This window comes from Pezoporus occidentalis, unplaced genomic scaffold (genome assembly GCF_034315485.1).
Source record: "Pezoporus occidentalis ecotype Australia unplaced genomic scaffold, CSIRO_AGI_Poc_V1 ctg49, whole genome shotgun sequence".
Lineage (NCBI taxonomy): Eukaryota > Metazoa > Chordata > Aves > Psittaciformes > Psittacidae > Pezoporus > Pezoporus occidentalis.
Genome location: NW_026915824.1, coordinates 367,563 through 511,741, shown reverse-complemented (window position 1 = coordinate 511,741; position 144,179 = coordinate 367,563). Strand labels below are relative to the sequence as shown.

At 37.5% G+C, this 144,179-nt stretch overlaps 2 long non-coding RNA genes across 2 annotated transcripts; both read left to right on the top strand.

The window, feature by feature from the left end:
* Window positions 1-36,765: 36,765 nt before the first annotated feature.
* LOC134172982 (uncharacterized) lies at window positions 36,766-123,642 on the top strand. The gene is made up of 3 exons (XR_009968087.1): window positions 36,766-36,878; window positions 113,827-113,893; window positions 123,323-123,642. It is a non-coding gene; the product is annotated as an uncharacterized LOC134172982 (long non-coding RNA).
* A 14,544-nt stretch (window positions 123,643-138,186) lies between these two features.
* Window positions 138,187-141,312, top strand: LOC134172977 (uncharacterized). Its single transcript, XR_009968081.1, has 2 exons — window positions 138,187-138,811; window positions 140,182-141,312. It is a non-coding gene; the product is annotated as an uncharacterized LOC134172977 (long non-coding RNA).
* The last annotated feature ends 2,867 nt before the right edge of the window (window positions 141,313-144,179 follow it).

Sequence of the window (144,179 nt, the reverse complement as noted above, 5' to 3'; positions counted from 1 at the left end):
AAAATTTCCAGAAACCAGAGAGGGAGTTGAAGCTCAGACAGAAATTTAGGTCAGCGTAAAAGATCTCTGCTCAATGCTCAGAAGCAGAGAACAAAAACCCAACACCAGCCAGAAGTGGATGAATCAGGACAGGATGATTCTAACAGAGGTCACACTCGCCTGCATTCAGTGCATTTTGGGAAAAAAAATCCCACCATTATTTTTGTTTCTCCAAATGCATGAGTGCAGAATCGAAGTTCCCATGTAAGTGTTGGGAACCTATGAGAAAGAATTTCTTTCCTGGGAGACAAGTATGATTCATATAATGAGGTCAATTAATTCAGTTAGTTTTGCACCTTTTCACTATTCACCCTAACTCCTTTTAAAGATTTGTTTTTCTTTACTTTTTCCCCAGTGAAGCTAAACCTTCTTTTTGATGTCTGTACCACGTAAGTTTTTTTTCCCGTTCCATTACAGAGAATGAATTTGAAAAATGTGAGTAATATCCATATCCATGTGTAGGTGCTGCTTTTGTGAAGGGAAGTGCTGGTAAACTGCTAGCTGGGAGCCTGAAAATTGTTTCACCTTCTTGCTCCATCATAGATAATTAAGTGCATTTAGATATGGCTCAGGTCAGCTTTGCAGAATCTAAGTGATGTAGGAACCAAAATATCTCAGGTGAAAAGGACTGCAAAATTTAAGGTAGAACTTGGAATTTGAGTGCTTGAGTCACCTCATGTCTCTGGAACCACCATGCAGCAGCTGTTGAGCTTATGTGCTTACAGTTGCTGAGCCTGCATGCTTACAGATCCTCCTGGCAACACAGTGGGCAACCTTAGATTGCCTGAAGCATTTGCACCTATCCAGAAATGAGCTCTCATGGGCAGGCTCAGTAGTGCAGGCTATGTTTAGGTGGGATTAGAAAAGCCTTGGGGCCTTCAGCTGAGCAAGGATACTCAGTGAGCTCTGGTACAAACAGGCTCTACCCCAGCTGCAAGGGCAACACCACCTTTCCCTCAAATCTCAGGCAGGAGGATGCAGAGCTCCTGGCAGCAGCGTGCAGAGGGACTCCTCACACCTTGGTCAAAGCCCTTTCCTCCCCCTGTGGAAAGGTAGGGATGATTCTTGTCAAACTTGTCAAAAAGTTGTGAAGATGAGTAAAACAAAGATGTTAGAATGGCTAGTTATTACAGCATTGAAGGTCTTATCAGTCATATAGCATTTCAGTAATGCCCAACATCTTGGTGGCTTTGAATATCTGATCAGAGTAACCTTTAGAAATTACCTGATTTCAGAGAACACATAGTCAGGCTTGGATGACAACACAAAAATGAGAACAGAAAGAATAGCTGATTGCCTCTGAAAGCTTGGTAATTGTTGCATTTCGGTATACACGTATGTGTGCATGTGCTGAACCACCTGTACTACCCATGGTATGCTGAAGAGTTCCAAAACAGGTACCTGAGTACAACACATAGAAAACTTCACTCTGTGATAGTATAGCCAGTTTTTAACAGGTTTGTTTGCTTTCCCTAAGTCTGGGCTTGCCTACACTTCACTGGGACAAGTGACATGGGTTATATCACACTAATTAAGAAATAGGAGTATGTGTGTATGGCTTTTCTGGCAAAATGATGTTCTCTGTTGCTCTGTATCCCAACCACCAACTGAACCAGACACACCAGGCAAATTGCACTTGGTCAGTGGTGCTGTGTCTACAATAAGGGTTCCTGCTGGTGTGGATCAGCTCGTATGGGTCAGAATTCTTTAAATGCTTTATGCCAGTCTCCTCCTCTATCTGTTTATACTAATAGTATAATGTAGGTATCAGCACTGATTTGGAACCAGCATGGTCACAGGAACATATGAAGGTACTTACAATATTTTTTTTCTGCACAAACTACTAAAGTGCTTTGTATGTTATACTTTAATCTTCTTTTTTTTTCTTTGTCAGAGACTTCAGCTTTAAAAATAGAAATATTAGGTAAAGGTACATATTTTAAGACTGGTTTTGCCCAGATTTCCCAGAGCGGCTGCTAGAAATTAGTGTTAGTTTCTCTGAAACATCCCTGTTGCCCATAAAACTTAAAATTCAAATGTTGTCTTAATTTTTCTTTTCCCCTTTTACACTTTCCACTTTCTCTCCTTTTCTTACCTGTTTTTAATTTTTACTGGACTAACACCAGTGTAAAATCAGTCACTGACGAGTGAACTGTATATCCTTTTGCCTATCACCCTGCTTCTGTGATCATCTACTTCATAGATGTTTCCAATTATTCTGCTGTTTGTTTTGCCTTATGATCCTGCCTACTCAGTATTTAGACAGTGATGCAATGTATGTACAATCTCTTCAGGTATTTAACAATACCTCTTTACACTTTGCCAAGCTTTTTTCCCCAAATCTGCCTTGAAGACCCTTGTAGCACAGAAGGCAGATTAACTCTGAGAAACTGTAATAATAAATTTGAAAAGTCTGTACTTTCAGGTTCACAGTTAAAACCAAAACAAAACGAATAGATCAAACAAAAAAACCCCAAACCACCAGATCTACTGTATAGCTTATTAGTGCGCTTTACCTAGCCTGGCTAACAGTTTTTGTGTTGAAAATTGGAGTGTGGGCTGTTTATTTACAGGGCTCTAAACGTGTATTTTTATAAATTCTCTGCTGTCATAATGAATTACCAGCCATAAGCTGTCCTTTGTTGGTTTTGGTGAAAATCAAATGAAACCCAGCAGGAGCTCCCAGAGTGCATTGTCCAAGAGTGTAAAAATGCTGTGTTGATGACAGATCATACTGTTTTTATTAAAGCTAAGAACACTGACTTTACTTTGCTTTTTGACCTTAGTGCTTTACTGTCAAGGTGATTTTATTTCTACAAATTTTCCTTCTGCAGGCCTCATCAACGATTCACCATAAAACATTAGACAAATTCCCATCATCTGTATATGATTAGAGCAGGTTCTGTTGTGCTGCTCACCACAACTTAAAGCGATGTTTTTCGGCTTTTCCTGAAAAGGAATCAGTTTACCAGCCTTCATTCATGACACAATGTCTCCTTGTTTTCATACCAGTTTTCTTTGGTTCTTTTTAAGCTGATAAGGCCATAATTGAAGGAATTTTAATGCATTATTTGCTAAAGACTGCAAACAATTTTTCAATTCTACTGTCTAAAAAATGTTGCCTTAAAATAACTGTTTTATACAGATGCCCTGACAGATGAATAGAATGCACATGAGATTTCTGCTGTGAGAAAAGCATAAGTTTATTGAGATACAATTGAAAAAATCTTCATGAAATTTCCTGAATTAAACACAAGTTTTTGTGTAGGCCCTTTCAGGTTCTTTTCACTGTAAGAACTTCATAAGTTACTAATATTCAAGTCACATACTAAAGCCAACCCTGTGTCAAAATCAAAATATTTAATTATCCTGCTGTAATTTTTTTCATGTTTTTATTTACCAAAACAGCTAATTTAATGCATGTTTATTAAACCAATATTATTATTCTTTTCAAATAGAAGTATTTTATGAATGGATTTGTTTCTCCCCACAAAGTTTTTCAGCAACAAGTCACTAAAAAAAAACTTCCCTGGAATGTTGCTGTGAGATAGAAGAGGAAGAGCAGACAGTCTTGATTTTATTTTTTTAAATCAATGCACACAATCTAGCCTTGTATGCTGCAGAAATGAACTTGACAGAGATTTATATTCATTTCTCACTAATGTCTGTTTCTGATTTAGAATTAAACCATCTTTTTCTTAAAAGAGAGAAAAAGACCAGCACAGTGACGCTTTTGTAGAGACCTGGGCTTTCTTAAAATATAGGCCTCTTGGACTGGGGATTTCTTTTCTGATCTGTAAAGAAGCAAAAAAAATTAAGACTCGCAATTCTAGATCAGGTATTTCTCTTGCCACTCTTGGTGCCTTTTGATTGAAGCATCTCATGGCCAAAGCAACACACAGGTGCTCTTATGCATCTCCTCACATCCACACATGCAGCTCAATTTGGCATCTAACACAAGCTATAAATTAATATTTTTTTTTGTTTCATTAGCTGAGTATTACTGTGGTCATAGGCTGCTTCCGAGTGCTATATATCTGCTTACCGATTTCTTTACAAAAGCTCTTATTTTCTCAAATGAATAAACAATGCTGTATACCTCAGATTTTCAGTAGAAGTTGTTCTCTCCATATTGCTAATTGTGGTACAAGAGAAGATGCTAGTGATTCCTTTTAGAAGACTTCAAGCTACCCTGGGGCAACTGGGATTTTTACATAGCTTTCTTCAGATGTGACATTACTGCTGATGGCTTGTCTCTGGCAGCCTCCTCTGACATGTTTTTCCTCATTGCACAATCTCTTTACACAATGATGATGGGGGCCAAATCTTAAAACGCAGGGACGAGCCAGCTTTAGGAAGAAGCTCTTCCTAAAGTTATTTTGTTTGCAAAATTGAGCAAATATGTGTGAAGGCAGACTTGACAAACACAGCAATACTGTTTCATAGAGATGATTTGGCACGGAAATCCCCCAAAATGCTTCATGGCAAACTTTGCAGAGCAGCCGTATGCAGTAAATTAATATGTGGTATGATCTCATTTTCACAGTCCTAACTTGAGATCTGTTGGTTTCCCCCATCTTGTCACTGGTAAACATAGTTAAATAGTCATTAACATAGTGAAGATCTTCAGTAAGTTTGCATTTTGGCAACTAAAATGAAAATGCTGACGTACTGAGGTAATAAGAGATTGACTGCACAACAGAGAGCTAAATCCTTGCTTGCATTAGGAAAAAACTGTGAGTGTCAAAAATCAATGCATGTTTCAGATGCCAAATAACTTGTGGACTGAGGCCATTTTCCTCTGTTAGTCAGCCTGTGAGTTATGTCAACAGGAAAGCCAAGCATTTTACACATTTTAAATTGCTGGCAAAATCACAGGTTATTCAGCAGGAAATATACTGAGATGAACCATTTACTCAGAGAATATGCAGAAGCACTTTTTAGACTGGAAAAGCAATTTTTCTAGATTGTTTCTAGAAGTGCTAGATCTTTTGTTTGTCTTGTTCTCAAGGCAGGCTGGTGTCTCGCACCCTGTGGATTCAAACAGTAGCACTTATGCAGCAAAGGGCATTTAGAGGTATGGTTTTTGGAATGGGAAAAGGCAGAAAACATTTTCCTTACTCACTGGTGACAAATACCTTTCAGGTTAGCATAGGCATGTATGGCACATACTGCCTCTGTTGCTCAACTTCATGAAGCTTTCCTATGCTTTTGAGGATCTGCATAACCAAAAGAGATCAGCAAAAACTGGAATTGGAAATAAGCTAACCCCAGGAAACCTGGGGGGTAGGAGGTTTTTAAACATTTTCATTTAGGTACTCCTTATGCCGTGGGGTCAGTTGGGAAAGTGCTGTGGACCTGAGGTCTGGAAGCAAGGATGTATGTTGGAGACAGGGGCCACACTTTGGGTGGTCAGTCTGAGCAGCCTGTGGCTGTAACCACATTTTAATTCTACCACTAGAGCCCTTCATCTGGACTTGGAGTTTCTTTGTCTGAGGCCCCCCAGTATAGAAGAACATCCCGTGTGCCCTTCCTTCTGCTCTCAGTCTGAGTTGTCTATGGTTTAGACCAAGGCAGGGAAAGGGTTGTATTATGTGCTTCTAGCTCTGTGTGAGTAGCTGAGCCAAAGGCTCAAAGCTTCCCCTTTTTTCTAAAAACCCACCTACTGAAGACCCATAGTAATTCTGTTATTAACCTTTTAATTTGGCCTTTTCCCTGGGAGAAAAGAATCTGCCTTGGAACAGATGTACTGCCTCAGTTTTTCCTCTGGTTTCATTTAGTTTACAATTTTTTAGTAACTAGAAAATCTGTGATATAATAATTCATTGTGCAAATAAGGGTGCTGTCACACTACATTTCTTCTTTCCCAAGTCGGATGCTGAAGCCTATCCACCAAAACCTGGTGGTGGCGAGGAGTCAATGCTCCCCAAGATTATCAACAGCATCTTGCCTTTTCAATCAGTCCTAGTTTGTCTCAGGTACGAGCTCCCAGCTCCTGCCACATCAGCGTCTTGGAGAGACATTAGTCTCTTCCCATCAGTGATTTTCATGAGGTGCTCAAGGCTACTGAGCTTCTTGGCTGCTCCAGAGTTATCTTTTCCTTGTCTTGGCCTCTGTGCTGTCTGCTGCTCCAGCCTCTTACCAGAGTTGTATTTTAACAGCATTGCCATGGAAATCTGTGCTCTACAGAACCCTTAGGCTGCTTAAAGACAACCTTTAGACTAGTTTTCTTGTTTTTCTTCTGAGAAAACAGATTCTTAGGTGATGGAGTTATCAATATTCTTGTTTTAGTAATATAAAAAAAAGTAAAGTCATCTGTCTTTCTTATGAAATTTAAATTTCATATTCATTATGATGAAATATTTTATCTTGTATTTCAGCAGAAAATAGTAGACCTCCTAAAGAATGCCGCATTTTAATTAAATCAACCAGTATTTGCTAACAAAAATTCATACTGTCCGTTTATTATTTCCACTGTGAGATTTTCAAGGCCCTCTAAACACTGACTGCTTAATCTTATTATGGTGTACTTGTAAATATGTAAATATATAAATAAAGAAAAATAGAACCTGACCTGCAAGTTTGCACATGTGGAACATTAAATATGAAACTCATGTAAATTTGAGATGAATTTGTTAAATAGCAGATGTGTGTGTTGAGTAGACACATGAGCCCAGCATGCTGCATTTAAACAACCAGCAGTACATGAAGTTTGTGCTTTGTCTCTCTTTGATGGACTGATAAAATTAGCAAGTGATTCAGAGCATTATGACTGGGTATTTTCTAGGATATTTTACCCAGCAAACCACATCCGTGGGGCTGAACTGGGTGCTGGGATCCACAGACATAGAACCACAGGTATGAGTGAGTCCATGGTAATGTGACTCACTCAAAATACATATTCAAAAAATACCAAATCCTTTGATTTAGTATCCCTGTTCCTGCAATTTAGGCTGCCAAATTGGTCTTCTGCAAAGCACCTCATCTCAGTAATCTCATAATCCCATGCATCTGTGTGTTAACACAGATGCATTACAGGAGAGCTAGACTGGATGCGCATATGTATGTCATTGTGGCAGTTACATCTTTCAGTACAGCATAGTTACAGTGTTGGCTATATCTGTGTCTCTCTGTGAAATTATCAGCTTCTAAAATTAGCTTAAAAATAATCTTTGGGGGAAGAAGGTCTGAGGCTGACGCATAACTAGTAATTTTGCAGGTTTTTTTAATTCATGTGGTTTTAGTTCCCAGTTTTGCCTTTGTGGTTCCTTGATAATCTGTGTTTTGTAAATAAAAGAAATAATTTGTAAAATGAGGGAGCATTTTCTTTCATAAAAATATCATCTTATAGTCCTGGATGGTGTAGCAATGAATAGAATAGAAGGCATTTTATTGTGCTTTTTCATGTTAATGTAATATGAACATTGTATATGCTATGTGTATGTATGTATGTATGTGTACGTATGTATGAATTATTCCTTTCATCTCACTTAAAGAAAAAAAAGATTATTCTGACCAAAGTGGACCAATTTGATGCTTTGGCATCTCAGGCTCTGAAGTACGTTGAGTTAGGTTGGCTGCCAGATACCCACATGGCCTCTCTCAGATCCTTTTCTCAACAGCACAGGGTAGAAGATAAGGTGGAAAATCTCATGGGTTGAGATAAAGCAAGGAGGACACTTAGCAGTTGCCATCATGAGCAAAACAGACTCCATGTGGGGAAAGTTAATTTACTGCCAGTTAAAATAGAGTTGGGTACAGAGTTGGACAGTGAAGACACAAAGATGCTTTCCCTCTGCACTGAGGAAGAACCAGCTATATCCAGCTTCTGGCCTTGTCCCTCTGGGCAGGGGGAGCAGCACCAGGAAGCTCACTGCTGCTGCTCAGCTTCAGCTGATACGTTGGCTGTTGCTCCTCAAAGTCAGACCAGGGAGAGCCTGCACACAGCTCCCCTTTCTGCTATCCCTGTCACTGTCCATCTCTGTCTGGCCCCTGACTTTACCAGGATAGAGTCCACAGGGAACTGGGAAGTCCCTGCAGTAAAAAAACTAGAAAGTATAATTTCCTTCTGCCATGGGTCTACCTACCCAAAATGGCTCATCTCCTCTGACTTTACTTGTCTTACTCTATGAATTGCACACAATGTGTACAGGGTCCAATATGCAATCTGTCTTAGAGATTTTACGCCTCACACAATCATGGTGTCTCCTGGCCAGGTTCAGCAAAGCAAGTAAGTACATGTTTAATTTTAAGCACATGTATAAGTCCTATTAGTATTAATGGAAGTAAAATGAGGGCTTATAGTTAGGTACATGCTTAAAAATGATTTATTGAGGAGAGATAAAATTAAGCCTATGCTTAAGAGCTTTGCTCATTCGGAGAGTGGAATATTTACATTTGCTCCAAACACATGTTCAAGTCATTACGACTTGTGATATATACTTGTGATTTGCTACTTTTTTGTTGTCTTGAAGCTGGCTAAGGAGAGACCAAGATGCACAAATGTGATACTTTATTGGCAGATTCTATTTAAAGATTGTCCATAAAAAAAGAGAGAAAAAAAAGAGGAAGTGGCTTGTTGTACAACAACCTGGATAAAAACCGGTTGGTTTTAGTTTCATTCCTTTGTCTCTTTAAATCAGGATATGGAGGCCAGGTCTACAGCTGGGCTGTAGAGCGGCCGTTGCCTTCGAGAAGCTGCCACTGTGTTGCTTTGGATCTTGCAGGTACTGTAGCTAGGTTTCATGGCTTGATATCTCCCCCCCCCCCCCCCCTTTTTTCTCTTGCCACTGAAATTGTGTATACAGAAATGCTAGTGATATGTTATGGCTGTGATTGTGTGTGTAGGAAAGCTATGGCACACAGTTGCCTAATGGGAAACAGTTGCATTCACTCTGCTCGGGTGCAGAGCATTTACTAGAGGAGGTAAATACGTAGAAAATTAAGAGTGGTGTTTGCATGCTTGCTTGTTGGGAGACCTGGAGTTTCTTAACATATTTTAACTACTGGCTGGAGAGGAAGTTTTATTGCAGGCTTCAGAATGGTGTGCTGTGGGTGGTGGCTCATACAGCTGCACTGCTAGTTCACAATCTTATCAAATATTTGAGGTGTTTTCTGAAGTTTTTTCAGTAAAAGCCCATCTCTTGGATGCAGTGGCAAGGGTTGAGTCACAGATTTTGTTGTGTAGAAAGGTATGGGCTAGAGGGTTCTGATTCACAAAAAGGGTTAAAATGTGAGTTCACAAATCTTTTCAAAACTGGGCCTTCAAAAGTTACTGTAAAAGAGACCAAGTTTTGCTCCTACCTTGTGATTTCTTTAAAGATCTCTTTCATGATCTGAGGTTCCCACTCATGATTTATCCTGAATACTTGGGGTTTGGCAGTACCCTTGCTGCATGGGACCGAAGGCATTTCATATACTATTTGCTTTTGTTGATTCTGAGGAGTTTAAAATATATGTTTAGTTTAATGGTGCAAAGCAGCTATTGGCTTTCTGGAAGGCTTCCATAGCAAATTGCGTCTCTGAATGTGCACATGTGCCCCTGAAAGCTGCTCACACAGCCCGGATCTGTGAGCATAATACATGCAGGAGCACTGAGCTGCCAGAGAAGCAGACATTCACGAGTATTACCATAAGCCATATTTGCATATCAATCATTCATACTTGAAAGCAGAGGTTAGTAACCCTTCCTTTCTGTACTGGGCTGCTCTGCTGTGCAATGTAACATTATGGCTTTGATGTGCAGAAAAGCATATTTACTTTTTCAGCCACAGAACTGTAGCTCCCTTTTAATCAGGATGTGTATGCCTGCTACAGTAAAACAAAACAAGTGAAAAACATTCAAAATGAAGACCTAATATTTTCAGATGAGGACTGTCTTTTATTACCGGGAAAAATGTGTTCTTCAAAGATGCTAGCTGATATCTAGATGGTTCCACTTCATTTCAGGTGTGTTTTCTTTCATTTGGTCCAGCAGGTGCTGAAAATCTGAGCTCATTGCTTGGAGATCTTAGGACCATACAAAACACAGCTGATAAATATATGTACATATGCCTCATTTTGTCCGAGGAAGCACCTTTGGCAAAAGCAGCATTGCTTCCTGAAAAGCAACTCGTACAACTGATTTATTTTGCTCGTGGTTTCTTTTTATAAGAGCTTTACAAGGCTTTGGGGGCCTGTAACCTACCTTTGCTCAGGAAACTTGTAGCTACGGAAAATGAGGACAACATAAGGATGTCGTATTGTTCACAGCAGAAAGGCTTGTGATCCAGAGGATATCGGGTACCCCAAATCCTGCTCAGCTGTTAGTTCTGTGTGACTTAAGGCAAGTGTCCTGACCTCTGCATGCCTCACTCACCCAGATGTAAAATTGGGGACCTCTTTGAAAACAAGGTGATGTACCTGAGCTGAGCTTTCCTGATACAAAAATGAATCCTCAAGTTGTTCTTAACCTGGGTGTTGGGTATGCAGGTGCATTTTCTCCTGCTCATTTAAGGCTAAGGGTAGAGGAGAAGAACAGTTATTGCATGGAGGTCAGCTAGTGGGACCTCTCCACAAGTGCACAAGAGAAAATTTGTAGAAGACTCGGGTTAGCATGGTGTGTCAAATCCTCTTCAGGGGTAGAAGGTGTGTATTTCTTTTTAGTAAAGAAAACTCAGTCAGAATAAAAGAGAGGAATCCAGCACAAGGTCACAGTGAGCTAGTCTGGAATTGTGGTGAATGTGTCTGGGTTGCGCTTGCATTCCTCTTTCTTTTTTTAATTTCTTTTTTTCTCAAGTGTAGCTTGTTGGTGTGAATGGTCACATAAACAGGAAGCCCTGTGTGTCTCTTGGAGACAGGCCTCAGAAAGGGAATTTTCAAGCTTCTTGCAAGAGGCCACATCGCATCAGCTTAGAGTTTCCTTTGAGACTTGGATATGAAATTGTTCGCGTGTGTGTTTCTAAAATAAAGAATGGGATTAGAGAAAAGCTTAATCAAGTTTCACAAATGTCATCACCATCACAGCTTGAATGTGGTTAGCTAGGCATAGACACAGATGTTACCATCTCTCAGTATGTTGTTGCCACTGGAAGAAATGAATTGTATTGTAAGGCTGGAGCCTGGTAACAAAAAAACTGCTTAGCAAAGAGCTCTGCAAATAGCCCTCACTGCTGGGCACACCTCACCAAGGATGTTTGCCACAGCTCTGAAATGCGCAGAGCAACTTGATTTAAATTTCACAACTTATTTCACTCGACATCTGCAGCTTCTGTGTTGTTGGGATGAGGATGGGATATCTTTCCTGATATAACACTACACTCTTATTTTACCTTTGGATTCAATGTATTTCAGTGTAATGAAACAGGTGGTTAGAATGGAATAGTGGAAAAGCTCATTAATTTGTTACCAAGTTCAGCAATGAGCTTTGCAATTGGTACCATTTGTACCAATATATTAAATACAACACTGTAAGCAAAAACATGTGTTTCTGGACAAGGCTGAAAAGGCTTTGCCCAAAGAGAGTAAACTGATAAACCACAGAAAAAAAAACCAAAAACCTACAGTGGAACCCCTAACAAAACCTCAAGACTTTTATAATCCCAGTCATAGAGCAGGTCTTCTGCTCTACACAATGGGCTTGTTTCAGCTTTCACCTATTTAATTTTGCATATTGCAGGTCTGTTAAATCTCTTAATTTGGCACCTGCTTTCTGCTTTAAGGGCAATTTATGGCCTGGGGCTGGACATGCTGGCTCCATAACTGTAGGACAATCGCATTCAATGATGGTTGCTTCCAAATGCAGTCTGCCTCATTATGCATATACTGCCTTTAAGCCCCTGCCTGATAGCGTACATTGTTCTCTTCTAAATGGCCCCAAAGGTGTGGTAGTCCCCTGCACTGGAGGTGCAGGCTCCCTTCCCAACTCCTTCCCAGCCTTCCTAAGGCTAAGCAGGGCAGATCTGTAAAGGCATGGGGTTTGGATGGGCCAGTCCCATGCCAGGCTTGAGCTGGGATGCACCAGGAGAATGAGCTGGGTTATGCTCAATATGCTTCAGCACAGCTCCTCTTTTGAAGACCACAGAGATGTTGCTGGTTTTGGAGAGAGCTAGAAATCATCATTTAAACTGACTTTGAAGTAGAGAGGGAACCTCTCCTCTGAGTAGCTCTCTTAAAATATGCTGTAACATGTCATTTAATATCATCTTCCAGTATCTTTAAGTATATTACTTTAGACAGACTTTTTGTAGTTATAGAACAGATAGCTATAGTTGTATTTTTCAAAACTATATATGCCTGTGCCTGTATATATGAATATACCTGGACCTCTATATGTACTTCTATCTTTGTTGTTATACAGCATGAATATTTTCTGCCAGAAAATCCCTGTTATTTTTGTTAATCCTTGATGATGAATGAAAGTACATATTTTAAGCACCCTTTCTTTGTAAGACAGGAAATTGTATTTGCTTTTGTTCATTGCTAGCACCAATCTATTCTGACGGATCTGTGACACAGATAGAAAGCAGAAGCATCTCAAGTACTGACTTTTACATTTATTTTCTCGAAGCAGAGGGCAAAGAAGCTAAACATTTAAAATGCATGGATTCCTCTGAAAGCTTTAAACCTATTAGGACAGACGCACGGCAACTTTGCACACAGATTGCCCCCAAAGTAAGTCTTGATTTTAGGACTAAGCCAAGCTGGCATGCAAGAGCAGTTGCTGTTGATCTTTTATACTAATTTTGGATTAATTGTGATCTACAGCACTGCGTAAACATGCTAACCTAGTACTTCAGCTTCACCACAGCTAAACATTAATCCTTCTTAATGCTCTAAGTCAACTTTTAGTCCTTAGCAGAATTTACCTTAATCTCTGGCTAGGAAGCTAACTGATTTACAAAACATAATCCAAGAGCTCCAGAATCTTGAAGAAAATGTGCAGAGAAGGAATTCACCTATGCAGAATAATATGCTTCTCTGGTATCTTTCTAAGGCAGTACTGGTAGTAATTCATCAAAGATATTGAGACCTATGGTATAAAGGTTTCTTTTCCTTTTTAAAAGATGAAATACATAGATAAATTTCATTCACCACGTTGGTTTTCTTATTTTTCTCATCTCTTGTTATCTACATTATAGAAGATGGACAAATGTAGTCTTGTTGATTTGGTGAAACATTGTAATGCATTTCTATAATAGCAATTATGTTACTCAATATGGATAAATAAAGCTGTGGTGCTGAAGGATTTGAATCTTGTTATTGGCAGACAGTTTTGCTGTTCTCTCTGTTTCTTGTCAAACTGAATGCAATTTCCAACAGCCATAGCTGTTGTACTCTAGAATTGACGTAACAAGCCCAGGTGAGTAGCCTGGAAAGGAGACTCTCCATCTATCTCTCTGTAGAAGACACAGGAGAGATGATGCATCCTTACCTCAATTTTCTGTAGTATTTTTGTGACACTTTAATATTCACCTCACCCCAGAGAGTCTTGGTGGTATTTTGGAGAGTGGTGGTTTTCTTGTGCTGCTTTGTCTTTTGCAGTGGGTGTGTTCGATAGCTCAGGAAACTGGCTCATGGCAGGAAGTATCTGAAGAAACCATATACTAAGAGAGGGGATGTTTTGCAACAGAGCAGGGACAAGTCCTGTATGAGGACCAGTTAATACTTCAGCTTGCCATCACCCAAAACGACAAGATTCAGAAAAACAAAAGATGCAGAGTTGCATATACTGAACATGGAAGAGCTTAACTTGGTCTTCATCAGACTCTCGAATTGTCTTCTTGTGAAGCATTTCAAAAGCTGGGCTGCCCTGGAGCTTGTCTACTTACAGATCAGAGCTGTTTTCATTTTTTGCTGTGAGCCTCTGCTTATGGCATATTAGCATCTGGAGCTGCCTGATTGCCTTCCACTGTGCTTGCATACTTTTAATTTCCTCCCTCTTCTTTGTTCTCTAGTATACTTATTTTCCCTTGTTATTTGTGCTTTTTTCCAGGTTAATTTCCTAATTTTTAGTCTGACTATTTTATCTGCATCACAAATACATGAGGTTTTGGTGTAAAAAGAGTGCAGGGTCTGTGTTGAGGAGACGGAGAGATAGTGATGGCTGCCACCTCACCCCTGCCCAGTGAAGTATTCCCAGAGTAAATGAGGTATGTTCATGCTTTGGGAATCTCCCCTTCAAACTGAAGGAGAAATCATTGCTATGAACTTTCTTGTTTGCTCTTGATGGTTTTAATTTTTCAGTGGGTTTCTGTCCCCTGCTTATGAGAATCCAGTTCTCACTGAGAAGACTCATGCCAAATTTGAGGTTTTATTAAAACTATTAGCAAATGTTATCAGCAAATTACAGAGCAACTTTTGAAGTGTGAAAATGTGAGTGGGAGACTGCTGTGTGCAGGGTGATGTGGATCAGGGGTCTGTGATTCTCCCTCCTCCCTGGCAGAAGAACAGGTTGAGGTTTAAGCAGCCTTAAGACTAGTCTTCAGTATACCAGCTGAGTGAGACGTGTCACCAAGGGGACAACCCACAGGGCAAAGCAGCTGCTGCTTCAGCTTGCTGCCTGCACAGTGGCTGCAGAGGTGTTGTGAGGGCGTCACCAACCGTCAGGAGGGTGCTGGGCTGGGAGTCCCCAGGACCAAGGCCCATATAAGTAGGTGTTGCACACAAGCCAGCAAGCACCGGGGAGGGTGCCGGGCACAGGGTTCAAGTTACTGAACTAAGTCTGCAATGGCCTGGACCTATAATTAGGTCTGGAATCTGTACCACTGTGGTAGAGAGCTCATGTACACACCATCCTCGGGTAACCCCTCTGGCCATCACCCTGAGAAAACCTCCTGACTGCTTTCCAGTGTCCAGTGATAGAGTTTAGTGCTTTGACATTTTATGGGTGTACCACTCTCTGAGCTTCTCATTGAATTTCCAGGAAGGCTAGGAAGCAGGATTTTATGTAATGTGCTGATCTAGGTATTTCAAATGTATGTATGTTTTCTTCACTGCAGTACTTGAGAATTCTTCCTCCCACCACATTTTTATGCTTCTCTTTACCCCTTCTCTTTCCTGACAGGAAAGGAAAATGATGTCTTTTAAGGGAAATCCTTTAAAGCTGAGCACAAACAGACTCTGATTCTTTTAACTATATCTGCTTACCTAAAACAGTGTAAAATCCGTGCTGATCATTCACAATCCTGTTTTTACCGAAGCTCTAAGTTTTCACAGAAAAGCAACCAGATGGGTAAAGTCCAAGCTCTGATAAGTCAGTTTTCTAATGTTTTGGGCTTTTACCCAAATTCTATGACTTCAACATAAAACTGGCAGGAGAGTAATTCACTTCCAAAGTGGTGTCTTGAATTCATTTATTTTTTTCAGAGTGGGCTTCTGCCCTACATTTGTCTGTTCATGCTCATAATTATTTAAATATATCAATAATTATTTTGATAATTTTGTTAATATTTTTTTCACCTTTGTAAGCTAGGCCAAGCACTCTACTGCTAAGCAAACCAAATTCTTCTCTGCAAGGCAGATAAACAGAGATGTCTTAAAATGTACTGGTTTAGGTAATGAAGCTGTAGGCAGCAGTTACTAAAGTGGTATGATTTACAGATTGTTTGGGGCATTTTTTAATTTATATGTTGGTAAATTTGGAACTTTTTGTACTCCTGATAGAATCCCCTGGTGTGGGTTGTATGCCACAGATTGCTTTATTCACTAATCCCAAATTATTGCAATGTATTTTGGAAGAGACCTCATTCAATCTTTAGAAGGGAGATGAGGTGCCTCATGCTGCAGACACTTAGGTTCAGGTATTTTAGACAGGCAAATCCTTTCCTTGCTTGAGCAGAATCTAGAGTTGAAAGACATTGCATGAAGCTGGACAGGGAAAAAAGGGTTCTGTCTGGTCCTGCAAATAGGAGATCTCTGCAGAGAGGTCCAAGGTGGGCCCAGGAAACAGTTGCATTGAATAAAAAGGAATCGGAGAGGAAATTTCATCCCTGTATGTTTCTAGTTTCTGCCTGGAAAGGAATTTCATTTTGTGAGTGGATCCAAAGAGAGCCTGGGAGTTCAGGGTAGTCCAAAGCAACAGGGTTTATTTTTTAACAACTGCCTGATTTATTCCTGGATATGTTACTTGTGTTTATATTTGACTGTTGAAATTCATTAATTGTATCGCTTATTGCACTAATTTATGTTCTCCAAGGCCTGAGGAACCCACAGCATGTCAAATGCCCACATGGCTCCAATGATTGGGATGACTGAAGGGTTGTTTATTTTCCCCTCTTGGGTTTGTGTTGCAGTTGTCATGCTGTTTGCCAACGCTAACCAATTTCTGTGTGCTGCTGCTCGCACGAATTCAGAGCCCTTTGAAGCAAAGAGGGCAGAGATGGCACTTAAGTGGTTGTGGTCTCGTCTGAGAACTGGAGGCATCTTATGACTTCACAAACACTTTAATCTGAGGAAAAAGAAAGTCTTGCCACTAAAAATGGGCTTTACAAGACCATGGTGTTGCTTATTAATGAACTCGGTTTTCATTTTATTTGGTTGGAGCTCCTCAGCTGGAGACATGTCAAACAAGCCCCACAAGCTTTACTTCCTCCACATTAAATGACCCTTGAGAAGAGGTGCAGAAATGGATCTGACTCCCGCCACCTCATAATCTTAGTAGCTGTAAATCCTTTCGTCATGTACTAAAGCTTTATCAGAAACACCATGGAGGCTCAAGTTCTATTAACAGACACTTGTTATTGAGACAACATAATTAGCCATAATGATTTTTTTTTTATTTCCTTTCATTTCTTTCTTTCTTTCTTTATTAAATTTTCCTTAGGACCACTGACCACTGTGTCATAAACAATGTCATCTTTGGGATTTGTTGGGGACCAAGCCTGGCCTTTTTTGGGTATTCGGTTTTTGCTACATGAGTACAGTTACTTACGTATGGTACAATGCAAAAAATGTCTGTTTATTTGCCCTTGCTAAAATTTCTACGCCATGTTTCTTCAGGCCACTTTAAGGGTTAAAAGAAAAAAGTGAATGTAGCATTCTATACCACTGCATTCAGGTTAGGCTCATGAATGATGACTAAGTACATTAAATTTTCTTCCCGAGTTTGTGCAGGTGACAAATCTTGTCTCTTAAGCTAACTGCACTTACTAATCATAGCTTGAAGTATGTCTATAACATATAAATCTTGATTATAGTGACACTTTGGAACTGGAAGTAGCTAAAAAATAAACTGCTTGCTTATATCTAAATGCTGTGGGGTATGTAAACTGCATGGAGTGGTTGCTTAAGGAGAAGAAAGTAATGTATCTGTGCCTTTTTGATAGGCAAATGTATTTTATGATGTATAACCCAGCTTGGTGTAATGGTGTTGATATGCATGTCCTATGGTGAATGGAAAAAGGTGATGTGAGTTTAAGGAGGCAGATGTGCCTGGTCTGTTTGCTATCTGCAAGCCTTTATATCATCTTCCCAAAGTCCTTCCATGTAAATATGTATTGCTAGCCATCACTTCTTAAAGGGATCGTCTCATATTTGTATTTATGACAGCTGTACATGATTTAAACAGGGTTTTAAACTCTTATTTTTACCATTTAAGAATACATTTACTTTAATGCGGATCACAAATATGAGAATGTCACATCTGCAAATAGTGATCTTTCCACTCTTAAAGGGATTTTTTAATATAACTGATGCAAAAAATGCAAAAGTATTTCATTCCATAAGGAAATGAAAACATGCATGAGAAGAATATGTAGCGTCTAACCTTGTTTTGATTTGAAGCCTGTGTTGTAGGGCTATGCTGCATTGACCAGTATTAGCTTAAAGGTTTTGGGTTTTTTTGGTGGTAGCAGTAGTCCTACGGGATAGAGATGGGGAGGCAGACATGTCAAGATATAACATGAAGCATTCAGTATTTTCTAACTTAAAAGGTAATCGTGAGGTCAGCCAATCTCTGAACCATTTAATTTGAAGGAGATTTCATTATGAAATTCTTCGACTGCAGGTATTTGTGAAACTATCTTGTCATGCTATTTATTCCTAGTGTTCCCAGCAAGGTTGATTTGTAGGGATGCTGATACTGCAGACATCCAGGAAGAAAAAGGGTTAAAAAATGACAAACACAGGCGATAAACAGCCTCTGGTGCAAGGTGCTACAATGCACCATCACTTGATTAGGCAGAGGCTGTGAGGATAGTAATCAGTCTTTTTTGAAAAGGCATTTTGTTTGTACAGAATCCAAAGTTACATCCACTGGTGGGTAATTGGCGCAATTCTATTTTGAGTTACCGTAAGTAAAAATAAGCTAAATAAACTGTGTTAATAGTTTATAAAATTTAGTTTTACATGTACATGCAGATGGATAAAAATATGTGTACATACAAGTAATTTGCTATGATTAGCTGACGAGCTGAGGCATGATACAACACTTAGTAATGGCTAGTAAACCTCTAAATGATGTCAGTGTATCACAGAGCTCTTTTCATGATATTATCAGCAGTCATTAAAGTTATTTATTGCTGTCATCATGCATTTCTGTTACCCGTGGCAACTTGGCAGAAAACATATTGCTAGTACAGCTGATGATAGATTCAGTTTCTGATTTTGGATATGACAATCAGAATATCTCAGTGGTATTTTTATGCTTACTGGCAAACCATGCTTCTCAAGGCATTTCACATAGAAAATATAAAACTTTGTAAAACATTTATGGCTCTTCCCTACTGCATACTATCAGCATTTCCCCTTTAATAAAGAACAGTTACTCTACAGATTTTGGGGTGGTCTAATGAGATGGGAAAGCAGCATTGTCTTTATTTTATGGATTGAGGAAAGTGAGACACGGAGGCATTTGCATGTCAGGTCAGCATCCTCAGAGGGGCGCTTTGTTGGGCTAGAGCTGTTGGTGATGCCACTGCCATTCTACATGTGTGCTGCTGCTTTGAGGCCAACCCGTGCACCCTTGTTTCTTTGATTGTTCTATTTGCTAAAAATACAGTGTAAGGCAGCTGAGTTTCTGTAAAGCTATTGCAGCATTAAACTCTGATCCTGTTGCTTTTTAGGTAGCACATGATATTTATTCAGAAAATCTGTTTCATAGAGAGAGAAAATGAAGATGAGTATTTCTGCATTTTCCACAAGCATTTCATTCAGACTAGTTTGCTAGACATGAGGAATGTGCTTTGTGTGCAGAGTGCAGGCTGTAGCTATTCTTCCACAACAGTGCTTCTTCTCTAGGTTTTTTTAAAATTTTGGTGTTTAAGTCCCCAGTTATACAGGTTTAAAAAATAAAAAAGGGAGAGAGAGGGAAGAGGGAAACAAACATGAACAACTTAATTTTGAGATTTCAAAATGAGGAATTTCAGTCCTCCACATGCGTTGATGGATGCTTTCATTGCTTTTCTTAATTTTCAGTTCTCTCTCTGGTGAAATTAGTATTCAGCTTTTATAACTTGTTATATTTGGACATACTGCTGAGAGACACTGGTGTCTAAATTTATTTTGATGAAAGTATTTTGCTTCCATCCTGAATATGGGGTGGGAGCTTGTTTCCCATTAGGAGTGCAGTGTACATGTCCGATACGACAAAGCTACGGCAATGATGTACTTGCAGAATTTGGTTCCTGTATGAGATGGGAGCTATGAAATGCCTGAGGAGAGCCCCACTGCAAATGCAATTACGTATTTTTGCCTGCCTTTAAGTCCTGCAAGGCTTTCAGCTTCATTGGATTTTTTCCACTGACAGGCTGTTGGTATAGGTGGTGCTGCAGGAGCTTACATGGGCGGGGTAGGCCAGGGAGATAGGTACACGCAGCTCACTGGAAATGGGGAGGCTCTTCACACAGTAAAGCAATAGGTAGGTCACATCTGAAATGCAGTTCCAAGAGCCTACCAAATAATTTGGCTTGATTCATGCTAAACAAAAGTATAATTTACGCTTGAACAACATGCTCATCTACTAAGAATAAATACAAATTATTCTGGCTTCTGAGTTTTGACATAGTTTTTTGAAGTTTAGTCAAAGTTATTATAATCAGATGAACTTAATTACAGAGTACTTTACATATACTCATCTGGTAAATGTCATACAACAGGCAGAGTCAAAGGGAAGGTATGCAGGCATTTCAGTCTCTCTCTTGTAATGCTCCTTTATGTTGCCACTGAGCTTTAGGCGTTCCTGTGTGAGCTTTTCCTCCTGTCAGAAAAAGAGCAACCCCTCTGCCTCCTCCCTTTTCCCCCAGAAAAATCCCCAAAGCAAAACTCAGACTGTTGCCTGTTCAGAAAGGAAATCTCTTGCTTCATAAAAATAACTGCCTGGAGAAATTCCTAGAGTGGGCAGACCACTGCCTTTCCACCACTTAGCCTAGCAGCATCAGGGAGACCCTCCCTTGGGTGGGAAGCATAAAATGTGCATCTTCCTGCTGCCCCTCTCAGGACCAGGGAAGAGGAAGGGGCAGGGACAGGAGGTGTCTGAGCAATCAAATCCTGTTGCAGACAGCTTGTTTCAACCCCCAACACTGTGCACATGGCCGAGGTGCCCACCTGGGACATGCCTGCTGCAGGAGGTGAAGCAGCCTCTCCTGGGGCATGCTTGGCTTCTCTTAGGGGCATCATTCACCTCCTTTTCAATGCTGCACTACCATTTTCCTTGCTCTCCTCACTATGGCTTGGTAAACTTGGTGCTGGGGCTTGTCAGGACTTAGAATTTAAGCAGATTTCTTTTTCTTTTCATGAAATGCAGCTCAGTGTGGGTGTGTGGCTTGCTGCTTCAGACCAGTCGAGAAGTGATTTTGCTAAATGGTTTATTTAGGACAGAGGTAGTGCAACTTGCAGTTGTACTGTATACATTAGGAGTGATAAGGGCATCCTCTAATCTTCAGGGTCATCTCTTACATTTTACTACAGTAGGAAGAGTGTAATGTAAGTTTGAGTTGTTTCATAGAGAGTCTGACAGTTGTGTAGGGGTGTGCAAATATATAAATATATGTATAGACACAAGGTTAAGCTTCTTGAGGCACATACCTCTGAATACTATTTCTCTTCCAAGTGGTGTCACATGAGATATAGCAGTACAGTTTTTTTTCTCTTGCAAATAGCCGAGATGCATATTCTTGTCAATAGTGCACAGTTTTAGTGTGCATTTGTGTCCTAGGATATACTACACATTTTAATGGGTACCGTATTTTTAGGTTAAAATAAATCTTATCTGGAGTATACTGAGCAAGTCTATTCCAAAGGAATATTCCAGAAAACAACTGTTAAATTGAAGCAGTTTGTAGAAGGGTCAGCACTTGCAAAGTCTTTTTTTTTTTTCCTTGGAAAAGTTCTGCAGCTGAGACAGCGCCAAATGTTTTCTCTTGTTGCTGGCTTTTATAGAGAAGTGTTTTCAGGTAGTAAATATGTGACACGCTTTCCCTTGGCATGTTTTGTCAGACTCTCAATGAAATGTGTTGTGCTTTTATTTTTTTGTTTTGTTAATTTGAAAAGCATCCTGACTAAATTTTGCCATCTAGTTAATAAGTAACAAGTGACTTTAATAAGTCTGCTGTCATGCTTTTATTTACAGTGTATGCGGAAATTAAGAGAGGGGAGGGGAGACAAATCTGGAGTGAATTTCCATCACCCATAGTGGCTTTTGCTAAGAAAACAGTCTTTCAATGTAAACAACATCTGTATTTTTCATGTTGTCTTTTTAAATAATGTTTCTGTAAATAACTTACCCCCACTGTCGGGCGACAGTTAGATTCCTTAATCTCTCAGTCATCCAGGGCTCTGTGCAGAATGCAGACTGCCTGTATATTTAAACATACATCCCTCAAACTTTTGATATCTTTTCCTCACGGCAGGATTTCAAAAGGTGGATGACTGCAAAATGCACTTTCATTCTCTGTGTTAGTGCTTTAACATTAGTCTGACTTTAATAGGCTGGGATGATTTCAGCTTATAAATCTTCAACTGGAGGATAAAGTTCAAGTAGATAAAATCAAACAGATGTTGGTGGGAGGATTTCTTCATGACCCATAAAAGTGCTATCATCAAAGCCTAGAATCATTTGTTTTGAATTATTACATTGTTATCAAAAGGACTGTAGCAGTCTGTTTGTTGAGAAATTGGATCTGTTTATCTGAAAACAGAACAAAGATGCCATGCTAAGACGTCCCTGGGAAAGTGTGGGTTAGCTGATGGCTGACACGGTAGGGTAGCTGTGAGACAGTTTGATTGACAGCTGTCCAAATAACTGCCAGGCCTGGAAGCTTCTGCATACGATTATATTATTGAAAATGGCATCTGATTAAATATTTAAGTGTTGCTTGCTTAAAACCAAATATATTTTCCCTTTGTTTTGAGGAAATTAAGGTTTTAAAAGCTTTTTTCAACTGTTAATTATTTTAAAAACATAGCGCTAAAGCCAAATCTACATTTCAGTAGTAATTTCAAGTCATGACTGAAAAGTGTTGAAGGCTTTGCTGGAGTGACATTTTATGTTATGTCTGAAGTATGTTCAACTCAAGCGATGTCCTGTTAAACAGAAACAAGTTGCACCTGCATAAATGAAAAAAGGTGTTATTTTTGTTCTTTTTATTACTCACTGAAAAGTCTTTACTCTTTCACTCATAATTTATTTAAAAAAAAAAATAAATCAACATGCATGTGACAGTTGTGCCAGTGTTCAGAGTGAATCTAAGACCAGCACTCAGATTTACATGGACATCATGTACAAGCATGAGAAAATCACTTCTAAATTCCTGCAGCTACCACATGTTCCTGTGGGCTTGCGTGTATGCACACACAGTGCAGCTCAGGCTTCACAGCTGACACATGCTTTAACAGCCTTCCTGTTCCTTCAGAAAACTGCTGACTAGAAACAGAAATAAGCCAGGAAAACATTTTGCCTCGTGTATGAACGCTCCAGAGGAGGGCTTGAACCATGCTGTGGAGTCCTTCCTGGGAAGCAGGGTGCTGCATTTGCATGAGGCTGCAAAGATGTGCTTCTCCATTGTGACTCTTTCCAGGAGTACAGCCTTGGTGTGGAAACACTGAACATTGAGATTCTTGTTTTAGATGGGTGTTAGAGGTGAGCCTGAGAGTAAAAGCCATGAACTGGACCAAAGAATGCCCCTTGCTTGAAGCCATGGGATAGGGGTTTAGCCCCATCTCCCCTTCAGATGGGGTGGGGGGTGTCACAAAGCTGTATGGCTGCTTGTTTTGGAAGATGAAGAACCAAAGGGTTTTCCTAAGGGTTTATTCCAGCCAGACTATTTGCCAGCTTTTCCTATTGTCTGAGTAAAAGTCACGGTAATGCCTAAAAGAGAGGTATGGATGTGAGTCATTGCTAAACATTGCTTCCACTGGTTGGGTGTACCTTCACTAGCCTCTTGCAAGTGTTTTCAGGGTCTTTGTGTTGTGTGGAGAGGCCACAGTGCACCTGGCCAAATGCAACATGAGGTGTGCCCTGGGCAGGGGTAGGCTGTGAATAGGCATAGGGAAAATGCGTACAAAAATCAGAGGACTGCCTTCTCTGTTTCCATGGAGGGTCAAGGGAATGCACAAAACAATTTTTTGAACCTCATGATTTTCTGAAGTCAGTTCTTAACCAGGAGAAGGCAAGCCTTTGGGAATTGTATGTTATGGCATCGGTCTTGCTATGCTAAAATGCCTTGGCGTAGGTTCCTTTTAAATGGTATTTATCTCATACATTTCAGCTGTGACTGTGGCTGTGTTAATGTTGCATTTGATAAAAATATTGACAATGAGTTTGCTGAGATGCTCGTGACCATGTCAGGTCTAGAAAAATACTGTGTAGAAAAATACTTTCCTGAATTCAAGACCTATGTTTAAATCTCCAGAAAATATTAAACTTTAGTTTGCAAACATTATCAAGGTATTTGCCTGAGCTTATTGTAGATTATTTTTGTGTATATAATATTTATATAATTTTTTTTTAACTTTAATTTTATTTTGGAATATCTGTTCAGCTTTGGTCCAGAAGGCTTATATCCAGAATTGCAGCCCTGTTCTGAAGGAAACTTGCAGGCAAGCCTTAACCCAGTCCTCCAGTGGTTTTGCAGACTGCTATGTCTGTATAAAGTTTGCCAGAGTTCAGAAACAGCCTAAACCAGTCCAATGGGACACTCATGTATGACATATTGTTGATTTTGCACTAAGTGTAGAGAGAAATAGCTCTCCCCTTAGCTTAATATTTTAAAATTCCACTATTTTCTCTGCTTTGCAAAGATTAAAAAGCTTGCTATGACCAGATGCACAGAACACTCAGTACTCATGGTCTGTTTCATTATCACTAAGAGTGCAAGCTCTTTCTCTCTAACAGCCAGTGAGTCCAAAGAAAGAAGAAAGTGTTCTTAGAGGTGGCCCCTTCAAAAATGGGTGGGTGAGGAGACAAGGCTGGAAGCAGTTTCTGCTTCGTGGGTAGGGAGATGACGTTGGTGATAGGTGGAGAAGCTTGTTGTGATCCAGGATGGACACAGGACCCTGTAACAGCCCTTCTTGGGAATTAGTTTGCTGAAGCCAGGCAGGAAGTCGGAGAAGCACCCCTGAGAGAAAGTTTGGAACATGTTTTGGAGCCTGACAAGCAGGTCTTGCATGGAGGATCCAGTAAGCGGTCAGGTCCTGGGCATAAGGGCATTTTGGGTGGGCAGTGAGGAAATTGAGGCACGCCTTTGAGGGACTCCATCTTTTAGTTTTGAGAACTCTGTAGGTGCTACTCTGACAGAGAGAAAAAATTATGTTAAATCTGCTTTCTGCAGGATAACTAGAAAACCAACAGGGAAACCAAGGCTGTCGTGCCCAGCTGTAGGATGAGGGCTTCTTCACAATAATGAGTCAAGCATTGTTTGATTATTGAAGTGTATGTCAAAGTTCATATGACCAAAGGCAAACTTGCCCTAACTTTTTTAAGATCTTTCATGCTCTGGAAATGCATTGTAGTGGAATATGGTTCAAGATGCTTTTCTACATGTGTTGCTACGTCTGGTAAATTACTACAGTTTAGAGAGCCGCTCCTTAATAATATCTGAAAAAAAAACAATTTTTGTTGAAAAGAAATCTTGAAAAAATATTTTCAACCAAGGCAAACCCACTGAACATTGTGCAAGCAGACCAGGACTGTTATGTTTACTGTGCCCTGAGAGTGCAGAGCTTAGTCTCCACGTCTTTGCCCAGTTGAAATAAAGATCTCTAGATCTCAGCAATTTTGAGCACTCAAAGTCATGTGAGACAAATCACACCAGAAAATATGTAAAATCTCTTGGCGTTTTGGTTAATTTGGAATGTAGACTGATTTTTGCCTTTGCTTAGGAAATCAGTTCCTTTTGGAGATCCATGGTTAGTGAAAAATGGTTGGTTTCTTCACTTGCAATGTGTTAATGGTTGCTGTGGTTTAATCCCATCTGGCAACTAAGTACCACACAGCCACTCACTCACTCACCCCTGTTCCCTGGTGAGATGGAGTGAAGAAACCATAAAACTGATAGGCTGAGATAAGAACAGTTTAATAATTGAAATAAAGTACAATATGCTACTACTATTGCTACTACTAATAATAATGAAAAAGGAGATTTCAAAAAGAGAGCAAAAGCGAAAACTGAAAAAAAAAATCCCAAACCCCAACAACACAGCAGTGATGGAAAATTCCTCACTGTGTGCTGACCAATGCTCAGCTGGCCCCTGAGAAGCAATTGTCCCTTTTAGGGTAAGTCCCACCAGTTTCTAAACTAAGCATGAAGTTCTGTTGGTATGGAATATCCCTTTGGATAGTTTGGGTCATGTCCTGTCTCTGCTCCCTCCTGACTTCTTGTGCACCTCCTCACTGGCAAAGCATGACACTAAAAAGTACTTGACTCATAGTAAGTACTACTTAGCAACAGCTAAAACATTGGTGGCATTGTCCTCTATAACACTATACCAGCTACAAGCAAGAAAATTAACTCTATCCCAACTGAAACCAGGACAGTGATATAACAGAGTTGGAGGGCATTCATGACACTTGAATCTTCTCTCTCTGTTCCAGTTGTCTTCTAGTGCCAAGATAGATTAGAACAGTTATCCTGTAGAGAATTGTCCCTGAGAAAGCAGATGTACTCATGATACTTCCATCAAAGTTTGTTTTTTGAGTAAGACACTCAGGGGATCTGACTGTTTTAAAGCCTAAGATAAAAAATTAGTTATCTAGGGACAAGGTAAAGGTGAGGGAAGGAATGCTGCGAAGGAATGTTGTGGCCTGAAGGAGAAAATGGAGGAATAGGTGATTGTAAATGGATGAGTTTCCTTTATCTAATCAGACACCCTTGGTCCTTAAGGATCTCCCTCTTCAAACTAAGAGGTGTTATGCCTCAAAGGCAATTAAAAAGACCAGAAGAAACTAAGTCACACTGTCTTTCTAAACCCAGAGCTGACAGCATTTTTTATAGTCACCTTGTCTAATTATCAATATAGCCCCGCAGTTTTGCTAAGCACTAAAGAGATCTTTCTTTTATGAGGCACCACTCTGTTACTTGTGTACTATGTGTACCACCTTCTCCATAATCTTTCTGTGCTGTGGTGTTTTGCTGCTTTCACTAGTTGGACTGTTGTGAAGGATGAAGGGACAGCTGGAGAGACCACAAAAATGGTACGTGTTGTATGTTTTGGCCACTCAAGTTTTCCACACATTGGGTTTGTTCAAAAGATCAAAGAGCAAAATCAAGGGAGCATTTGCAGAAATTCAGACCTCATAAATCTCACCCCACCCCACCCCTTAACACCCTGTTCTTGCTTTCTATTGAAAAGTGATTAACTGTATTTTTTTTCTGTCTGGTGCTTACATGGTATCGGTTGCTGATGGACAGCTCTGGGTATCTCTGAGTTAAATAATAAAAATAGAATATTTCAGTTGGAAGGGACATATAATGAACATCTAGTCCAACTGCCTGAGAGACAAAAAAGAGACAACTGCTCTCAGTGAACATCATAATTAAACAAGTTGCCTATTATGAGCTGCTTCTGTATATTAAGATAAAGAATATTTTTTGGTTTTGATTGCTGGTACCATACACTTTCAGATGTCTTTAAAGCTCTGCAAATTGTGAAAGCAAAAAGTAGCTTAAAAATAAATGTGAGCTTTGGATGATGGAGTTGGCCAGGGATCAGCTGCCAATTATGATGAAACTTGAGAAAACTTGCAATTAATTTTGCAGAAAGAAATGAATCCTGTAAATGACCTTATAAGGGGCAGAGCGATCTCAGTTGTTTTTGTTCCTCTGTGGATCAGTCTTCACCCACAACCTGCTATGCTGGTCCTTTCCTTCTTTGCGTCCAAGTTTTCCATAAGTCCTAGGGATGTGGCAGGGAGAGGAGCTACAAGTTGGGGATATATGACACTGCATGAAATTCTCTTCCTGAAGAGTGCTTGCTGGGGTGAGGATGTATTGAATGTTATTTTTACCCTGTTTGGATGATTTCCCCTGAATTCTTCCCCCAATTCCTCCATCCTCCCAAAGTCAAAAGGGGTCAACTTTGAATATATGTAGGGTCGATGATTAAGGGAGACTGAACATGGAAAGACCTGTCTATTTCAAGTAATCAAAAAAATCAAGAATGATTTTGTAGACATATAAAGCAATAAAGCGACAGGGAACAGAACAAATTGTTCTTTGTCACTTGTGCTATTATAGTAAAGCAAAAATTCACAATGAAAAAATAAATTGGATTGCAGGGAATCCCTAAAGAAGGCTTTGTTTGCTTTATGCAAGAGAAGGAAAACACAGCAGGAAAACAACTCACTAGACATGGTACAGTGGCATGAAGAACATAATACCTCAGAGATAAGCAAATGGCATTCAGAATGCCAAAGAATATTTTGCATAGCAGGAGATTTCACATAATTGCACAGAGAAGTCATTAAATCTGCAGCAACTGATTTGTACAGTAGCCTCATAAATTAAATGAAACCATATTCAAAGTACACAATGCACTATAGTTCTGCTTCTGAAACTTCTGAAAGAAAACAGAGATGTTTTTGAAAGCCTGGGATGCATCCAGCCATCCAAGGCTTGGAAACAGAGAGAAATGATTCAGTTTATAAAGCATCTGTCTTGGAAAGTAAGTAAAAAAAAAAATCACTGCATATGTAGAAGATAAAAAGAGACAGTGGCAGTGCTAAACAGTTCGATATGTGCCCTTGTGGCCATGGAGAAGACAGTTTAGGTTCAGATAGGTCTGAGCAATTAAAATGAAGTACTAGATAGAGCCACAACCAAATATCTATGTTTGAATAAATATTATCCAGCTTATTAAAATAAATAAATAAATAAATGTCTCTGTTCTCAGTGCCAGATATTACTGGTTATAGAAAGCAATTACCAAATCACACTCTGGACATTGGCAGGGAGATGAATATTCTGTGTGTGATGAAACCGTCAGAAAAAAAATCCTATTTCCACCCATGATGCGTAATAGATATATGTAGCAGCACCAAGGGCGATGACATTCTGATGTATAGGTGCTGAGATGGTAGGATGGAAGCTGTGGCACATCACACTCACAACCTCATCTCTCTGATAGTAAAAGCCAGGGGAATAAATCTAGAACTGAAATAAAACAATGGAATTGTGAGTGACTGTTGCGTTATATGTGGAATGGTTCTGACCTCCTCAGAACTAAAGCCTGACCTCCAAAAGGTAAAAACAATACAGGAAAGCCTACTACTAAAGATATTAAATCAGTTCAGAAATTATTGGGGTTTATAAACTCAGACTGAATTTCTTTCTGATTGGTCTCAGATGTGTGTGAATTCCTGTAGCAACTGCTAGAGATTCATGCTGGAAGCAAGTTGCTTTAGCACCAAAAGGCTGATGACCACATATGCCAGAGTTTCAGGTTTATCTTTTAGTTGACTCTCTTTGCAAACAAGAGCGTAACAAACATTTCTAAGGGCTTGTTTCTTGGTTTGTTTTTTTTTATTTTATTTTTTTTAAATTAAGCCCATGTTATCCCAATTGGATTATAACAAATTACACCAGCAAGGGTAATGATTGGTCTGAAAGCTGCCTGCTCTTTGCACTGTACAGAGTAGCCTTCCATTTGGTGTAGCAGTGGTGTATTTCACCTGCCAAAGGCACAACAGTGAGAGCTCATATGAAGGAGCCTGGTTCCCAGTGGGTAGCCAAGGCTCATGATAAGCCCAGGGACAGGAGTGCTGCTTCCCCTGGTGTTTCCTTGCCGGCTGTGCTATCATTCCTATTACAAGCTCCCTGTTGCTAAAGTGGTGATACATTTGCTGACAGGGTGATGAAGTGATGCCAAGGTGAGGAGAAGATGGCCCTTCTGAAAAGCAATATTTTACTTGTACGTTGAGGGAGGAAGAATAGCAATTTCTATAATTAATGGAGAATTTTCATATGATGGCATGGCAGATGTTGGATTACTTCCCGCCCTTCTCCCTGCTTTCAGGCGGAGTAGAGAAGGGCAAGGGGATGGAGTGAGAGTCAGATTGAAGTACTTCACTCCCCTGCTGCCATGCTGGAAAGTTTTGCTGTTCAAGGGGAGATTCCCCTAAGGGGAATAACTTTGGGATATCTTGATTTTTTGGGGAGAGGGACAGCAAGCAGCTGCCAGCAGCTCCAACACCATGATGGGGCTGAGGTAATGTGCTCAAAGGAGGACTGGGGGACACCACTCCAGAGGGTGGGGTGGACTGCCACCTTGGCCTACAGGCCTGTCAGGCTGAAACAGCATGGCTGCTATGAGGCTGCCCTCATAGGATCATATAGTCAACTAGGCTGGAAAAGACCTTTAAGATCATCAAGACCAGCCTCCACACCAGGACTGCCAAGTCCATCGCTAAACCATGTCACTGAGGGCCTCATCTGTGTTGGTTTTGAACACTTTCAGAGATGGTGATTCTACCACTGCCCTGAGCAACCTGTCCCAATACCTGAACGCCCTTTCAGTGAAAAAGTTGTTCCTAATACCCAACCTAAACCTCCCCTTGAGGCCATTATTGCTTGTCCTATTGCTTGTTACTTTGGAGAAGAGACCAGCCCCCACCTCACTGCACCTCCTTTCAGACAGTTTTAGAGTGCGATAAGGTCCCCTCTGAGCCTTCTCTTCTCCAGACTGAACACCCGCAGTTCCCTCAGCCATTCCTCATCACACTTGTGCTTCAGAACTTTCAGCAGCTCCACTGCCCTTCTCTGGACCCACTCCAGCATCTCAATGTCTCTCTTGTAGTGAGGGGCCCAGAACTGAGCACAGGATTTGAGGTGCAGCCTCACCAGTGCCGAGTACAGGGGATGATCACTGCCCTGGTCCTGCTGGCGACACTATTGCTGATACAGGCCAGGATGCTGTTGGACTTCTTGGCTGCCTGGGCACAAAACTGGCTCATGTTCAGTGGCTGTCAGTCAGCACCCCCGGTCCTTTTCTGCTGTGCAGCTTTTCAGCAGCTTGGGCTTTAGGAGGAGATTAAATGCTCCTAGCCGCATGTTCCAGCTTGCTGGCTGCCCAAGGGAGCCCTGGGCTGAACATGTTTCTTGCTGGGGCTCGATGTCTGGGGCCAAAGGAGTTATGGTGGCATAGCAGCCATCAGGTCAGGCCACACAGGCCCTCTCTTTGAGTGACTCCTCTACCACAGGCATAGGTCCCAAAACCATGTCCCTCTGCCACACTTCAAACGCACAGCACGAAATGGATTCTGTGGAAAATATAATTGCCAGTGCAGTGTGGCTGCCATGCGGAAGATGCAAGAGTGCTGGTCACAGGAGTGACAGGTTTGAGCTGGTTTTCCCTAGAGCAGCCTCATTAACCAAATGCATTTTTATTAAAGGGAGGCAAACGAAAGTTTTTGGAGAGCTCACCAGCTCCCAGGTCTTCCATCTGCCCTTGCTAGCATCCCAGCCCTTTTCCTCGTATTTAGGTTTTCAGTTTGCTTTGCATGACATGAAATCTGTTATAACTGTTTCATTAAGCTGCCTTGCATCACAGTAATGGCTTTACAAATTTAAATTGGCTGGTTTTGTCCACAAGGGTGTGAAACTGGAGGACCAGGAGGGCCTGCTCTGCAGCAGTATTTTCCATGTGCTGAATGGCGGTGGATATAAACACAATGTTTTTCCTTCAGGGGTTTGGCAGCTCTCCTTCGACCTGTCAGAGAAATGGTTATGACTATTTCTCCGCCGTCAAATAAAGCTGCTGAAAATTTTCAGCCTCTCTGGGAATTTCAGCTTCTTTCCATGGACCAGTAACACAATCTGGTTTTATGTTATGTTTAATTGCAGACAATTTAGAGTGTTAAGTCTCTCCCGGCAGATGTAAAAAGATGGGGGGGGGGGGGGGAACCCCAAACAACCAAACTTATCCCACCTACCCACCTACCTCTTTTCCCTGTCAAACTTAAATACTTATTCTTTTTGGGAATATTCACAATTTTTACATAACCTGACTGTTCTAAGAAGCTGTTCAGAGCAGATATTTGCTGCAACGTATATCCTTATTTTTTTCCTCTTGCTTTATTTACTTAGTTTACTAAACAAGTATTTTTTTCTTAAATTATACTAATTTAGCCTAAATTGTTAGAGAAGTTTGATTTCTGCTATAAACTTTTCTTATTGGCTAATGGCTTATTGATTTATTGTCTTTTTGCAATGTTTTTAGTTGAATTGCAGTTGCAACAAAAGTAACAAATAAGTTAAAAGGAGTTCATAGGTGAAGGAGAACAATACACCACAAAGTCATACCAGGAAAGTAATTAATGTAAAAACAACATTATCAGAAATGATTAAATGCACCAAAATGATAAAAGTTGATTTTTCTTTCTATTCCCCTCCCCTCTTAAAAAAAACAAAACCCAACAAACCAGCCAACCAACCAACCCCCCCCAAAGAAACCTCAAACAAAAACCCAACCAAATCACCACTTTAGAAATGTGTTTGAATGAGATTTTGTTTCAGAAGGTGTTTACAGAAAGCAAATATCATAAACCCCCCAGATGTTCATGAAGATATTCATGCATAGCAATAGTTGTCATGTGGTTCTTTCGTAAAATGTTTACTTTTCCCATGACAAGATGATACCTCTGCATATTCATAGTTTTGAGGGTGTTATTGCTAGAAACAGCTTTCACAGGCATAGACACGATCGTTCAGATAAGAAGCAGAAATAGTACTACATGTATGAGGTAAACAGCAAATATTTTTGAACATGTGACAGACTAAAATGACAGTGAAAACAGAATAAATACGTGATAATTACAGCTGGTTCCAGATAAATTCTTGTGTGTTGTCACATTGAGGAAAATAATGTCAAAGTTGCATTTTCTACTGAATGAGTTGTTCACTGGGAACATTTCTCCTGCCTGTTCAACAAAACATACTTTTAATGAGTGCTTTGGCAGGAAATTTTCTTTGTGCTACTGTCAAAGATATTATTTTTCATTGAACTTGATGAGTGTCTGATAACAAAGTACCAGTTGGAAGTGTTAGCTTGTGCTTTGAACAACAGCACTTTCCAGGAAAGATGGATTCATCCTGAAATTGGTGTTATTTGACAGCTGGCTGAATAATATGTCTTTGAGTCTTATATCCTCATGGCAAACAATTTTCATTATATTCTATGTGAGACTAGAATGTCAGGATGCCTATTCTGGGAAGTGCTCAAGACAGAAGATGATTTTGATAGTGTAATGGTAAATTTGAACAAGGAGCTTGCTTTACTTTTAGACATTGCTGCTACTTTTTACTCATAGACATAATTCTTTGTCCTGGCTTTCTTCTGGGGTTTGTCTTATCAAACAGTTATACAGAATTGTACATGGCAACCAACCTATCTGTTAGGTACAAAAAATAGTACATTGGTGACTCATCTTTAGAGGTGTGTTTTCAACTAAGGAAGTGGTGGCATCAAACAGTGGTTCAGTAGGAGGACCATCAAAACGCAGTTGTCATTAGCACTTATGCTTAGGATGCTCTTTTTCCTGCTGTAAAATTTGCAAATACACAGTCCCCACTCCAGTGCAGCAGTGCCCAGCTGGTGACTGGAGGTATGTGGACAAGAAGGCTGTAAGTTCTGGGTGGTTGTTATAGAATAACATATTTTTATGTTAATAGACTTCATTGCTCATTATTTTGTACTCAGTTCTTATGATAAAACCTCACTGAGCCCTTGCATTTCTTTAAGGTTTAAGTATGTGATACATGTTTCAACAAAAGCTCAAAGGTTTGAAGAAGCAAAGTAGCCTCAAATTTTGAGCTTCCAAGTGAAAATTTTAACAAAGCGTGCTTGATATGTGTGTACCCTTGAGGACTTTGGACAAAATAGTTCTTACCTTTATGATTTCATTGCTTTAATTTCAATTAAAAAAAAAAAAAAGCACCCAGAGACATAGTACTTGCTGTAGATATCATGTTTCACTGTCAGTGTCTGTGCTTATAGTGGCTCACATGGTTTTTCTTAACTAGGCAAAGTGATGTTGCTGTTAATGAAAAATATTTGAAGTAACATTAATTTTCTTCCTTTTTTTTTGTTTTTCAGTGGGGATTTTTAAGTGCCTTTTTACAGACATCACTGCCCTAATGATATATTTTGCTTCACTTCTCAATCTCATGTAAATTCTGAATGATTCTGTATTTCAATATAATGACCACTACCCTTACAATCCAATAGCGTATCAATTCTTACCAGTTTCTTGAAGACTGACTTCCTTGTCTTCAGGTATGCAGAGTATACTTCCTTGGAGTTGTGCCTGATTTCTAGGAGTTAGAGTTTCCTCCGGAGATACTGCAGATCCTGTGGTTATCACATACCTGCTGGGGGCAGGAGGAGGCTGGGAAATTGGCTCCTGTTTCATCCAGTTCTTCCCCTTCCCCTCCCTGTAACACATTTATCACAATTTAGGTAGTAATTTTGAAATTGGCTGATGTAAAGCAGTTTTACCATAATCTGCCATTTGTAAATCAGGTAATCTGGTGTGATAGAGCATGTAAAGCAATGTCAGTTCCTTAGAAGTTGTAAAGACAACCTCAGCAGCTGCTGTTGGGTTTTGAGGTTGGGCAATGAAGTGTGCTATTTCACTGCTGTATTCTGATCCAATACTTTCAAGAACTAAACAGCTTTGCTTGTAGATAGATTTTATTGATGTTTCATAATGTTTAGTGATGCAGAGTCAGAAAGAGAGCCTCTTTTTTTGTGCATCTTGGAAACCTTGTGCCACGCAGTTGTGGATTTGTGCAGCTTAGGCGGTTTGGCCTGGTGGACTGTAGATGTTAGGTATGATACACCCAGATAGGAGTTTTAAGGAAAGAAGCAATGTGGAAACTGGTCTTTTAGTTGCCACTGGGAGTCTAGATTTTAAAGTTATTTTTAATAAGAACTGTAAGCTCTGTTCACTGTCACAACAGTAAGCTCTGTTGTGACAAGTTCAGCCCCAGGAATTACTTGGGAGATGACATGACCTAAGTCCTTCAGGTCTGGGCACCCTGCCTTCACTGGGCAAAAATAGATGGCAGAATGCACACAGTAAGCAATTCACTTCTTCCTGCCAAAGTACATGTTTGCGTCCCTAGCGTAGTGTAGAAAACACAGCATGGCTGATGCATTGCCACAACTATTTCTGAGATTTTTGGCTTTGTTTCCTTCATAAATTTTAGTGTTTCATGAGAATAGCAGGACTTCATCATTGATTAGCTGTGTGCAATCATCTCTCATTTGTATTGATTAGGAGAGCAAGGCAGTCAGTAGCTTTCAGATATAGGTTGCTGTAATTTCATCCTGTTTGCCCTCGTGCAACATAAACAATAACACAGTAACAGTTGTTATTATTATGTATGCCTTGAAAGATGAAAGGAAATCCAGCAGTCTCCCTGAAGGACTCTGGAATAATATCTATGACATCTTTTATGACATCTTACTTAGCAATTAAGTATTAATTAGTTTTGGCTCTAGTTTTGCTTGCTTCTAAAGAAGGTGTCTCTATGGCAATCTCAGAAATTCTCAGTAGAAACTGACACGTTGAGGAAGATGGTAATTATTTTGTGTGTTTATTATATAATGGGAAAACAGATGTAGAAGTCTGGTTTTCCTTGTAATAAAAGAAGCAATTATAACAAGAAAAAAAACTACTCATTTTATTAACCTAAATGTATGTAATCTCTTTATTAGTATTATTAGTTTGGAAAATTTAATAGACATATTTTTGAAAGATTTTAAAAGTTTACTCTATGGTGGTTTGTTTTTTTTTTTTTCTGAGCTGTAGCAACTGACTGGTACTGAAGACAGCCTGAGCAGGGACTTTATTACGGCAGTGAGCCAAAAAGTTAAGTCTCTCATGTAACAAAATCTCTTCCGACAGAGGGCTCAATTCAGAAAGCATCCAGAATTCAGACAGGGTTGCTCAGTAGTGAGAGTGATCCGTGGCAATGGGAATCACTCAGATGAGGGAATGTGACACTCATTGAGGCACTTCAGCCCCTTCTTCATTCTCCCAGGAGCATCTGCATGTTCCTGGGAATGTGGGTATTTGAGCTGGCACTTTGCATCTGCTTTCTCCTGCCGCTCTTAAGTCCTCCAGCAGTTACGTCATTTAGGTTGCCAAAACAGACCTAAGGGTGCCTCTACATGTTTGTTTGAATGGTGATAGCCTTACCAACCTCCAGTGGGTTGATCATCACCTAGGGATAGACTGCTGGGAGAGGAACCTCCATTCCTCCAAACCTTATGAACTTGCCCAATGGAGTTTGACCTTGCTCCTCAGCACCAACAAGTATAACAATTTTGGGAGAAGTCAGGTGTTTAATGTCTCCAGTCACAGTCAACAGTCTTTTCTCTGTACCTTCTTCTATCATGGTATCAGGCAGCCCAAGGTGAGCATGTTAAAGTGCTGGCTTGTTTTTGAAAGGTCCTTGTACCCTGTCAGCTTCTTCCCATCTCTCCCTGGGGTCACACACACAAACTTGCTTGGGTTTCTTTCTGTTTTTCTGCCTCAGACTTGGTACTTGTGCAAGCTACTTGAAATCACCAGTGTGGTAGGAAAATAACCTGGCTAAACCCAATCATACTGTTTTCTGCTTGGCTGCTAAGTTGAATTGATTGCTGGAGTCAGTGCCACACTCATTGCAAAGGAGGGCGTGAAGCTGGGGGTTGGGATCAAAGACAGGAAGAACAAGGGGCAACAAGCCATTATGTCACTCAGCTGTGTGTAAAGCTGCAGCACTGCATCTTTTTCCCACTCCTTCATTTCCTTCCTACTACCTAGTCCAGCTAATAACTTGGGCATGCAGAGTAATTGTTTCAGCATTTGATTTCACTGTGCAAAGGAGAAAGCAAGCTGAAAGTCAGATGCCTTCTTACTTGACGTCTGATATTTCTCTATTATGATAATAAAAGATGGTTTTCGTGCCTTTGCATGTTCTGTCATGGTAAACAGCTGTGCCACCAGATTTCATGGAGAAGTAAAATAGGTTTCAATTAAATTATGGAACTTTTTGCATGAAATTTCATGGAAATCTTTGAACTTTTATTTGTAGAAACTGTGACAGGGTTTATGTAAGTAAGTATTAATTAAAATATTCTCTTCTGTAATTTATTAGCATTATTATTTTGCAAGTTATAACTTGTAAAAAATGCATTCATCCAGGGTATACGTTATTAGTTGCCTTATTAAGAAAAAAGGACAGAAAAGTCACTACTTGGATATTAGCTGTACCCCAAGTCTCCTGTGACTTAAAAATGTAAAAATGACCAATCCTATCTCATATCATGCAGAACCACGTGTTGGAGTCACAGTGTGAAGTCTCTGAAAAGCTGACCCCCAGTATTTTGAGTCTGCACAACTGGGATACCAGCAGCTGAATCTGATGGTTTTGCATTTAAATGTGAGTATATATGATTTTAATAGATTAGGTCTTAAATATTACAGTTTTAGCTAGTTTGTGTATGTATTTGAAATATAACACCAAGTACTTAATGTTGCTCTACAACATATCACTATTTTCTCCCAGAAAGGTCACATTACTTATGTAGTGTAATATGTATGGGTTAATTATTATGTATATATCACTGTGCCATGTCTCAGTAGCATATTTGCTATTGCAAATAAAGCAACAAAAGTAAAACTGGGAATTTTGTCAAACTGAATGCAAAATACTCACTTGAAATCAGCTCCCTTTTTAGCTGGATACTTCAAATTATGATGGGTGACTTTTGACCTGCAGTGAATGAAACCAAGTCTTTGTTTATTCTGTCCTTAGACTGAGAAGTGTAACTCAAGTTGATCAATCAACTTGATCAAAACTTGATCAAAGTTGATCAAAAAAACAGCAGAGTAAAAGAGAAAACACTTTGCTTTTCAGGAAAGTGTCCAAAGAGGTCAAAATGTTGGAGAGGGAAGGTTGTTTTTTTTTTTTTTTTGTTTTGTTTTGTTTTTTTTGTTTTTTTTGTAAATTCACTGGTTCCACCAGTTACTAAGGAGTTATACCAAAATCCGAACTGTGGCAGATACATAACCTTTCCCCCAAATTATGCACATTGTTGACTATTACCTGGTCCAGTAACATGTAGGAAGAAATGTTTTGGGGTACCACCTACAGGTGAGTATAGTCAAAATAGTGCAAGAGGGAATAGATTTGCAAGCCCAGGAGTGGTTGAATAAAAAACAATGATGAAGAACAAAGCAGCTTGGCAGGTAAGGAACAGTGTAAAATATTAATAGCCAGGTTGAACATCAAGGAGAGGAAGAAGACACAAGACTTGTGGAACCAAGAGACTGGCAAGCTTTGTAGCCGTTAGATTTTTCAGAAACCGACTCTGTTGCATATAACTTCAAAGTCATGAAAGCCATCTAGGTCCAGGAATGCTTGATTTCCTTTCCTCTTCACTTTTTAAATGCCATCTTAAAATGTCAATTTAAATGGCATTTACATGAAATAAATAAAAATGAAATATAAACCTTCACAATCCTCAACAACAATAGTGTTATAGAAATTTGAATCGCATCCAAACTGCTTATTCAATATAAATGACATGGTGAAAAATAATTTGGAGCCCTTTACTAGTTCTGAAAATGGCACACTTGATTTACAGTTCTATTCCTTATAAAGCAATTCTAAAAATTTTATTCTATAACAACATAAAAAGTAGTCATTTAGTAGTTAAAATATTTAGTATGGTTGGGCCTCTACTATTCAAAATTAATGCCAAATCTGAGGTGATAGCTGAAATATGTTTGTAGAAGCAATGTGAAAGATAGTGGTTAGTTTAGGAGATTTATTGAATTTAATGGAAAAAATGCCACACATACAACCAGTGAGCTTATAAACATAGGGTTCTTTTAATAAAATGTTCAACTGTAATTACTTGAAAAAATATACTGGTTTTGTGTTGGAGATTCAAAAAAAAACATTTTGTTATGAAAGCTAGTTTCAGTCTAAATTTTTGCATTTTACAGAATAATGTAATTCATGTCAATAAAATTCTTGTTCTCAAAGTTGACAGTTAATTTTCAGGTACTGATGCAGAAATAGAGAGAAAATATACCTCAAAGTTTATATGTAAACACTCATTCTAAGCACATAATAAATGTTTATTAAAACTTATGCTTTGAGGTATGCTCCTTATTTAAATCGTATGGTATTTACTCTGTTCAATTCTTAAAACATTTCCTTGTCCATCTCCTGGAAATTACCAAGTAAGAAACTTAGTGTTTGATTGTGAATGCAAGCTGTTGTCTTCTGCCTTTGCTCCTTTAAGATTGTAAATTGGCTTTGAGAACAGCCTTCCTAATGTCTGCAAGTACTTCCTTGGCACCTCTGTGGTAGTTTTTAATATTGTCTAGCTTATTTTAAAATTAGAATTGACTCTTTCTTCCTGTGTTTCATTTGCTGGGCTATTCCTTTTGCTGTTGGTACTTTTTGGGTGTTTAAAGTAAGTAGACAGGTGAGACTGATTTTGGTGATAGAGGCAGTTACAATTAACATGATTCCTTTTTGTTGCTTTAGAAATGCTATGTGCTTGTACATATAAACCATTACTTGATTCATTGAGAATATGACTTAAAAAATGGTATTGTTAAAGGCAGTTGTAGTTGTAATTTTTGTGTGGGGTACAAGTTGATTAATTTGTGCTAAAAAAATAGACTGTTACCAGAGCTTCACAAAGCAATCAGGGGTTTTGGGGGTAGGAAATAGATTTATGAATTGGTCAAAAACTTCTCTTCTTATCCTGGCAAAAATTGTTTGAACTATTCATAAGAAGAGGAGCAACAACAAGATTTAATTCCTCTCCTAAAAGTAAGTTCGCTTTTGCAGATTGTGTAAATGAAGGATCCTACTAAGAAAAATATGACAAACACAGAAGTGTTTTTTAATAAGGTCAGACCTTTACAAAATCGTCTGCTTTTACAGTACGTATGTTTGGGGGAGGGGGGAAAGTAGAGAACAAAGGCAAAAAATGAACAATTTTTAAGGATGGTTAGTCAGTTAGTAGTGATTCTGTCAGGGCAGACAATTTCACACTTTGAAGCTAGAAAAGCATTCTTTCATACATTCAGCTGGAAAAGGAAGAGTTCATAAAAATCTTGTAAATAAAGTGGTACATACATGGTATGTAATAGCAGTGCTGAGAATATTTAACTAGAGACAGCCTTTTTGCTAGCAGTTGGAAGGAAGAATATGAGGAAGATTGACAAAGAACAAAGGAAAAATGAGACGCGGGAGAAGGAAAGATTAAAGAAGAAAAGAAAAGAGTCTAGCTTATCAGTTTTCTTTTCATGAGGAATAATCTAAGAATGAATAAAATTCTAGCTCAAAGAGGAAATATTTTTACATCACTTTAGCTCAGAGAAGAATACCCAACATTATTAGAAATTAATTCTGATATTATCTTTTGAAGGTCAAGTGAAATTGTGCTTTGGATATAGACTACAAGCCAGGCATGTTCTCTGTGCAATTAAAAGCAACAAGCTCTCCACTAAAGAATGTGAAAACTATTCAAATTAGCTTGGAGGAAGAATATACGTCTTCATTTTATTACAACACTATGTATTTCCAAGAGTAATGACATTAATCTCTAGCTTTGTACTTCACTTAGTTCTACAAAGATATATTGTCTGACTTAAAGAAAAAGACTAGAAAACGGGAACATGATTTTCAAGCTTTTTGTAAGTATAGGCAGCAGTTCACGGTTCCCCCCCATATTTATAAAAACAATGTAATAACTTCCATGAACATGCAGCATAGGAATATGCAGTTGGTAAATGAAATCATTTATATATTAAAAAAAAAAAGGATAGAAAGATTCCAATTAGCATGTTGTAATCTATATTGCACTTAATTTCTCTAAATGAACCTATGAACAACCTAAGCCTGTTTGGGCTTGGGGTGTTTTGGGTTTCTTTTTCTTTTTACTTTCCTTTTTCAACTTCTGTTCCTGCTTACTCACACCTCTCCCCTGTATTTCTAGGTGTGTTTTATGAAAATTACATGTTTTCATAATTTTAAATCTTAGGGTCTTAAATTCACCTCCCAGACCTAAATTAAGATCACCCTGTTTATTACAAAGGTGTTAAACTCCTGTGGCTCCCACAGAAGATGCTCAGTAGCGCTCAGCACTTCTGCAAATAAGTTACTGGGAATGTAGGCACTTTTGTTTTAGGTAGTTAAATATTGATTCAGAAGGTTCGAGTTAAGCTTTTTCATTTGGAAACATACCTTTTGATAGGCTCCTTAATTTCTACACTGTGCACTTTTATAGCTTACATGGCCCACTGGTGGGACTAAGCTATGTCAGGTGGTCAAGTAGGTGTTACTAGGGTACTGCTGGCTGATATGGTAAGATGCTGTTTCTCTTTAGAGTTGAGTGGTAAAAATCTAAGTTGTGCTACTATAACATCAACCTTTCCTTTGGTATATGCCATCACTGTAGCATTTCAACTATTTTAATTTCAAAATATCAACATAGCATTTGGTATTACATAGAATCGTAGAATAGTTAGGGTTGGAAAGGACCTTAAGGTCATCTAGTTCCAACCCCCGTACATAGAAAACATGGTTGAATTATTGCAGCAAATATAGAGAAAATGTTCCAGTTTGTGGAAAGGTTATTTGAAAATAAATATATAATTTATTTGTATGGGGGTGGGTGTTGTCAAGATTAAAAATAACTTTGGTTGAGAAACTATGTATAAGGGGCACTTAAAGTAATTAGGTTCTTGTTGATGTAACTCAGCTTCATACAGAGGCATTGAATTAACTGAGTCAGGGTATTCAAGGGTATAGAATAATACGTCATGTAGATCCATGTACAGATGTCCTGTTGTCTCTCCTTTCCTGCTTCACCCTCAGCAGCAAGGCTGTACCCAGACCTCTGACTGTGCTCACAACAAGCTTCCCTGTATGGCAGTTTTGTTTGTGTCCTTCAGCTCCAGCTGCCATAATGCAGGAGTTAAATGACATGGAAAATATTGTGTTGACCCAGCAGACCTGTGGGACATTCATGCAACTTGCAAAGGTCTAGCAAAGGGGCTGAGCATCTTGTAAAGTCCAAAGTAGGATTTTGGTGTGATTTACATTGGTTCACCAACTTCAAGCAGAGGTCGATTTTTAATGTCAGTGCAAGAAATCTGTCTTTGTCGTATGGAGAGAAATATTTCTATAACTCTTGGATCTTTCTCAGCTAAGTCAGGGTCTTCTGAAATGAGAATTTCAAAACTACACTTACTGCAGTATTTTATCTATGAATCTATAGTTGAGAATAATTTCCTTCTCTCGTTCATTCACTTAAAAAAACCAAACCAAACAAATCCACAAACAAACAAAAAAAAAAACAACCACCAAAATTCATCTGGGTAATAATAAATTAAATGGGTAAGTGGAATAATAGAACCAGGATGTACAAATATTTTTAAAACTATTCTAAATACTCTGGTATTAGAATTGCACCAGAAGAAATTGTTCAAATAGTTGGCAGTATCCTAAATATCTGCATTTTTAATATAAATTAATTTGTAATAGAAATTAATTTGCATTGTAATTTAGTTTTCTATTACAATGGACAGTAATTTATATTGCAATTTTTCTGACTGCTAGTGTATTTAATTAATGTTTATTATTTGTTTCCCTGCAAAAATTCCAGAAAACTTTATGGAACAAAATAAGGGAGGTGTTGACTTTTAACTCTTCTGTTGTTTGTAGCTTCAGGGTTTTTCATTTATCTGAGCTGATGCACTCATGTAGAGGTAATTTGATTTCATGATACTGCGTAGTGGTATTTTTGTCTTGTCTTTTTCTTTAAGAGGCATGTACCTCCTTCTGTGACTTAACTGCCAATCTTGATTTTAAAGACCAAATTTAGACTAAACCCGGAGAACCTAGGCATTTGAAAGACATTTCAAAACTTTGTGGCAAGATATGTAAAAATAACTCCTAGATCTCCTTTTGCAAAAGGGAGTACTAGCAGACATGTCTTCCATGACTTATGGCAGTAAATAAACCTTCCAAGAGTCCAAGGTGTATCATCATTTGTAAAAAGCAGCAAGCAAAACACCAACAGAGCAACCCCATCTGATATGACGCCTAACTAACATTTCTTCTGGGACAGGAAAAGGTATACTTGTATGTAGAAAAGCTTTCAAGCATTTCTATGCTTGTACCTCTTTAGTCAATTTCTTTATGTTCTGCAAAATATTCCATCCTTTCCTCGAAAGCTGAATTAATTTTTGCTATTGTATGAGCTGGGGCTCTGAACATCATGCAGGAAGTCTTAAGCAGAAAAACTTGCTCAGTACTATGAAGATACTTATATCCTTATGTTGTCTTTTCTTTTTAAAGTCATTTCATTTATAATGGAAATCACATCGCATCCCATTTCCAATTTTCTTAGCTGTGATTTTGTTCAGGGCTCAGTGCTAATAAAGGATTGACAGTCTAAAAATGGACCCAAAAAGTTCAGTGGGGCTGCTGATCCCAGGAAAAATAGTCCTGGCATGAATAGTGTCTTCAAGATTCATTTTATCTAGAAAAAATTTTGACTGGTTTCAGTCCTAATAGTGGACTTTGGATTAGAAGGGGGTGTGGGGAAGAGAGGCAAGGGGGAACATGTATGAGAAAGGGTCCTCTTTCCAAATTCCTGAGCAGCAGATGGGATGTTCTGGAAATATTTAGATCACACCAATAAATGAAGAGTAGCACATGGTCCAAAGAAACAATGTTTTTGCCTACACGGTAAAACAAATAATCTGGTCTCAGAGTCACAGCTGCTATGGCACAGTGACTCATAGTCTGTAACGTGTGGGATACTCCCTTTATAAAATGCAGTGGAATGAACTGCTGTTCAAATGCAAAATCTTCTCTTAAGACCCACACTGTGTTACTTGTGCTGAGCCTTGAACAGAAATGTTTTAACTTGTCAATGAAAAGTAGTTTACTTTGGAAAAGAAAGAAGCGCAGAACAGGATAAAAAAGCATTTAAGTGAGATGTGAAAATAAAGTGGGCTCCCCCCCCAACCCAAATCTTTAAGTAAGAAATTGAGATTCTTGTTTTGGTGATTTGATTCCCTTTCTCCTCTGGATTAAAAAAAAAAAAAAAAAAATCATATAAGTATTTTAATGAAGTTCTCCCCTTGGGGTTGTTCAGGGAGAGATATCCTTATGCAAGTGCATACATAAACTATAGGGAAAAAATTGCTATTTTCTGTTTGCAGTTAAAGATGTTTTAAATAGACATTAAGATTATTAGAGTTGGGCCTTCTGGGTAGATGTTTTGTTTTAAGACTTTAGCACGTGAGAATAAAGTAGTTTTAATTAGAGTTGCTACTGTTTACCAGCAGTAGCATTGTGACTGTGGTGGTCTTGGACTATACAATTTGTTTACAGAGAGGGAAATCTGATACAATTGTAAAAAAAAGTTCTGCTGTGCAAATCCTTCTTGAGGTCACTTTTTACTAGTGCTTTAAATCCTTCTTACTTTATGCCGGCTTATTCTTTAAAATATAGCAGTTAGTTAATATCAATATATCATACATGACTGCTTGCCAAACTGCTGTGTAGGCAGTCCAAGCAACTTAACAGGGCTAGAGCTGCCATGGGCACAGGCATAGCAGCCCAAGCCCCTGTGCACATCACAGTCTGGAGCCTGTGAGTTCTGTGGTACAGCAGTGGTCCCTGGAGTGGTTTCATAGAACTGAGCTTCTCTTCCAAGGTGCTGGATGAAAGTAAATGCAACTGTGCATCTTTCTTGTTTTTATGATTAAAAAACCAAAAAGACTAATCTTACCTGCAACAACACAAGCAACACAGCACAGCTTATGCTATGATACTCCAAGCAATGGGGAGATATAAAGGTCCAAAGAGGATCTCTGTATGCCCCCAGATTTCTCTGAGAGAGGAAATGGAAAGAAAGGCCTGCTGGAGAGATGCTGTGGAAAGGACTGGCTCTGTATCTGAAATGCTTTTCACTGCCAATTTATGTGAGTGCTGTGAAGGCTAGAGACATGGGTCTTGTTGCAATGGACCCCTTGGCAGCTGCACATTGCGACACAGTATACGGCTGTGCCATATACTGCAAATGTTATCCCTAAGTATTGCTGTAATGGAGTAGTGTGCCTCTAGTATGGTGGATTTCAAAGCTGTGTCAGTCCGGGAGTCCTCTGACCCCTGCTTTCTGATCACTTCTGTGAACCAGAGTAGCCAGTATGTTTGATCTAATATTCGTTATAGGTCCATGCCCTTGAAAGTGAGAACTGGAAGAAACCTTACATTCTCAGGTGCCACTTTCATATGGTCTCAAATGGAGCCCGATTTCCATTGCATTTACAATTAAGTACCAAATGAATATAAACAAAACCAACCCCGCCTGTATCTATAAAAAGGACTGTGTTCACTTATCTACTATCAAATTATTTCCTTAACAGTGATACTGGTAGGCCTCTATTGCTATGCTCCCCTCTACTTGGGTTTTATAGAAAGCTTCAGAGCTCCCATAGAGAAGGTAGTGCTGCCATGATGTGAAAAGATTAATAGCAGTGTAGTGACTTCAGAGGAAAATGAATGACGGTACTTAATGGTTTAAAAAAAAAACAACCTGATACTAAGGTAATCTGTGCCTGTGTATAAAGAAGCTCAGCTGGATAGCAAAATCTTTAGTGCTAAACCTATGAGACTGTTAAAAAAAGTGTTGTGGGTTCATATTTCTGTTTTACTCAGTGCTGAATGAAGGAAAGGAACAATTCTGACACAGCACAAGTAATGTCCATACAAAGACAGAGCATACAAAATAACATCCATTGGACAATGCCAGCTAAAGATAGGTGTTATGGGTAAAATACATCTATGTCCAAACAAAATATAGTTACTGACAATCATGAACTTGCATAGGTACAGAAAGCCTTTCTTACATAACACATGTTTCTATGCCTTTGCTGAAGATTCAAAGCTTTTTCTGGGTCCTGTTTTAGCAGGGTAATTTTCATTCAGATGCTAGTAAAACTTAAATGGATCTCTAAGCTACTTAGAAATGAGAACCAATGCTACGTTACTTAGCAATCCAAACTAGGACTGTAAAAAAAATGAACCGATGGTGAATGTGAAATGCATCTACACAAAGCACAAAGATGTCATAAGGATTGTTCTGTTTAGATTTACTCTGATGCACTTTTGATGAACTTCAGACTCTGCTGCTTCTTACAAATTAAAATGTTCCTAGGTCTGCAACAGTGTTAATATTCTTATGATATCCTAATAACATTATTGCTGTATCTTTCTCTAAAGGTAGAATGCTGTTTTTCAATTCCAAAATATTCAGACTGTGTTAGAAGTATGAGTGCGTGTGTATATATATGTGTGTGTGTATAGCTATATTAAAAAATAAAAAAATATAAAAAAAAATGTATATTTTGAAATTCAGTTTTCAAACTGAAAGACTGCACAAATCTGAGCTTAAGGACTTTAACCGGATAGTAATGATTCTGCACAGAATTTCCCACTGGTATCATGGGTACAAATATGGTGGGTATCTGTCTGGAACTGTGTAACATGAAGTCTGCTACTAGTTGGCACATAATTGTAGAATTTTAGTATTGCAGGAGCCTATTCTTGTAGCACTGGTGCAGCTACTATGGACATGTTTAAACTTTTTATAAGATTATACCCATAATAAAACAAAAAGTTACAAAACCAGATGTTATAAAACAATGCAGAAAGAAACACTCTTGCTTTCAGTTTATTAATACATATCTTGATAAAATATTTAGTAAGGTGAAATGTGTCACAGGCAAGCACTGCAAGGGCATCTTGTTTTAATTCTGGTCTGCACTCCTTAGCTCTGCAGGCTTGCATTTGATCTCTGAGCCAAGATAAAATTCACAATGAGAACCAAACAGTACAAATAAGCAGAAATGTCTGCTTTGGTAAAGGGTGTAAAACAGAAGGAGTATTCCACTAGTCCCAACAATAGGTAGCACTAGGTGCTGTTATTCGCACGGTCATTACTCTGAGACAACATCCTCAGACAGGGCTTGCAAATTGTGGAAGTGGAGGAGACATAGCTGCTGAACTCAAGGGGAAGTTGAGAGAGGCAGCGCATGGCTGCCCAGGGTGCCACAGCTGCTACTGTGCAGCAAATGTGGCTTTACTTGTAGGCTGAGTAGTTACCACAGTAGATAGGGGAGAATATTAAACTAATGTATTTTCATCACCCTTTTCCAAGTGCAATTTTAATGTGCTTTACCTATCTGAGTCTCGTATTTTTATATGACACTTCTGTAAAAATGTTTTTCTTAATTAATAATCCCCAGGAAACTGGTCATTATGAGCAGTTTTATGAGTGGCTTGAAACTTGGTGCCCTGGTCAGGACAAGGGTCTATTAGACCCTCAACAAGGTGAGAGGCTGAGCAATGTGGTTTTTTAATAGTTTGTAACTTTTTTTTTTGCTCGTTAGAGCTAGATCTTGGATGCTACTAGATCATTTATTCAGGATAATCTGTGGCTTCAGACTGGCTTCTATTATCTGAGGTAACATGAGAGACTAAGTTCTTCGTACTGTAACCTTGTAGTCTCCCTCTCTGAAATGATGAGGGAGCACATTTCAGAGTAAAGATGTTTAAATAATTAGTACTGAGTTTACTGCTACTTACTTTCAAAGGGGTTAGCCCTAGAAATAAGCACAGCTGTTGTATACCCAGGAGTTAAGTGTTTTCAGGATGGCGCCTTAACACAGCACTTTTACAGGACTTGTATGGTATTAACAATTTTAGGTCCTGAACCTGCAAACACTTATGCATTTCAGTAATTTTATTCCTGAGAACAGTCCAGTAGTACTCACATGTGTGCGATTATGGACACGAGTATGTGCTCGCAAGATTGTGGCATTAGTTTTCAAAGCGAGCGTAAACTCTACAGACCATTGCAAAATTATACTTACTGCAATGACCTATGAAATTGCTACATATACATGTAGCTTACATGGAGTAAACTACATATTCCTAGTAGCCAATTCTGTGAATGTTTAAATGAATAAGTAGCTTTACTCATGCAAGTAAACGTGAGTAAACATAAGATATCGGGTAACAAACAAGGATAGAGTTGGTGATACATTTAAATGTTTGCTGTCCTGCAGATTTTACTGTTAAAGCATGTGTTTTTGTTCCACGTGTCGAACCATAAATGCAGTGCTCTGGATACAAATACCATGAAAAAAATAAGCTGGTGAGTTTGCAGAGTGACACATACTCTACCAAAAATCTCTGAAGTTGCTGAAAAAAATTTATTGATTGCAGTGAAGATGAATCAGGCCCCAGCTAGAAAAACTAGTAATTTTAATTTTGGTTTTAGCTTAAAAAAAAAAAGTGAATATGTAAAGTTCATAAACATTAAACCTTGTCACTAGACAAAAAAAATACATGATGATGTTATTCCCTGTCTCTTTATTTCCTGTCTTCTATTGCATACGGGTGAAATACCCAAAAAACTTTATTTACAAATGGTCATATGTTGTGTAGAGTTGATCTTTTCATTAGAAATAATCAGCATTTCATGTGTCTGGGCTCTTAAAGATAAACAACATCAAGAAAAAGCAATATTTCTGTGTTCTTTGGTATACAGGGCAGATAATATAGAAGGCTATAAAAGCAAGTGATTTTTTTTTTTATTTGGAATGAAAAAAAAAATTCTTAAAACAGAGCTTAAAACAGGTAATCTTGGTCATAGACAGCCTGAAGTCATGAAAACCCGTGTTCATAGCTGTGCAGAGAAAACGAACAAGGTAGTTCTCCAATAGAAGCAAATGGGACAGTTCTATAGAAGCAGCTCTATGTTTTTCCTTGCCTTTTAAAAAGCATACTTGTTAGCTTGTGCCATTTATTAGAATCCACAGAATGAATAATATGGTGTCTATGTTCAGATGTAAACTGGGGTTTTGTTTCATATTGCTACTTGAACTTAAAATATCAATGTCTGAGAAGCATTTCATCCTACTGTTAAAGAAAGTTTTGTTAAAATATTAAGCATTTAAATATCACATATGTTTTTTTGGCTATTATTGGAGAGTTACTTGGGGACTGGTATAATGCTTTGCAGTTGCTATGGAAACTTTTTAATACATTCAGTTTGAGAACAAGAAATTAGAAGTAATTTTTGCATTCTTAAATCCAGTTTTCTAGTAATAAAAGGGACAGTTGTGGATTATCAGATTGTTACCAAAGCTTTCCACTAGATCCTAAGGTTATTAATCTCTAGAAAAAGGGGAGGAAAATTTTAACTAATAAACTTCTACAAAGAAATATGAAGAAATTATATCTATTTTTTCATCATGTGGAGATTAGTCAATTAAAAACCTAGTATTTTAATATGTTCTCAGGAAAATGTCTGATCAAAAAATGGGTTTTGTTGAAACTCCAAACGAATTCTAAATTATTAAAAAAATAAAAGGCGAGATAATTGTGACTAAAAAAGAAAGCAGCTAAACCTTACATGAAACAGTTCTTTTAAAAAGTATATATCTTCTTTATTCACTTGAAGTAATCTTGATATGAGTCAGGAAACACTTTTTAATATCATGCACTGTACCTAGAAAGATTAATAAATTTACTAAAACAGTTTTGAAAACAAAACCACTTGAGCTCACTTATATATTTTTTAAAGATTGAAAGGTAAACCAAAGCATCCTAATAGCAATAATGCTTTTAATTTGTTTTCAAAATGATATATAAAGTGATACTCCCTTACATTTTCCAGAAAATGGAACTTTTTAGTGTTTAATCCATTCTTATATATTAACATTTTCTTGTAAACACTTAGTGATGAAATATGAATAAACAGAATTTAAATGAAATTATTATTTTTATTTTAATTTGAAAAACCTCCAATAGTATCAGTTAATAAAATTGTTGGTTTAGTGTTTATCCAATTTGATATAACTTTGATTTTATCTTTTTCATGGTAGAGTAATTTAATTACGCATAAAAACTATAAATACTTTAGAACTTTTATAGCATTATGGCTTTTCTCTATGAAAGTAACTACTTTTTTAAGAATGATAATTCTTAAGAGTTTTTAAAAAGTGACATCAGAAATAAAACATTGTCAAATGCAACCTGTATAGATAGAGAAAATTTTGAGATTTCTTCATTTTAATGAAATATGTTTGTTTCAAACTAATTATTTCAGATAGTCTTTTGAAGTTTTTCTATTGTTAATTTAAATTTTATCTGGAGCCTTTATGTTTGAGGAGGCAGCTAACATTTTATAAAATTTCTGTTCAAAGAGATAGCATAAATGTTTGAGTTTAAATATTGATTAGATCTCTTTTTTTTTTCTTTTGTTTTCCTGTTTGTGAACTTGTCAATTAATTTCCACAGGGATATGAAAAATAGATTTTATACAGAGATAATCCACTATAATCCCAAAACAGAAATCAGAGGACAAAATGGTCACAGCAATAAATTATTCTTTTATACATTCTTGTTACCTTGATTCCTCCAAAATTTTCCAAATCCCCTGCTTAAGGTCACAGGAAATATGAACCTTACCAAAACCTTAAAATGAAGAATTTGAAAATACATGAAACAAAAATGGTAGATTGTTTTAAATAATGTTAATTACTTATTATAATGACAGCTTATGCTTTTAATTTGCTAGTGATAGTAGTGTAATTTTTTACTATGTCTCTAGAAGATGGACATTCTCAATTTTCATTGATTAGGTAAAGCTTTAAAATATTCCAGAAAGCTCACAGTTGGGTCCAGTTCTTTCACATTGATCTATAAAAAGCGTGCTCTTACAGACAGATGTGCACAGACCAACTTCTGTGAATTAAGGTCTGTAGCTAGATTTTTAAGGTAGGGGAGACTGAAGTTCATGGGCGTGTTTTTTATGATTTCCCCTGCTTCACTCCTTACTTCAGTTAGTCTAGAGCTAGAAATGACCTCTTTACTCAGGATGCACATTCTGTTTTCTGTACAAGTATGATGACTGACATTTATTTGTAAAAGAAATTATTTTGCACAAATTGCCATCTATTTAAGGAAGTCAATATTGCACACACATCATGTTCTAATGTTATGTTCTAAGACGATCATAGAGATGCAAATGTGGTTTGAGGGAATGAAGATAAAAGATTTAGAAACAGAAAGTTGGTATAGTAAGTAAATATAATTTTTTTACAGTCATCTTAAACATGCACATGCAATATAATTTGTTGCTAGTACTTAATATATGTGGTTGAGGGAATGTGTCATTTTTTATGTTGTATAGATGCCTTATGGAAGAATAACTCGATTTCCAGAATATTTAAACTACCATCCAGAAAAATTCTAATTTGAATTAGACAAAAATGACAAGTTGGAATTTTTATTCAGTAGTATTACTGCAAGAAACAGGGTCACAATATGGTTAGAACATTTCATTATGTCCTTAAGACACATAATGATCACACAGGTCACAAAGTTTGAAAGTGATGTTCTGCAAGTTTTTTAACATTAAATTCATCTAAACATAATTAAATATTATTAAAGCATGTACTAAACTGACTATTGCAGAGAATATTGTGTTAGGAAGTGTGTGAGTTGCAAAGATTGTGACTGATAAGAGTATTCAAATCAATATGTTCTCAGCAACGAGGTAAATTTGAGCGTAGCTGACCTCTCTTTGAAGCTAATGTACATGCTAAGAATTATTACTGTTCACTCAGATAAAAGTTTTAATGAAAACTGAAAATATTTGTTTTAGAGCAAACATGAAAAATTGAAGGACTTGCTTACCTATTTGATTAAATGCAAAAGCGAGACTGCACATAGGATTTTGTTGTGCTATGCTAGAACTTATTTTACCAGTCACTTTCATAACCTTTAAACAGCCTTAAATAGTACATATGAAAAACACATTCATAACAGATTCCCCATAGGGAATTTTCTTTGGTTTAAGAAAATTTTATTAAAGATTGGCATTGCAAATAACATTTTTCATAACTATATGTAGACCTGTTAAAATTTTTATTAAAACTGGAGTTCGGCCTGTTCTTTTTCATCATTCTATCAGATATTAAACTCCAGCAGCAGCTGTAGGAGATGGAGAAAGGGATTTTCAAAGGGATTTGAGTCTCCCTGTCTCTGTGCCTTTAGTGATCATATTATCATAACTATCACACATAACAAAGCTCTAAATCTGTAATTCAGATAAAGTAGTCAGGACTTTGAAATACAAAAATCCAAACATATGCTGTAACATTTTTTTTTTTTTTTTGCAATGTTGGCTCCTTTAGCATGGATTTTGTAAACTTGGAGAGGTATCCAACAGATTTTGTATACTAACACATACTAAACGACATTATTACTTAAATGTTTGATGGAGATTTAATTAAAGGTATGTTCTATTACTCCTACAGCATTTCCAATAAGAGTATATTAGATACTGTTCTACCAGATGATGGTCAAACCACTAAAGGTTAATAAGAAATGATGTTAGAAGCTTTTTTTTTTTGGACTGAATTATGTAAGCTAGACTGCTGTGGAGGCAATGCCCATCTTCTCAACAGTGTGTGAGTCCTGTTTCATGAGGGGACAGCTCAGCATAATGCTATGTTGAAATGGTAAGTGCAAAACATAATTCTCTTACGAACTTAAAAAGCTAAAGATGCAATGTAGTAAAAGTTAAGGAGGCTAACTTTTTAAAGTAAAAACATTGTAGTACAAAAGAAATGGTTTCCAAAGTATTTTAAGTACTTCTCTAATCTTATTTACATTAAGAAGATGGTTTTGATACTAAGTGCCTAGGGAAAACAACAGCTGTATTGTGAAAAGTTAGGAAAACTCTAAATCTCAATATCAAACCAGCTTGTAAATGAGTAGTTGCATATATATTTATTGTAACACTGCCTTCTGCTGGTCACATCTCATTTACAATGTAAGTGGAAGTGCTGGATAATAAAGAGATGTGTTTATCTGAAATTATACTCAATATGAGATATTTGGTGTTTAGGAAATATTTATATTAAAATAGTGTACATCTATCTAATATGTATACATCAATGATAAGTCCATTGTATTTATACTATAAGCTTACAGCTGTTTGATACTTTCTTGACCTCATTTGAGAGAAAATTTTTCATGTGTAGTATAACGGACAGTTATCCAAACCTTTCATTTTGTTGTTAAATTGATTCCTGCTTTTGATATTTTTGTAGTTAGAATTTCTGTTTCTTTCTGTTTTTTCAGTTGAAGGGCTTGGGGTGTCACAGGGCATAAAGCAAGCAAGCCATCTGCTAAAAACTTTCTGTTTTGTAACAAATATCTAAATGTAACGGAAGTTAGGGGACTCTTAGAACTATGTGTTTATGTATAAATTTAAACAAGTGTTTGCATAAGCTGCACATTTTGTTGCTACGTACTCCTCAGCTGGTCATTCAAAATGCACACGTATATTATGATAATTACTCCTTAGAGGAAAAATACAGGTTTTTGAATGTGGTTTTTGTTTTACTTTCTAAAATGTCAAACACATAGTTTCTTTAAAAGAAAAAGAATACTGCTATATGTAGTATTTTCTGTTTCCTTAAGCATGCATAACAGGTGAAAATTGTAATGTGAATTTAAATATATTTCACTGCATGTCTGTCAAAATTAAGGAAAATATTTATCACTGTTTATTAGCTTCATCATAGTAGGTTTAAGAGGTATGATATTATACTGTATTTCAATCTGATATAAAAACCTGAAATTAAAAATCAAATATTTGGTGGGAGCTTTTTTCAGCTGTAGAGAATATAATGGTTAAACCACACATTTACTCAGTGAAAACATTGGCATGCATGTCTGGCTGCCTACAGTAAAATTAATGACTAGATTGTGCAGTGTGGGAAAATTTTTATTTTACTTTGGTTTTCCTCAAGAAGTGAAATCCTGCTTTAGTTGCCTGAGGCTACATTTTTAAGTACCTTTATTACGGCACAGATAAAACCCCAGCTATCTGACAAAATGCATTCTGTTTTATTACAAAGGATTACTTCAAAAAGTGCAATTCTGCGCATTCTGGGGATAATTTAAACACCAAGAATCCCTATAGTATGGCAAATAAAGGTAATTATCCATAATGCATACTAGAATTGCATTTTAATGGACAAGACCTATCAGAAAATATGCAGATCATGAAATTTCCATTTTTAAGTTCCTTCCCAGAATATGGGGGCCTTGCCCGACTGCCCAAGGAGGATTGTACCCTGACTCCATGGGATCTCTGTCTGAGCAATGACTGTGGATTCCAGCCTTGCAAGGATCACTGTGGTCCCATCTGACCCTTTTAGTCTATGAACCTTAAGGTTTTAATAATCAAAGACCAGCCTAACCCCTTGTGTGCGTGTTTTTAAATTCCAAATCTCATCTTAGATGTAACAGTAATTAAAAAGTCACTTGCAAAATGATAATAGAGTCAGCCTTGTAAGAGCAGATGTAACAACATGCATAATAAAATACTGAGTGGCAGTGTTAGGGCTGCGCCGGGAAAGACTAGGTGCCCATAAAAATACAAAAGGATGTGGAAAAAAATATCAGATTTTAAACTTAGGTGGCAGAAAAAAAGGTTTAATGGCTGCAGTGTTGACTAGGAAGTGTTATGTGTTAAAGGATTTGCCGTTACCTTTTTATGGATAGCACTTAAACTGGATTTTTTTTTCCAGATTTAAAAATCTTCAAGGAAATTTCTCATTCCATTATGGTTTCATGGTTCTCTTACTTACATACACCTGTGTATATGATTTGTTTTCTTACAGGTATGTAAGCTCACTTGTGTGTGTACACACAACATACACGAGAATGAAAATCCCAAGTGGTCACAACAGCATATAAACATGTTTAAACCTGAGTGTTAAAGTGTGTGTATCCAGGGAGATAATATGTGATAGTGGGCAGCATAATTCGCTCCCGTTTCCCTGTGTTAGAGATGACTGCATAATTCATGAATGGCAGAACAAAGTCAAGCCAGGAGTGAGTTGCACGTGGACATCCCTAATGAATGTGCATAGTACCTACTGCCCATCAGGTTATACTTAAATCATAGATATTTTATGTGGGCTTTCCCTTTGCCTCTGCCATTTTTAGTTGTCAGAGTGATTTGCCAATAATATGTTTACAAAAGTTTTTTTTGCACTGCCCAGGAGAAAGCATGTGGGGATTCCTCACTCTCACTCAAATCCCTTTGTACAATAAGGCATTCTGCTTCTAAGTTTTCAGGAGCAGCTTTATGTGCATCTGTATATTTGAATTCACATTTTTCTCTTTTGGGTTATACTGCTAGGTTTTGCCTATGTGCATTCTTATGCTTGGACCTTTATTTCAGTTTTTTATTTTGGTGGTGGTTGGTTGTTTCTTTTTTTTTTCTTTCAAGTTTTTGTAGCTACCATATGTATTGTGCAACCTATAATGAGTTTTTTTAGAAGTTCACTTATTTTATACAGAAGCATAAAATACGACCAATTGTTTATTTCTTGTACAGCAGCAGTCTTCTGTAGACCAAATAGGGTCCAAACATGGAAATAATCTTGAGTGTGATCAACTATGTAAGGAAACATATATTAAGGCTTTATATATAGAAACAAATCAGTGTGAGTTTTTTACTAAATATATATATAGAACTTCAAACAAAAACAATAAAAAGTAAGCAAATCAGCAGTGTAAAAAATAGTGGAATAGTTAGGGTCATTTTACTTTCATCAATGTATAAACATAAAAGCAATTTTCAGTGCAATTTTTTGTTCATACTCTCTCTTGAATTCTGAAAAAGTAAAAAAAGGTAAAGTAATTGTAAAATATTAAGTAAATTTTTTTCACCTTACTTTTATAGAATTAACTTATGAAATTAAATATTTTGTTGTGTATAACAGGGAGGTGTAATAATGTGGATAAAGTTCTTCCATTTATAATACAGGTTGCAGATTATATATCAAAACATACGGATTACAATGATTAAATATGTATAAAATCAGCATAATCCATTCGTATGTTTGTAAGGGCCCAGAGTCCTCCAGAGAGAGTCACAAATCCACTTGATGTTCTTGAGTGCTGGATTTTTTTTCCTCCCTGATTTTATCTGAAATATGTGTAAAAATTCAAAAGTCAAAGGGATCCCTGTTGGTTGCAGCTAAGTATTCTCAAACACATATGTTTATCCTACCTAAATTTGATAGAGTCCTGTGCTTCCATTTGTGTGTGTGTTTTTTTCTTGGTTTGGTGGTTAGTTTGTATTGGATTTTTTTGAGAATTACCCATTTTATCAAGCAGCACCTATCTTTGAGGTTTGAAGTAAACAGTTAATTTCTAAGTAAAATCCATCTCTCTTAGGAAGGTTCTTCCTCTGTGTGTGTTTACACAATGCGAAGAAGATCCACATATTCTGGGAGATGTCTGTACTGTCTCCCCATATTTTAAGTAAAACAGCTTCTTAAAGTCTTCCAACAACCTATTTTGTCCAGACTTTAAGAAAGCTGTAATATGAGCATACAGGGGAGATAATTAGGCTGATCACATGAAATCCTAATTTAATTTATTTGCATGTTTTTATTAGCCTGGTTTGCTACTATAATTTCAAATGAATAATCTGAACATACGAGTTATGCATTCTCAGGGGAAAACCAAAAGGTGCCTATCTAGGAATGTATCTCACACATGTGCTGATGTATAATAATGTGTTTAATGTAGGGAGAATGATCCCTCTTTGTGCCAGGTGTGACTATGGCACTTTTTTCACCAGTTTTACACCTATATAATTCCTTTGATTACTGCATATGTTCTGTTCTTTTCTCCTAGTTTCAGTGGGAGCTGAGGGAGCTGCAGAATAAATATCCTACTGTGTGATTATTGTATTCATAAGAAGGTTTTTTTTAAATCACATTAAAAGCATAGAATGTTTCCAACATATTTCATCCGCATTGCAAAGAATCAAACAAGTTGATTCTTAACTAAGTGGAGCAGAATAATTTTAATTTTTGAAGATATCCATTATTGTAAATCCTATAAGCAATATTATTGTGATCATTTGGGGGGCATCAGGCAGGTATTTAACAGTTTGGTTCAGGTTGCCTAGGACTACAAAAATGCCGCTATGCTGCATCTCAAAGCTTCTGGGATGAAGTGAGTTGTGACATACCAGTGAAGATTAAATTTGTAACAGATAGAACACCTTTGAAGTACTAGCTTATGATTTCACAGTGGCATTAGGAGTCTTACTGCAGTATTTAAGCAGTTAGAAAGAATGCTGGTTATTAGTGGCTGAATTTTGTAAAATAGGATTTTATTGTCTTTTAAATAGCCATGACAGCAGTTTGTATTATCCAAGCACAACAATTGTATTGCCATGTATTGCTGTTGAAGTGCTTTTTCACAATTCCATGTATAAAACTGAGGCACTTAAACAGGTGAATACTTTTTGTCTGTTGTTCACTCTTACATTGCTGAATTTTAAATAATACAGCCTTTTCCTTTCTTTTCTTGTTTTTGTTTTCTTTCTCACTTTTTTTTTTGATCAGTTGCTTAGAAAGAGGAAAGAACAGAAACATTCAGTGTTTGTCTCAGATAACACTGGAAGATCAGATGTCCAAAAATGTTCTAGGCCTGTGCATTTTTACATATAGTAAATTAATTTTAAAAATAATAGCATAATTTCAGATGTCAAATATGCCTTTTTCATACAGCTTTATGACATGACATTACCAGTACATAAAGCTACTGCGCTTTATGTCTGAATAGGATCACATCAAAATTTCCTGCCGTATCATGTAACAGAAATAGAGACTTGTTCCTAAAAATAATGTCTAGAAATCTTCAAGTATTCATTAAACCATGTGGGGAAAAGCAGGCATGAGCCTCTTTCTCTGCAGTAATCTCTTAAGGATCACTAGGCTCCGTATTACAATTTCCAGTGTTACTAATTTGTGAAAGTTAGTTTAAAATATTAATCTCTGCACTGTCAGGATCTTTTAATGACTTTTTAGACTTCAATGGGTTAATTTTCAATGAGGGTCGGGTTTTATATGTTTATATTTTCTTAGCCTTGGTCAGGAGAAGTGGCTTTGCTTGCCCTTGTGCTGTGCCAAAGTGATAGGGTTTCATTCGTTTGAAAACCTAGCACATCCCAAGAGGTTACCTTGGTGTAGATTTCTTTCTTTCTGTATTAAACCGTTCATTGTCGCAAAGTGACTGGTGCTGTTGGGCTTTGAAAAGAACTTCTAAGAGGTTAAAAAAAAGCTTCTGTATAGAAGGATTTTTCAGTTCTGCAGACAGAATACAATTTGCAGCTGTTTGACTTGCGACAGTGATATGGATCTGATTGTATACAGTATACTAGGAGCCATGGATGCAGCTGGAATAGAGGTTATAAATTTTAAAAGCAATGCAGATTTTGGCCATTAATTGGCTGCTAATAAAAGCAAACTCAATGGGTTCTAACTGTGGGAGCCTGTAGCTCTGTATCTGATATCAGGAATTCATACACATTACACAGTTTTAGTGATTCAGACCACGACTAATTGAAATATGAGGCATACTGATCAAATTTAGCATTACCAGCATGCACCCTGGTTTGGGACTGTATGGCGACAAGGTAGCATTTATTACTTATTCTCCATAACACTGCCTGATTGAAATATCTAGCAATGTTGTCAGCAGAGGCCCAGCTGGGCTTTAGTACAGCTAATTAAGTCATTAAAAGAGAGGTCAAGCAATCTAACTCTTGCATACTAAACTACATAAAAGTCTTTATTATATTTTTTAATAAGCCAAGATTTGAATTTTTAAAGAAGTTTGTTTTAATAATAAATGCATTTGCTGTCTGCTTTGTCTGGGGCTTGATTAAAACAGGCGTTCGTTAGCAACAAAGTGAAAACTTCTTGAGGCTTACTTTAATAAAGAAAACCAACAAAACCTTGTGGGTTTGGTTTTTTTTTTTTATTTTTATTTTTTTTTATTTTCCTAAGTGGTAGAAAACTAAGCCTAATTCAGGGTGATAACAAAAACACGGCTGTCCCAGCACAGGCAGACAGAAGAACTTGGTTCTCAACTGCAGAAGGTTGCAATCTGTGTATAAACCACTCATGTTCCTTACTGGAATATCTGTTCATTGGCACATTGTGAGGAAGAAACACATCTAGAGGGAGGTTTCCTGCAAACTAAGTACACACTAATGTTGGATAGTTGTTGCCATCTATTTTATGAATTCAGATGGGAAAGAGCATAAGATGAAGTGAAGCAGCAACAGTTTGCTCTTGGACTTTAAAAACAACAGGCTGCGGACTTCCTGAATCTGGAAGAGTAAAGCAGAGAAAGGATAGCTTGATATTTGTGTTTTGGAATTGTGTTGGTTAGTGCCAGATACACTGTACATGGTCTTGTCAGATCGTATTCTGTGGAAAAAATTCTTCATAGCTTGCAGCAAGAGCCTTGTTGTTGTTTGTTTGGGGTCTTTTTCCTAGCAGGAAATCTTATCAACGTTGAATTTAAAGGATCCGTTTGGCAATTAACAAATAGTTGCACTTGGCAAAATGAACCGAATATCAGTTTATATGTTCATCTTTGAATAGCTAAAGGAAGCAAGAATTAAAATCCCAAATCCCTGATATAAATCAAGTATTTCCTCTGAGGTCAGTCATTACTGTTATGAAGTGGGAAGCCATGTCTCAGCAATGTGTATATTTCTAGTGGTAGCATGAAATGGTATTGACTAGTAGTAGTAAAAGTCTGTGTATTTCCATTCATGTAGCAAATGGATCTTACTCCAATTCAGTTTTCTTTTTTGGCCTAAACTTTGAAATTTGTTACTTAAATCTCTGAGTAAACTATACAAATTGTAGTATCTGGATTAGAAATGTGGTACTTGTTTTAAATAAAAAGCTTGCAAAAAATATTTGTTTTGGAATTGGGTAACAGGTTATAAGGAAGCAAAGGAATTGAAGGGAAGTTAATAAATGATCCCAGAGGTGAGTTGTATAATATATTTTCCTTTTTAGAGAAAAGTGCCTTTATGGAGTAAGAAGAGGGCTGCAACAGAGTACAAATTTTGTTTGTTTTGACCTTAAAAGTCTGACAAAATCTGACTTGGTCTGCTCTTCTTTATTCAACAACAGCTGATCTATGTTTTCCTGGTTAAGTTAGTTTTATTACTGTTTTCATAGAATGATTTGGGTTGGAACAGACCTTAAAGATCACCTAGTTTCAAGCCCTCTGTCATGGGACCGTTCCACTAGACCAGGTTGATTAACTGCACCTCACTTGTCTTACCAGGAGGTGCACAGAAGATGCCTTCAGGGCAGTTTTCTGAACCTCAGCAGATGCAGTATAAGTAGCTCTGCATTGAAGTAAGGGAGGTCTAAATGGTGCTGCCTTCTGAATTCAGAACTTATATGATCATTGGAGTGTGCTTCCTACCAGGGCTATAAGAATGTTTTTTTTTGTTCTCTGCTAATCCTCTGTAAGGATTTTTAAACATATCAACTATTAAATCATTATGCTCATTGCAACTCAGTGGATCTTCAAATACATTGGATTTTAAAAATCTTTTTACATTACAATGGTGAGACAGAAATTTTCAGAATAACAAAGGCCATCTACTTAAAAAGACTTTCCTGAGTTTGAAAGCTTTTGCAAATAGATGTATGTTCACTGCGATGGAGCACCTCCTAGTCTTTCCAGACTTTGATCTTTTCCATTTCTCTACTTTTCAGACAAAAGCTAAGATCTGGATGCAAAAATCCAAGAGTGTGTGTGTATATATATGTGTGTATATATATATATATATATATACGAAGCTGTACCTATTAAATATAAGATCAAAACTAATGGATTTTAGGTTTTTGGCTTTTCCCCTCTTAAAATCAGTAAATTCTTGCATAAACAGTCTTTTGTTTTTTTTTGTGTTGGTTTTTTTGTGTTTGGTTTTTTTTTCTGATTTGTTTTTTTTTTTCAGCTGGGGTCTTGAGATTGGGAGCAGGCAGTTATATTTTGAATGGTACATTTTGGGTACCGGTGTACATTTTGATTACTGACATGTTTTTCAGATAAGTGAAGAGACAGAGTTGGCAACAAGCAACCTCATTTAGAGCCTGTAATGATCATAGCCGTGATGTGTGTCCAGCTTCCCAGCAAAACAGACTGAACCAGTAGCAGCAGGTAACAGGAATGAGCATACTGCCTCAAGAACAAGATTATCTACCTCACTTTGTGTGCTTTCTCTGATGGTGGCTGTATGTGTGATCCAAGGAAAGAGCAAGACAGAACTTATGTCTATGATAACACTTTGCTCCAATGTCATCTTGGCCTCTGATCATTTTGAGAGATATTCAGAGCTTGCTACAGACTTTCTGTCTAACTGTTTCTAATGGATTTCTTTTCCACATAGTTGTCCCATCTTCCCTGGTCTTTCAAAGCAAAGAAACATATGAGCATTCAGATATAAATCCAAATATGAATTAAGCCTACTTTTAGGACTAACTAGTACAATTAGCTAGAATACTACATATTCTTTATTGTCAATGAGACCAGCAAGGTATGATTATGACCAGCTGCGTTATAATTATTGTTCTGGCATCACTGACTAAATTGGTATCAGGAAATCTTATAATCCATTCTAATGAAAGAAACTAGCCCCATTTTTACAGTGAAAATTCAGAATTGTTTTCATAACCATTTGTTGCCTTGGCATTTCTTCTCAGAACCCATCCTCCAAAACCGTTGAGATGTGTCCATAAGTAATATGCATATGGGTGTGCATTGTGGTACCCTCTGTTGACTGTAATTGATTATTCATATTGTGTGCTCATATTTCATTATTCTAAATGAAGAACAAAGCTGTGCAGAGGATAAATTCCACATACTGCTGAAATCAATGACAGAACCCCTGTAAGCTTCAACGGGGTTGGGATTTCATCTCAAATGTTAATACAGTTGTTTCAATTGTAAAGATCAATTTCAGTAGCATATTTTTCTTTTCTCTGAAATTTGTGTGATACCTGGAGATACTATTTCCTCAATGAGAATGATTTATTTTTTCTTATTAAGAGTTTTCAAAGAAATTTTTAAAGTTATTTTTTATCACTAGGAAAAAAAATTATTTGATTTTTAAAGGAACACTAGACTAGTAGATTTAATTGAGTTGGGAATGTACAGAGGTCTTTGTATTAGGGATGTGTGTCTCTGTCCATCTGTCTGTGAGACAGAAAAGAGCTCAGAGGTTTATTTTTGTTGCAGCAGAAGCAGAGCTTCATATAATACAGACGCAAATGCAGAAGAATAATATTTTTTTGCAACAGATGATGTGCAATGTTATACCTCTGTATGGCACCTGGCTGGATATAGAGGAGTTATATTTACCCTTTCTTTTTCCCTTTTCCCAAAAAATACCATTGAAACTCTGTAACAAAAGTATTGTAGGGTCACAGACTGAATCACTTCAGTATTATGATCACTATGCTCAGGAACCTTAACTTGAGAGTTTTTAATCACATGGTAACATTCTTATTTCACAAAATGTTGCACATCTCAAGTTTCTGTTTCCTCCCTGAGAGCTGTTAAGTGCTCAGTTTTTAAATTGCAATGTCTTTTGTTCAGGATTGCAGGTACACTTTTGGGTTTAGTCACACATTTTGGCTTTTCTTGGCCTAAAAATATATTATTTACAATAATGTATCTGTCTCATCTTGTTATATCTCAGTTCCCATATACCATTATCAGTGGAGATACAGAGTAAAATAATAAAAATAACTTTGTCAGTAAACCACAGAAGTTTTCACACCTGGAACTCACCATCTGTGTATTTTGGCTACTAAGAAGTAGTTCCCGACTGGAGGACTAACAGCTCCAGGCACAGATCTCATGGTCTGTCTCAGGAGTGTTGGTTCAACGTGATGAAAAAAATGCAGCATTTTTCACAAGCACTGCTGTTCTTCTAGAGACTCTAGTCTGAAAAATTCAGTGGTGGAGATACAGGCCATTGATGTGTTTGCTGAAACACTCTTGCTCTTTTAAATGCCCTGCTGAGGGTGAGAGGATATAGTTCTTGACTGTGCAGCAACAACAACAAAATACTGCAGGACTTCTCTCTTTTTTTTTAACTTTCATTAGTTCATCCAGGACTGGTGGATATTTTCACTTTTTTTTTTTTTATTAATTCAAGAACATCCCTTCTCAATTACAAGAGACAGCCTTGTATAAGAGGGGAAGACTTGAGATGAAGCATAGAGGCACAAAAAGAAAAGTCTTAGACTCATGTGATTTCTAGGAAAACAGAGGGGAAAACCTGGCTCTACAGAATTTTCATTTTCCTCAGCAGAATAAAGCTTTCTTCCAATCCTTACAGGCATTTTCACTTGGTAATTTTTATACTGGCAGACCACTTCATCATTATTTTAAACTCTGAGGGCTGTGAGAGATGGAGTCCAAAGGAAGCTGGGTGGGAAGGGAAGGGGAGAAGAAACATGGTAACCCCTGCTTCCCACTCTTTTCTCAATTGCTCAGTTGTGACAAGTTCTTGCTAAAGTTTTCTTGGTAATTCTGATCATGAGCTTTTCTTGCCAGTGGAGACTGAAGAAAACCAAATGAGTTGGTTTTCTCCAGGCTGCTGCATGCCACATTGACACCATTTATGTTACTGATGGATTTCCTTTACCCTCTTCACCCATCCAGGTTGGCTGTTCTCATAGTTTCCTTTTAGTGTCAGTTATTCCTCTTCATTTTATTCACTTTGTGGCACACAGGGACTCTTCCACTGAGTACCCCTTTTCCCTGCTCTCTCTGAATATCACCAGGTTCTTTCTGGAGCAGGTGTTTCCTCCTCAGGGAAGAGGAATTCTGTGTCATTTCATTATTGGTAACAGCGTTGAAAAACCTCTTTCCTGCTTACTATCTTTTAGATTTTTTTAATCTTTCTTTACTATTTAGAGTACATCCAATCCATGTGAAATATGACAATTTCTTACTATTGTTTAACAATATCCATTTTTAAAAAGGAGGTTGTGTTAATCTCCCTCTGTATTTTGCACATTCGTCACTGCTGGTAGCTGTAGGTTTTTTGCCCTAATGCTGTCTATCTTATCAATAGATATTCCATTCTTTTGACTTCATCTCTCCCAAAAAATCTTTGAGTGGATTTACAAAGAGTCACGTAAGATCTGGTTTTGATTTTGTTTAAAAAAAAAACCCTCGTTATTGTCTAATCCAGCACTGCTAACCAGCCAAGTTTCAGTACGGTAACTTCAAAATAAGGACAGTGATGCTAAGGAGAGCTTGAAAGAGGAGATCTATAACTTTAATAGCCTGAGCAAGGATTTTGTGTGGCAGCTGACCTGTGGCAGGATGCAGCCCTACATAGAGTCTATGCTGAATGCTGTGATGCCCTTTTCCTGGTCTCTGGAGAAGTAAGTGTGGTATAGCCTGAGCAAAACTATTCCTCTTTCCACCCTCGCCCTTAAAATACTTTGAGATCCTGTTTCATATGGCCAATGGAAAAGACCATGAGAGTTTGGAAAGAAGTTGCATTTCTGATGAATATTCTGCTTCATGTTTCTTTTTGGCCATAACATTCCTGGGCAGAGATGCCAGCCAAATGTATTCCCTTTGCCTTTAATCTGAAACCAATTAGGAATCACACTGCTGAGCACTGAAGAGCTACACAGGCAATTTCCTCCTAGGGCTAAAGTACCCTGATAAGTTTTGTAAATTTTTCTCAACCTCCATCCTACCATCATTTCTGAGATAAAAGAGCAGGCTTTTCTCCCATCTCCTTCCACAGCCTTCCACGTGCCCTTTCCTTGCCTGAGCTGCTGCTCACAACCACAAGACTTACCCTGTCCAAGTTGGTGCAAGGCTAACAGCCCTCTCCAGGGGACTTCCCATACCCAGTGAGCCCCAGGGGTCCCACCCTGACCCTTTCACCCTTGAAGAGGATGGGAGAGGAATTGAGTGTTCAAAGAATACAGAGAAACCTTTCTTTCCTGTGCTTCGACATCGTAGAAGGAAAGTCCAGACTAGAGTTGTCTCAATGGAGTTTTAAATTATCTAAGGGGAAAATTTGTAGAGGCATTTGTGGGTAATGATGCTAAATATAATAGCAGAACTCAGGGAATCTCTGAAGAGATTTCAACCTAGGTGTTATAAGTGCAAGTACTCAGAATGACCTGTATATAGTATTCGATACATATAAACCCCTGCCATTTTGAAGTTACCTGTTTCTTAGAAACAGAGCTAACACTGGAAAAATATTATTACTGGATAACACTGGAAAAATATTTTTTCCCCGGTAGTGTCATGTAACTCCATAGGTTTCATAAAGTTGTTGTGATTAAGTTGATCTTAAAATAGAATGTAATTAAAAATCCTGTACCTGGATTTTTCTTGTTCCTCCACAAGAACAAGAGGCTCACTCCAAAAACACTGTCTTTACACTTTTAAAAAACATTTATTTTACAGCACATTTCTTGTTCTGTCAGAGATTTGGCAGTATTTTGCTTTGTCTTTTGGAAGTCAAACACCATGGTCTAGAGTCTAAATTCTTTGTCTGAAAGTCTTTTTGTTCTTAACCGTCAGAGAATATAAAAAATCAGCTGTGGTATTTTCAGTCATCTCATATTTCAAATGCCTCTTTATTCAGTGCTTTTATGACCAGTTGCTTAACAACATATAGATATAGTTACTTCATGTGAACAATGCCCCTGTGCAATTGGTGTTGGTATGTATTTTTCAGGGCATATGTCGATACACAGTAGCTCCCAGCCTAGAGAGTTTTCTTAAAAGGGCTTTGCTGCAGTGCATTTTTACATGATGAAGTGATGTTTTCATTGAAACTCTTCCATGACGTCCTCTCTAGGTTGCATCTATATTAAGATACAAGTTTTATTAATATGAAATATGCCTAGCCCGAATCGGGTAGCATTTTAATGCTTAAAGCATCTTCTACAGGATGTTATCTTGGTTTTGCAATAAAAATGAAAGCAAATGAAAAAAAGGAATCTGTTCAAGAAATTAGAAAGCTTCTTTTTCTAAAAAATGCTGTAGTGGTAAAAGGGGAAATGCTAGCATAAGGAAAGAAAAGATTAAAGGAAAAGTGTCAATAGAAATGGTTAAAATCTTCATAGGTTCCTTCATAAGATAAAATAAATTATATTCTTCCCAGAAGAGATATGTCTGAAAAGTTATTATATTCATGAGAGTTTGGGATCATCCTTTAAGAAAAAAATTATATCTTTGCTGCATGCCACATGATAGTTGTGAGGAGGTGGGGAGCCTATAGAAAATATATGATTACACAGTAAATGCTACTTTTTTTGGACTAATTTTTACAAAATCCCACTTAATTTCTGTAGAACTCCTTCAATTTTATGCTTACTGTATTCCTTTTTCATGAGGAATTTGAGATTATTGTTTTAACCTTTTCCCCTACTGAGTGGACAATTAGAGCGACTGCAGTAGCTATTCTTTTTTTCGTATAACTCTCGTATTGTCAGCTTTGCCTGTAATTTTTACAGTTTTCCTAACAGGGATTAGTCATGAATACTTTTAAAATGAAATAAGTACATTAGTCTACATCAGAAGTTTGAGCACGCTGCTCTTCTCAGTAGTGTCTATTGTTTCAGGCTATTACCAAAGAATGGCAGAATTTTTGTACAGGGAAGTGACTCTGGAAAACCCCAAATGTAAATATTACAGTAATTTGCTAGTCTTCAGGTCCTGGTTCATTTACTTGAAATTTAAGGATTTCTGTCATGGGCAAGCATCTTTGTTTAAAGGATTCAGGTAAATTCTCTCCATCTTAAACATAGCAGGAAGGATTAAAGCATTTGCATATGTTTATATATTTGCTTCCCTCTGGCTTCAGGTTCATTGGCATCAGGTACCTGGGGATTCCTCCGGTATTTCCTAGTACCAGAGAGCAAGCGTTTTGCATCTTGTCTGTTTCATGTAGGGAAGAGTCATGGGAGTGAATAAAAAAGGCACAGTACAAAATTGGTAGGCTCAGTAAAACCATATAGCTTACAAACTAGTGCTGACATGACTTTATGCAGGATAGCTTATCATATTTATTTTAGTGAATAATTTAAGGTCAGTTACTAAGACTATTTCTGCGGCAATAAAGATGGTCTCAGAAAATGCACTGTATTAAGGGAGTCGTACAACCATTTTCAGTGTTGATCCTAAGCAAGTTTGTTGTTTGTTTGGGATTTTTTTGCTGTTGTTTTTTTTGTGTGTGTTTCTAGTACATCAAATATAGTCTACTGAGTCACCACACAGTAGATTTATACAATAAAAAAATAGTTGATAGCAAACACAGAGAGCTGATATGTTTTCAAGGAGGACTAGGCTGCCGCACTTGCGAGCGATGATAGATGTGTGTGAAATATAATCCTGATTAAAAATGCATGTGTGAAACCCGTTGAATAAAGTGCTGTGTCTGACAACATGTTCAGAGCTCCTTTATGTGAGGGGAACGTAGGGAACGTAACAGCTCTTGTACCATTCACATTCTCTTCATTACTTGCTCAAAAAATTGTTCTTCCAAAATTTCCATCAGATGTAATGTTGAAGAGTTACGAATGCAGAACGCAGCTTTAGGAAGTCTAAGGGCTTTGCACTGGAAATAGAGATTTTGAAAATACACATAAACCAGACTACTGCTCAGATATGTCCAACCTCTGTTTCCATGTGCAGTAAGGAGTGCTAGGTCTGGGATCAGGGGATGGTCATGGTCATTTGGCAATTTCTATGTTCTGGTGAGGTATTAAAATCCTTACAGGTGTTCATTTTGCTAGCTGTCAATGTCTATATCAGAAACGTTTATCAAAGTTAAAGCAGTGGAAATTTTAGGGCTAGACAAAGCTTCAGAGGTGACTGAGCTGCACATGACAAACCTGACTATAGCTAGGAAGTGTGACACTAATGGCAAGAAATGAACTGCCTTGTTTATAGATACAGAACCTGCAAGTCTTTGTGCATATGGACATGCTTTTCAATGACATCTTTATTCTAAGAGTCTGCAGCTTCGATTCTGTTTAAAGGAGCTCTAGCATTAGCAATTAACTGAATTATGAGGGCTTTCAGAAGCTGTATAGGTGCCGTTCCCTGACTATTTCTGACATCACTCACTTGTGTGACCTTCTACATCCCTGGTTTTCCCATAAAAAAGGCTCGTAATAACAAGTAAGGATTCATTATTGCTTTGGTGAGATACTTCTTCTAAGCAAAGACTTCAGTGTAGCCATACTGGTTGTGGGTAATGCTTGAATGTAATTTTGGTATGGGTGTTCTGTACAGGCACCTTGACTTGTAAGGTCAAAAACTGGACCTGTGCCTTGGTAAAGAAAAGTCTGTGGAAGAGGTATGATTCTGAGAGACATTTCTCCCTTCTCCTTGTCCCTGGACTTTAATAATGGCAGAGAAGGTAGAAGTAACCTGTGCACTGCCCCGTGCCTGTGCAACCTGTGACATTTGAGCGTTGCTGCTTCACTCCACCTTTGCGCCTTGGAGGCAGCTTCCCATCCGATTGCCTGTGAGAAAGGGTTTATCACTGTGCTCAATCCAAACACCTGCAGCAGCCATTGAGGTGGAAAGAAGTCATCTGTGGGAACGTGGAAGAAAGAAAAGGGGTGTCAGCCCCTCTTCCAGCATGTGAGTCATCAAAGCAGCATTTGGGGCCATTTTTAAAGGTATCCAGATGCCTACAGGTGCTGATAGGCACCCAAAGGGATTTTCCAAAGCCCACACTTTTAAAGGTATTTAGGCATTAATCCAACATTGGAACATCTAATTCGTAATTTCAGAAGTGCCTAAGGGCCAGATTCTTAAAGATCTTTAGGTACTGGGCTCCCACTGAAATCAAACAAAAGTTACATCAAATGATCTTATTTCCCAGGACAGTATTCTTGAAGAAGTGCCTTCTGGAATATTAACGCATAAAGACCCAATTGATCTGAATTGGGAGGATATCCGCAGGTTACTGTACATCTCAGCTTTACTCAGAAACCGTGTCTTAAGCGGTTCATTCTCGGATGAGGATCTGCTAGCTCTTTAATATAATTACTCCATACCAGTAATCTGGCATGATGACAACCACCTATTAACTCTGCAACTCAACTCAAAATAACTCAGCATTCATTACTTGCTTTTAATATATAATTTTGGTGAATAATAGCGGTTATGAATGAGCAATGGCAAAGAGCCAGGATGAATATAGAGCATATTTCAGGCAGGTATTACACAACCTTCCCTGCCCAGCACATTTTTTTCTCTGTCATGACAATGTTTCCTCCACAACTTGGTTGCATATTTGATGCGTATAAGTGCGTGTATAGTCTAAGCTTGGGAGCTCCTCTAAACCTTTTTTTACTTTGCATGCAACCCAAATTTGAACATAAGCCTCAGAAAGAAAAAAATGCACATTAAACACAGTTTCAAGCTTTCTATTTTCTTTTCCTCTGTCCTTTGAAATGTAATTATATGTAACTACTTACATTTTAGAAAAATGCTTATAGAAATGAATCTTCCTGTGCTCATTGACAGATGTGTTTATATTTGCCTGTAATATTTAGCTCTTTACCTGCGGCACTGAGATCTGGCCAAATTGTCACTGTGCAAAAACCCTCAGTAAAACCTCTGAATTGCAGGAAAAGGGAAGTTTGTGGTGAACCCAAAGAGTGCCTTTCCTGCTGTGCCTCCTGCTCTGCCTATCTGCAGAAAGAGAAACTGAGATAGGAAGTTAAGAAACTGAGGCACAGGAGCAAATTTAATCCTCTACCTCGGCATTGGTGGCAGAGCTGGGAATACAGTTTGGCCATGTGTTTAGAGCAGGAGGCCACAATGCTCACCTGCACCTACCCTCTTCTGCTTCAGCTGCCACTTGCACCCACTCTGCTTCCGTGCATGCAGGTATGAATGTCCTACATCTGATGTGGCAGAAAAAAGTCAGGTCAGCAGCATTTGGTGTATTCCCAAATAAAAGCCTGATCTAGCAGCTGTTATTCACAGGAGGGATTACTTGCAGTATCCCTGAAAGAGGGCTGAGGAAATTCAGTGCGAACGTTATTACTTTCTTGATCTGCATGAAGAGCAAGTAGCTGTAAATATCAGAGAGGAAAGGTATATCTTGCTTTCTTTTTCCTGCTGTCTCCTGTCACTGCTGGAGGAGCTAGTTTGCCATAACTTATACAATTACCAATAGTCTTTTTTAATTTGACATTTTAAGAGCAGTGTTGGGTAGAGAATAATTAATAGCACTTACTTGCTTTGAAGTTGAGCTTTAAATTATATATAGCATAATTATGTCTAAAGCCTCTAACTTACTACTTACCCCGGTAGGTTTTTCATCTGTGTTTTACTATAACACAGCTCCTTCTGTACAGCAGTACTAATCCTTTACCTGGGCTACTTAAGCTCAGAAACATTGGTTACATATTGTGATTTTCCTGCAATAACCTTAATTAATTCCTGATGCCTCTACCTTGTTCCAATTATTTGGAGTTTCAGCTCAATATTAAGAGAAATAAAATGGTGGATGAAATTTCATAACAAAATTTGTTGCAGGTAGAAACCAATGAATAAAAATTACTGTCTTCAAGACCCAAACCCAGCAACCTTCTAAAACCTTTAAGACCCTGAATATTTTTTCTAATCCCTGGGTGCCTTTTAAGAACTGAAACTATTTTTTATTTTTTATAAAATTGTCAATGGCTTTTCTTCAGATTTATTGAGGCTTCTGTTTAGCTTCAATAGTTGTCTTCTGTGTTGCAGCGATATGTGTGGTAATATTTCTGCATGTGGCTGTATTTTTTTTCTTTCTTGTTATCCTGATAACAGAGAAAATAGAGATGTAAAAATAAAGACTCTGCTTGTATAACCTACATAGAAAATTGTACAATTAAGGGTTGATTTATTCGCAGCACACACGCTCACATAATCTGATTTCAATAAATATGCAGACATTAGTGACAATGAAATCTTGCTTATCCTTAGTGTTCTCCAAATTTTACTTTGCAATTAGTTGTCTTACCAGGTTACATCTGTGTTAGTATATGTTTCCCCTCAGATTCTAAGGAGACTAGATTCTCTAATTTATTTCCCATCCTGCAGTTGATATAAGCAGGGTTTTAACGCTGGTGATCTCTTTCTTAGTTACAAATACACACTCTGAGTGCTCTGAGATTTACGTAAGAACCTGGAATACAGCCGTGGGGTTTTGAACTGCTTTTTCAGTTATTATTAATTAGCAATTATTATTAATAAAATTCACTGTGTGAATAAAGTGTTGTCTTTCTAGTCTCTCTTGCAGTCTCTTTTATTTGGACTACAATATTGACATGGTTGTGAATAGTGAGGGATGCTGTTGCTACCACAGTCACAAAAATTTGTGTTATGGAAAGACAGATGGCTGCTTGTAAATATTAAGCAAGGGGTAAATTGCTGTCTTGATTTAATTTTGGTTTAGGTGATTTTAGCAGTAGGGAGGGAAAGCACTGACTGCAGAAAACAAATGTACTTCTAAATATTTTAAATTTCTAATGAGCTTCAGCTTCTCAACTGAATCTAAAATGAGTAAGCCTTTCACTGTGCTCTAGATAATGAAGCTTGAAAACAGTATTTATTAGAAAAACACTGTGCTGATATAACCTTTTAGTGCATAACTAAAATACCCCCCCAATAGAAAATATCAGGTGATGCCAAAGTGCTGCCTTGAAGTTTCATTTGTTTCATTTACCTTTTTTTAAACTATGTGGACCTAACAAGTCCATAGGATCCACCCTTGCATTGGAGGGGAAAAAATGATTTTATGTTGGCCAGTTGCACGTGGCAGACTCTCTCCTGTATAATGACACAAGTTGGCTTTTGTGGTCAGCAGCTCCTAGGAAAAGGCTATGTCAGTGCACAGGGGAGATAGGCTGCCACGGGTGTGGAAATGGAAAAGGGTCTGGGGCCTTTTCATTCCTGGGAGCCTTTGCTTCTGTGGGAGAGAGGCTTGGCCAGTTCTGGGCATGTTGTAAATAAGGATTAGACAAATTACCCTTTGGTTCTGATTGACCTTTCCAATATTCACTATATGCATAGTGAGGTTGTATGCATTAAACGGCTTGTAATACTCATTGTTTATATAATAAATAAATTTTCCAAGTAAATGTGTTTCTTCTTAACCCTAACCAATGGCTACAGAGAATGGTAATATGTCTACTGGCCTATAGTCTAGTTAAATCATCAGTTTGTTAACTGCTGTTTGCAATCTAAACCCTCCCTCTGGAATGGACTTCTTTAAAGCAAAATGAAATAAAATAAAGGTAAGTAAAAGTAAATAGATTTTCCTATTGAAAGTTATTACTTCAGGAATGAAGAAGATGGATATTGATCCACACCATCCTTTGCCATTACAGTCAGGTTCACATAGATAGCTCAGACACTTTATTTTAAGCAAACAGCCATTTTCTCTTCTGACTTGGATTCCAGTGAGAATTGAAAAAAGTAAAAGGTTTGTAAAAACATTTTTCTGTCCTTCTTACAGGGACAATTTATGTTGAAGTAACAGTTTCTGAGATACTTGCACCTGTTATTGATTTATTTCTTCTTTGTCATGAACAATCTCCTGTTTTATAATACAGTTACCCTTGTATACTGCCCTAAGGTAGTTATTCAGAAACAGTTTTACCACAAGAAAGTCCCAGGGGAGTTCAAAAGATATAAAGCATTCTGAATAAAGGAATGGCTGTTTGTTAATACATTGGGTTTTGCATTTTATATGGCTTATATCAATAAGGGTAGTTTGTTTCCAACAGTAGTAGAGAGTATAGCATGATATGCAATCGTCATAACCCTGCAATGATGTGGGGAAACCATAAGGCCCCTTGCCAGAGAAAGCTTGCAAAATGACCTTGGGAGTCCATGGAGTGGAAAACACTTAAAAAGCCATAAACAAACCAATTTATTTAATTTTTGAAAGTGAATAAAAGCAGTACATAGAAACTGTGTTATTATCTGAAATGTGTTCCTTTTAGAAAAAAGTACCTTGGGTCTGTAATATGAATGACTTGGAGGAAAATGTAGTGTGGAAACATAAGCATCTTTCACTTATTCATGTACATGTAGGCATGCACACACATGCACAATTGCTTGCTTGTTTTAATATAATATTTCCATTATTCCTCTACAGATTACTGTTTTATAGTTAGAGATTAATGTACGACCTCTGCCTGACTTCAACTGATTACGACAGAAGAATTCTTCTGTTTTTACTTTTTATCACATCTTCTGACATTTTAGTGAATAATACTTGACAGCTACGAACATCTGCAAAAGTTATTGTTATCATAACTTGAGCTCAACAGAGCTACTGTCACTGATGCTTAGAAGAGATTACATCGTAAAAAGGACAGGGAGTGCGATCACATTCTCTTTTTTTAAAAAAAAATATCTTGGTGAATTTACAGTAGGAACATTTTATTAAAGTACTTCATCAGGGAAGACATATGTTTCTCTTACGGTTAAAAAAGATAGGTGCTACACTTACATATTACTTACATGAGCATAAGTTTGCAGTCTAGCCAGACTGTTTGATGAAGCAGTTTTTTTTCATGTAGGATTTTTACACACATCGTGGGATGACTAGTCTTATCTTTTTTTTCTTCTCTCTTGCACCCCTTCTCCCCTTTCCTTCTTTTTCTTCAGTCTTCTTTTAGTCTATTGAGCAAAGAGCTCCTTGTGGGCTTAGGGCCGCAAAGCAGTTTTAAATAGTACAGACTTGTGAGTTATTTATGTTAAAATAATTCCACTTTATTCTTCTGATTGCTTATTCAGTATGCACCCAAGGAAACCATTATATTAGAGTCTCGTTGAAGACAGCAATGGAGACAGCAAATGCAGTTAGTCATTTATGTGCATATTACAGTATAAATCAGAAAGATTAAGGGCAGTCATTTTTGGGAGCACAGCAATTTTGCAACCAAAAGCACTTAAATAATTACCTTTTTAAGCAACTTTTATTGACTATGCAGGAGGATAAAAAGTAATCTTACTTGTTTTAAATGGCATAAAGCAACCAAATGCCATTAGCAGAGTGTTACATTTCTTATTTCACTCAGATTGTTGAAGCTTACCAGCAAGAGATAAAAAATGTATAAATTCAGGAGCGCTGGCTAGCAATATCCCAAGCCATTGTCAGTGGACTCCTACTTTCCCCTGCCAAAATATGTGGAAGCATGCATGGATTGTGCTAGATTAGTACGAAGGGCTTGTTTCCGTGGCATTAGCCAGGTATCTTAGCAACAGGATCATACCAGATTCTCGCAGTGCTCTGTGGTGGTGCATGTAATATCCTGGACATAATCTGTCTTTTAATTTTCTTTGGATTGTAGTGATATTACAGATACATGTGTTCAGTTATAGATCTTTATTTAATAAGAAGAATGCTTTAGCTGAAGATTTGTACTATGTCAGAAGTGGGCAACTCACAATAATGTTACTGGAGGTTTAGCCCAGGTACAGCCTTGTCTCGCATTTCAGATTGACAGGAAAACTTACTCCCTTCATTAAGATGTGCCTCATAGTTCATATCTTTATGCTGTGGAGACGGGGATGCTGCCAGAATTCATAATAATGAGAACGTTATTTAATGTCAGATAGAATGCAAATTGCTTGTACAATTGAAATGTCATCTAAAACATGCCACCGTATGCAACACCACTTTATTATAAGTCACTGAGAGCAATATCTTAAATTTGGAATTGCACTAATCCTTCATCTGCTTTTGTTTACCTTTCATCTATAATAGAGATGTCGAATTTCCTCCAAACTGCATTTGCATGTTTTAACTGCTTACGCACACAGCTGAAGATGTGTGGGAGAAGTATGAACAAGAACTTGCTTTTGATTTTCTTCATCTTTTGCTTGTTTGTTCAAAGTAAATTAATAGGAAAAGATAGCTTCTGAATACGAGACAAAATGCCATGTCAACCCTGTTTAGAAAATAAGCTGAAGCTCATGCAAGAACATTTTGTGATTTAAAGTATGAATTGTAATACAAATTTGATTGTATTGATTAGATTATAATTGATTTTCTTGGTAATTTAGTCCCTTACTGTAGTTTGTTTCATATAATTGAAACAATAACTTCACAGGATTAATTTGGTTCACAGTAAGATGCCATTGAATGTATTTAAGATTTCTGGCATACTTTTCTTGGGAAAAGATATCCAGTACAATTACTTTCCAAATGCAATATATGTGTGGAAAATATAGTTAGTGTGCCAGGCGGGGCTGCACAACTTTATAAATAGTTGTTTTTGAAATAGTTGAGAAAAAGCCATGGCATCTTCCCTCTCCTGCTCTGCCCTGGCAGCCCTCTGTCCTGTGCTTCCATGTGAGTGCCTTTTGAATAGCAGGAGAGGCGAGATGGAAAATGGTGCCCTGCTTCCCTTTCTAAAGTGTATCTACTGGGGTGCCACTATGCCAGTCGACTGGACTTGCTGTTTGTGAGTGTGACAACTGCTTTTTCCATGGCAGTGCTTGGAGCCAGGAAGCCCCTTACTGAACACTCTGGAAATCTGATTTAAATGAACAAATCACCTGGCTGGAGTTGTTTGGAGGTGCTGAGCAGTCCTATAGCTGGCAGGTGGTGGGCAATGCCTTTGGATCAGAGCCAGCTGCACCCTTTGTCAGGGAAGAAAGAAGATGCCAGGGGCTGGCAGTTGGGTTTGGGAGCTGCAGATTTGCCAGGTGTGCTAAGAGTTTGTGCTTTTGTCTTATTTAGTCTAAGACTAAGAAACATTAGAAAAGTTGTTCCAAAAGTGTTCACCTTGAAGAAAAATAAAAGCTCTTTAAAGCTGAAAATCTGTTCTTTTAGGAGGTACTTCTTGCCAGAATTTTGCAATATTACTTAAAGGCACACTCATTTTCCTGGACAAAAGAGATAACATGTATAAGGCAGGGAATAATGTTTTCTCTGGCTGGAGGTTCATCTTCAATGTCCAAACTCATTGTGGCAAAATTTATTCTGCTGTATCCATGTGCTCTACTTCAGAACCAGATATCATTATGAGGATGCACCTGTCAGTTCACAAGGAATTTCATTTTATTGAACTAATTCTTTTTAGAAATTGTCTGTTTTTTTTCATTCAACAAGTGGTATAATGCCATGCTCATCTCTGGGGTGTCAGTCCTTGCTCCTGACTCTTTTCTGTTCCTTTTCCTTAAGTCGGAGATTGGCTGAAACAATTATGAATAGACAACAAGCAGCCTTTAGGTGTAGAAAAGGAAGAAATTGTTTGCATTTGCTGTGTAATTAATTTGTCTGGCACATTTCCCACTGTGTTTTTTTTGCCCCCTGTTTTCCAATTAAGAAAAAAAAATGGGCAATTTTTTGAGTGGGAAACGTGATGTCCAAAAAAAGCTGTGCCTGGGATACAAAGATCACTTTGTGCAGTAGCATTTCTTACAGAGAGCAAACAGATTGTCTGCAGTTTTGTTTCAAGTGGAATAAGAATATTCAAGTATTGCTGGGTACTTGGTAAGGCTTGTCTGACGTCTTAAATGCGTGTGGGACCACTTCTCCTGGTTGGAAGTGCTCAGTTGCATATGCTACTGTCAGGAGATTTACAAATTACAGGTCCATGCCTTTTTCTTTGTGCTTCAAAGTTCTTGGAAGATAAGTCCAGTGCTTAAAATGTTGGTAGAACAAAGCTCTATCATCATCTAAAAGGAGCAACAGCATGAAGTCTTGAAAACATGACCTAATGGCCCAAAGTAACCCAAAGTAACATTCACAAAGCATATCAGAAAGGACATATGTGCCGTAATCTGAGGTATTCTGCTTTAATGGGGGTACAGGAGGCTAGATACGCATGTTTTTGGTTATTTGGGTTTGGGTATTTTTTTCCATTTATATATATAAGATGTTTAATTTTCAAACAGAGCTTGTGATCTTATTAAGAAATAAGTCGTACCTTTGTTATTTAACTGTTTCATGTATTTCTGACCATGCTGAATACAGCTGTGTTTCTTTACTAAAGAAGCTAGGTAGGTGAAAAAATTGTATTCATTCACAGAGCTTCAAGCTTGTTTGGGGGTTTTTAGTTGACTTAATTTTTTTCTGTTACAGTTTATTCTCTTTGCTGTTGCAAATCTTCCCTAAACTATTCCAAAAGTATGAAAGGCTGTCTTTGCTTTCCCTGTCTGTTATGGAGGCATCACTACTGCAGTGCCCTTTCACGTAAGTGTAGTTACAAACCCAAACTGACTCTTTATTTAAATCCTAATTGTATTTGTGGCCTAGAGCTGTCAGCCAGTCTTACTCTCCTATGCTAGACTCTGAGCAAACATATAAGCTAATGATGGCCTCTGCTCTGAAGAGCTTAAAATCTTTAAAAGACAAGACCTCCCAGATAGATAAGACAAATAAATGGGCCAGGTAACAAAACTCAAGTACACGTGTGCCTTCTCTGCTTTTCATCTCCAATTTTGTGGGTTTTTTGTTTGTTTTCTTTTCCACTATAAATAGGAAGGATGCTCAGGGCTGTCTGTCCTTGAATAAATTCATACCCACAGATTTGATAATGAATTAGTATCTTTATTGCTTTCCTTAGCCACTTTTCATAGGGAACTGACTGAACAATTAAATTATATGGATTGTTTGGTACCTGTTTTTAGGAGGACTGTGTTAATTTACTGACTTGGACAATATCTTTATTTGTTTGGTTGGAGTCCTTATAAATATTTCTGTCTTTCTTCATTGATCTCTCTTAATCTCTATCATAAGCCTCATTTTTTTTCCTTGTGTTTTTAAAGTAACTTAATTTCTTTATCAAATTTGATTTCTTCCTTCAAAGTTAGACTCATAGATGTTGGTCCACGTTATTTTAGGCTGAGTTACTCTTGTATTTGATAACTCTCAGGGAAAGTTATCGAAGAAATGTTTGACAAATGAAAATGATTATGTGTGCCTGCAGCACAGATGCTAATATCCTTTTCAGCTGATACCTAGGGTGAACTCAACACCCTAGTCTGAGACACTTCAAGGCTGAAATGTGACAAGTTTAACAAAACTGAAAGACTCTATAAAATAATCTGGAATATGAAGAGAAAAATACTGTATCTGTAAAAATGTATGAGCAAATTAACTTCTGAAAAATGCATTTTTGGAGCCCTCCGTTGCCTTTTTTTTCAGGGTTCTTTTTTAGATTTTTGTTTACCACATACTAAGGGCTTGGGATTTCTGGATAATATGAGAAGACATATAAGTAACCTTCTGAATACAGTGAGGTGTAGGGAAAAATGTTTTTTAATTGAATTCAGAGTTAATTTCAGAATGATATGCCTACTCCCAGGCTGCAGGGAAGAAATAAATAATTTTTAATTTCCTATTTTTAAATTTAGTTCTGTTAATCATCACCTTCGCATTTCAGAACCCTATATTTGGTATTATCACAGAAATCGTGGATCTCTTGATTTACAATCAAACAACTGATTTCTGCAATTATATTCTTTAAGTTCATTAGTCATTTTTGAAGTATCCATTGTATTCTTATAGAGGGAAAATAGTATACTTTATATTTGAGTACAAAGAATTTTCATGTAAATATAATTAATTTCTTTGGTATAATCCCTTCAAGGCACATAGAGCTGATCTTAATTTTTATTGGTCATTTTATTATATATTTTTTTTTAATGTAAGTTACCCAATGATATGTTAATGTTGGCATGCAGCATGTTAGCTCCTTCCAGGGAAAGAAACAGATTAATTGCAGGAGACTTGGCTCTTGTGTCTTGACAGCACTTTGGGTGGGGTTTAAGAAGGCAGAAAGACCTTAAATGGTAATAAATTGGCTTTTAGGTGGAAGTTGAGTCAAATGTTTAGACTTAGCCTTAGCTTCCTCAGAAGCACAGAGGACTTGATTAGTGAGAATGGAGGGACTAGGGACTAGGAAGCTTTTGATCTCTCATTCTCCACCAAATTTCTTTTGCTAAACCCCAGTTAAGAGGGAGAGAATAGAGGTACACTGGAATTCTACTTTTAGGTCCATATTTGTTACAGGGTTTCATTTGAAAATTTGTCTGTATGAAGACTGTAGGAGTTGGCATACACTTTTTTCATCAGATGCATCATTATGTTTAATGGTTTTAAGGCTTTTGTTAGCTATATCTGATCTTCCCAGTTAAGTTCCATCACCTGTTGCTGTATTAACTGGACTAACAACAAATGTGGGGTGTTTGTGTTTTTTTTTTTTCCTCACATATATTAAATAATTTCTGAATTGTGAGATCTTTTAATACTGGCTTATAGAAATGACCAAAACACAGGTATCACTAAATACTTTAATCTGACTTACTCTTGATCACAAGTTGAGCTGTCACAAAATGTATGCAAAGATTCAGCCTACAGAAACAGCTTTGCCCTTTCCTGGGAAATGTAGTGATCCTCATGATCTATGGGGCTATGGGGTAGAGCAGGTAACTAATTTTGTCATATGCCTGATCCTGAACTGGTTCCATCAAACTAGGCTTAGCGTGCCTGTGCATGAAGCTTGCCTTCTTTATCTGAACTATGTGCAAATAAGAAGTACCACATTTATTTGTTCAACACTTTGATAACTCAGATTGTTAAATAGTGGCTCTTTTGAAAATATTTTCTTATTTTGAAGAAGATGCTTTTACATGTTGAGACTGGTAATAAAATAACTGAAGCCATTTTTTTTGACACATTGGAGTCAGTGAATATCATCAGAAAGTAATACTACTACCAGCGTCTTTTGGACTTTGTAAATCAATGTTCATTTTTCCCAAATACTGTTCAACAAATACCAACCCCAGAAGAGATGACCCTTTTAATTCCTTAGGATAGGATACAGTTTGGTTTGATTTACGGAAGACCAGTAGTCTATTTATAAAAGATGTATCTGCAAGATGCACTTTATGAGAAACTTGGCTTTTGGGACACATTAATTCTAAGTGCAGATGCAACTTTCATGTTTTATAATATAACCCTGACAGCTGTAATTTCAGATTAAAGATTTTTCATTCACATTCCCATCCTGATTGCTCTGCATGGTCCTTATATTACCTTATTGTCAATAGCAAGTGTTCATCCTATTGGGAGTCATTTAATAACCAGCTGCCATTTAAAGTGTAGACAGAACATTTGTCTCAGCCAGCTCATCTCAAGTGTAGTTTCTCTGCATGGGGAGCTGGGACTTCTTCAAGAAAAACAACAGCTGGACCTCACTATTGTTCCATGCCTTTTCTTTTGTAGTGGCAAGTTAAAACAAACATGTATACTCTTTGCGAATTTTCTGAACATATTTGCGGCACTGGTTTTGTTTTTATTCATTTTTAAAGAACAAAGTATCCTCCTTATGACAAATGCTTTTGTCCTTCTTATGCCACTCACATCTGCAGTGCTTATTTTGTGGTATTTAAAGCTGTTTGCTGAAAGTTAAGCAACAGCAAGGTTATAGGTTTTGCACCACTCCACAGTACCTCTGCCTTTCTACATGTCATTATCTCTGCTATATCAAGCGACCTTGCTTGCAAAGTAATTTAAACGAATTTTAAAACAACAGTTTTAGGGTGTCAGTTTACTTCCAGCTCTGATTTTCTAAACAAAATTATTGAGAAATAAGTATAACTGGTCTATATGAAAATTAATTCATGATTGGTAAAGATTTCTTTTTAGAAGTTACCTTTTAAATTTCCTTAACTTGACAGCTGGGGATTATCCTTTGTGGCAGTGATCTGTAACAAAAACAGGGGGGAGGGAAGGTTTCAGAAAAAAATTGACTCTTTCATGGCTAATTAAACTGGAATACAAATCAATCAGCAGAAATAGCTGATGAATTTATTATGTCTGTGCAATCTTACTGTATCCTAATGTGTTTGATGTTCACTAAAATTACTATTGCCATCATCTTATAGGGTAATCGTTTACCTTAAGCTTTACCTTTATCTATAATATTGATCTGAGACGCTCAGGCAAGTAATGGAAGTTTGGGTTTATATAAGTGTGCAGGGTATAAACACTAGAGCCATGACAACTTGGAAAACCTGGCCTGGTGATTAAACCCTTTATTTTTCTTTTCAGATCAAGTTCTCTAAGTCCCCCAGGCTTGTAAGCCTACAGGTTAGCTTAATTAAGTTAATGGAAGGGTGGATGAAGAGGTGTAACCACAGAGAAGCTCTTTCAATCCAGGTTCTATAAACATTTTATCATGTAACATTTGTCCATTTATCATTGTATCACTGCATCTTAAACTGCTTCTGCTGGTGTACTCACACACACAAGGTTTTGAGTGTATTATAAATGTTATTTGGAAAAGCATCCAGCAGCCAGGGATTATAGACAGAAATATATACCACTATGTTGACACATTTTGAAAATTAGTTTTTAAATTTGGATGCTTTTGCTCAGTTATTTTCAGACATCTGAATGCTGTGGTCATGTAGTTGCTGACATGTAATTTGTTGTTTGATTAAACATTGAAACAAACATCCCCCCCCCAGTCTTTTGGAAATTAAGGATTCTTTTGAAGTGATGAGAGGGGCTCATCTGAAGTGTTACAAACATGCCTGGCAGTTGATTCAGAGCTTTTAGGTATTTCAGAAGAAATTGATGCAAGTACTGCATAGAAAAAATGTTGAATTAGGCTATGAAGAACTTCCTCAATGTACTGGTAAGATAAATATGACACGTGATGGGTACCTTGCACAAATTATTTGCTGATTCTTCTGAAAAATGACAAACAGAATGCACAGCTTTGTTTCCATTGCCCTGTTTCCCTTACATTTTCCCATGTACTTAGCCACTCTAGTGATTACTTCAGTAGTTATCCTTCAGCTACCATTTTACAGCTTGCAACCCCGCAAGATAAGAAACTCAATTCTCCCCATGAGCTTAAGCTCAAGGTAATATCTGCCAAGCTACTAAGACTTTCCTTTTGATTCAGTCCTTGCTTCCAAGTAAACCAGCAACAATCAGAACGATGTCCGTTATGTGTTGCTCAAGCAAAGAATGAGATCAGCTGCTTGCAGTGCACGTCTTTGAACTACAGATATGTATGAATAATAAATTATATTGTCTTTGTTAATAAAGGGTCAGAAGCGAATCCAGTCTTCAAACAGAGCAGTCTCTAGGCTGTATGCAAAATGTGCATGGAGGAGGAATCAATTCTTTCCCCTTGGTGTCTTGGAGAGGAGCAGTCACCCTGATGTGCAGTAAGCTGGAAACAACACACAGGGTGGATTTCAAAGTTTTTTGGGTCTTTTCCCTAAACCTTTCCCAACATCTTGCTCTTTTTTTGTAAGCTGTAGCGTTCACTCAAATCCCTTCCACTGTCTGCCAATTCTGGAAGAAAAACTTGGTGATTTCAGTGCACTTAGTACGCGTTACAGCAAAGTGGTGAAGGGCTGGAGAACAATACTGAGCATCTGAATTAAGCTGGGTAATGGTTAGTTAATAAAGGTTAGCACTCACCCTTGATAATCCCATGTAAAATGCTGTATATTGTTCATCATGTTACTTGCTTTTGAAATGTAGTGATTTTGATTGAAGGCTTGTTAACAAAAACAACAGCAAAAAATCTTAAATTACTGTAAGCTTTTAACAATTGCATTTTCAGCATTCTTGTTTTCTTTTTTTAAAGAGAAGAAAAGACCCAGAACTCCTCTGAATGCAAACCCTGAACTTTCAGATGGGCCTGAAACAGAAGGGGTAAAAGCCTCCTTAGAATTTCCTGTGCAGCCCTCCTCTAGCAGTGCTCTAGTATTTACTGTAAACAAACTATACTGTCCTCTGGAGGCTAATGGGGCCGTTGATTGGTGTTTGCTCATCACAGCAGGGTCTGGTGTGTGATATCTGGTGCTCCTGTGTATTGATGAGTGTGGGCTGCTGGTGGGAGGTATAGCCTGGCAGAGGATGGGGAGGGGTGTGTGGGGGGCATTTTCGCTCTTTGTGGCTGGGTGGAGTGAGAGACTGTTTATTTAGCATTCTTAGCAAGTTTTTCACGACCCTTGCAAAGTCTACTAAAGTAGAACTTGCTGTATTCCCATGGATCTTTGTAGAAGTATCTAGCTGTTGAAAGACCAGACAAGATAGTTGCATGCTTACTTAAAATAACCTTCATGCATCTGATCAAACATTTACCCTCATCTGAAACAGCTTAGGACCTCCATAGAGGCTTATTAAGCAGGTAGCAATTTAGAGTATGTCCTTGTCATACAGTTGTGTGTAATAGTTTGTTTATATTCTCTTAAACAATAATGCAAAGACAGAAAAGCTTGCCTGACATTAGGGACTTGCATCAGGTTTAGCTTCCTAAGACCGCCATTTTTTTCCAAAGGTGCTATTGAATTGTTATTTAAGTTACTATCGCACATACAGCAGTCAGAAACTTAGGATCATATTTACAGATGTGTGTATCTAAATATAAACAGCAAAGCAGAAAATTTTGGCTAATAAGAAAGGACACAGAAAGATGACAAATAGTATTTTTCATCTCAGTCTGCTTATAAATCCTTCTGACTTTTTTTAATAGTGCCTTGTGCTATTGATGGAAAGACATAGTGGGTTGTTTCAACTGGCTTTTTTAGAAAGTAGTATCTGGATCAAGGGGGAACTCAGTTGAAACCATTTGAAGCAAGGTAGGTAGGAGCATCTTAGACTTACTGAGAAATATTTTTTTAGAAAATGTTATTGAATCATAAGGTTTCCTTGTTATTTTGATCACAGCAAAGGTTTCAGCAGCAGGTGAATATTTGTAGTTCTCCTCCTCTCAAATTCTTTTCTACTTGTAATTATTAAAAAACCCCAGTTTTGTTCTTCTCTCATAGCCACTTATTTTTGTGTTATGTGGCTGAGAGCCCTAGCCGTATCAGCATGTAAGCTGAAGAACACGTGAATTCTTTTCCTTTCCCCAATTCTAACCACTGTTGAGAAGCTGCACCAGCGCAAAACACTGCCACCTAAAGCTAGGCTTAGCTCAAGGCTCATGCGCCACCATCCCGTTTATCCTTTGAGAGTGCATTGCAAAGTCGAAGCATCTGAAGTCAACAGCCAGAATTGGATCAAACTGATAATGTCAAGAAGAAGAAGCCTTAATAAACACCTTTTCTCTGTTCTGATGTTATGTTACTAAAAGTTCTTTTGCCTCATTCAGTTGTATTCATTATGCAGTCTAAATGTTTTTTAAGATACGACAGTATATCTTAAACCACGAACTGATATCTAGGAAGCAGCATTAAGTTGAGGGTCTGCAGGAGACAGTTTAGTCCAGGTCTCTTTTTATGTCAAGAGATGTGAAAGAGCACAGTTAATCTTCTCATTTATGATCCCTTCTGAGCAGGTAAACATGTTCGAGAGCACTGAAGACCCATTAGAAAGAGTCACTGAAGGATTATATTTTGCTGTGAAGATCATCATAATGCATTTCTAAATACAAGACACAGGCTCCTTTTTATTTAGGTACTTTAAAAATAATTAAAAAATAATTTTATGTTAATGTTAAGAGAACATATAAAATCTTGTAACAATAACAATGAAATGAAATAATGAAATGAAATAAATGAAATGAAATGAAGTGAAAAAGACACTGTAGGAGGCAGGGTCTTGGCAATGTTCTCTCTGTAGCATCCTTTCAGGATGATGTACATTATTCTTTGAGCTTGACTAAGCCTGAATCTGTTGCAGTGTGTCCAAAAGAGAAAGCTTGTATCCCTCCTTCCACTGTCTCCCCTCTGATGTTCTTGTAGCCGTCCCCCTCTCAGGGGAACTTGATCTGATTCAACTCACTAAGCTGGCAGAAAAGTAATCCCACCAAAAAGTGTCTGTATGCTTTTGCAGGGGGTATGAGCTGAATTGGTTCAGCAGAGACATGCTCCTACTGGCACATGGGAATTGTCAGGTCAAGCATAGAAGAGGAATGGTAGTTGAAAGTAAGAAGGAAGATCTTCCTGTACTGGTGTCTGCAAGGTATTATGTTGTTTATAACGTGTAATTTCATTCTGAGTTAACATGCTGTTTGTAGGGCTGCTCTGTGAACAAGATGATGAATGTAGGGGTAAACTAGCTTTACTGCCAAAAGAGGCGTTCTTGGAAATGCACTCTTGGACTAGAATCTCTTTCAACTGCTCAGTTTTCCAACTTCCTGCATTTGGTTACACTGGCTATTCAGTTTTTATACATTTAATGTGAATTTCTCTCTTTTCTCTTGATGGACCCAGCAGGAAGTGAAGAGCTATAAAGTGCTAAGAAATGAAAAGAGTATTTTGGCTGATTTGACATGATATGTAAAACTGAAAATAGCTTCTATAATATTCTTATAGGCCTTATTTAGATTTCAGGTTAATGGTAGTGCTTTATTTCTTCCTTAGAAGGAAAAGGGATTGACAGATTGTAATAAGGAAGGATCCAGTAGCTTTACCTTGGCTGAATATGACCCATCGATAGATCAGATCAAACAAATATGACCAAATTCTCAAATTTAATGATCACTGTTTATGTAAGTGGGACTGATGTATAAATAAGGGAGAATCTTTCTAGCATCTGATTAGTGCCTTACCTGTTGCTGAATGATAGCAGACCTTCTCCAATGTTTGTGAGTATGGTATTTCACCCCCTAGAGGCCAGTTTACTAAATGTGAATGTAAGTTTCACACACAGCCCTCCCCTTTCTTCCACCTGAGATAACCTTTTTCTTATTTAGTCTCATGTTACAGAATGCTTCAGTGGCTGTTGTTCAGAGATGCATTAACTTTATATACTTTCAGAGACTATAAATAATTGGTTTTATTTAAACAATGTGAAAATGTTTATGTTTTCAAACATGAAATGCTGAGAAACTGTCTTTTTCATCAAAGAACATGAAATTTGTTGAAATTAAAAATAATATAATTGGGGGAGGAATCTTGAATATATTTTTTATTCAAATATTTTGGGACATTTTCTTCAAAGGTTAAAATAAAATTGCATACATTCAGTAATGGTCTGGGTTTAGCAGAAAATGTGATGGGAAATTGAAACAAAAATGAATCAGTGATGATTACAGGGAGTTTGATGACCATCCAGACTCAAATATTGCCCCTTCTTTCTTCATATTAGTCACCCACCTTAATGACTGGATGCTTCTTCCTTTGCTTTAGTGGGACATTCACAGCTGCCTGAACTGCTTTTCCAGGACACTTTTTGGCCTAACTGCCCTGTCAGTTACAATTAAAAGCGTTAATATGACAGTCAAAGGTCATAAATTGCTTGTGGCTAGTGTTCACTGCTTGTCTCCCACAATGGCAACCAGGAAATTGCTCTGTCAGTTACAATTAGAGGTGTTAATATGGTGGCTAAGGGTTAAAATGCTTCAGTAGAAGGAAGGAGTTGCAGAAGACATTTGGTTTACATTAAGTGACGGTTCAGGAAAAGTTTGCTTAAATGGGATGGTCGCTTAATCGGGATATATTTCAAGCTGAGTAAGAGCCCTGATGAAGATTTCTACTGCATTGCTTTGGCAATACTAAGTGCTGGAATTATGCCCTTTTGGAGGCTTTCTGAGGCTTACTTAAATGCCACACTGGGAAAAAAAAATTAATAGGTCCCATAATTTCTCTTGAAATATTTGTAGAGATGCAGTTCTGATGCAGGAAGAAAGACTGAAGAAAAATGCAACTACTATTTAGCATGAAATTTCAGTTTGACTAGCTGAAACGTGTGCACACAAACTTCATGTGAGCAGGGTACTGAATTTCTCTTTCTCCTTTGCAGGTGTGGGGTTGTTGTTTTGTTTGTTTGGTTGGTTTGGTTTGGTTTTTTTGTGTGTGTGTTTTGTTTTGTTGTCGTTGTTGTTTCCCCCCCCCCAAAAAAAAAAAACAAAACAAAAACCTGCTCTGATGTTATTTTCATTGACCTTGACAATGAAACTCACCTGGACTTCAGAAACAGCACATCAAACCCAAATTCTTCTGATACTATGCTTTTCTCCCTATATCTGTTTCTTCAAAAAGAGTTTTTCCTACCAATTTCACTGTGGCCAGCTCCAAACATACAGATGAAACGAAGTAACTCAATAAGAATATCCATTCCTTTTAAATCCCTTAGATTTCAGAGACTAACTTGCTATTTGTAGGTGGTGGTGGTCCCTCAAAATGGTTTTGTTAGAGGTAAGAAAACACTATGATTGTTCTTGTATTTCTTTTGTAAGGTGATGATGCTCAACTCCTGTGTATACAAAAGGTAAATTTCGTCGTATATTCACAAAACTGCTTAAGCAGCCAAACAGTTAACTCATGCTGAGCTCTGTTTGTGTATGCCTATAGACTAGGATTGGTGTAAAGCTAGTTCTGATGTGCTCACACAGATATGGCAGATATTCATGATCTTCAGGGACTGGAATCTCTTTAATATCACATATGGAGTAATTATAATCCTTGGATATACATAGCCTTCTTCTAAGAGCTTGTAGTCTCTTGTTCACTATTACCAAAGAAAGTCACGCTATTAGACCAAGTGCATTACTGAAATAAACATTGGAGATCAATATCTACAGGAAACACTGATGATTACTGATACAATGAGCTCAATGAAAGACTGAGTGAGAATAATAGATGAGACCCATTCAAGCTGTTGAGTAAAAAAAATTTTAGTGTAAATGGTCCCTTGAATGAAGTCAGTAGATTAAAAAATCCTGAATTTTGCCCATTTTGATGAAGCTTATTGACCATGTAGAAAACTTCTTGTAGCTCAGCCAATGAAAGACAATCAAGAAAACTAACAGCAGAGAACATACATCAGGCAAGATATTTTTTTTTATTCTACCTCTGCCCTTGGTTGGTTTTTTGTAATACTTGTGTTATAGAAAGAATGCTGGATGTCCCAAATACACCTGCCTGGCATAGGACCAGCTCTGCCTCTAGCAGAACTTGACCCCCCAATCTTTGATCATCCATCCTCAGAATAGAAAAAGAATACATCTCCCATGATGCACCAAGATTCCATAGGATACAATAGGTTAGAGGAGGTTCCAGTGTCATCTGGTAGGGCAGGCTGCCAAGCCACACCGCCCTCTAACCTGCTGGTGCCAGGCTGGTGTTGTAGATGAGCATCTGTAGTGTATTTATCACCACAGGATCCATCACTGAAGGGAAGTGTAATTCCTCCCAGTGGTTAGCTGGAGAAACTGAGGCAGTGTTGCTTGAATGATAATAGATAGGACCTATAAGGATCAATGAATTGAGACTGAGGCTCAACTAACAGAACCCTGTTTAATGTGCACACTGTCTGTGCACGTTTCCATACTACCAGATTGTTGAGGTCAGTTGAGGAGGACGATGACAGTGCTGCATTGCTCCCATGAATACAATTTTGTTTGTTTGAAAAGAGTGGTCAAAACTTCATTCCAGTTAAGCAATCTCAGGTAGGAAGGATTTGGCTGGAGGTCTGGTTGTGCCTGTATACATCCTCACAGTTCAGATCCTGTTATACAACTATGTTTAATAACTCTGGTTAAAAAAGAACAGCAGCATCTTCTCTGTGTGAATTCACAGAAGTTTAAGACTAAACTTCTGTCAAGGAAACCCAAATAATTTTCAAATCATTCATTACTGTACAGAAATATGCATCAAGACCCATGGGTACTATCTTTTTATTCTCTTATTGAGTAAAATGTTTTATTATTCAAAATATTTTAAAATCTAATTTTCCATGATTTTTTTGCATGCTATTTTAACATGTGGATATTCTAGGGAGACCTGTATAAAAATAGGATGAAAATGGTGTTTTATTCTTCAAGGTCCACATATTTGATATTTTCAAATAAGCTTTTCATTATATATTCCTGAAGTAAAATAAGGAAACTTCTTTGAATTAATTTAATGTCCTTAAATTCCTGGGGGTGATAGGAATAGGCTGTGAATCCATCTTCAAAAAATACTTAATTTATCATGTCAAAGTTGTAAGTTCAACATTTCAGCTATTTTAAAAACATACGAAAATTCCTATTAGTTTTTCCATCAACATGAAACTTAAAAATTTATTTGAAAGCAATACCAAATAGCACAAAATATCTTCCAAAAGAAAAAGAAAACCAAGAAAGAAAATGTTTCAGTCTCATCAAAAATAGTCAAAAGAGTTATATTAGAGATAGGATAATAATTTTTGTGGTCCACTTCGCTAACAGTATTTTGATAATGCTGTTATTTATAGTAATTAATTAATAATTAACTATTGCACTGAGAAATTTGTGTGCAAGTTTTCTGACTTTTAGAAGAATTTCTGCATCTGCTTTAACCTCTAAAATTGAAATCTAAGTATCTTTCTTTCTTTCTTTCTTTATTATTTGTAACTTGGCCATCTGTTAGCTTATATGCACTTAAATGGTGAAATCCAACCAGTAGTTATTAAAACCAGGTTTTGCTATTATCTTGTTCTTGTAAAGAATTTAAAACCTGGAGTCAAAGCAAGATAGAAGTACTAAAGAGAAAAATGAGTCCTTAATTACAATATCATTTATCAACTGTAGACAAATCATCTATGTATACAGATATATGGATATGAGAAACCAGAAATAAATCTTGAAGGGTAGCAGACCCAAGGAGAAGAGCTTCTGGAAGGTAACATTTCCATATACTAGGAAATAAAAGAAGGGTTTGTAACAAAGGCATAAAGAGGTGTTATTAGATCCTACCCTTTAAATTCATTGTAGAACATTCTTGAAGAGTGTAAATATTAACAACTTTTCTAATTAATGAGATTCAATTCAGTGTTCCTTGGGTTAATGATTTCAGTCCAATCCATGTTCATGTAACTGGAAGTCTGATGTTTGGTGGTCTGCATGAAATGTGTTTGATGCTTATCTGTTCCATGTGAGTGCAGGAAAACCCCATAGAGTTTCCCCACTGCAAGAACCACACATTTTTACTCTTAGTGGGTTTTATATACAGAACAGACAAAATGGTCATAATGCAACCTGATCTGTTCTCCTGTCCTCACCCACCCTAAGGGCAAGGGATAGGAAATGTATGCATGTGAATACTGCGCATGTACTGTTATGTACATGGGAGAGATGCATTTTATATTTATTTCTGGTTTCTGTTCTGGAGGAGGAATTTTTCCCTTGCCATGCCAAGACAACACCAGGGTATAACAAAATGTATTGAAACTCGTGCACTGACAGACCGCTTTCTAAAGTCAGGCAAATATTTTTCTCATATTCTATTTAGAGAACTGAACAGAAGAATTAATAGGATGACGTTGCTCAGGTGATGATAATTCATAACTCTCAGCAGTACTGCTGGTACATGCAATTATTGCTTAAAATTGGATCACAATCAGTGCAAAAGGTCACAGCACTAAACCATTGCTACTGTGGAACATGGTTTCCTTGTTTGGATCAAGCATATTCTGTTTTGAATGACCAGTTGCTCTCTCAACATCTGAAATGAGTTAAGAGAGGATGGAAAAACGTAATACCTGGATGGCTGACAATAAACAAACATTGTCACTCAGAAGGTGTTTTCAAAAGGCTTTTTCACTCTTAAAAATAAACTTTCTGCTAATTGTTTAAGGTTTGCCTTTCTCCTGTAGGTAAACAGTGTTAATTAATTTAATTGGTCACTAATTGCTTTATTGGTTTGTGCCTTCTTCCTGGAAAACATTCTACTTAACTAGACCTGATGGGAAGCCACAGCTTTCACAGTGAGGGGTGGCAGCATGCAGGAAGGGATGGTGTGGAATGAAGCTTGAGGTCATGATTAGGAGCGGATAGCTCTGGGATGGTATTTCTTGCCATGCTGCAGTGTTCTCTAGGGAAAAAACAAGCAATGGTGTAGGAGCTGTGCAGTAACCAAAACCAGGGCAATTGCGAACTCATCTTTTGTTGTGTGGCTGAGTATGGCAGAAGGCTCTTTGCTTTGATTTAAAGTGGTTTTTTTTATGGCCTTATGAAGATACACAGCTGCAGTGCAGAAACTGAGGTGCAGTGCATTGTAATAAGTAAAAAGCAAGACATTTGAGGGATCCTGCTTTGTGGTTGAAGTGCAGTTTGTTGGGCTAGTCTAGGTGTTTGTCAAGATATGCTTCAGCTTGCTTCTCCAGCTGCTGTCATCTAGTATTGGAGTCCAACAGCAGCAGTAAGTTGTCTTGAAAGCAGTGAAGAACTATGTGTTTCCTGTTAAATTTTTTTTTGTGAAAGAAATTTGTGTAGTCACGTGTTGACTTTAGATTGGAGTATGTTGTCTTTACTAGGACTGTGACTGGTAAGTCTCATTCTGTTACACTTCGGTATTTGATCAAATTTATATGTGCCTCATCTATAAGAGCTGGTAAGTAGGACAGTACAGTTCCTTCTCAGTAGTTGGTGCAAAATGTGCACTTCTAAGCTGTGGCTGAAATGTTGCAAACCTCATGTTTTAATTTGGCTCAGATGTTTGCTTGATGGATGCAGCTCTTTTTAGAGTTGCTGAAAATTCAGTCTGTAGAGGTGGATGAGAAAAATCAGTCAGGAGTGTTTTAATAAGTCATTTAAATAATTTTAAATAAAGACAGTAATTTCCCTGAACTGTCCTTCAGACAGCATCTTCACAGTTTCCATGTGGATTCCATGAACATTAAACATTTCTGCCTCTAAAGAAAATAATTCTTTCCTTGCAGTATTGCTGCTGTAGTTTTTTTCACTCTTTGAAATGAATATCAAGACAGGCCAGCTTCAACGCAGTCCGTGACAGAACTGTTAGATTGGGTCCCACAGTGGTGACGCATCCTCCTTTCATTACAAATAACTATGGTTTGTCATTTCACAACCAGGTTCTCTGTATGAGAATTTGAACAAATTTCTGTCTCTACTTAAAAATGTACATGAAAATACATTCTGACTTCTCATGGGCTGTAATCCAAGGACTGGAAAATCATTGCCAAAATATTTTTCTTTTCCAGTATTTTTACCATCATAAACCCTTAGTAGCTAAGTAACTCGAAGCTAATAAAGCTTAACTTCTTATATTTCTCTATTTCTCTTACTTTTTTTCTGTTCAATTCCAAAAAGAAAAAAGTGGAAAAGGAAGTGCAGAGAGCAGGGAATGAAGGAAGAAGAACTATTTGCAGAAGAAAGGAACTCAACGTGTGCTGTGGTTTAAACTCAGTCAGCCATGCAGTCTCTCTCTCCACCCTCCCCTTCCTCCCCCTGGCTCCCGGAGGGATGGGGAGGAGAATTGAAAGAATGTAACTCCCATGGGTTGAGATAAGAACAGTCCAGTAACTAAGGTATAACACAAACCACTGCTGCTGCCACCAGTAATAATAATGATAAGGGAAATAACAAGGGAAGAGAATACAATTGCCCCCCCACCAGCCAACCAATACCCAACCCGACCGAGCAGTGATCTAACCCTTTCGGGTAACTGCTTCCGGTTTATATACTGGGCATGATGTGCTGTGGTATGGAATACCTCTTTGGTTATTTTGGGTCAGATGTCCTGTCTCTGCTTCCTCCCAGCTTCCCTTCCTCCCAGGGACTCACAAAGGCTTTGGTCAGAGTAGATATTACTGAGCAGGAACCAAAACATTGGTGTTAATAGTGCTGTTCCCAGGTCGAAAGTCAAAAACACAGCACTGCACCAGCTACTAAGAAGGAGAAAAAATGACTGCTACTGCTGAACCCAGGACAACATGTTTCATTTCTTTGTGATATGGAAGATTAACTATTTGGCTGTGTATGCCTACATGTGTGTTATCAGAAACAAATACTGAAAGCTGTCAGACTACAAATTTTATAGCTAATCTTGGCTTTGCCAGGTGTTTTATACATCACCCACTGCTGCATGGTAAATTATTTTGTTTAGATCCAACTTCTTAAGCATTGCAAATGAATGAGGGTTGAGATCTACTGAAAGGAACTGATTAGGGAGAACTCATGGTTTAGAATAATGTTTGTGATACATTCTGTCCCAAAGGAGAACTTAGTCATGCTAGCACTATGGGGAGAGTTGCTACTGAGATGCTAATTGAACTGACTTGTTGCAGCCCATATAACTGTGTGATGACTGCGTCCCAAGGATGATGTGGTAGTGGTAGCTTCAGCATGGTAGTCCTAGTGGCAGTGTGTTGGGCTTCTGTCACCAGAAACTGTCTATCCAGTCCTGAACCAAAGACTACTGCCCCCTTTGCAGGGGCAGCAAGAGTAAATGGACTCCAGATTGTCAGCTGCTGTGATGCACAGGCAGGTGGGTAAGTCTGGGCCACAGTTGCATTGACTAAGTGATGAAGGTGGTTTAGGAAACATGTCAGGCTGTGAATTGCAGCGGCTGAAGGTCTGGCACAAGATTATTACTGCTGCTGCTAAGTTTAGATGTGGGAGACAGCTGCCAGTGATGACATCTTAAATCACAGTATCTAAATACTCCAGAGCTGAGAGTCACGCCACAGCCTTGGTGATCCATTGATGAAACTTTTTGCTATCACTAGCATGTATATAAGTGCAACCTGTGAAATAATGACACAACTTGTATAATTTGGTGTAACTTACTTATCCTGGTTGCTTGCTGGTTCCCAAGATTTTAAAAAATGAAGAGTTGTATCTTTGTTTTCAAAACAGAGCAAAAACTTCAGTCAAGATATATGTTGTGGCTGCTAGCAGTGATATGAAATAAAATACGTATATAGTAGGTGATTCTCATTTTATTTTCAGATGATGTTGCTTATGTGAATGTGTCATAAAAACGTTTAATCTGGCATTGAAGCTCTTACTTCCTTTTCAGGGCAAGAAGCTCTATCTTTCAGAAAGCAGTGATCTGGTATCCTCATTTTACTCCATTTGTGTATGGTCATGTGTCTAGAGCCCGCGGCTATTCCACTCTTGGCCTCCCAGGTGACTCTGCAAACCTGTGAAAACTTTGCTGGCAATGTGGACAGTTATCTGCTGGGAATTGGGTGGAGCTTTATGATCTCTTTTTGTCTAGATTACCAAGAAATTACTGTAAGGTTGTGTGTTTCCCTAAATTAAGAGTGTGCTACAGCAATTCTAGTGTCCCTGCAGTGGAATAAAGTTTTGCACAGTTAAATGATGCCATTACTGGCATTAACTGGATTTGAGGGAACATCTTTTTTTCCTGGAGTGTCTTTAAGTTTAATTCTTTTTTTCCCTATGGCAAGTTTAGAAAACTAACATATAAAATACTTAGCAACTATAAAAGATATTTTCCCCTTGATGTGTGTGCATAATCCCCATTAAACTGAAAGGGGAGAGACTACACTGCTGAATGTGCGTACAACATTTTGATATGCTCCCAGTTGGTAAAAATGAGAGCGACAGTAACAGCTGCTTAACAGTGTCAACAGTCTTGTAGGATGAAGTGTAGCGAGCCCCCAGCATTTTCCCATTCAAATGACTTATGAACTCTTGCTGCACAGGGGCATCCTGATAAGAGACTGTTTGAGTAGAGTTGTGAGACTTAGGGAAATAGCCACCTGGCAGGATGGTTCATATCCTTCAAATAAAACAAAATTGAGTAAAACATTTGGGGGAAGTTAAAATTAGGAGAGAGGCTCTCAAAAGCCCACTAAGCAGAGGCCATGGTTCAGGTAATAGGATGTGCTAAGGATGGGGAATGCTCTAAAGGAAATGAAATAAGGCAATGTGAGATGATTTGGGGGCCCATCCACATTCCAACATCAAAGTCTGACTGCAGAGAATGTGTGGTCATTTGCTGCTTAATGTTACATGCTCTATATTGATTCCAAAATTATTGGCCTGCCTTCTGAGTGCTACTGATAGTGCTTTGTTCAGTTCTCTTTCTTTACTTATCCACTTGTAATTGTCCCTTTTTCACCCCAAGAAATATCACATGAGAGCAAATAAACCAAACTACTTAGTCTTGATGACCAAGAACCAATATTATCTGTGGTCTGTGCTTGTGTTACTTCCCACTTAGAATACTGAGAGCTCCCAAGATATTTTCTTTTTCCTGCCATGTAAATAATGTGTGAAGTATTTCGTAGAAGTATTCAGTGTGAAAGGTGCCTAACAGATTTTGTAGTCCATTTCCTGGGATTATGGCAGAATTAACTCCATTATCCATAAGCACTCTGTAACAGATGGGTGTTTAGCCTGGCCTGAAAAATCACCAAAAGCTCATAATTCCCCCAAACTGTACCTTTGGATAATTTATTCTTACAGTTATCAAGTATTCCATCAGAATTTTTCATACTGTCTTATGAAACTCTCACTGTTTTACACTTCAGACACTTAGACAAGAGGCTGTTTTTAAATCTTTCATTTCTTCACCAAAAATTACTGTGCTTGTCACCTTTCCTTCTAAAAATACAGGTCTTTGAATCTAGATCTCTATTTATAGCTTTATCAAAGATGGGATAGTACTTTGAATTTGGGGTTGCGGCTCAGTAGCATGCTTTTCTTTCAGAGAAGAAGCACTCTTGATTTGTCAAACACAAATCTCTCTAATACTAAGTCTCTGTGCGAATTAGTATTAGTTGTTATCCCATTCTATACATTTTACATTTTGTTAGACTTCCCAGTATATGTGGATAGCTGTTGTCCATGTATATTGGTTCTTTTTGTGTTTGGTTTTCTCAGTTTTTTTTTTTTTTGTGTGTGTTTCCAACCATTACTGTTTTATTACTATTTTAATTGTTGATCGTTCCCTGCTGGTTTAACAATGACCATTGAGAATCACTTGTGGTCAGATATTTATCCAGTGATGTGTTTGCTTTATCATGTTCCAAAACCTTGCTTTTGACATTGATCCAAGGGTGATGTCATTCAGCCATCATCGGTTGGTTTTCATCTGCTGCTTTGCTTTTCCCATGTCAGTTAGTTAGTAAAACTATGGAATAAAACCAGTTGAATCGTTGCTAATATTTTGGCTTCAGCTAAATGGCTGAATAGTTGCCAGTCTTTCCTGATCCTGGGGAGGAAGAAATCCAGAATAATTAAACAAAATAACTGCTTATCTTTAGCTGATCAAACCCCAGTGCTTTTCTCCTTCCTCTACCAAACAGTAGCATGTCAGAAAATCCACTGGAGACCCATGCAGTCCTGAGTCAGCAGGTCTCATCCACCATCATCTCTGTAATGTTTGAAAGAAGGATGCTGAGTCTTCCCAACTCAGGCCACCTCATGCACCCATCCTGAAAATCTATGAAGTCTTTGAATCTATTTCCATGAGTTCAGCAATATAAGAAAGAATTTCATAAGCTGACTCTAAAACAAGAAGCATAGGCCACAGACAGCTACCTTTAAAGTAAATAATTATATTGATGATTTATTCTTTTTTGTTTTTAGTATTATTCTATCTTTTTGCACATCAGGTGACAAATTTGACATAAGTTTTGTATGTAGTTAGCAGCAGAAATTATTACATTTATAAGATTGTAATTTGAACATACACTTTCAGATTCAAAACTGCTTTCTTGGATATGCTGAAACCATATCTGAATGAGTCACTCTTAGAAGGTACAGGACTCATAAAAACCAGCCATGAGAAAAACCATGCCACTGATTGTGGCTGCTGATGGTAGAGGCTGCTTGGAGATATCTGTGCACATACCTGTATTCACCATAATCCAAGTTGTGCTCCTTTCCATAGCCACCAACAACTTGCATAAGATGTACACAGTTTAGCCTTGTTTTGAAATTTGGAGTGCGTGTTTTATCAATTAAGCTATCCAATGTTTGGATGCTACCAAAGGAATTTGCAGGCTTTGAGTTAGCAGTGGGAGGGCTCTCTTACCATGCCTGTCTGTGCCATACATATACATTGACAGGAAGAAACCCCACAAATAACTAAACAAAGGTGACAGCTCAAAAGAAAATCTCATTTCATATAAAGCCTATTTAAAAAGTGTTGCAGAAATCATAATTTACACCATGCCAGATTTTGCCATGCTCATGTTTGCTTCCTAGATAGCTCCATCCCAAAGAGGAAATCAGACCTTACATGTGCAGTTCGGTACTACTGTCAGGTATTAAGAATACTATCATTTTGATATTCTGAGCTACAGCATTTCTTCAGAAATAAAACTAAGTTAGCAGTAGTATAAGTTTGATACCTGTTATGAAAAGAGCAGTGTTGATTTTGAGATGCTTGATTCTATTAAATAATTAATAACTCAGTTGCTGGAATTTTGGCAATTAATACCCACTCTGTTTCTGGTGACCATCTAGTGTGTGCAGCAAAGTCAAACTAGAGGTGCTAGATAAATCAGAATTTCTTTTTTTTTATGCATTCTTTGGTAGTTCAGAAAAGGGCATGATCAGCCAGTCAACTTATAGACATTTAGATTTTTGGAAAGCTGTCATGATTCTAGTATTTTGATCCATTCATCAACAGCTCTTATTTGAAATAATGTGACTTGTTATTCTCAGGTTGTGCCCAAAAGCTGCTTTCAGGCTTTGGATTTTTCTTTGGCTTTTGTCAGCTGTAAAAACCTATGTTTTCAGGTGTTTTCTTCTATGGCATGCTTACAGTTTCCAGTCAAGTTATACTGACAGCATTCTCAATAAACGAAGTTGTGAAGAGCCTTTCAGAGTAGGGTGATATGCTCCATTTTGTAAATGCTGCTTATTATTTTCTTCCTCATCTTTCATTTTTTAACTATCCATTTCAAAGTACAACTGTCCCAGTTCTTTAAATATACGTAGCAACAACCCATTCTCATTTCATACACTACTAACAGTAAGAGGAAGTCCTAGTTCAGGAAACCATGGAAACCTTTGTCAAAATGTAATTGCACAGTTAAACCTCACTGACATGATACTTCGTGAAATACTTGATTTCAACACATACCTAAGTGCTACCCTCACTGGAGACAGGCAGACACACATGATAAAATTATTTCCTTGGCTGAAGCAGAGCAGAACATCTTTACTGCGATAATGAAGAAAGTGGACCAGGCAATGCCCTTTTAACTGTTTTGACTTAACATATTTTATTTCCAAGGTATATTTGCTTTGTAAACCACATGATTTTCTAGAAGCCGTCACATGCTGAGGGATTTTTTGGTTTTCACCTTTTAAAATTTTTACATAACCAGCATTTTGTGCTCAATAGCAGATTCATTTATGCTCTGTAGTCTCTCTCTGTTACCATTTTCTAGGCTTTAGTATGTACAATGACAATGTCCAGTACTATATAAGTAATACTCAATATGTGTTCATGCTAGAGTCCTGCAAGAGATGTCTAAAAGTAGCTTATAGTTCTTGTTTCAAGTCTGTTTTGCAAGAAGTCGGTTGCCCTATTCTGTCATAGAAATTAAGCCCTGTAACACATTTCTTGTTTACTTTCTGTAGGAGTAATAATTTATCCAAAGGACACAAAAAATCCAAACTCCAAAGAAAAAACATGCTGTGTTATTTATACCATTTGTCTTAGTAGTTTGCGGAAATATGGAGAAACACGTGAAGATGAGATTTTCACTTTTCCTAAAGCCTGGTTAGAGGTAACAAAGAAACAGTCTGGGCATGATACTGGATTAAAAACTGATGACAAGAAGTTAGCAGATTATAAAAGCAGGAAAGAATAATCTTCAGAACACTGTGTTTGGCTTTGTCCGTGTGTCAAGTGTCAACTGCTTTTTCTCTTTTTCAATCAAATGCTTTCTAAAGAGAATGGTATTGTTTATAGTTTGTCCAGAGAGTTTAAAAGTTGGTTTTGTTGGACTTTGTTGACTTGGGCTCAGCATGTTGAGGTGGGGAAGGCACGTGACAAGAAGCAGAAAGAAAATGCCAAGGCCACCCCTCCAGTACTATAATACCTGTTTACATTTTCTGCTATTTCTAAAAAGAGGCTTGTTGAATCATGAAAGAAATCCCTGAGGCCACATTTATGTCATAAGTTCTGTGTGTTATAGAAGATAAAACCTTATGCCATCCCAGTGATAGCTTAAACCTCAGCTAAATATATTTATGCAGCCACATCACTGTGAGCAGTGATTTTTGTCAGACTTTTGAAGAAAGGTCAAAAATTTCAATAGATTAATCTTAGATTACATCTAGGACTGGTAGGCATTTATTCACTGAGAGAGCAGTAACATAAGTCTCTTAAGTTGGTCTATATTGTGCTCAGCAGTCAAATAGGAAATGTGAAATTAAGATGAAAACTATAGCATGCATGTTAACTCTGTAAGAGACTGTGGACCTGCATGCATTCTTTCTTGTGTGCTATGAGCTATTTTGGAAGAATTAATGGAAATATGCGTTATCTCTGAATTTAGACAGATCTACTCATGATGATTCCATAGGAATCTGAACTGGAAGTTATTTTATAATTCAACACTTATAGGTTCTGACATTGCAGCTGGAGCTGAAGTGAGCTTTGCTCTTAATATCCAAGGATCCAACCTGGATAATTTTGATTTTGGGATTTTTAACACCCTTTTGAAGTCTTCAGGAGAGTAAAATATATTTTATAAATGGGAGTTTGCTTATGTTTCTACGTATGCTAAAGCAGGGCACTAACCCAGTTCATTTTATTGTGCTGAATACCACATAGTGAACTTTAAGACCAATAATAATCTGGTGGATCTTGTCTAGTCTTTAAATTTATACTTCATATTTGCTTGATTTAAACTGTATCCTGATCTGTAAGGGGAGAAAAATATGTAAGACACACTGCCCTCCTTTTGGCAACCGTTACCTTTTCCAGAGAGTGAGCTTCATGTCAGAAGTAATAAATGGAAGGAAAACTTCCTAAGACATGGTGCTAGGATGTGACGGACCACCAAGAATGGTTAGACTAATAATTTTAAATTATTAGTTTATGCTGCAACAGCACCCTGAAGGTGGGAAATCTTGGGTGAATATTAATGAACGCCCATCATGTCCGTTTCACTGAGGGAGACATGCAAGCCTGCTGACACAAATCCATGTTTTACTCTTCTCAGTTAGTAAAATTTGGTGTTTTCTTGTTTCTAGTTTTCTTCTAATTCCTGTGAATCACAAGACCTTCTTCTATAGTTTGCTTTTTTCCTTAGGCAAAGTGTTCAAACTTATTTGTCACAGTCTGTAAGCAGCAAGGATGATGATAGCTGTTGGGGAGGAGGAGGAATAAGAAAGATGTTGACTCCACTGCTCTCTTTCTCTCTTGTGTGTGATGGCTGAATACTGTCCGTCAGTTCCTAGCTACACTATATTTCTACAACAGTATATGCAATAGATCTGTATATAGCTCATTATGAATAGTTATTTGAAACATGTTCTTTGTCAAACACTTCACAGATAAAACAGACATTTTGAGATAGTGTGACAGATATTTTACATTTATTACATAGCCAATGAGCTAGGAGAAAAATGAACATTGCACGTTCATTCTGAAACTGAAATCACAGCAGATAATAGAGTAATGGATGTAATGCATTACTGCATATGATGAACAGACCATCTGCCTGCATTATAAATGCCATTGTTTAAAACACCTAAATTGTTATCTAGAGCAATGTTTCTCAAAACAGGAATTGCTGGGAAGGAGGGATCATCAAAGCTAAAATTAAAAAAAAGAAATACGTTGGTCTCTCCATTGTGTTTAATCCTCACTTGGGAATCAGCAGAACTGGAATCATGCAGCCTGAAGAATTCAAAGAAAAACAAGCCGTAGGTACTTGAGGCAGTGTCATACCTGGGCCAGGCCTGAAGGCAGGTGTGGCAACTCCCTGTAACTCCTCCATGGCTTCTGCAAGTGCAGCTCTGTCTGCTCTGGGACATTCATCAGAGGTACCCTGACCCTGGTCCTGCTGTTCGAAGACTCCTGCCAGCACTGCTTGTGCACAGCTGGGGCCTCCAGCAGCTGCATGTGCTGGGGTCTCCTGGGTCTGCCTACAGAAAACTTGTGCCATCTTCACAGCCTCTAGATTCTCAGCTGCTCTGCAGGTCAGAAAAGTCCCTGTCTGCTTTAAATTACAGCAGCCCATCCCAGGCTACTTCTGGGGTTGCCATACCACCTATAGTTATGATAGCACACCTCATTCTGCCCATCGGCGTGTTTCCTATGTAGGTGTGTGTGAGAAGAGAGGAAGCAGCTTCATGGTGTGATTTACAGTTGCAGGTCTCAAACCCTTGTAATGGCAATGTGTTAAAGGAGCTAGGCAGGGAACCAAGTCAATTGACAGCAAAGAGCAGATCTAGCAGCATGCAATTTACTTCATATTTCTTACTGGACAAAGGTGGCAGTGGCAAAGCATCTTTTTTTCCTGTCTAATACATGTGCAATGTGTGCCTCTGAAATTCATCATTCTTCACATTTCTTTTTCTTTCTGGAAAGGGCTCTTGCTCACTTCTTTTCCAGGGTTGTCCTCTGGGAGGTTCAAATATCATTTATTCACCTTTGGGGAAAAATGCTGTCTGGGGCCAGATTTGAGAAACATAGAACTAGCCAAATGCGGCAGATTTCCAGCCTGTAATTGTATTACATTATAAGGCAAAATGATTTTACAGTAGTTATGCAATAAACATATGTAATGTATATATGTACAACTTGTGTAATTCATCAGGCATTTGAAGCAGAGCAATTTAAAATTTAAAGTTGGCTCTCACCTTTAAAACAAGAAAAATAATATTAAGTAAAGCAAAGAAACAAGCTTCTTCACTAAACTTTGAAAGTCTGCAGACCCATCTTAAGGAGAACACCCATTTCATCATACCATAGTGCTTTACTGTCAGCATGTTCTAAATATGATCACGAATAAGGGTTCCAGCTCAGGATATGAAAATTGGGCTTTCTAATAAAAGCAAAGGTCTCTATTAAATCTGAAACATTTTGTGAAATTAATTTGTTGCCTTTTTGATATGCTGGATATAGTATAGGAAGCATTCATTTGAATTTCAGTTGTTCCATAGACTGTAAGCAGAAAAAATGACTGCATGCATTAACATAAATCAACAGAAAAGGCAGAAACTGTATTTGCTAAGTTTTCTTGAAGCCCCTTGGAAAATGTGCTGATTTTTATTTCAGAGAGCTTGTGCTGGTCTGGATGAGTGATATCACATGTGGTGGTGACAGCCATATAATTAGTGTGTTTCTTCAGCATCCTTGACCAGTCATCTGTCTCTTCCAGAACTGCCTTTCACAGTTTATGAAATTACCACTGGCTTTTTCTTTCCTTTTTTGCCCCACATACCTCTCTTTTTTTTTCTTTTTTTTTTGTTTTGTTTTTCTAAGATAAAGAGCACAACACGTTGGATTATTGACTTCTCATTGGGATGAATGGCATATTGAAAGGAATTTTGAATGACTCCTAGGAAACAGAGTTTTCAGCACATCTTTTTTTTCAGTAAACTTTCCTGTTTCCCAACAGTCTTTTTCATTTGACTGATGGTTGCCATTTTTCTTTCTGCTTTCTGTGCTGTCTAATATATGATTATATAAGCACTCTCATACATGGATCTTGAGGCAGGTTTTGATTAGGGAATAATGAGCTTTTGAGAATGAAGAATGTTTTACAGTAATGTCTATAAAAAGCTGAATTTGCTTATCATGGTCTACAAATAGGTATTAATATTAATGAACGTGTAATTGAAATTAGCAAGTTCCCTTGGAGAGGTAAATTATTCCATTTTTATTTTGGTTTTAAAGTATATCTTTTTTTCTTGAAGTGCACTTCCAATGTGTGATTCTACCAGCATGTATCACTTGTCCCGTTCCACTAACATTCAGCCTTCCAGCTTCTATGCAAGAGTGAACTCAAGAGAAAAAATTCTGTTGGGAAGGGCTTTTTACCTGTATAGTTTTGGTGAATTGCCCTCTGAGAGCCATAGTAAAATGGCTAAATGTTTAGATCTAGGTCTGAGGAAGTAAAAAAAGGGCAGGAGTTTCTAAGTGGTACTAATAGGAGAAAGAGAAGTCACAGACACCTCTGAATATCCTATTTGTAAGGCTGCTGGGAAATAGTTTTTAGAAACATTTAAATCACAGCCTTTTATTGAATGGTGACAAATGGGGAGATACTAACTTGGTGGTTTTACTGTTCTGTGATCACCAAGCCTATAGCTTGCATATAGGCTCATTTATTTTTTCAGCGTCAGAGGAGTCCATTATGATCATCTATCCCGAATGATATTACACAAGCCAGAGAGCACCACTGAATATGCATTGCTGGAAGCTTGGTTTATTTTGGGTTTTTTTTTTTTTTTTTCTGTTTGAATTTTAGAAAGGGGACTTGGTCTAATGATATTACATGATGGTGAATCCCCTACATCTTTAGTGGAATGCTCCAGCAGTCAGTCCTTGTTGAAGTCAGTGTTTCTAATACCAGTTTTCCTCCACAAGATATTTTTCTTCTCCCCCTGTGCCCCAGCCATATTGCAGAGCTCTGTGCTATCACAAATGTGTTCCTTATGTTGTGACCTTATAGTCTGTGTTCAGTCACCGCTTGGATTTGTCTGTGAACTAAACGGGTTCAGTTTCTTTCGTCTCTCATTATAAGAGAGTATTTTCAAGATGTTGAATCACTTTGTGTCTCTCATCTGAGCAATCACCAGATTGCTGAATTCTTTTAGGTAGCTCCCAGTACACTACTTATGGTCTCACTAATGCTATATGCAGAGGATAATACCAGTTCATTACTCCTACATGCTATATGCTATTTCTCTGCTTACACATTCAAGGATTGTATTAGTTCTCTTGGCCACTGCGCCTTATTGTGAGATTTACATCTGTGAGGACTTGGATAAAGCTCTGAGGTACTCGGACAGCAGTTGGGAAGGCCTATTCACTTGTAATGGCTGGGGCTCCTCCAAGCAATTTGTCAGTAATATGGAAGCTTTTACAGTTGTGATAAAACTGAGAGCAAGTCCTGGCTGCACCTCTCCTTACTTGAGAAATACTCTGGTTTGCTCTCCAGCTAAAAAGCAGTTCATTCCAGCAGTGCCAAATTCTACAGGTTTCTTTCCAGTTCCTGAAGAGCCACAACACTATGTATATGTATCATGCAAATACAATTCTGCTTGCCTAGCTCAAAAGCCAGGAAGTGGCTGTTGCCTCCATGGCAGTGCAGAGTCTTCTGTGTCTTTGGTTGCACAAATATCCACAGTGGCTATATTTTTTTCTACCTCTGTGACTCAGAGAAAAGCTTTTGGCTCATTTCTCCCCATATGTAAAATTAACATTTTGAGGTTTAATGAAACCCTGCAACAAATTAGCTGGAAGCCCTTGTGTGTGACACTACTAGTGTCACCATGAGATTATTGTCCCCTGATGAAACAGTTACCTTCAGTTACCTGAAGCAGTTACCTACTTACCTTCTACCTAATTAAACCCTAAACAAGCTGTATCTTTGCTTATTGCCAATGTGTTGGCAAGGAAAGCTGGCATAGTATCGAAGTGTTTAACCTGTTTGGGCTTTGGGTTTTTTTTGAGTGTTTGATTTACACTTCTCATGGTTTACACAAAATGGAGTAATAAAAGGGATTTTGTAAAAGTCATGGCACTCAGTGTGTTTGATACCATCTTATTACTAGTAGAGATTTTGGTTATGACTAGTATCCTATACTTTCATCAAAAGCAGTAGGTTTTGATTTAGAGTGTTTGGGCTACATGTAGCGGATAAATAAAAGGGGGCTAAAAAAAGCATATTATTATGAATTGAACTAATGTATTGACTAATCTTCACATATTGGAACCAGGTCTGTACACTCACTGGGAACCACAAAGAGAGTTTAAACTTGAAGAACAGTGGAAATTGGTCCTGCAAGGTGAACACTGGTGGTCAGCAGCTTTTTTCAGTATCTGTTCTACTTGACCAAAGCAGGTATGTCCTATGCCTGCAGTTCATTCTTTTGAGGTTTGTAAATGGACTTTCTCAGTCTGCTCTTTTTTTGGTTTTCTTCCGCTGTTATAAATTAAAATGGTCCTACTGTTTGTGATGTGACTGAATGCAAAGACAAAGCCAACCTCTGACTTGCACCAGCCATGTGCTTTTTCCTTTTTGGCAAAATACAGAATTGGGAATGTGCTAACTGGGGATTTTATTTTGTTTTATTTTTCCTCCTGTTTAAATAGATATCAGTTGAGAGAGCAAATGGACCTTCATAGGAATACATTGGGCACAGATACCCTGTGGACACGGTTTGAAGGAGGATATTCTCAAAATTGCACCTCCTTCTTTTGCAATTTCCAGACTAATTTGAAAAATACTGTCTGTAATGCTGACATAGTATGCAGCCACTGGGAACTACATAAACCAATGCTGTCTTTTCTAAACCTTCATTAGAAGAGTATGAAGGCTTCTTTCAGGTGTATAAGGATTATCCCAAAGTCTGCATTGTATTTCAAAACCTATTAGGTTTTTATTCCTATCCAATTTATCTTTTAGTTGTTATTATTTTTATTAATTAGAAAAATATAATGAATAGGACTGTATAAAAAAACCCATCTTCATACTGGATCATCCACTGAACACCGCTTTCTTTTGCTTGAAAGGAACCTGTACACCGTTTTCTTGTTTTGCTGCTCTGATTAGTTGCCTCCTTAAGATTCATCCAGACCATCTATGCCACTGCTGGGGTAAAACTTAAAAGTTTCAAGCTTCACAGAATAGTGCAGAATGCAAAAGCTTTAGTTTAATTCATAAAATCTCATAATATGGATTGTCTGCCAACCAGCATATATCTATTTTGTTGAATATAACCACGTCAATTTGGTAGACTAGGTTTTAGGGAGGAACAAGCCTCTAAAATTGACTAAACCAGTTAAAAATTTGCATGTAAGACAAAATGTGTTTTTCCAATTAAAGGTGAACATACAACTCTTTCATGCGTGCCTGACTGTGTATCCCATTACAGGATGAACAGTTTGTGCTTCTGTCTTACTCGCTTTTGATTTTATTAGGTTTTCTTTTCTTACTTTTCCTCCCCTCCCCCTGTTTGCATGTTTGAATGACTAGATTATAACGAGGAATATGGGCGTGCTAGATTTCTGTGCTCAGTTTAGCAGTTTGGGAATGACAAATGAAAGCAACTAGTCATTTGATTTTCCTGCCCATCTGCTTTAAACATTAAAAAGAAATCTGAAGTAACTTTAATTTTTATTACAGAAAAAAATAGGAAACTTATAATTGGGTTAGTCTTTGCTGAGTCCAAAATCATCCTGTGCTGTACTTGACCCAGCTCTACATATTGTGTTTTTCAAAAAGGGGCTTTAGCAGAGCAGCAAACCTGCGTACTTCTGACACTTTTTGAAGACCTGCAAGGTGAGTTATCACAAGTGTTGCAGCAATGACATCTTCATTCTTCCCAGCCTAGAGCTTGAATTCTAAAGCTGTACAAATGCTTTCATTTTCCTACCAAAATGTGAAGCCTTGAGAAAATGAGGGAATTGGAGCACATTAATCAGAATTACCAATGTGAAGGCTGTGGCAGAACTTTGAAAAAACCAAACCATAAACAATGGCTCCTCTGTAAGAAGAAAAATTTCAACCCAGTAAAAAATTGACCAGTAATTCAAACCAGAAATTGCCCTGAATGTTGAACATATATTGAAATATCTCATGGGCTGTTTTATCATTGCAACTTGTTGACATTATTTTGTACTTGTAACTTCATAGTCTATAGCCATTTGTTACATCAACATCAGACATCTGCGCAAGCATTTGTCATGCTGCTGTTGATCTTTTCTTTCTTTCTTTCTTTCTTTTTTCCCCCCGTTGGCTGAAGGAAGGCTAGAGCTAACGGAATAGTATTGTGGAATATGAAGGCTATCATTAAGGGGCAAAAATGGACTTCAAAGGGGAAGAACATATGGTTTTGACTTTTATAAAGGTGGCAGGTGGACATGAAAAAAGGTTGATTTCAAATTTATTTTCGTGGTAGCTGCAAGTTCTTAAAAGTCCAAGATGATTAATTTTCAATTTGGAATTCCTAATAACTGAAACAAGATCATGGTTTTACAACTTCCTGAGGCAGAGTCTGAGAGAGACGAGGTCATGTTGGTGTAATAAACCAATGGCAGCCTGAAGCAGAAGGGTTGGAAAGAGCAGCAAGAAATGTTTTGCAAAAAGCTTTCTGAAGGTAAAGCATGTATAAGAAACAAAATGTTTCTGAAGTCAGCCTGGTTTGAGGCATATGTTCAACTTAAGAATGTTGGGTGGAATTTGAAAGGTGAACCTTATGTTTTTAGACTTGATGAGTGTCACTTGCTAACTGAAATAGCAGTCAAATAGCAGGCTTGAAACAAAATGAAATATCCCCTTCCTCCCCCTCAGCAATGCTGTCTTCCCCTTAGTGATAGGTGTTTCTTTTTATATGAAGGAGTACATGACACTTAATTTTCATTTCTGGATTATCATATGTCATTTTAAATCTAGCATCTGAAATCCTCTTGGCTGGAAAGTCAGAGCTCTCTGCACCAGTGGGTGACTTGCTGATGATGTGAAAGAATAAGCAACTGTCAGTCCTAAATACAAGTTGAATTTATCCCTCTTGTAGATGCTGTATATGGCATTTTAATTGAAAAAGAATGTTATCCAGTTTGTATACTTTAATATACTGAACCCAGTAGCTTTGATAGAAAGTATCTCTGATGCTACTTCTGATCAAGGATAAATATGTTCAGTGTTTCTCAGAAACACAGCAGTGCCAGTAACAGCTCAAAAGTAACTACAATCTATAGAGTGGGTTTGAATACCTTTACCAGATTTGCTGCTACTCTGGCAAGAAACTTTCTTCCATCCTGCTAATCCTCTTCCCATTGTCTGCATCTACTGAAATTGTGGACTACTGAGTATGTCTTACCCAAAAGAGCATGTATTTCCACTAAGTGTTAATGCTATGAAAATAATGATGGTATCTCACAGGGATGATTATTTATCACTATTTCTCATGCCGATGTTGTATAGGGTGGGATGTGTTACTATAGTACCATTCTTCAGACAAAAAGAAGCAACCGACTTTCTTCTGTTTTGTTATTCATCCTTTCTGAGAGTATAAAGAAAGGCTTAGTTTTCCCTAGATAAAAAATAATCTAATGTCTTTTATCAAGAGGTTAGAAATACGATAAAACTCTGTTCCAGAAGTTGTCTTCAGACTGGGACTTTAATATGCATTGTTTTCACCAAAATGGAATTGATTGCTTGTGCTACAAGATGATATTTTGTTACCTCTCTGAGAATAGTGCTACATCATTTTGTCTAGTGAGAAGCTTTGCTTTTAGTACATGACACATTAAGCTACCAGGTTGTGTATGTCCTCAAGAAATAGTTTTTAGGAACGGCTTTTTAAGGTTTTCTTTTGAGGGATGTCTTTATTTCTGTTCATCCAAGGCTACATGGGCTTTTTAGAGAGAGTGATGTATTGTCTTCTACTTAAATGAAAGAAATGAGATGTCAATGCACACCAGCATATCTTCTGCCACTGAATTTGAAGAAAGAAATTTTTTGTCAGCAATTTAGTTACCAGTACTTGTGTTGTGGGGTATGCCTCCTTCCAAGCTAAAACCTCCCACCCCCAGCAAGTCTTGCTCATAAGTCTTCTACTGCTTCTACCTGGCTCCTCAGTAAAACCACTCTCTGAAGCATTTGGACAGAGTGGGGACCAGGGTGACTGAACTCAGAATGGTACCATGCTTCCATCCTCTCTGAGGTCTAATCAATTTCCTCCACTGGAAACCTGGTAACAACATTTTCAAGGGTTCCCTGAATCCCTGATATGATCATCAAAGAATGTTTTAACTCAAGCACATTTCTGTTTACATCTGAATCAGTTTGCCCAGCTTTCTCATGAGTATAGAAAAATGTTTCTTTTTTCCAGTTAACATAATATGTTCTGTAGTGCTGTCAGGCATTGCCTTCAGACTGCTTCCTTTTTATAAACTTTTGTACCACTGAAATTGGAGAATAACAATAAGAAGTGCTCAGCCTGTTCAAGGAGGAAAAAATAGCGTCCACTAGCCTTTCCATCTCCTTCAATGGGGATTGCTATCAGAATTCAGCGCTGATATTTTCAAGAGTTGCTGAATGGATCAATGCATCTGATCATAAACTTATTCAGAATTTAAAGCAAGGAATATTTAAAAATCAAAGCACATTCTTTCCAATGACAATAGGAGCACATCCTTTATACTTGTAAAATTTAAAAGGCTTCCTCCTCTTGGAAATCATGAAGGTACTATTGGCAGAATGGTTCATCCCTTCTAGCTTAGTTCCTCTTGGTTTCCTAATACTTTTCTTGATAGGAAGTGGTCAGAAAATTCTTCATTTTTTCCATTGGAAAATTGGTGTCAAAGGTGAGGCAGGATAAAATATATTTTTTTTTCCCCTGCAGAATATGTAGTCTTTTTCTATAATGCATGAAAAACACATCAGTATTCCTTCAGTGCATGTATTGATGTTTCAAACAGTGTTTGGTCATAAATAGATTGGTTTCATTTTTGGAATCTTCAGAGAAAGCAAGCAGTTCCACAGCTGGTTTTGTTTAGCCAAAACTCAGGTTTTCTACTGTAGAATGTCTGAATGAATGAATTTGAATTAGACATGCATTATTGTGTGGCCAAACTAGGCCATAGGTGTCTTTAAACAAATAATACATGAAACATCTTCCTTCATTATAATTAAATGAAAAAGATTGGTCTACACTGGAAAAGTTTTGAGGTAGATAACAGAGTTTGGAAATGTACCATGGAAATGATAGTGTTTTAATTAGACTTGCAGCTGTGTTTGTCAGAAAAAAATATAAATCCTGTGAAAACTTTATTCTGAGCTGTGCTATGGAAAAGTCAGACCTGATATATGGGAAAATTCCTAGTCAAAAATTAATTTTCTATTGGGAAAAATAATTTTGATCAAAAAAACTTTGCACCAGGCCTTGAAGGACATTTGATGTTTCATTCTATCATAGTTTAACCCCAGCTGGCAACTAAGCCTCACACAGCTGCTCACTCTTTCCCTACCCCATGGGACAGGGTAGAGAATCAGAAGGGGAAAAGTGGAAAAACTCATTGGTTGAAATAGAAAGAGTTTAAAAGGTAAAGCAAAAGGAATGTGCATGCAAGCAAAGCAAAACAATGAACTAATTCACTGCTTCCTAGTGGCAGGTGTAATGGCTACTTAGGAAGACAGATGCCATAACTCTGGATGTCCCCCCTTTCTTCCTTCTTCCTGCAGCTTTTGTTGCTGAGTGTGACATCATAAGGTATGGAATATCCTTTCAGTCAGATGGGGTCAGCTGTCCCCCTGATATTTTATTCCTCAAAACAATCTACTGCAGTCTTCAACTACACTTACTTTTTTCCCAATATCTCATCCATTAAAGTAATTTTAGCCACCTAGCTCATCATTCCAGTCCTTGGTGGATAGGTAATCTCTTTAGATCTTTGAAGACCAATAACACACTTCTCTTCCCAGCCAAAATTCTTTCAGATTTTCCTTTTTTTGTTGTGTTTTTTTTTGTTTTTTTTGTTGTGTTTTTTTTTCCCATTGATAATGATTCTTCTTGGGGTTTTTTTTGAGCTCTCTGAAATTACTCCATAGCAAAGAAACACCCCTTAAGCTGATATTTCTCATTATCTATTTGTGGAGTCAGCTATTTTTATTTACCTTACATTTTGCTTAACCAACTTTTAGAGTGTTTCCCAGTTTTCAAGATTGTTTTAAAGTCTATGCTTGCTCTCTAGCATATTTACATTTTGATTCATGTTGAGAGCAAATTTAAGCAGTATACTGAATTGTGAATATATTCCTTTTAGTCATGGGTGATCTTATGGTAGTACAAATAAAAGGATGAGGAAGATGTCTACCTAATAACATAATAACACTAATTAGAAGAAAAAAGTATGAAAGCAAAAGTTTTCAAAGTCAGAAATAATATGAGATAGAGGTGCTGCTTAAAATAAAGCTTTAGGAGCTGGGTGAAAGTTTAAGCCAATGGTTGGCGTCTTTAGATTTCTAAGAGATGGATTATTTTGAATAGGTCTCAGAAATATAGTCTTAATTGCTACAATCAGGATATTTTCCAGGTAAAAATGTGTAGTCAATCCAACCACAAATTACCTGTACTATGTGTGCTTTTTTAGACAAAATATTCTCCAGAGATTTCTTTCAACCTTAACCGTTCTGTGATGGGTTTTAATCTTTCAGCTGTGAAGATTTTGCACACTGTAGTTTAGAAAGCAGTGACACGATCACACCAGGAGGTATCTCTATGTGTCTCAGTTCTTGGATCATTTCAAAGTCTTTCTGTCCCTTCTATTCCCTTAAGAAGTGTAATGAAATGCATGAGGAGACAGGTTTTTGGTATCGAGCAAAAGCAGCTGGGTGAACACTTGAGAAACCCTGAATTCAAGGACAAAAAAAAAAAAAAAAGAAAAAAAAAGACGACTTAAGGCAGTATGGCTACAGTGCCAAATGGCAAATGGCCTCTCATGGTAGTATGTCAATCAGTAAGCAACAGACTGTGTCTTGTTGGAAATAAAAGGAGCTGGCCAACATACACAATTCCTCCATCATTTATTTGTTAGCATAGTAGGAAATGTTGCCTGGAGAAATCATTGCAGGAGATGTCATAATGGTGTGGAAGAACAGTTTTTCAGGCAAGTTATGGTCTGCAAGTGGGGAGAATATTGAACATATGAATGCCAATGTTTTTGATTAGGATGGCTTAGTATCAGAGAAACAGACAGTCCCTCCCTCTCTCTCTCTCTCTCTGGAAGTGATAAGTTTTCTGAAGTGTAAGAGTAATCACCTGTCATCCAGGTAAGTTGTCAGTAACTTGCAGGTGAGTATATGTTAGTGTTCCTCAGGTTATGGGTGCTCTTCCTGTCTCATTAGGATAACTATAAATACAGAATGTAGTTCCAAGTAAAAAAGGGTTTATGTATGCACAAAGATGTTGCACCTGGTATCACTTGTATTGTTTTTTCCCAGCTACAATAAAGTGCCCAGAATTGTGGTGGTTTGTCCTCTGTTTTTTTGGAAGTGAACTCATAGTGTCCTGCTGTAGCTCCTGTTCTTGTCTTGACACAATGAAGAAATTGTAGAAAACATAAAGCAGTATGAAAGCCTAGTTTTACCTTTTATTACTGTTGAGTGTGAGAAGAGAAAGTCCCAGTGGTGTGATTGCTATTGCAGAGGCTCAGGGAAGTCAAATTATTAAACAAAATCTTCTGTGGCCTTTATTTCATCAATTTCTAAAATAATTCCTAAAATTAAGATGTAAATACATTTCTTTGTGATTTGGCTTACAGTGCCTGTTACAGTATCCAACAGATGTGTAACATTTTAAAGCCTTTTAAAAGCCAAATAAAATTATTACTTGTAAATTATTAAAAGCCTCCAACAAATGGAAAAATACTTACTGAAAACTCCTTCCTATATAATGTTCAAACTAAATTAAATAGTAGTATAAGGAATGCATTAAAGTTCACGAATGAGATATTAGGAGTGTGCTCCCTTAACCTTAAAGTTACAATAGCTGGAGCACTTGCTACCCCTCTGAAACCTTGCAGCTCCAAGCCCTGGCTCACTCTGGGAAAGAAACATGTGGTGCTGCTGAAGATTGGAAAAAGAGCTCAAGGTCAGGGGTCGACACAGTAAGGGAGTTTGCTCTTTAAGAGGTTATCTGTGGATCTGCAAAGCCAAAGTGTAATTGGGTTCTGTGATGTGATTTTAGTGTGTAATTGTATATGATCTTAGGTAGTTTCAAAGACAAGGTTGGAAGATTTTGCTAGCCTGCTTGTGATAGCAATTTTGGGGAATCTGTATAGCCTGAGATGGACAATGCAGCTTCTTCAGAAATTGTCATCAGAAGTGATACAGCTGATATCTGATTCATTTTAATTATAATTTTGGCAAACTGGTAACATGGTTTGTTCTTCTCCCTCTGTAATGCTGCAGGTCAGCAGTTTTGTGGGCTTGTACATTTTTTACAGCCAGTAAACTATTTGCTTCTGAGCTGGTAATGCCTCAGAGAAGATTTTGCATCTTTATTAAGATAGTACAAGTCACTGTAATTGATCTGCCCAGATATTGCTTTTTCTTTGGTCTTTGAGCAAATAATTTTCTAGTGGGTTATCAAGTTTTTGGTTCTTGATTATTCAAAACAATGTGAAACAAACATTTCCTATTGTTTTAGTTGTTTAGGGTTTCCTTGATTAAGCTGTCACCGCTGTCAGTTATGTTCTTATAAGCCTGCTCGGATCTATTTCATGTTAAGAAAAAGCTCAGATAAATCCAGGAAAGCTTAATGTTTATCCAATGTGAAAATAATTACTCAAAAGTGTTATTCTTAATCCAGATAATTAGAGTGAGGAAGGAGAGATCAGTGTCATTGTGAATTATGCCCTGGCAATTGACTCTTGGTCCTTGTAAGTTTCAGGTGAAGATGTGAATGGATAAAGGTTAGATTAACCATAATCCAAAGTAGCTGCAACCTTAATCTGTTATGATACAAGGATGATCACTTAAAAAGAGCTGGATTGTGGGATTGTTTCTGGTTGGATAAAATGCCGTTCGACTGGGACTAGTCTTAAAACACGCTTAGCACCATGTCACTGCAGCTGTAAGCACTTGTGCACGGTTTCAGCTCAGAGACAGGCTGCTGGGCTCTAGCTGCATGGTGTAACACTACACTGTACTGCAATATCTGTACTTTACATTAACACAATTTACCCTGTACTTCATGGAAAATAGATGGTAACTGTTACGTGGAATGATTTGCTCAATGATTACTTCTCTGTGTTGTTAAACATATTTCTTTGTGTTCCCTGTTTGAAATATTCAGTGTGTCTACAGGCAGTCATACTGTATAGTGGTATAGGTACACAATTACAAAAATTGACCAATCAAAAATCTAAAATTGGAAGAATATTTACTTTATCTGGTTAGTTTATACTGTTATTTTGTATAGTTGTTAATTAAAAAAAAAGAAAGGCATACCAGTATATGTCTGTATAAGGTTAAAATTTGAACTCTGTTTTTCTGTGAGGTTGCACGTTCTTCAGAAACCAGTTGTGAGTGAACAAGACAAATCAAAACAATTTATAATGCAGGAATAATGGCGTTAAAAAGGAGATATGCATGTATTTGCACATACTACAGGCAGGTGTGCAGAAAGTACATGATGCTTCAAAATTTTGCCTGTTTATAGATATGGACATAATAGTGACAGCTCAGATGACAGTGTGTGTGGTAACTCTTTGTAAATACAGACTCATGAATGCTCATGGTTGCTTATTGGGAAAAACACTGCTGAAAGAGGAAGAGAAAAGGGTGAAAGACAGGTCATTTCTTGAAAAATGGTACAGGAAATGTTTGGTCTCAGCAGATAATTTAATTGCATGGTCCAGTCTGTGTCGTTGTTTCAGGCCAAACGTAAAATAAGGTAAAGGCATTTTTTCCCTCCTATTCAATTTTTGTAATAAATTACATGCATTTATTCAGCAGGGATATATTTGTGCAGATCTCATCTTACTGGAAAACTGGAAGCAGCCTTCCTTGATGCATGGCTAAGGTGAAGAAATAGTTAAGAAAGTAATTAATGGAATGCAAAAGCTAATAAGATGAAAGTACTTTAATACACACTTGAGCTAGAATCTTCTCTGTGAATAATTAAAATTCTTTAAAGTTCATTTCTGTATTCTTAATAAAGTATACCTTAGTAAGACTCATTCCTGGGTTTGATCCTTTCTAAACTTAACTCATTACCTTCTTTTTTCAACTGTTGTTCTAATTGCATTAGTTTAAAGGAGCTTTAAGTAATGTTTATGTTTGTTGAGGTATTAAAAGTAAATTCTACAAGAGGCATATAATTCACAAGTCTTGTATCTAAGAAAAATATTATTCATTTAGAGCATCACATGAAAGTGTTACATTATTTCTAATGCCACATTATATGCTGTGGACCTGTATGTATATAATTGTTGTGTTCTCCTGCATCCTAGAGTTTCTGCCTTCAAAGTAATGCTTAGTGGAGATGTATGTCACTAATAAAAAATTCCAGACTTATGTCAGAAAATATTTTAGGGCAGGGATTTCAGTCCTCAATCTTTAGAATATGTCAACCTTTAATTAAAGTAGGTGAGGAAGAAACCTCCCTACTTGATGGCTCATTACAAGAGCGTATAGCATAGAGTTTCCCCACTCTTTTCAGCTAAGGATTTTTGTGATTGATATTAAAGGGACAACTGGTCTCCTGTAACATAGTGATTCTTACGTTAGAGAAAGAATAAAAGAAAGCAGGGGAAATTCCCTTAGCAGAGGGAATAAGGGCCATAAGAACTAAATGGTAGAATTACACCCCGAATGAAAATATTAACAAGGAAAAAAATGTATCTTCAGAGAAGGCATCACTTGGAGAGAATGGGGGGTTGCAGTTTTCCTTAGTGGAAAAGACGATTTAAGATGAAAATATAATTATAGACTTTATAGCTGGCCCCTTCTGCATCTTACAGGGGTAGACTGGTAGACCAGTTGCCTGTCTCAACCATACAATATCATGGAAATATCATTATTGATACATGAGGAAAGTAAACAATAATGGTAGCCCGTGTTACAAAGAAAAATGTACGACTACTAAAACCTTTGAATAGTTCAGAAATTCAAAAGGTCAGTGAAATGAAAAAAAGAAATAGTAGCACATTAAGTGTGTTGGATAAAAAGAGAAAGTCCTGTGAGTGTATTTGTAGTGTCAAAGACCAAGTCAACTTTGCACCAATATCTATAACTTTGGTTTCTTTAAATAGCTTAAAATTGCTTATATCTTTGTGATTAAAAAATAATGAAAAGAGGAGATACTGTAACTTGACCTATCAAAAAAGAAATAATGGAGATGTAATGAAATACTTTAAACATCAAGCTGCAAATAATCGCAGAAGATAGAGGGTTTTACTCAGAGGAAACTGAACTAAGTGGCAAAAATGTGACATTTATCACTTTAAAGAAGCTTCAGTGTTGAATGATGACCAGACTCTGTCAGTCTTTTTGAGTAGTGATGATCCCAGGAACCTCAGGGAATAGGAAAAGAGTTTCTGATGAATCAGACTAAGTATTGCTACAGGGAGGACAGACTGCTTCCATGTTCAGCATCTCCAATGTCTGGAAACCATACGTCAATGGAAAAAGCCTTGGCTGATTTCTCTAATTTTCCAGGATTAGTGGGTTTTTAAGGAAAAAATATGATCTTCTGTAACTTCCATTAGTGTACCAGAAAATGTAGTTCAAGAATAAACCAATTCTTGTAAGGACTTTAAACCTTAGCTACTTACTTGCATGTTCAACATACATCAAACAGCTACATTAGTATTTTGGATTTTTATTAAGTATTATAGAATAATACAGAAATAAATGCCAGAATTTCATTTGTTCTGAGACAGCACCGTAATTTACTGCCCATGGACGATTAAAAAAGAAGTAGGTACATAAGGACAACCATGAAACCAGTCCAGATTAGTCACAGCTAATCTATTCTTGTAACCCAACAGAGATTTCCAGTTTCAGAGAAAGGAATTTTACTTGTCTTTAAGACTAATTCAAAGTGAATTGAGCATTCATAGAATTTGCATTGAATATAATGCTAGTTTCTTAACTTGTATTAAACTGAGGTTTTTTAAACAAAAAGGATGGAAAGGCATAAAATTTATTTTGAGCCAACATATGTTTTTGTAAGAGTTTTCTATTACCTAGTTCTGTCCCACTAGACAGTAACAATCTTGTTTCCTTGGAGTTTTGGTACAGAAATACAAAAGCGACTGCTGAATCACACCAGAAGTAACATTTTGTCCATTAGCTGATTTCTGACAGCACCTGGCAAATTAGGGAAAGAGTACAACAACATGACAAATATAGAATATTTTCCATCTTCTTATGATCTCAGTTTGATAGATTTGTTTTTACAAACTACCTTATTGTTCTATTTTAGTGCCCTTAATAGTTCTCTCTGCAATAAATTTGCCAGTTTTATTTTAATACTACTTACACTAGTGGCAAACTGTAGCAATGAGTTAGTTTAAACAACAAAGTTTATTCTGAATTATCTGGGAAAAAAAAAAGAATTTCTGGTAAAGTCCTTATTGGAAATGGACTGCCTAACAATTTAATTTGATATTCCCTAGTTCTTCTGTTGTGAGACACAGTGGAAATTTTTACTTGAGAACATAAACAGTGAACAAATGCACTGCCGCTTTTCATCATGTTGAAGAGTCCCAGCCTAATTAATTTCTCTGTCTACAGAGTGGCTCATGTATCTTTGTTCATTCTTGGTCATTCTGGGTACACTTTGTGCCTTTCAAAGCTCTGCTATGTTTTCATGGAAGTCAGAACAGCATCCAGTATTCAAGAAGCAGCTGTTACACCGGTGACTTACAGTAGCATAAGAAATTTTTTGTTTGTCCTCTATTATTTACATATCGATTCTGAACATTTAATTTTCTTTTTCAATTTTTTTCCTTTTGCCACACTTTGAGCTGGCACTAATTGCTTACAGTGTGTCTGCAGCTGCTTTCCTGAAACTTTAGTATCCATCATTGTGTAATTCTTGTCTGCATTTTGCTTCATATTCATTGACAATGATTTTTTTCCTCAGTCTCATTACTATGAGATCTTTGTACAATCATATGTTTAACTTTTGTGGTGTCATTCATCTTTGTCATCTCAAAATTCATTCTTTTTTAAGGTCATTTAAGAGGCAGTTGAGGCATGGGAATCCACTGACAATTGTCCTCTGCTGTGAAAGCTGGGTTTCTTTTAAAGTTGTTTTCCTATTTCAATTTTTTTTTTTCAATGACATGACTTTATATCCTACTGTGCAGGATTACCTTAAAAACTGTTAGTAAGAGCTTCGCCACCCTTTTCTTTTTTTTCCTAAATTTTTCCTAAAAGTTTTTCCTAAACTTTTTTTTCCAGTTTATCTGGCCAGAGATCCATTTCTGCTGCTGCTCTAGCTGAGTCCACAGACACATTTCTCTAAAAAGGCTGGTCAATCTGCATGCAGCTTTTCTTTGCAATAAAGTACTCATCTTGCTTAGATGAACTTTCACTGCTGCCTCAGATGTTTGTGAAGACATGGGACAGCTTCTGAAGTTGGAGGATCAGACCTTACATTTGGTTTGAGTTGTGGGTGGCATGTCAGCTTGGCTGCCTTTTTGTTTGGATGTTGCTTCAGCTAGGATAATAAAATATGTGGGAATTTAATTCCTCAAAATTGGAAATCCTTGTCATTAAGGATGTTGAATAACACTGAGTTCTTCTTCAAGCTCTCTATCATTATTATTTCTTTTAAATGCAATTCAATAACCTTGATGGAGAAACTGAGAGTAATATGAAAGTATTTATTTAACTGTTTTGGTTGCTATTTCTTCACTTCTGTGTTACTTAAACTCAGCCTTGCAAGATTGATCAGTAAATTATTACTGGGATAGTTTTTTAGAAAATGTGTCTATCAAAAGTTGTTATCCCAGAATGTTTTTTTAAAAAATATTTCCTGCATTAGCTCTATGGAAACTGGAAATCCCTAGTCTAAACAAGAGGGTTAACACCATAAACATTAGTAGATAAGTACACATCTATATATACGTATTTTTAAAATGGAGTATAAGCTTCTAAAAAGTACCATTACTTAAGGTAAAATCTTCTCTGCTGTAACCAGTAAAATGACTGAAACTACATTTTATAGATATTAACATATACATAAAATAGAAATTTCATGAAAGGAAACACAACCAGACATTGTCTGTAGCTTCAGTTAAAATTTTCCATATAGTGCTCTCCTGTTTCACTGTTCTGCATTAATACTGATAAGTTATAGCTTTTACCTCCCTCATGGTCCCTTCACAATGAGAGTTTTGCTGTTAAGCACAAGATGACAATGAACAAAGGAGTGTCAAGGAGATCTCTGTTAAAAACAGAAATGGAATTGCTATTTTGTAGAGTTTGTGAGTAAAAAAAATAAGTGAATGAATGCTTCTTGTTGTGAAATAAATTCACTTAGAGGCACCTTGTAGTGAAACCAATAATTATGGTATTTAAAACAAACAACTTGATCGTGTTTTCTACTTTTGGGGTTTTGCCCCAAAAATGGAAAATCTCCCATGTATAAGGTGTTTAAAGGAATTCTTTTTAAGGTTCTTTTAGTTCTCAGTCCCATTGTGGTTGCAGACTTGCAAGCCAAATAGGACACAGTCATTTATATAATATGAAGCTAATAATCTTCTGCCCCTACTCTATGTGAAATGTTTGAACTAATAAATGTTTGATGTCTGAAATAATAAATCCTATGATCTCTGCGGTGACCCTGTCAGGTGATTAATGTACATTTCAGACAAGCAAAGTCAAATAAGAAATTTTCTTTGGTTGGGACACCTGTCCCAGAACATGTACCCTACGGCATAGTATTTCTGGAGCTCATCCTATTCATTGTCATGCCCATAAAGAAAGCTCTTTTCAAAATTCCACAGGTCTTACGTATGGCAATAATAATCTAATACATAACGCAGAGAGAGTAGAAAGAAAATATGTTTCTGGTTTTGCATGCTCTTCAAATGCAAGCCTTTCAAATACTGCAGGATACAAGGCTGTTCTCATTATTGCATTTCTCATGTACCTGCTTTAGCTTGGGTGTCTGGATGTGGTTTGCTCCAAAAAGGATGGAGTTCTTCTCCTGAGAACAAGCTTTCTTGTAAGTTTTCTCATGCTTCCTTGTCCTGATCAAAGGATTATTGCTGTGAAAGTTGTTTCTTTTGGTGTTTTCCATCCCTGATTCCCATCCTAATAATAAAAAACATGCAATAAAAAAAATAAGAAATTGTAAAGCAAATTAGTTGGCTTGTTTCAAATCAGAGCATTCAGGCTAGCTTTAGTTTGGAGCTTTGAGTGCTAGTTCAGGTTATTTCCAGCAGTATCTGAAATGATTTACGTATGGTAAATATATTAGGAGTCTGATTTTCAGATAAAACTTGAGTACACTTTTTTCCCCTCAGCCTTTACATGAAAGGTTTTCAAGCAGTGGAGATTACTCTTCCCTGAAACACGTCTGAGATGTGATCAGCACCATACACACACACACTGTACTCTTTCCTTTTATGAATTTCCTCTTATTTCAAATATCTAAAATATCAAAAATACAGTTCTATTTTCTTTCTGTGGCTTTCTATGACTCCTTTCTTTTTTCCCTTTTTCTTTACACTGGGTCTTGGTTTGTTGCAGGTTGCAGTGTTGCATAGGTTTCATAATCTGTAAACCCTTCTGAGCTATTTTATTGTGCAATTGCTTTTGTGTGTAAAGGAAGGGACTCAGAGAAGTAGACAGTGCCCTGAAAGCCTGTTCCTAGATCTCTGTGAAAAATACTGTGGGTCCACAGAGTAGAAGTTTATATACCAGTTAAACACCACAAAGACAATAGTACATCCCTAGTTTTCTCTGCTCTGGAAATCGGAAGGATTTACTGCATGTGTGTATATATAAGTAATGGCAGCACTAGGCACTAGTAGGCAGAATTCTTATTTCAGGTGCAAGTGCTTTGAAACAGCTTGTACTGTATGGGTGAAATTCTGTAGTGCCAAACTCAGTGGTAAAACATAAGAGGGAAGCATAGCATAGGGGAAATTTGTTTTGTTCATCTACCCATAGGGCTGCAGTATAAGATCTTGTTCTTGGTGTATGCCTAGTTTGCCTGTTTATCCAAATCAGAAGTTTCTAGATACATGGGGAATTGCCAAAAAGGCGTTTCTGGTCTATGGTTTAATACATGTTGGGACACATCTTGTGTGTCTGAAATAAAGTTAGGATTGTATTAATTAGTACCACTCCTGATGTAGAGCAGTTTCCAAAGGCAAAGAAACAAGGAAAGACAAGGAAAATCTATGTAATTGAGTTCCAGTAGGCCTGCAGTGAACTTAATTTAATTTTGCCATTTTCACATTTCTCAGACCTTTAGGGCTCTAGAATCAGAAAAGGGAAGGACTGTGACCATGTGAGGACTTCTGCTCAGCTGTGCACAGCAGAAGTGTAGAGGAGTATAGCAAAACCAAAGTACAGTATATGATCCTTTTCTTCTGCAGAACTGGATATGGTTTAAGTGTGGCTTTGTTAAAACAGAAATAAATAAACCTAGAGATTTTTTGATTTGCTTCTTTAAATGCTGATGCTTCATTCTTTCACACAAGAAGCCACTAAGTCATCATCATATAAGAAAATGGCACTTTCAGGATGCATTTCTTCTTGTAAGACCGATTCCTAGAATTTATCTGATGAACCATCCTGTAGATCTGCCTATTTCATTCTTTTGAATAAAAAGAGGTGACCAATATGAAGGTCTATATTTTGGCATCTAAGGTAGAGGGGATGAATACTGCCCTTTGCGATTGAATACCTCTAAGGAAGATTTAGGGGGAAAGAACTACAGCTGCAGTGTCTCTTAACTACCTACTGTGTTTATCTGCCCAGTCAGAAAGTAGGTGAAGTGTGGCATGTTGTTAGTTTTTTCTGTTTTCCCTTTAGGGAAGAGAAAGCAACTAGAGAAATAATGTAAGTGCCATGTTTACAGAGTAGCCCAAAGCTGTAAAATAAGGGGGGTGTGTGTGTGTATATATATGAATAATGTGTGTGTATATATATAAGGGGTGTATGTATATATACTACAGATATAAAAAATAAGGTGTATATATATATATAGCTAGGGTAGGTTGAGCCTGTTTTGTTGGGGTTTTTTGTGGGTTTTTTAGTTGTTTTATTTTTAGGAGTACAATTTGCTTAGCAAAACCGATATAATATGCTGGTTTTGGCAAGCCCCTCTTAATGTCACACTCTCATCCTTTGCCTTTCTTTTACATCCCCCCCTCTCTTTCTTCCTTCACTAATGTATAAACCACCTGCACAACTCCTGACTAAGTTTCTCTTAGAGTAGACTCCAGTGTTTGGTTAAGTCACGGGAGACGTGGGGATTTGTGCAGTCCTCTCGCTTACGCGCTGCGGAAGTGATGACAGAATAGTCCCGACAGTCACTAGAGAAACTGACACATCACACCCAATTATGTGGCCTCCCTGGCCCCTCACACCATTCTTCCCTGAAATATAAGCTTTCTGTCTCACGCTCTTTATTATTTCTTAAAGAAATTTGTTATTTAAAAGAAAAGGAAAAGTAGTGTGTGTGGGGGGAAGGAGTTATAACGTGTATCATTCCTAAAGAAAGCTATTATAAAGTAGGTCTTCAGGGACATTAAATATATCAGATTAAACATAAATTAAGCATTTGGAAATTTTTTTAAACCTCACACAGGAAAAAACACCAAATTTAAACTGATGGTAATAGAGGAATCAAGCCTTGTCATTTACTGTGACACTGCCCATCAGTTGTCTTGACCTATTGGGAGTTATTTGTCAGTAATTACAAAGTACATGTATATACACTAATCTGTATCTGCTCAGTATCCCACACAGTATTTAGTCAGCTGTAAAAAAAGCAGATTATTTTTCATGCTAGTTCCACATATGCTATCAAATACAGCCGTGTTTTTATTTCTTTATTCCTAGAAGGGTCCATCCCTTGAAAGTGAGATTGAGTGTCACAGCTTCCTTCCCCTTGTACTACAACGGCTGATACACAGAAGAACAAAAGCAAAGCTGACTTTCAGCCATTTGATTGTATTTGTAAAAAGAGGACTAATTATAAATAAAAATATATGTTGCTGTTGTAATGAGGTGCATTCGTCCTCCAATTGGATTCCAGGTTATAGACATGGAGCACCGATTACCAATTTTATAAAACTACCTGAGCAGAAGCTCTCTCTTCTGAACTTGCACAGAAAACTTTTGTATTACTAAATCAACTGTAATTAAAGTTTTTCTCTAATAGCTAGTACTTAAGGTGCACAAAGGGCTGTATTTTTTTTTTTTTTGTTCTTTGTTAAGTCGGTTTCCCTTCTTTAAGTTTTGACAGCTATCCTAAGGCAGCAGGAATACAACATTCACAGTGTAATTATTTGGCAATGATACACACATCTTTGCTGTGAACCGCATAATAAGAACTTGAGGAGTTTCCAGGCAACAAAGACTTTTCTGCTACTCTTTCCAGTCTGAGACAGGGAATATCCAAAATATACAGGATAGTGAAAGAGGGAAAAGGCCAAACCCAAGAACATGGAAAATGGTTACAGACATCACACGGGAAAACAAACTAAGAAGAAAGGAATGCATGGTACAGGAGTTACACTGTATGCACATTTTCTGGCTTTCAGTTTTGCAGCTATAGAAGTAAAAAATGGTGGGACAGCAGTGAACTGTCTTCCCAGGAGATCTTGGGAGATGCCCCCCCATCCCCTCTCCTGAGGCTCAACCAGGAGCTGGCAGAAGGGACCAGCATTCTCTCCTGGCTCCCAAAGCACTCCAAGGGAAGCTCACGCTGTCTCAGCACCCTGGTGTCCTGAGGAGCCACCTTGCAACACCAAACTCCTCCTTTTCTTCCTTTTCAATCTTTGTTGATTTGCAACAGAGAGAAACAGATTTGTGCCACTCCAATAAGTGATGCAGAATCAGGTGGAGTGTGGTACCAACTTCTTTTTGACTTCAGCTCTTTGACGGAAGTTCTGGGTCCAGTGCCATAAACCTTTGCATCCTTCTCTAGTGACTGCCACCAGCACTTGTTTCTCCTCTCTCCACCCTTGATTGCCTTTCCGCATATCAGAAACATTGTCATTTTAAAACGTCTGACCTGAGAAGCTTTACAGTCCCCTTAGCACTCAGATGGGTAATGTAGTAAAATACAAAAGGTGCCATGTGCCTTGCAGAAAATGACAATGTATTTGTTGTTATCTGCTTGAGCAAGATCTTCATCTAGCTGAACTTCCAGGACAACCACAGGCATTCTAATGTGAATCAGTATTGACCTGCAGCTCTTTGGCCTCCTGCGGATGGCAGTTCTGACAGCTCCTCCCTTCTCCCTCTGCACTAGGTGCACTGATTCACCCAGTCAGTGTACTTGGACCTAGCACAGAAGATGGGCCATGAAGAATAACCTTCTATTGTAAAGAAAGTGACTGAAGCCATGCCCCAGTCCACTGCAGGTTCAAGTTGAGTCTATAATACAAGCCCATGAGAAATAATCAGGTGAGAATTTATTTTGTGTCTTTCTCTATGTGAAAGCAGGGGAGAAGATATTAATGATTTTTAAATTAACTATTTATTATGTATGGCTAGAAAAAATATGTTTGTTTCCAAACCTTTGGTTAAATCTGTGGTTTTAGTCATGAGGCGCTAACACTGATGCATGTTTGGAAGCTGAATACTGAATACTGAGGCACAATTAAATCCTTATTCATACCAATTAGTCTACTTCTGTATGAATAATGGCATTGACTCAGTCCATTATTAGTACAAGACTACTTATCATATGGAAGGATCTATTTAGTGTGGAGATCCAGTAGATACCATACTATTTTTTAGGACTGTAGGTTGTTATCAACTGCTTTTTAACAGAAGTCCTTTTGAAAACCCTTTACATTTGCATGGTCGTCAAGACCACAGAGGCACATTGTACTGTCTGGGATATTTAGAAAGACAGAAATATTTTCTGAATGTCTTTTAATGTTTAGACAAAAACTCTGAAATACTCCCTGTCCAATTTGCATTCTCTGGCCAGTGTTGTTTGGCCAGTTAAAGTGGCAACTGTTTGTGACATTGTGAGCCTTAAATCTGGCGATTCACTGTGTACATCAGTGGAGCCTCAGTGAAATGGGGTGTGATGATCTGCCCTCAAAATGCAATGATATTTTCACTGTAGCCTGATAGCTAAGGAATAACTATTGGTAAGATTATCAGAGTATCACAGAGAGGACCTGCCTTGGGAAAACAAACAAGAAAAAACCCTGAAGATTCAAAGTGTTGTGTTAGAACTAGATGAGAAAAAAAAAATTAAATTATAATTTTAAGTCAATTTCTGTGGCAGGGTGGAGTCAGACTTGGAGTGAGTGATTTCAGAAAGGAGTCATAGTATTGCAAGCATAGTTTTATATACTTATTTGCTAAATGGATGATGAGGTGATGATAATGTTAAATTGAATAGCCCATGTGTGACGTACATTGAGTAGGGAGCAATGGGGTCTATGCATGTGCCTATGTGAAGGATAGTATTAGAAAGGAAATGTTTAGATACACAGTGGGGATATGACTGTAGTGCATGCAAAAGGTTATCTAAGAATTTGAGGTGAAGCATGGTTTAAGATACAGGGATTATCCATTTGAGAGCTAATATATATTTCTGATGGGAATGGGTTACCTTTCCAGTGTGAAACCACATATTACAAATGCACTACGTATTCTGCAGAATTACAGTCTTAGTTTGTATTCTTTTCAGAAGCCTCTTTAAAACTGGCTGCCTGAAGTCTAAAAATATATTCCTTGGAAGGAGAGAAAAACATGGAATATATTTAGAAATATTTAAATATAACTTCAAATAGTTTTCCCATTCATTAAAAGTTTGCTTGACCCGAAATGTCAGGACCCACCAGTGTGAAAAACAAGAGAGGAATATCTCTTGTATCACCTTTCCACTGGTATAAGCTCCGACTTCGAGCCTGCTGGAGCAGGAGGTGTCTGGAGTTAATCCTGTAACTGCAACTGCTTTTTGCAGCCCAGCCTCAGTGTATTTTGAGATTTAAATCCACAATTGAGGAGGAAGAAGGAAACATTCATGATGTTTTTTTTCCATAGCAGCTGTTTGAAACTGTTAACATGCTTGTACCTTTACAAGTAAATCCAGGGGGAAAAAGAGACTGAGAGGCTGTTCGAGTGCTGAGACGCACACAATAAATGTAGCTAAATTCAGAGGTTTATTAGATAAATATGTCATTGATAATTGAAAGAAGAGGTAAAACTCTGTAAGGAGATTTGCACACACATTTTAGCTCTCCTTGGAATACATGGTGCACCTGCTGAACATAGGTAAAACAAACTTGTGTGCAAAAGACTGTTATCTACCCATCAATAAAAAAGCAAAGTTGTGCCTGCACAAATTCTTATAAAGGAAAATCAGTATTTTCCCATTGGAGAACACACCTTTCATTAATCAGACATATTTAGCAATTCTAATTTAGAAAACTGTCTGAAAATATAGATCTGTGTTTGAAATCAAGTTAAAAAAATGGGTTAAAATCACATATTTAATTTATTAGAAATATTATGAATGCTGCACATAACCTTTGCATTTTTTTTGTTAGCTAGGATTGATGAGATATGTCTATGATACAATGCTGTTTGTGATCTAGTTTATCAGTGGGAAAAGTTTATTTTCCTTTCTTAATCTTGAGTGTCATGAAGAGTAAATTTTGAAGGGTGTGCCCAAAAATCTGAAGAGAAAACACCTAGACAGACTGCACATTGATTTTTTACTGATTGCTGTTATTTTTATCAAAAGTTTTTATACATAAGGTTCTTATTGTCCATGTAGAAAAGGGGAGGTAGAATTAATTTCCTCTTTAACGTATTGATAAACAACTCCAGATATAGTGGTAGGGGGAGGAGGAAACTACATTTACCTTTGTGTGACCTATATAGGAATGCTGGAAAAATTAATTCCAGAATATTATGGTGACATTCCTTTAAGTTGTGGATATGATTTACATAGTAGGTCTTCTTGAGCAGACCAGCTTCTTTCATCTTGATACTGTAAATTGCTTTCATTCCCTTCCCCCCCCCCCCCCCCCCCCCCCCAATCTGTATGCTTGAGGTATTGTTGTGATAAATTATGGAGGTACAGAACTGAAAATGGTGTGTAGATTGTCTAAGAAATTGAGTGCAGTCAGCCTTCAAAGTGGTGGATGATGTGCTAAAACAGCTACCTTCCCCTAGTCAGGTCTCACATGTCGTCAATGAGCAGATGCTTTTAACTTTGCCTTTTGCCCAAAGCACTGAGAGCAGCTGGATTTATTGAATTAATAACTGCTCCATTTGGGGTGTTTTGTTTTCCCATGACTGTGAAATCTGGCTATAATGTTAGCAAAGTGTAAGACAGGTCTCATTCACCAAACAAGGTTGTGTCATTTTTGATATTATATAATGTTTAATCTGTAAGGCAGGAAATAATTGGAAAACTGTACCTGTGGGGGAATGAAATGTTTCTTGGTAAATAAAGTTAGGAAAAAGGAGAGAAGCAGATAAAAATGATACACCCATTCTGAGTGTGATTTTGAAGACACTTGTACCAGCCCTCAAATGAATCCCTTTGATTGGAACGTTTAGTAGTGGCCTCATTCTACCACCTAATGTGCTCTAAACAGTGTTAGAATGTTAGCAGTAGTGGTCAAATAAACAGCTACGGTGCTTTGGACCAATTTTTTCTTCTCAAGGCTCTGGATTTCACGAGGCTGGAGGAGAAACGGTAACAGCATGTTACGCACATGGAGAAGGGTGAAGCAATGGCCTCTGTTCCCTTTGACAACACAGGCGTGAAGGATGTGTCCTACCACAGAGCTTTGGGCCAATCCACTTAATATACTTTTCTTTGGGTTTCTGTCGGTAAGGCTCACTCATTTTCTGGAAACAATACGGGAGGTAATGCCTTCAGGTTTTATCATTCATAGCACGTATTGATCATTCTCACATTATGGTTAGTTTGCCATGCTGAAAGTGCTGGAATTACCTTATTGCTAATGCAAAAAATAATGTTATACCCATGGGGGGAGTTATTCAGCTGTTCTTTTTGGATAGAAAAAGAAAAGAGAAAGAAGGAGTTATTCGGAATACATATCTGCATGTGAAACCTTCTGTGTGCTCTAGTTACCTTGAGTGGAGCCTGGTAAGCCAGTGTCTTCCTCAGTGTGTAAAAAGGGAAGTCTTAAAGCACTTTAGGCCTTGCTGACTTGGCTTCCTGCAAAAGATAAATGGCGAAATAGGATTGACCTCCAAGCTATCATTTCTAACCACCATGAGTACAGTTCTAGCCGTATTTATTAGCTAAGTATAAACTGTGTCCCCTGAAGAGATGTGTGGCTGCTGTATCCCTGGCAGAAACAATTTACAGATACCTTCAGCCTCCTAAAGACTTTGGGAAAAGGTGGAGGTGATTTGACCTGCTAGAGCTAAAGAGCTACATCCCACTTTCAAAAGCTCACCAGTCCTCATCATGCCAATCCTCCTGAGGGCTTGCATTGGTATGTGCCAGCCTGATGCTACGTCTTCTAATTCTGAAGACGCTCTCTTGATGAAATCTAAGGTTTTATCGAAACTGCAATCTCCTTTCTAGCACGGTGAAATTAGCCAGGTTTTAGATTTTACTTTACTCATGTTTCTTATGTGGGTTTTATGTCTCTGGGTTTTCAGAGTTCTGCAAACAGACTTAAAAATAATTATTTTGATTTATACTATTTGTTTAGATTTATGTCTTTATTATGGAAATTACTGCCCTAGTAATTTCTACCCGTAGAAGTAAAAAAGGTAATTTTTACCCAACCAATTCCCAAATTGCTGTAGAGGTAGTAAAAAATGTCTCAAGAGTCTAGCTTCTATGCTTAGATATTTTCAGAAATGAGGCATATCACAAATGTTATGATGTGCCAAGTATTTCCTTCAGCTGCTTTTAATTGTGATAGAATACCAGAATGATTCAGGGTTTTCCTCCAGGAAGCCAGAGAGTTCAAATTCCTAATGGGAAGAAAGGCAATTTGTTCACAAAGCAGCTATCCAGTCTGCAAAACAATTACCAAGAAACTTGAGAGGGGTTAGGATGAGAAAACACAATAACTTCTCTCCTTGTTTTGTGTGTACTTCTTTGTAAGCAAACAGTTCTGTCATCAGCTCTTGCTTCTTATGGAAACACTTTTATTTAGGCTTGACATTTTGGGGTTAAAGAGGTCCTCCTTTGCCTCCTCATCCAGAGCTTGTTTTACTCTTTTCTTTTGCTTTGGAATATATGGTATGTACTTGAAATACACAAAGCGCACTCGGGAGTGGTGTATTCTGCAGATCAGTATCTTCAGCTTGTGTTCAGGTGCCTAGGTAGAAGTGCCTTGTTAGTGAGCATCTGTGAAAGGTTTTCTTTTAGAGATGCATATTTCTGAAGAAGCTAATTCTTGAGTGAGAGCTGCTCTGATGATGAGATGAGATGACCTCATGTCATATTCTGTGGTGGTCAGATTCCTTTTCTGCAGACTTGGTAACTTTTCTGATGGATGAAGTAAGGGTATAGTTGTTTCCTTCAAAGTCTATATCCATCTCCAGAGAAGCTTGGTTCTGTACACTGAGTGAGAAGATGAAGATTATAAGACTATAAGTCTTGTAATTCAGTTCTTAGTGATGTCTTGCCTTGTTTTTTCATGAAGGGTGAAGGAATAGGGGACTAGGTGAGGAATTTTGCATGTAGGTGTTTTCTAATTGAAGAGTAGATTGTTGTGTAGAAACATTTGAAGAAATCAACCAATGCCCTGGCTATTAGGATATTCCTGTAGAAAGAAGTTCAAGTCCAGGTCTGAATTAGGCCTATGAGGGGTGTCCCATAGTGCTTAGGCAAACATTTGAAGCACTGAGATATTCTGGGATACGTTTTCTCTTCCCTTCTCTCCCCCTGCCTTTTCTCCTTCCAAAATTTCCATTCAGGAGGTGAGAACCCTTTCCTGAATGACATGTAATAGGAAAGCTGTAATTTCTGCAGGAAAGGTTCAAGCTTGGTAAATTAGTGTTTCCTAAAAAAAAAAAAAAAAAAATATAAAAAAAAATATACAAATCCAAACCATTTATCTCGAAATTTCTCATGAAATCTTATCTATCCTCCCTTTACCCCATTCTTTATAAAATACTCATCACAGTTTTTCTCTGCTCTCTGCTTGCATGGCCACTGGGCTCCTTCACACAACCCCGTCTCCCTCCTCATAGTTTTCCATCACGTTGGTTTCCAGCTGTAGCGCCTTCTCTCCATGTGCACAGGGAGCAGTAACAAGGAGCACAAGAAATGCTGGTGATGCCCTGATCCTAGCTACAGTACATGTCAGCAGCCCTGGAGAGGAATGGCCCTTTGAGAGAAAATTTTGAGAAATGATTGCAGGTCACCCTTGCTCTGGGTTAACACCCATCTCTGTTTGTGGGGTTCAGAGTTCAGTAACGTGAAATCTTCAGGTTTTACTTTGAAAAAACCTTAAAAGTGGAAGCCATTTTTACTGAGATGGTACTGAAGGGTGATTTTCTTTATTTCTTTTCTATTTTTCCTCACAAAATTTTGCAATTTGGCCAACTGATGGTATTTTTGAAAAAGTGGTAACAAGCCATACTGCTTTGAATATAGAGGCATTCAAGACAAGAGGCAAGATCTCAAGATACACTTCAGAGTAACTCTGTCAGTATGGAAAATGTTATCCTTGGGAGTTAATTCTGCAAAACCAGTGTGAAAGGAAGGTCTTGTAACAAGAAAGATGTGGCAGCTTTGGGAACAGGCTGAACTGCTTGCCCTGCCTGTAAGAACTTCTGTCATTTATCATAAGTCTAGTGGGCAAAAGCTCCACAGTAGAAGTCCAACAAAAAGAAAAGTAATATATATATTACTTTAAAAACAACAAAAAGGCACATCTGTGTGCTAGATCAAAATTGGTAGTAATAATAATAAGCAGCAATAGGTACATCTCAGCAGATGCAGGAATTTGTTAAAACCTAAGAACTTTGAAAACACTCTCACAGCTTCTTCTGCTTTACCTACATAAAACAGTCTGCCCTGAAGAACGAGTTTTAAATTTAAATAATCTCTCCCTCTAAATTTCTAATAATTTCTGGACCCAGGCTGCCCAGCTAATTTTAGTTTCCTCTTTGATCTCAGTAACATATGCAATCCAGAAAAATGCATCCATTAAAATAACTAGAAATGTGTACCATTAGCTTCAGGATTGACATTGTAAGGGAATTCTACATTGCTTTTAATTTTATGTGCTCAATTTGCCCTTTTCTGCAGACTGCAAACCTTAATTTAATTTGACTGAATAGCAAAAATATTTGCCATTTCTCTTCTGCAGCCAAGCTGACAAGCAGAGATACTGAAGTCCTACAAGGACTCTGCACCTCTCTGTGCTCTCATCCTTCTGGACTGGGAGGAAACAGAAATCTCACAAGAAAAGCTTTTCTTCTGACTTACTGAGACAGTACAACCAAGGAAAAGCAGTGGTGGTGGTTTTGGTATGCCTCTTATTATGAGACTGAGAGTCAGAATCAGCACTGCCTGGTCTTGCCATGATTAATGGACATCACAAAACTCTTGTTCATTTGGGACTGAGCAAGTTGTTTGACTATTAAATCAAATGTGATCTAATTCTGGACTTTAAGTCAAACTATAATTGAGCCCTAAAATTGCTGTGGACTTTTAAACTCTGATAGCATTGATGGAGTATGAGGGAGCTCAGCTCCTTCAGTGGTGGTGTTCTGTGTCTTGCCAGTACTTCCTTTATTTGAATGGTTAGCCTGAGCAGAAGCCAAGAAAGTGATTTAAGTCAAAATTGCTGACCCTATCTCTTTTGTAGCTTTAGCTTCAAATACTTCCATAATAGTGCTTGATAATTTTTTTTCTCCAATTTTAACGTAATGTTTGGACTAGGTAGGATGCTTTGCATGGTAATTAACACTGCTTTTCATGGCATAAAGTAGATGATTTTTAACTACATTATTTTCACTGAAATAAAACAAATTCAAACAGCATCATTCACTAGTCATTTTTTGCAAGGGAGTGTGCATTCACCTGGTCTGCTTATATTCTCCCTGGTTTGATGCTTGGTAGGAAAAAAAGGCACCTAAAATTCTTTAATCCTTTACAGTTACATTAAAATGATGTGGCTGTCCAGCTGATAAATTGACTCTATTGTGCCTGTTCTAAATTTATATAGATAGCAAAGTTCTGCACGATCATAAGTGATTTATCTTTTGTATTTGGAGTAGAGTCATAATCATTCACTCTTTTTCAAGACTAGTTTGGCAACTTTATCTCACTTGCAGTTTGCATTTCTGAAAGTGGAAATATATTCTGCAGCTTTTGATGTGTTGATTGGTAAGAAGGTAAAGACAGCTGCACACATGTCTCCAGAGACTCAGCTCAATGGCTAAATGAAGACCTCTAGTGCTTTCTTGTTAGCCAGGATAGATCTACATCCAGATGAACCACAATTAGTCAATAGTGAAGGCTATAGGTTCATGTGATCAGAAGCCACAAATCAGTTTTCCCTAGGACTTAGTTATTGGCAGATAGTGCCTTAGGCTATGCGTAGCTGCTGCTTGCCTGACTGTAATTTTTCCCCTAGTGAAATTTTTAAAGTCATATACTGAGACTGGAGCCGTGATCTCCTGACAACAAGGATGTCACTGGCCTGTCAAATATCAATTGCTTATCAAACAAATTGTCTGCTGCTTTAACGTACTTGGCCCCTAGCTATTAACTAAGCTTAAAATGCTGCTGTTTACTCTGTTGGTACCTACATTTTTACCTGCACACCCCATTGTTTGATGCAGCATGGGCCAAATCCTTCCTTCTTGAGATACTTATGGAAATACACCCAAATGATTTATAGCCAAAGTCACTGCATGTCATTGTGAACTTGTGAAACCATATGAGTAAACAAGGAAGGAGCCCTAATCCCTGCTGGAATCTAAACCCTGATCCAAAACGGTTTTATTTTAGAAGGTTTGGTTAATGCATTTCTTTACTTGGCTAACCTCATATTGTACACAACTTTGGTTTTGGCTAAAATTAGAAGTGAAAATATATTTCATTTGAGGTTTTTCAGAGAACTTGTAGGGTGTGTGGTATAAAGCAACACAGTGCTCGCAAGTGACAGATAAATATGATTCCCCAATTTTATGGGTAGCTAAAACAAGTCTCAAAGAAGCTATGGTGCTCCCTCACCTAGTAAATGAGTTTTAGGGATTCTGATGGAGCCCAAACATTTTATCATGTGCCCCTATTTGTAGTTAGCAGCCAGTCTGTCTTCTCTGTAGATGATTTACATGCCAAAATGGCATCTGCCATAGCTTCTGAGCAGCACACTAGTTGAATCAAATCGCACCTTTCTCATTGCTGCTCTGCAAATAAAGGAAAAATTAAGGCCAGTAGAAGTAAAAGTAATTCTTCAATGAACTGAGCATATAAAACGTGCTTTAAAATTTCCAGCACCCTGCAGTGATGGTGATTAGTTAAAGAAACATCACAGCCTTGTTACTATCACATCTTTTAAAACCTTTTTACATTACACAAAGATGGTCTAAGAAATTAATTAAAATGTTGGACAATAACATAATCAGGGATATCTATATTTGCAGTCTTTTCTCTGTGCTTGCATACATCTTTTATCTGTCAAGTACAGCAAATAGCTAATTAGCCCCCTTTTAAGTGCTTCACTGCTTATATTTGAGCTATAGTCATGCCCTAGTGGGATGGTTTCCAGGAAACCTGATACACGTACTTGGCTGAAAGAACATATGTCTATTCACAGGCTGTTAAAAAACTGATTTAAATGATTTAAAAATGCTCTTTTAAAAATTCAGTTGGTTTTGGTTCTCAAAACACATCCGATCTGTTGGCATTTTGGAGACAGAGCAGGAAAAATCTGAGTCCCTGTGTGTCTCCTAAACAGCAAAATTCTTGCCAATGTCAATCAGAGAGTTACTAAATATGGGCTGCAGGGTATCACCTAATGTGTTCCCTAAAAGGTAAGTTTTTAATATGATTGCTATGACTCATCATGTTAAATTCTTGTTTTTATTCGCTCATTTTCTGCTTGGGCAAAAGCCCAGCATAGTCGGAGCTGAACTAATGTGCGCTTATTTTGACAAACTGCCTTAAAAGTATTAGCTAGTTAATGTGTTACACCACTGTGCATTAGTAAATCTGTCAAATAATTAAATCACCTTAATTTTACATAATGATCAAGAAAGATGTACTTGCAGATTAAAGTGATGTTTCAAGATTCCATACCATCCTCTTTCTGCATTAAAATCTTTATGAGAGAAAGGCCTCATTGAGGGTTAGTATAACGTATAATGTCACATGCCATCTCATGCTGACCACAAAAATAACTCAAGGCGCCACTGTGCTGCAATTAGCAGCTGTAAGATTATGATGTTTTGACACAGGTGAGGCAAAAACTTCTAAGCACAAAGTGAATATATGAGTTACACAACAATTTCCTCACAAAAATACCACGTATTATTTATATACAAAACACAAAAAAAGAAGGACTTTTTCTCAGAAAACTGAAACTCAGTTCTGCCACCAGTTAATTTGCAATGTAACAGCAGAATTTGACCACTGTTATTGAAGGATTTCTACTAGTCTACTTGCCTTCTGAGTAAACAGGCTTGTGTCTGCTGCTCTGCCTCATTGGAAGGTATCAGTTATGGTATAAGAAGATTAAATACCAGCCCTTGCTTTTGTGCCACTATCTTTTATAATTACGAGGTAGACTTCATCCCCCATTATTCCCCAAGTAGCATTTTACTCTGAGTGGTGTGGCTGAAGATACACTGGACTACTTATGAAGCAGGATACCGTATATTTGAAAATAATAATCATGGAGCTCTATGTTTTCTTTGCTTGGTAAAAGGGCATCTTATAGATATCAAGAAATTATTTTCTATGATAGCTGTTTGAGAAGTGACTAGTGTATAGACTGTACAGCTTTTGAAATGTAATTTGGGAGCAGATCATTGTGTTAAACATGTATAAAGTAGCATTAGATAGTATTCTCATTCTTCCTTCCTGTTCATGTCTGTTTTGCAAGATTTGTCATTTACCTCTTCCCTAGCATTTGTTGGTTTTTAAAAAAGCTGGAATTTTTATGGCTATAGTAAATAGTACATAGGGCTAATACTGCAGAAGTGTTACTTCTATAGTAAAAGCCTCTACACATGTCTAGGAGCATTTCCATCGTGCACAAAGTAAACGCAATTTCAGCTTGTCCTGCTCCGCAGACCTCCACAAGATGTTTGCCACCTGAGTTCTGCAGGAAGAGAAATGCCCCTGTTGGAGATGTGTTTCCCTGGAGGTGATGCCTGGATATGGGGGCTCTGTCCCCCATGTGCTACACTTGATGTTCAGGAGGCCTGGGCCTGTCCTGACCCTTCTGTGTGCAGTTTTCTTGGCCAAAAGAAAGGGAGGTATCACAGTCCTGTAGTCTTAGTCTCAGAGGCGGTTCACAGGAGGGAGGGCATCTGCATTGTGCTCCTCAATGTGAAATAACCCAAGCTCTCACTGGGAGCAGGGGATGAAGTTGGAACATTAAAACCTCCCCTCAGCATTGCTACCAATGAATTGAGTTGCCCTAAATGATCTTGTTTAATTTGAAAGTTTTGTTGAACTTTTCTGTTAAGCAGGAAAGACTGCAAAAGTAAAACCTGCAGGCCAAGAGCTCTGCTGTTGGGCAGCAAAATGGGAGATGCTGACCTGGCTGGATGGCTCCAGGCTCAATTTTTGGTTTCTAAAAAAGGAATAATAACAATTCTTTGTGTCACAGCAGTATCATGAGCTTAGATATGCTAATATTTTTGAGGTGCTTGTATTATGTGGTGGGGGGGAGAGAGGGTAATACTGTAATGTGACCTCTGTCCTCCCTCTCTGCCTGCTCTCATCTACATACATGAGCACATACATACATAACCACACAAATATACTTATCCAGATAAAAGTCTGCATCAGCTTTGGTCATGTTTAATTCTCTAAAATGTTTTAGAGTTTTGGGGGGGTTATTTTGCACATGATGGGGGTTTCCATTAAAGTGAATGAATGAATGAAACTCTATACTTCAGTGGCATTGGTAGGCGGGGTGTTAGAGAAAGGTAAAGTGCACATAAAACTGGATAACGTCACCTGCTGCTCCCCATCATGCAACTTAAGATATGTACAGGAATTTACAAGGTACAAATGTTCTGCTTTGTGACTACTGAATTTCACGGTTGCATATTTGCCACTTGTGAATTTGTAACTGGATATTAGTAATTTCCAAATGGCTGGGATGTTTGTGCACACAAAGTATTTGAAAAAGTGTAGTAAATATGAGATAACCTGTGTGTTCACTGTAGAGAGCAAAAAAGGAAACAGAAATGCTAAGAAATGTCATAGAGTAAGCTACTAAACTAGAATAATAACATTAAATATGCAAGCATGAGCTAATATGATCCTGAAAATATTTCCATATAGGTAGAATACATTAGAATAGAAACAGTTATATATTAGAGGTTTGTGGACAAGATGGTTTAAGTGCAATTGCCATTAGAAGCTATTGCTAGGGTAAAACACAACTTTTATTTTGATCCCCTCATGCTACTTCATGCAAAAAAGGATGAGATCCAGCCTGTCAGTGGTACTGGGTTTATGCAGCAACACGTGAGAAGTAAAGTTTGCAGAACTAAAATAATCCCTGATTTCATTCATCTCTTCTGAAATGTCTCAAGTGTCACTTTTATAGGAGACGTTTTCTTCCAAAAATATAAAACTTTATCCTGGTCCTAAGTATTAGCTGACCAGAACATACCATATCACAGTTTCCATGTCATATAGTGTCATGCAGTGACTGAAGCACTTCCCCTCCCTAACCTCCCATTACTGTGAAAGTGTTAGAAAATTTTTTATTTTGTGTTTTCTTAACATGTAACACATTAAGGTTCGTGCCTCTGCCTGGGTATCCCTAAGCCTATTATCCAATCCTGTCCTAATTTTCCTATTTTGATATTATATTATGTCATCTCTTATTATAATATTCTTGATCATATCTTGTAAATGGAAGGATAGAAAAAAGGCAAAATTGAAAATTATGTAAAGTTTTAACCAACATTAAAAACCTGCTATTAAAATTTCTAAAATTAAGGTTTTTCTAAGACATAGTTTTCTAAAACAGATATAATTGTTTTGCTTAGCAATATTATGGGATTAAAAAAAAAAAATCCCAATTCAGAAGGAAAATTAATTTGCACGTTAAAAGAAAAGTTCCATTAAAAATTAACTATAAAAATATGCATACAGTACAATGTATTCATGATGTATGGCAAAAGCCTGTAATTATCTGCTTCTGGTGATGTTTATAAATAATGACTGAACCAATGATTAACAGAGGGAGGTGCTAATTTCCCCTTTCCTTTATTGTTACCAAACTTCCCTTTGCACCTTTGGGTTAGGAAGTTTACCCTTTTTCATTAAGGCCTTTTGTTTGTGATCTGCTGCCAAATTCATCTGTATGCATTGTTTTCAGTAATATTGAGAGTTGTACCTTCCAGGAGTCTTTGGCACTGCATGATGAAGCGCTCTATTTATATTAAAATGAAGAAGTTCCTAAGGGAGACATAGAACAGAATGAAACAACGAACAGAGCTTTAGAGACTAGATATGTGAAGTGACAGTGACAGCAAAATGGTAGCTCTTGTTGCGAAGTGGCCCAAAGGACTGCAGAAAGACTTATAGCATGCGCCACACCGGCTTGAACTTGGCAGCTCTTACAGGCTTAAGCACTTGCTATGAGAAGATGTTTTACAAGATGGAAGTTAATCAAACAATTTCTCAAGATTGCACCTCTTGGTTTGGGATGTCATTGACATAACACGTTGTGTGAGGCTTTGCTATATATAAATTAGAGGAATTATTTTAACACTGAAGCATATTTCTTCATTTAAATCAACGCACAACTATATTGCTGTTGTTATGATTTACTTAGTCCAGATAATAGAAAAAACAAGACAAAGATGTTACATTATATGGCAACTAATGCCCTACTGTTTTCAGCTCGAGGGAAGGGAGAAAGTGAATTAAGCTGCTACTGAAATGTGCCCTGCAGGTCAATTTGAATCGGATAAGAGTGCTATAAAGTGGTTGACTGTGGCGGGAGACAGCCGTTGTTAAATTGGCTAGAGGACTGTCTCAGACTGACCATGATAAGGGAAGCAGTGAGGCTACTATACTCTCTCTTCTGATGATACAAGCAATCCACCTGGCCATCCTGAGGTATTGGGTATGGGAAGAGTGAAAGTGTGGGAATTATTAAAGGTGAATTTCAAAGAAAAATAATAATTCACAATAAATTTGTAGAGTGGGGACTAAAGATCAGGTATAATTTTTTGAAGGGAAAAGATGAGATAGAGGAGGCAGGAGAAGGCACTGCAAATTGTTGTTTTCTTTGCACCTCAAGGCCTTGTCTGGGTCAAAAGAACATTGGAGGTGGGGGGATGTGGCACTACCAGGAGGGGAGAGTTCAGTCTGAACATCTGCAAAGGGAATGGCCATTTATCTGTTTCTGTTTTCATCATGTGATATTTGACTTCAGTGTATAATTCATGTTTTATATAAAGGAAATATTTGCTGAATAACCTGTCCTTTCTCAGGTCACCAATTAGCGAGTTACAACTTCCCACTGAGTACCAGAGGGAGAGCCTGAGCTTCATACTTGTTACAGTGCAAATGGGAGGCAGGCTACACTTTGACATTCCCCAGTCATTATAGCATACATTTAAGGACCTTATTTTCAGTTTCAACATCTGCTACAAAAAGAGGGCACCATCTATTGGAAATAAATAAAGTGGTAGTCAGATACCTTAATGAGCAAACTTGTTCAGGAAAAAATTAATTGTTCCCTGTGGATAAGACCTGCAGATGCTGATAGCACTGGTAAGGAGGAGAGATCACCTTTTACAATGCAAAACCATAATTTATCCTACTCCTAGCCTACAGGAAGTCAAACCCAGAACATATCCTTCATGTCTTCAGTTTTTGAAAATCATTACTATAAAAAACAATTTAAACAAATTTGAAACATTTTTTTGTTTTAAACATTTGAAACACTTTTCATCTTTTAAATTGATCTTTAACATTTTTTTTAATATATAAGAATAAATACTGGGAAGGGAGAATACAATGATAGTGGAGAGGAAGATTTGGGTATTCATTTCCAAATAAGAGAGTATGGGGGGTTTTTTGTTTCCTTTGCTATCAAGAACAGGAGAGTTAAGAGGAGATTCAGGACTGTGTGAACTCTGTGCAGGGGTAGCTCTGCAAATTTTCCATGAATGGCAGAGTTTGAAGGAAATCACCTTCTCCAAAAGGGCTTTTCTCCTTATGGATTTTGAGCTCCGGGTATGGAATATGTGCACAATTTTTAAAAAGTGCTATATTTCATCATGATTTCCAAACCTTTATAGTAAACCATTAGCCTTTCTGTCTTGATCCCACTCTTCACCCAAAATCTGACTGCATTTAATGTTAATATGTTACCATTTGTTAACAGATCGCATGTGGAAGACTTGAGTCTTTTTTCATATATCAGCAAGTCCAGAGTGTGTATTTGTCTCCACTCCTTAAGATCTCTGCTAAGTCACCTGAGCTGCATTTCTCATGTCAATGTCTTTGAAACATCTACCTTCAACATACCTGGGGACAGTGAAAGTAAAAATTCGGAGAATGGCAGTGCTGTCGGACTTTTCCTTCTGGCAAAGCATTGTGGAAGAGGTAATCGTTTATTTTCACATATTTACAGATTTTTGTCCGCCTAAGTACATTTGCTACTTTGTACATCAGCTACTTTGGATGTCTTGTTACATGCCCTTGTGTCCTTAACCTGTTTTGGCTGCAGTACAAGTTTAATTTCTCTGGCATCCATTTCTGGGTTTTTGTCTTTTTTTTTTTTAATAGAAGTAACACCTCTGTCAATGAAACAGACATCAAGTATAAAATATTTATTTCAGAAGAGATTAGGGAAGGTAATTTATCAATGAGGTTACTGCCTGTGTAGAGTCAGACAGATGTAGAAATTAAAAGGGAAAAAAGAATTAATGTGTTATTCTGGTTACAATGACTTCTCAAGGACGGTTACAGGGCTTTAAAACACCAAGTGTTAAAAAGCAGAATATCACATCCCTGTTGATGCAATCTTGGGTTAATTTTTCAGAGTTCATGGTGCGGCTAATTCAGCTAACAGGAAAAATACTGTGAGATGTGCTTTTTGTGACCTGTGTCTGTGAACTGGACCAGAACTTAGCACAAGACTCCCACCCCTCCAGAATATCCATACTGAGCAAACAAACCTCCCCCTTTTAAATTTCAGCTAACCTGTTCTGTTCTGCATGCTTATCGTCATGCCAGGGACAATGGTTTAGAGACTTTTGGAGGTTTAATCAAGGGGTCTGTAAAAATCAGTTGGAAACAGAATGCTTCATTGTGATTAAAATGCTTGAGACAGTGGCATTAAGTGTAAATGACAGTACGTAACAACAACTACATGTTATTGGTTGGACCTTTTGCTAATGTAAATTCAAATAACTGTGTTTGAGGCCATGTTTCTTTAAGTCACTCTGTAAAGATTTCAAGTAAGAGAGATCAATTTTAATTAAGCACATTTTAGAGATCATATAAAAGTAGAAAGAAAAAAATAACATATTTTTTTACCAGCAGGTTATTGAATATATTGCAGAAGATTAATGTCCTGCATTTGTTAAATAGGCTATTTTAATGATGTTATAGAATTTGGAATTAACAAAGATCAGGAAAAAGCTATTTTTTATCTGAGAAAAATTACAAGAATAAAAAAAATCAAAGGTATATATTAAATTCAGAGCCAGACATAAAGCTATGTTTGATGATAACTGCTTCAGCAAATATTTTTCAATGAAATAATTTGTTGTTTAAACTTGCTAATTTAAAACAGTTTAACTAAACTATATTTTCAGTAGACAGTAGAGATATGCGGATGTCAAAACAGTAGTTTCTTCCAGACTGGCTCTGCAGTTTAGTATAACTGTGAGGTTTTATATGTTGTTTTATCATTTTTTATCTGCTGCAGTTATTCCACCAATAAAAATGATTTTTCTTTTCCTGAATAGAGTATAGCATGACACCAAAAATCACTGAGAAGAAAAAAAAGACACTCCCATTGTGTAAAATGCATTTTCAAAAAAAGAAAGAAAGGAGAAATAAACCCAATAGGAACCATAAATTAGCCACATACAGCATGCAAAGGGCAACAGGTTGAACAGTCACTTCTATTTCTGTATAGCCGCGTGCTTGAGTACTTCATTACTCTGTGTCCATGGAAATGGATCATCCCAGGTTTCTCTCTCTGTGGGTTTATTAATGACTTTGCTGCCTCAGTGGTCTTGGAAGTGGATGATGGAACATGTCTTCTAGCATGTGGACACCAGCTGTCCTTGTCCTTCCTTCTCACTTGAAGTGTCTCATGTCAGCTTACTGCAACTGCCTTACAAAGCTCAGCTCAGAATTCCTTGAGCCCCCTGCATCTTCCTTTTGCTTTCTGGATCGTGTCTATGATCAAAGTTTTTTGTGGGTGATAACTGAAGTGTAGAGGAGGGTCCTTGCTTGCTGAAGGAGAACCTTTTATTATTATTCTTCTGCACTACGTTACAAAATATGCAATTAGTAAACATCAAAAGAAAGGCAGTTTTCAGCATGGGAAAAGTTGCAAGAATGGAAAAAAATCCATGACATACAAGGTTAACACACTTCCTCTGGAAAGAAGTGGAAGAGCAATTTCAACACACTTTGATTCATCTGTTTTTTAATTGCTGCTGTAATCATTGGACATTATATATATAGCTATACTGAACAGCCTGGTCACTAAGGGTCACTAGGTTAAGGCAATGTTTTTTCCATGTTTTGAGGAAGCCGTGTTTATTATAGTGTTAGTAGATATGCTCATGTAACTATATTTTGATTAAAGATTTATCATATTGTTTTCTCAGAAGATCTGAAACAGAGATAGATACTGTATGTGATGACAGGCCAAGCTTGCCTCTTCACTATAAACAATCACTGTAAGAAAATTAAGGTGCAAAACCATGCCTGCTGTAATTGTTGCATACTTATTAGAAGCTTTCCCTTTCCAGATTCTCTAGGTATTTGTTGCCCATGATAATGTGAATACTTAAGGGGAAACTGTAATTAGTGACTGTGTAGTTCATTCAGTAAACATTTCTGAGCTGTTTGATGTGACTGAACTGAGCGTCACATATAATTTTACACTTTTATCTTACCAGGCAACTGACAGGTCTCTAATCTCAGTCTCAGAGCTTTCACTCTGCTTGAACTTTGCTTCATAGAGGTCATTTTCCAACCACTTGGGAGCAGAAGCCACGTCCATTAAATCCCACAGAGTCGATAGATGCGATAATAGCTTTAGGCACATTTTCTTAGAACTAGAGGGGGGAAAGACAATTTCAATAAATGTAAAGCTATACTACCTACAATCCACAGAATATGTAAGCAATTCTCATAGGAGCACATCTTTCTTTTACCTCCTGGCAAGAATCTCTTTAATAATAACATGTATTTGTTTGTTTTCATTATCAACACTTATAACAGCAGAAAAGTCATTCATGATGCTTTAAGAAGACAATAAAGAGGAGAAGAATGCACAAGGTGAAATGACCAGCAAAATATTCCCTCAGGTTTGGATTTGCAGACTATTAAATAATCTAATACATATTTCCTCTCTCAGAGAAAGGTAGATGGTAATAGGGCGTGCGCATGGTGGTCTGACCATCGTATTGGAAATACAAAGGCAAGTATTAAATCAACATACAAACTATGGGTAGATACTGTAAGTAGAGACACTGTAAACAGAGACAAAACATCTATTAATACATGCCGCTAGCATGCTAACAGGCTTGTACACATTATTCTTTGGTATATTTTACAGTATATAGATCAAAACTCATCGAAACAAGATTTCAGGTTGTATCTGTCAAGAGAATTAGCAGTTTCTCTGTAGCAGATGTCTGAGAAGGAAGGACAGTTCTTCCCTTGACATTGCATCAGAAGAGAAATAACTATTATTAAAATAAAATAATGTTTGTTATTTCAGTTTGATCGAGGCTGCCTAACATAAAATTTACCCCCCAGTGATAAAACAAACAATCCCTGTTTGACTGTCAAACTCTCATGCAGAGATAGAAAATAAACTTTCTAATTCTTTCAACATTTTTACTATTGTCTTTGATTTTTTTTTCTCCTTGCTATATTTGTGGTGCAAAGGTATAAATCTTGAAAGTAAAGTATCCCCTCCAGCAAAATATTTTACTCCATTTGCCTTGGAGAATTCCACTGCAGGGGAGAGAAAAGGAAGCAAAAAAAAGGGCTTTGCAGAGTAGCTGGAACAGATTCAAATTCAATAGCCTATGAGATTTTCCTTTCTAAATATAACAGTTCAATAGATCAGTGGTCAATATGAATGTTATCTGCAAGCTGGAGCTATTAATTGCTGCACCACTGTTCCAGATGCCAAATGGTAGCCTAATGTTTTATATGCCAGCATTCTCACACGTACATTCAAACAAACATTAAGCAAAGACAATTCAGCAAGTGGTGCTGGTGTTCCTGTGGTAAAAACAGCTGCTAAATCACAGTACAGACTGTTTAATTTTTTTTGTTTTTCTTTATTTAAAAGGTCTTTTGACAAATGGTCACCCTGAATGGAAGAATGTTTCTGACATTGAGGTGAGAATTTGTACAGCTTCTTGACAAAGGTTTGAGAAACAAGACAGAAAATTATGCTTTAGAATAACTCAACTCCATTCAAAACTCCTAGTAAGACATGGCACATGTAATGAGGTAGCAAAAAGTTGAAAGCTTACAGCAAATAAAATTTGAAATGGAAAGTGTATTAGGCCCTGGGAGAAGACCATGAATTAACAGCTGACCCTGGCTGCAGTGGCTGCTCCAGCAGAGGCAGTGCTGGGGGAAGCTGTGCTGCATTTCAAGCTCCCAGTCAGGCTGGGGCTGGTGCAGGGGATGCAGCAGGGCTGCGACCTGGCGTGCCGCATGGCCACCTGAGACCTGCCAGTAGCAGAAAAGGGAGGTGAGCTCCTTTGCTGACTCTCAGAGGTGACAGGCATGTGGGAGGACAAGTCTAGAAGGTGCACCCCTGTCCTCATCTGTGAACCCTCATTTTGGAAAGTAGCAGCCTGCATGTGTTGCAGCATCTGCAAGTGACAGGTAACAGAGCTGACCCACCGACCACATCACATTTTCCCACTGTTGGTGTTTAGGCTGTGGACTGCTGCCCTGCTAGGTCCTGGTTTAAAATACATTTTAAAATACTTGACCTCCCTTCTTATTTCTGGTCACCATTCTGAGTACCCATTCCTATGCACAGTTTACACTCCTTAGGAAGAGTTATCTTCACCCTAATGCTAGCATTTGCTCTTGCGAGTTCATTTATGGCTACCCAATAACTAAAGGCCACCAAGAGTTGTGTCAGATGTTTCAGACTTGATCATAACACAGAAAGTCTAAACACAGCAGTCATTGTGTACAGCCCACCATGTCACTGGGTTATTTTGCACCTTCAGATGTATTGCATAAAAATCTGCAGAAGCAGGTCTGCAATTTTTTTCCTGTAAACAATGCAGAGAGACATTTTTACTTTATCCCACATCTCTAAGCAAGAAAAGTCAATCACATCCTCCAGAAATCCACTGAGTTGAGCTTATCTGAGTGCAAGGTGCTAACCTGTCGGGCCATGTGCTTGAAATTAATACTTTCTTGGGGAACCAAGGCTGGACAGCTAGTTCTGAGACACGATTTGGCTCAATACTCTTACTTTATGTGTTTCAGTGGTGCTTAAGAACCTAGAGAAAACTTCTGGAGAAAACATCAGAAAATTGCTGTGAGTAGAGGGAAAAGAGTGTCAAAGAAACCAATTAAGGAGAGGAAAAGAGCTCAAAAGGTTTGCTCCCAGTTGTACTGAAGTTGGTTATTCTGTTTTGAATCACGGCTGCTGAGCTGATTTTTTCTATTACGATATTTGTGGTTGCAGTCAGGCCAGAAGTGCATATTCGCACTCAGAGGACCTTATCCTTGTCTT